This window comes from Macrotis lagotis, chromosome X (genome assembly GCF_037893015.1).
Source record: "Macrotis lagotis isolate mMagLag1 chromosome X, bilby.v1.9.chrom.fasta, whole genome shotgun sequence".
Lineage (NCBI taxonomy): Eukaryota > Metazoa > Chordata > Mammalia > Peramelemorphia > Peramelidae > Macrotis > Macrotis lagotis.
In genome coordinates, this window is record NC_133666.1 from 688738748 (window position 1) to 688860643 (window position 121896).

Here is a 121896-nt window from a genome sequence, read left to right on the forward strand (position 1 = left end):
ATCAGAAAGGGAGTTAAGGGATGCACATATCTGCCTGGGGAGATAGTGTGGGCAAAGTATTGGGTTGTAGGAAGTGTGCTAGTGAAAGGCTGTGTGTGTGTGTGTGTGTGTGTGTGTGTGTGTGTGTGTGTGTTAGGCCCATGGGTGTTAGGAAGGGTGTGTGTGTGTATGTGTGTGAAAGGTAAGGTGCTGTGTTGGTAGGAGTGTGACAAGGAGAAAGAGACTTGAGTATTGCTTTTTTTTTAAGAAAGATTTTTTTATTTTGAGTTTTACAATTCCCCCCCCCCCCCCAATTCTTGCTTTCCTCCCCTCACCCCCCACAGAAGGCAGTCTGTTGAGACTTGGTATTGCTAAAAAAAAGTGTCTGTGTGTGTGTGTGTGTGTGTGTGTGTGTGTGTGTGTATGGGGGGGTGAAGAGGGAGAGAGTCGGCCACCCTTGCCTGTTCAGCCATTGACTGACTGAGATTTCTTTGGAACGGACACAGTGCCCCCTAGTGGCCAAATGAAACCCAGCCCGGGCTTCAAAATGCCTCGGTGAACCAGTAGTGGAGACCCTGCCCCTGCCCAACTTCTCCATAGTAAGCTGAGGCAGGGCAGGGGCTTGGGGTAGGAGAGGAGGCCACCACTGTGGTCCTGCTAGTGCCTCCCTCCCCATGCCCGGGCCCTGGGCAGCCCAACAGGAATGAGAGGGGAAAGAGAGGCTCTAATGCAGCCCCTTCTGGCTCTCCTAGCTTGCAGCCACAACTACCCCCTAAGCCCAGGACATGCCTGGCCCACAGCAAGCCATCCCTAGAGGTTTTTAGGGTCCGAGAATCAAAGATTCGGAGCTGGAAGGAGCCTTAGAGAGAAGAGCCCTTTGGCTTAAAAGATAAAGAAGGAGAATCTAAGAGAGGATAATGACTTGTCCAGGGCCACCCAGCCAGTAAATGTTGGTCAGTGGCAAATAAACATTTATTAAGTACCTACTATGACCCAGGGAGCATTGTTTAAGGGGGGGATTTCAACCCATTTTTCTCTGATTCCAAGTCCAGACTTTTAAACTACTCTGTGGACTGGTTCTTTGGGTCTGCTTTCCCTTTAGGCTCTTAAGAAAGGCTTGTGGATTGACTGGTTGATTGGTTAATGACTCTCGCTTTTTATCCAGGCCTGAGGCCTCAGCAGCTCCCTGACCCCCCAAAAAACAACCAGCCTTGGGCAAATCATTCAACAAATCTTTATTGAGAGGCCCCTGTGTACCACAAGAGGCCACTAGGTGACTCTGTAGACAGAGCCTCAGACGTGGAATCAGGGAGACCCAGATTCACATGTGACCTCAGACCCTTAACTGGCTGTGTGACCCTGGGCAAGTCACTTCACTTTATTTGCCCCAGATTTCTCAACTATAAAATGAGCTGGAGAAAAAAAAAATGACAAACCACTCCAGTACCTTTGCTAAGAAAATTCCAAATGAGGTCACAAAGAATAGGACCTGGCTGAAATGATTGAATATGTGCCATACGCTGCGTTAGATATAGGCTATTAAAAAGACACCACCACCCAAAAAACCTCTCCCTGTCCTCTAGAAGCTTCGACTAACAGGATATTTAAAGATAAAGAGATAGATCTCTATGATCATGTGTATGAATCTATGTGTGTGCCAATGAGACCTCTGAGTTCATTGATGTAGGGAATTTTCTGGCAAATATGCTTCTTCCACCATAGACATCTGCTCTGTCACTGAAAGTCAGATAAATATTGCTTTGAGTAACCAAAAGTTAAATGACTTGCTCAGAGTCACACAGTCAGAGGCAGGACCTGAATCCATACATGCCTCACTGGGGGGAGCAAATCTCTATTCATTACTCAAAAGCTAAACACCTGGGCTATGGTTCGTTCTCTCCCCTCCCCTCCCCTCTCTCTTTCATAAATGGTTTGCCTCCTTTCAAAAAATAATCAAAATGAACATTCTTAGAGAATTTTTACAAATTCTGATTCTCCCAACAATCCTGTAAGGCAGGTATTTTAAACCTTCTTTTTTACAAATGAGGAAACCGAGAGAAATTCTAAAAGCTACCTGGCTATTGAGTGATACCACATTTGAACTCAGGGCTCCCTAACACTACATGTGACATGTGACACCTTATTCCCCCCTCCTTCCTTCCCCAACCAATGGAAGTCAGAGACAGCAAGCAAACATCCAGTTGGAGATCCAGATGAACTTCATTACAAGTTCCTGAGACAGATGTAGGCTCTAGAGAAGGAAAAACTGCCTCATTAGAGCTACCCCAAAGTGGACAGGGCTGAACCCCTGGACAGTGTGTCCCCTTCCTCTCTAGAGGCCCTCAGACAAAGGATGTCTGGATGTCAGAGATGCTGCTAAGAAGATTCTAGTTCTTATAAGGGTCAGACCTTATAAGGACCACTCTGTAGAGTTCTGCAATGCATTACCTACGAATTAATCAGCAAACTTTTAATAGGCTCTTACTCTGTCCCGGGAAGAGAAACTATCCCTGCCTGTAAAGATGATCTATTCTGTCATGGGAAACAACAGCACATGTGTGTGTGTGTGTGTGTGTGTGTGTGTACATAAATATATACATATATGTGGAGAGAGAGAGAGAGAGAGACTCGGAATAAATGCAAAAATCAAAGTGGAAGGAATCCACTTAAAAAGCCTCAAATGAAGGGTCACAGATACTAAATTATTTGCCCAAGGTTACATCATCAGCAAATGGGAGGTCTACTCTTCCCAACTCAATAAGGGACTTCTCCGAGTCTCAATTTTTCCATCTGGAGAAGGAGGGGCCTGCATCAAATGGTCACTAAGGTTTGTTCCATCTCGACAGCTTCTGTTAGCCAAACCCACTCCTTGAAAGAACTGGCAGAGGGTCAGAATGAGGAGCAGATTTAGGTTCTATGTAAGGGAACCCTTTCCCAGTCATCCCAGCTGTCCCAAAACAGAAAGAACTTCCTTGGGATGGGGGGAGGGGAGGGCAGGAAAATCTGGAAGGATACTTGTTGGGGTCATCGTAGAGGGAAGTCTTATTTAAGACTGACTTGGACTGGACGCCTCCCCCTCTCCTCCTAAGGTTCCCCTGGGACTCTCCTATCCTTCCTGAAACTAGGAATTCACCTAGGTATTCACTCAGCATCCTCTTCTTCTGCCTAAAGTCTATATAACCTGAAATCACTAAACTTCTCTTGGGCCCTAAGTGGAACTGTAGAACAAATGGGTTGAACTAAATAAGCTCTAAGGTTCCATCCAGCTCTGGAGTCAGAAGATATGAGTTCAAATATTGGCGCTTTCTGTATACGTGACTTTGGACAAGTGACTTAACCTCTGTGCAGGTCAGTATCATCAGTAAAATAAGAGTATTGGACTAGATCTCCTTCCAGGTCTCCTCCAGCTCTAAATCTAGAGTTCTGTGAACAATAATCTCTATTACCTCTGACCCCCACAGTGACAGGGAGCTCACTTCCCTCACCACCCTAGGCAGACCATGGATAACCATCAGCATTCAAAAACTCTTACTTTATTCTGTGCTGCGGAGTCAGGAGGAAGGGAGTTCAAATCCAGTCCCAGACACTTGGCACGTAACAGTTGTGTGACCTTGGGCACGTCACTTAACCCTGGTTGCTTTACCTCCTGGGCCATTGCCAGTTGTCCTGATTCTGGCCACTGGACCTAGATGATTCCAGAGGAGAAAGTGAGGCTGATGCCTCAGCACAGTTCCCCCCACCCCCACTCCAATCCAATCCATGTGCTCGTCATGGCATCACCCCCCAGATGTCATGGTCTTCAAGAATGAAGGGCAAACATCATCATTGTTTGAAACTCCCCTGGAGTTTCCTTAGCCCTCCTCACCCCCTTCAATTGCCCAGTACTGGTCCTGAGTCTGCTTCCTAGGACCCCAAAGGAGACTAATCTCTGTCAATGTCGAGATCCATCCCCTTCGGACGGCAGGTTAGACTGGGGTCCAATTTCATTTTCCCCTAAGAAAAACTGCCACTCAGGAGGAAATCATAATAATAATAATAATACGCTTCATCCATGAAACATCACCAGTCACACAATTAGTAAGAAAATGCAAAAGTTCAGCTTAGTTCATAATTATTCAACAAACCTATTCAGAATTTTCTCTCTCTCTCCCTGCAGCAATCAATTTGGCAAGCTCATTACCACCAAGTCTCTGCAGAACTAGCTCAGTAAACTTTTGCTAGACCAATTATTAGCAAAAGTTCTCTTTTATCACACCATCTACTATAACATCCCCCCACGGCTCCCCCACCTGCTCCAGGTTCCATCTCATGTCAAGAAGAAATCCTACCAGGACTTTTGTCAAGGCCTCTCTCTCCTCGACCGCCCTAACAGGCCTGTCACCGGGGCCTAGATCCAACTGCCTAACAACCAGGAGCCACACCTCAGGCAAGAAAAAGGGACTAGTTCCATCCATCTGGTTTCCAGTGGCAATTCCAGCTAGGGCCTTGGTGGCCCTGAGTCCCGGGGGATATTGCTTCATGAGATAAAGGTCAGAATCCCTCACTGTAGGACCTCTCCCTTTTTGGTCTCAGTTTTCTTTTCTGTAAAATGGGAGTTTGGAATCCAAGGACTTAGATCCCCCATCACTACCCCTGTGACCTTGGGGAAATTGGCCTTCCTTTCTTCATCACGTAAAATGGCAAGGAAGAACCAGACAGTGATGGCTAATTTAGGCAGCTAAGTGACTCAGGGGGGAGGAGCTGGGGGGGGGGGCCACTGAAAATGGAGGAATGCCCAGGGTTAAGGAGGGAAGCTAGCCAAGGAAGCAGGGGTCCCTAGCTGGCACTATACTGCTACTAAGGAGTACTGATCTCCAGGTCATATACCCCAAGCATCTTTAATGGATGATCTCTTTGGATCCCCACCACAACCCTGTGAATCAGATGCTATTACTATTACCATTTTACAGATCAGGAAATTGAGGTTGATAGAGATTAAGAGACTAGCCCTGGGTAACAGGTTAGAGGTTAGATTTGAACTCAGACCTTGATTCTCAGTCCAACACTCTCCCCCTGCCTAAATGAGAGGTCACTGGCTCCTTCTGCCCCTCCCGAATTAGTCCTGGCCTCCTGGACCTCCCAGCATGGCTTGCAGGGGGTTCCCGACTGCTGAATTGAACAAGATCACTTGCCATTGAACCTAGACTGTCTTCAGCCCTTCACTAGAATGTACATGGTCATGGCCAGGAGCTCTGGCCCCCATCACACCTCCTCTCTGCGAATATGTGTCTGTGTGTACATGGGTGAGCTGTGATCACTCTCCCACACCCTTCATGGTGCATCAGATTGAAATCTAGACAGAACCTTAGAGATCATTTAGACTAATCTTGTCCCCTCCCCCTACCTTTTTTTTACTTGAAAATGAAGGAACTGAGACCTGGAGAAGTAAATTGACTTAATCAAGGTCTCACAACCTGGTCACATTCTGAGCTGTGATCAAAGTCTTTCCTCTAAATGCCAATCCCGCACCTCTAACCAAGGCAATTGTAGGTACCTTTAGTTCCTCGTGTCCAAACCCAACTCGTTATCCCTTCCACCAATTTCTGTTAAGAACATCGCCATCTGGGGCGGCTAGGTGGCACAGTGAACAGAGCGCCAACCCTGGAGTCAGGAGGACCTGGGTTCAAATGTGACCTCAGACACTTAATAAGTACCTAGCTGTGTGGCCTTGGGAAAGTCGCTTAACCCTTGTTAAAAAAAAAAAAAAAAAAACTAAAACTAAAAAAAAAGAACATCACCATCCTAGCTGGAAACATCAGTAGAGTCCTCCCCAGTTTCTCACTTCCCACCGCCCCTACCACATCCAATCAGACACCCTTCTCTCCAGATTACCCCACACAGCCCCCTTTCCCAACTGTTCCAAAAGGGCCCAACAAATGTTCTTGTACTGTATCTCTTCCTTCTCCAATCCAACCTCCAAATGGTCACTAAGTTGATTTTCCTAAAGTTCAGATCTGACTGTTCCCACCCTATGACTCCCATTACCTTTAACTTAAAATAAAATCACAAAGTTTTGACCAAACTGGCCTATTTGTTGGTTATGAGTCATTTCCCATCTCTGCTTTTCCATTGGCTGCCTTCATGCCTGGTACACTGTCCAGATGCTGCCAGAATGGCATTGGCATTCAGGGACTTGAGTCATTTTGTTCCATATCTTCCTTTACAGATGAGGAAAGTGAGGTCCCAGAAAGAGGCAGGAGCAGCCCAAGTTGCATTAGACAGGGAGACAGGACTTGAACTCGGGCTTCAGGATGTCTAGGTTTGTGCTCAGTGAACTAGATGATGAGTATAGCCATGAACTACCTATACATTGCAGCAAATATGTAGAAAAAAACCAGAGAGGGGCAGAGAGAAAGATGGGGGGGAGGATAAAGAGAAGAAGATAGAGAAAGAATATCCAATGGACCCTGGGGAGCATAAAAAAGAGCCTCCTCTAGGAGATGGCCCTGGGCCTGAGCCTGGAAGGAAGGAACCTTAAGGAAGGAAGGAAGGAAATCTAAATAGATTTATTTAATTAGTTATTAACTACCAATAATTATAGTTAATATACAATATCATGAATAATTAAGCATATTAATTGCAAATGTATTTATTTTATTTACATAAAAAGAAACTATATTTATGTTCTGCTACTACACCAGATCCTCCCCCAAGAGTCACAGTTGAAGTCACAGCATCTTGGCCTCAGTGGAAGGAGGAAATCTCCAGGGTCAGCCTGCACAAAGGACCAAGTTCAAAACAGACAGTTCTGCCAGAGGGATGGCAAGAAGGTTTACATATATAAATATATATATATATATATATATATATATTAACCGCATAATGTATGATCACAGATAGGAAAGTGAGTCTCAGGTTAAGATTTGTGCAGGGTTATATAGCTAGTGAGTATCAGAGGTAAGATTTGAACCCAGATCTCTTCCCAACCCCAAGCCCAGCTCCCTCCAATATACTTTCTACTCATTATCTCATTTGATCTTCACAACAACCAACTGGAAGGATACTTAGAAAGCCAAATGTCAACGTCAGAAGAGGGCTTAGAACATAGACTATGGAAGGGACAGGTCTTAGTTGCTAAAGATTGATTATAAGCATGGAAGAGATCTTAGAAAAAGGTCAGTGCCAGCTTATACATAGACCAAAAAAATACATAAATCTAACAAGGACAAAAAGAAAGGGGGATTTTTTTTTGGTTTTAGGTTTTTGCAAGGCAATGGGGTTAAGTGACTTACCCAAGGTCACACAAGCTAGGTAATTAGTGTCTGAGACATAATTTGAACTCAGGTCCTCCTGACTTCAGGGCCAGTGTTCTATCCACTGCTCCACCTAGCTGCCTCAAGATAGGGGTTTGGGAGATATTTTTGCTCTGTTGAAAAAATGTGGAGGATCAAAGCAGGGATAGAATCTCTGCCCCCTAGAGGGAAGGCAGAATGGAACAAATTCTTTTTTCTTCTCTTTGCTCTATCTAGATGAATGACCTTTGAACTGAAAAGAGTAAGGAGCTAGTACCCAAGGTAAGCAAAGCAATCCAGACTGACTTTGATGGCACCAGGACCAAGCTTTAATGATTTTTTAAAAAAATATTACATTCATGAATTCATTAAAAATTAATTAAAACAGATCATAAAATTAGTCACTTTGATGAAACCTTCCTCTGATCCCCGGTATTATAAGGGTTCTCCCTGTCTAGTGATCAGATCAGTGTCTGACACAAAATACATTAATAAACCAGCAAATACCAGTGGACTCACTGACCAGTTGCCCATCTTCTATTTAACTAGAAATATGGAACAACCTATTTGATGCCTAGATGCCTATTCTGGATCTAGCTGTAACTCATCTCTACTATTAGAATGTAACCTCCTTGAATGCCCGGGGACCATGGAAAACAGACACTAGTTTTCTTCCCAGGAAGCAAAAAAAATCCTTGACAATCAAAATCTGCCCATTTATAAATACACACACACACATACATACACATACATATACACACATACATACACATACATATACATATACACACATACACACACACACACACACACACACACACACACACATACCACTTTCCAAACTTCCGAGTGAAGTTCAAGATGCATTTCCTCATCTGATTCACCATCAGAATAGGAAGTTAAGTTTGCTCCTGCTATCCTTTGGACGGCAAAAACAAAACAAAACTATCAAGTAAAAGGATAAATACACGGGAAAGTTAATTGTGTGACCTAGAGGTAGATTTCTCCACCAAAGAGGATGCGAAGCAAAATATTATATATGATGGTTATGTTTCTAATAAGGGAAGAAATGTTTTCCTTTGAGTTTATTTTGCTAAATCAACATATGGTTATTGTCTCAAAATAAAGAAAGAAAAGGAAGGAAGGAAGGAAGGAAGGAAGGAAGGAAGGAAGGAAGGAAGGAAGGAAGGAAGGAAGGAAGGGAGGAAGGGAGGAAGGGAGGGAGGGAGGGAGGGAGGGAGGGAGGGAGGGAGGGAGGGAGGGAAGGAGGGGGAGGAAGAAGGTTACCTTCTTGAGATCAGGGAGTATTTTATCCTTTGTCTTTGCATCTCCAGCACCAGAATACCTGCACCCTAGGTAAGGAATTAGATTTCATCTTAATCCATTTCCTTTTTCACTCCCTCCATTTTCTTGAAGTCACTGAGACCTGGCTTTCTCCTAACAGTCCAACTTACCTGGCAACCCTTTCCATGCCCACCAACCAGCCCCAATGTGGGGCTGGACTACTCCTCAGTGCCCATGATCTCTTCCAGGCTCTCTCTTGGGCACCATCCCAGAGGGGATTTGGCCAAGGTTACCCCACACGTTGATGCCAGTATGATGACAAGAATGCAGGACTCTGGGAATTTTGTTCACTATTCTCCCCATGCTCCATTAGGAGAGAATACTTTTTTGGGGGGGGGGATAGGGCAGAGAAACGAGAGACTTAACATTTCCAACCACAACCACCCAGGGGCATTTGAAGTTTTGCAGAATAGAATTCTTGCCTTGGAATACATCCAGTACACTGGGGTTAATGCTCCAACTCTCATGCCAAGGCCGTGGGATTTCTGAGAAAGTAGAAAGGGTCATGGCCTCTGTTCCAGATTCCAACCCAAAGACAACACCTCCATCGCTTTTTCAGATGCGATGTGAAAGCATTTATTCCCTGGCCATACACATGTTGGGGAACTTTCAACACTGGCAGACAGGACCGAAGCCATCTTTTCCTCCTCACTCCCACATCCCGCCATTTACCATTTAAATCAAGAATCAGAAGATAAAAATAAACACTATCTGCATCTGACAAGGAGCTCCCCAGACTCTCCATCACCAAGACAAGGGCCTTGGTGTCTCTGCACTTGCCAACATTCAGGGAGAGGGGGATGGGAAAGTGGAGGGAAGAGGAACATTATTGACTCTGATTCATAAATGTAGGCTAGAACAGAACCAGAACATGGGAGGGCTGGATTCTACTTGTCGCTGGGCCACTAATTAGGCTTCACAGCCCTGCCCAAGCCACTCAACTCCCCTAGAACCTGGTTGTCCTACCTGTAATACTAAGAGGCTTGGGAGAGATCATCCCTAAGGTTCCTGTAGAGCACTGACATTCCATATTCCATGTTCCTGAACTGCCATTCTAGGTCTATGTTCAAAGACCACTTTTAGCACAAATGGGCTATGTCCCATGAACTAAGGACCCAGATAGCCCTAATGTTTTATGGTCTATGTTCTAAGGTCCTTTCCATATCTCACATTTTTCCATCCAAATTCAAAAACTCCTCCCAGTTCTGACATTCTCTATTCTAAGGCCCCTCCCAACTCTGCCATTCCCTGTTCAAAGACCTCTCCTGGTTCTGACATTCTCTGTTTTAAGGCCATTGCCAGTTCTGACATGCCCTGTTCTGAGACACCCTCCAACTCTAACATTCTCTGTCCTAAGGTTCCCTCCCAGCCTTGACATTCCCTAATCTAAGATCTTTCCCAGCTCTGAAACTCTTTGTTCTAAGGCTCTGATATTCTCTCTTCTCTGTTCTAAGTTCTCTCTCAGCTTTGATCTTCTTTGTTCAATGTTCTAAGGTTCCTCTGTTGAGTTTTGACTTTTATATTGACATGTGAAAGTGCAGGTCTCCCAGTAAGGTTTTTGGGTTCAATTTGCCCCATGCACTCACAAAATCTGATTTTGGTTTGGCTACAGCTCCAGGGCCCAGGCCCTGCCCTCCCCTTCAAGGGTTAAAGAGCCTTCTTTCCTGATGCAATTGTTGCTTTTCCAAGTCCACAGGCCTGATCAGCCTGGTACAAAAGGCCGGATTTAATCCCAGTTGCAGACGATTCACAATGGCTCCTGGATTTGTAGCAATGTCTGGCTATCAGGTTTCTAGCTAATATCCCCAGCGTAGCCCCAGCAGAGGCCAGGAACAAAGACCTCTTTGTTATAAATATATTTTTAAAATCCCTAAAGATATTTAACAGTGCAACAGAGTTCAAACTGCTAAGTGATTCAGTTGTTATTTAATGAGCATGTTTGAAATGAGGTATAGCTCCCCAGGACTTGGAGATGACCGTTTAGAAGAAGCCTGCCCTTTCAGGCTTTATATAAATAAGACTCAGGCCTGGAGACTTAGACTTATGGTCATTTCCCTTGTTGTTTCTCCACCCCCACTCCCCCCACACACACACTCCATACGCCTTCCTTAAGCTGTTCCCCCCCACAGAAGGCCCTTCCACTTCTGTCCTCCCCCCCTCCAAATTCCAGTATACTAACCTTCAGAGCTAAAAGTAAGGTCACCTGCGCAGAGCATTGGAAAGAGAACAGAATGAGAGGAGGGCTTGGGTTCTGGTCCCAACTATGATGCTAACTCAGTGGATATAGGATCCTAGAGCCAGGGCTGGAGGGGCCATCAAGTTCAACCTTTCTCCTTTTACAGATGAGGAAACAGAGGTGCAGGGGAGTGTTTAGCAGGCAAGAGGAGATTTGAACCAGGGCATCCAAGTGCAGAAACAATGGTCTTTCTTTCCACCATGTTACCTCCTAAAGTTCCTCTCAGGTCTAATAGCCTGCGACCTAAGATCTTTTCACACACCAATATCCAGACATTCCCTCTTCGAAGGTCCTTCCCGGCTGCAGCAGTCTATGTTCTGAAGTTCCACTCAGCTCTAATATTCCATTCTAAGGACCCTCCCAAGTCAGATATCCTACAATTCTAACCTTCTTTTCCAACTTTAATCAGTATCTTATCATTTCAGAGCTGGAAGGGACTTTAGAGGTCATCTAGCTTGGCCTTTCATTTTACGAAAAAGGAAACTGATACAAAGTGGTGACATGATATGTCTACAGTCACACAGTAAAGAGTCCAATGGTAGGAATGGAGGAGGGACCAGATGGGGGAATGCAAGAAGCATTTCCTGTCCAATTTTGTCCAGGATTTCCCATCCTGTATGCTGTCAAAGACCCAATCACCTGGTGAGAGAAGGCAGAGTTTCTTGGCAAAAAGAAGCTCATACGCATAGTCTCTGAGCTGAAGAAGAAGCAAGGGACTAAGTCACAATATGCTGGAACAAAAAGACCTTCTCTTCACCACTACATGAGTTATTTGGGAAGTACATATGTCATTGGAAGGGGGTTGGTTGTCTCTCTAGTAACCTAAAGTTTATTTTTCTTCCAAAGGAAGACTTCAAAGTGGTGCTCGGAGTCTTATTTAGGGTCCTAGGAAGAAGGCAGGACTTATCAGAGAGGGAAGAGATCTGTATTGATCAATTTGGGGGCCATTTGTAGTTTTCCATAATGTCTAAATGTTGAAATAAAAGTTGTCCTGACCCTGATATTCATTGTTACCTTGAATGCTTGTATGGAAGCTAGTGAATCTTTTACTTACATCTGAGTAAACCAACACAAGCTATATTCTGAGGGTTTTTTTGCAGGGGAAACTCTGGGTGAGAGCAAAATGAATCAGACAGTTATAATTTGGGGGGGTATCTCAAAATGATCAGACTGAATCTGGTCATAGTATTCATGAACTTGGAGTCTTGGACCATACCCTAAAAAGTATATAAGCTTCATGACTGCCAGTATCAACTCAATTTAACAACATTTATTGAGATACTGGGGCTATAAAGAAGAAAAAAATGAATTGTTTGTCTCCAAGGAGCTTACCAGGAGGGCACAATATTTGGATATGGATATATATGAATTAGGAGATACAGAGAATGGGGTCCGTGGGGGAGGGAGGGAGGGAGGTAAAGAAAGTTGGTTGGAGAAGATGACAGAGTCTTGTAAGAAGCCAGAATCCCAAGAGGTGGAGGCAAAGAAGAGGGCATTTCAGCCATAGAGGACAAGTTCAACTCTGAAGCCCAGGGGCGGGAGATAGAATAAGGAGGTCAGGAAGCTGTAAATAAGATAATTTGGCAAGAAGGAGAAACGATAATACTTCTTATTTCTCTCTCAGGTTCCCCAGGAAAGAGCTGGAGTTACTAAGAGGCCCTTTACTAGCTGGCTGTGAATTCATAGAATTCAACTGTGCCCATCCCTCCAAGATGATAGCCATTATATTACTATTATTATTATCATTATTTCTACACAGTAATAGCTAGCAATTCTACAGCACTTCAAAGTTTGCAAAATGTTTTCCAAATATGTTCTCATTTGATCTTCACAACCACCTTTGGAGCTAGGGTTTATTATTGTCCCTGTTTTACAAATGAGGACACTGAGGCAGAAATTAAGTAACTTGACTGGGAGCTACCCACCTAATTTTGAGGAAGGATTTGAACTTAGGTCTTCCTAACTCAGCTTCACTCTATCACCTTCAAAAAGTCATATTTGACTTTCTCTCCCTTGAGCTAAGCCAGGCACAGTCAGAAACAGAGAGAAGTTTAAACTTTGAATAGATCCCTAAAAATAGCTCCCTCACTGAATACCAGCGACCAACTCTGGTTCATATGGAGAGGAGCCAGAGAGATCTCTGTCACATGACATTGGGTGAAGGACAAACTGGGTCTGGACAGGTGTCCATTCTGTCCCTTCCAAGGGATGTCACAGGATTTCATGTGTGCTCTTGAGTTGTTTAGGCTCAGTAGGCCTGGAAAGTTATCTGATTTGTTCTACTGGAGGATACCTCATAGCACTATGAAAGCTGGGTGGCCCAATCCCAGTCACTGAACATCCCAGAACTTTATTTTCCTCATCTACAGAATGGGTGGATAGAGAGCATCTGTGGTTCCTTCTAGCTCTGAAGCTTATGATCTCCTATGATGAAGGGCAGATGAAACAGCACATACATATGAAAACGTAAAGCAAAACGTAAAGCATCACATAAATGCTAGCTAATGTTATGATAATGATAGAGGCAAGGGACCATGGTGGAGGACATTAATTAGCTCCTTTCAGATTCCAAACACCAGACACATCAGTTATCAAGGATCAAATAATTCCAGAGCTCTCCAGATGAAGTGAAGATTAACCAGTTTGTACCAACATTAGTCACAGTTTGTTATGACTCTGTAACAATAATGGGCACTGATTGGCTCCCTAGAAAGCCCCGAGTCCTATTTTGGATCACCCAGTCTCCATTTTAAGAGGAACACTGCCATCCACTGCAGTCCTATCATGGTGGGGAGGCGTCTCAGTAGCGGAGTCCAAGTTCTGGGACATCTCAATGGGCTATGGAGGTTTTGCAAAGGGGTTTGGAAAAGGAGACATATCCTGTCGGAGGACTAGCCTGGCTTCATTATCATTATAGCTAACATTTACTTAGCTTGAGTCAGGTATATTTAAGCCATTTACAATTATAATCTTATCTGATCCTCACAACAACCCTGGAAGGTTCAATATTTGTATTATTCCCATTTTATAGATGAGGAAACTGAAGCAGAGGTTAAGTGACTTACTCAGGGTCACACAGCTAATCAGTGTCTAAGACTGGATTTGAATTCAGGTCTTCCTGATGCCAGATCCAGGAACCTAATAAATTTTTGCCGAATTGGAGGAATTAGGGATATGCAGCTGAGGGAAGAGAAGACTCATGGTCATCTAGTCCAATCTTTCATTTTAGAGATGAGATGATTATTCAGAAGGATTAGTCAGGAGAGCCCTTAGAACAGAAAGATTCTAAAACTGGGAGAGATTTTAGAACATGTGCCTGCTGGGAGGACCCTCAGAACCCAGTTTCTGAACTGGGAGGGCTCTTAAAACAGGCAATGTCAGTACTGGGAGAGGCCTTAGAACAAGGAATGCCAGAACTGGAAGGAGTCTTAGAACAAGGAATGTCAATACTGGGAGGGGTCTTAGAACAAGGAAGGCCAGAACTGGGAGGAGTCTTAGAACAAGAAATGTCAGATTTAAGAAGAAGCTGAGAACAGAGACAGTCACAGCTGGGAGGGGCTGTCACAGCTGGCAGGAACTTTAGAGCACAAAACATCAAAGTTGAGAGTCATCTAGAACACAAAATATCAGCCTTAGAGTGAGCTTTAAAACACAGAATACGGAACACCAAAGCTGCAAGGAATTTCAGAGACCACCCAGTTCAACTTCATCCTTTTATAAATGGAGAAACTGAGGTTTGGGGATGAAAAGTGATTTGCATATAGCCATACATTAGGTCAGTAGACCTTTCCTTATCTGACAGGCACATGAGAACCCAGCTGGGTCATGCCTCCTTTGAGTTGCTCTGGACCAGAATGTGACCTTTCATCACCGAGTGCTTATGTCCACATAATTCTCCTGCTCTCCTTGGCTGAGACCTTTGGAAAACATTCTCACACAGTTTCAGTTTACGATTCTTGGTCCTCACCCAAAAGTGAAATATTGTTGAGGGGGAGGGGAGGAGTTTTTTTGGGGGGGGTGTTGGCCTTTTTCCTCTTTTTTGACAGCTTGAGGAAAACTAGCTGTATTTGAATTACACAAAGGTACACCCCCCCTCTCCATACACACACACACACACACACACACACACACGCATGAACACCATTTATGCAGGACAGAATGTCCCCTGTGTGTTGAGAGTTCTGGCTATTTCTATCCCGAGAGGGCGTCACATTTAGTCTCACTGCTCATTACATAACTGTGGCTTGGGCCCCCCCAGAGGCTGGAAGCCAGATTCACTCAGATGATGCAGAGGGTAAAGAATTCCTTTTCACATAATAAGAAATTTAAATGCAACCTCCTTCCCCCCCCCAAAAAATCAAAGATTTTTTCCATTGATTAAAAAAACTCATATCTGGAAATAACACATGGCTTTGCCAAATATGACTTTGGGGAATTCAAGTTTCAGGTTCTAAATTTTTAAAATAAAAGGCTCAAATTAAATAATTTCAAAGGTCTGTGGGGGTTTTAGCATCCCCTGAATACTAAGCCCCCTACAGCTCTGACATTCCCTTCTAAGGACTCTCCCAGCTCTGACATCCCCTGTTCTTTTTTTTGTTTTGCTTTGTTTGTGTTTTTTGTATAAAAATAACTTTCATTTATATTATTTTTTAACATGTAAAAATAGTTTTAAACATTTATTTGTGTAAGATTTTGAATTCCACATTTTTCTCCCTCTCTCATCATGATAACAAGTAATCTGATAAAGGTTAAACATGTACAATTATGCTAAACATATTTCTATATTAGTTGTGCTGTGAAAGAAGAATCAGAACAAAAAGAAAAAAACATGAGAAAGAATAAACATAAAACAAATTTTAAAAAGTGAAAATGGTCTGCTTTGCTTGGCCTTCAGACCCCATAGTTTTTCCTCTGGATGTGGATGGCATTTGTCATCACAAGTCTTTTAGAATTGTCTTTGATCACTGTATTGCTGAGAAGAGCTAAGTCCATCCTGGTTGGTCATCACCCAATGTTGCCATTACTGTGTATAGTGTTCTCCCGGTTCTGCTCACTTCACTTAGAATCAGTTCATGTAAGTCTTTCCAGGTTTTTCTGAAATCTGTCTGCTCATGATTTCTAACGGTGTTCCATCCTATTCATGTACCACAATTTGTTCAGCCATTCCCCAACAGATGGGTGTCCCCTCAATTTCCAGTTCTCTGCCACCACAAAAAAGCTACTATAAATATTTTTGTACCTATGGGTTCTTTGCCCTTTGTATGACTTCTTTGGGATAAAAACCTAGTAGTGATATTGGTGGTTCAATTTTATAGCTTTTGGGGCATAGTTTCAAATTGTTCTCCAGAATGATTGGATCAGTTCACAATTCCACCAACAATGCATTAGTGTCCCAGTTTTCTCACATCCCTTCCAACATTTGTCATTTTCCTTTTCTGACATTCCATGTTCTGAGGCCCATCCCAGTTCTAAAATTCTATATTTTGCTATTTGCCTACAATGCTGACAAATCTACAAACCTATGACTTAGAAATATTATTTAGCGTATTTTAGCTCCCTAAACACAAGAGATTCAAAAGCATATCCAGACACCCCCAATTCTTTAGCCACCCTACAAAAGTCCATACTTCACAGGATGAGTTTGTAATATAAGAGAAACCAGTAAATGTCCCAAAAGTCACATGCAAGTTTTTGGTGTGTGTGTACTGTATCCATAAGGTACAATCCTGTGTACCCTATATTTCCTTCAATGGGAAAATGCTGGGGCAGTCAGGTGGCACAGTGGATAGAACACCAGCCTTGAAATCAGGAGGACGTGAGCTCAAATCTGACCTTAATAATTACCTAGCTGTGTGACCTTAGGTAGGTCACTTAACCCCATTGCCCTTGCAAAACAAACAAAAAAAAAAAGATGGGAAGTTTCAACTGTCTTGTAAAATGTAAGCTATTGGTGGCCAAGGCTGGCTCATTTCTATCTTCAGCACCCTGAGCATCTGGTTCCTTAGTAACAAATGCCTGGTCCCCAGATCCCTCTCCAACACCATGTGGAAGTCCTTGCTCCTGATCCGACTGCATATTCACCCTTTGAAACAGTAACAGTCCCAGGAGGAAAAGTCTCCATTTCAGAGAGCTGTCTTTTCTACGAGAAAACCTATAAGCCACAGGAAGGACATTTCTAGTGGATTGGTGTCTCTTCTTCGTTCATGAACAAATAGTCAGTATTCAGTGGCCCCTGCTGGCTACTGGAGTAATAGCAGCAAAGATGAACATTTGTAAAGGTTTGGAAGTAGGATTTTGATGGGAGAGGGAAGGAAGGTGAAATCTGGGCCCTGATAATTAATTCAAAATAGAAAAAAAAGCTGGATGAAATTGGGACATTTTAGTTGTCACAATTATATGATAGGCTGACTCAGATCTTACTAGTTCTGTGCCCTTAGAATGGCCTAAGGGTCTGAGTCTCAGTTTACTTCTTTGTAAAATGGTTCTAAGTAAAGTACTATGATATTCTTAGAGTCATTGATGTTGCGGTAGAATGTGGTCACCTATTTTAACCTCATTACACAGGTGAGAAAACAGACCCAGAGAGGTAGGTGACTTGGTCAAGGTTACACAGGTAAAAAGTGTAAGGACCAGCATCCAATCTGTTAGAAAGTTAGAGAAATGAGAGCTATCATCATCATGAGTATAAAACTGCATTTTATTCATTAGCTAGACTACATGAATTCTTTTTACAGCATCTCTCACAAGTGGCCATTGTGACAGGGAACTCATTACCTGCTGTTTACCAACTTTTGACTTTGTCTTGACTTTGTTCAATTCATTAATTTTTTCTGGGCCTGGATTTCCCTAGTTGGGGGTAAAGGGGAGGGGGGGGGAAACACGGATTCAAAAGAAACAAGAAGATAATGGGAATAATGTGACCCCCTGCAGCATATTTATTCTAATTAAAATAGTCTCATATCCTAAGGCGATTCTATTTGCTGAGCCACCTCTGAGGGTGTTGTGGAAAATAATCAAGTAATGTGGAGGAGTCTGGGAGAGGAAAGGCTCTATGCCAACTTGTTAATTAGGATGATAAAAAAACTTCATTATTCAGAAGAAAAATCAAAGCCCCTTTAGCCACTGTAAGTGGAATCCCACAGGAAAGGTTTGATAGGCACAGGAATGGCAAAGGACTGGCAACTGCTTTGTGAGGGAGTTGCTGAGTCAGACAGGGGGCTTCAAAGATGAAAATGAGATGGCCCCTGCTCTCAGGGAGCTTTCCTTCTATTAAGGAGATAGAACATGTACCCAGATAGATAACAACAGAAAATCTGGGAAGACAGAGGACGGTAAAAGCTGTGGTGGAGGGAGGGAGAGAACTCAGGCAGCTTTCCCTTGAAGGAAGTCTAATGAGGCCTGGGCTTGAAGGGAGAAAATCATTCTCAGAAGTGGAGATAAGAAGGACATGCATTTGGGGCCTGGGAGATGGCCTGCAAACATCTGCGGTGGGAAGTGGAATTTCTAGCTTGTCTGGGTCAGGTTGGGGAAGTTCAGTGAACTGTATATCCTCTTTGATCAATCAAGCAACACACATGTGTTAAACGTCTGTTATGGACTAGGTGCTTGGGGTTCAAATGCAATTTGAGGTAGTGGGGAGCCATGAAAGGTTTCTAAGTGGGGGCAGCTAGGTGGTGCAGTGGATAGAGCACTAGCCCTGGAATCAGGAGGACCTGAGTTCAAATCCAGCCTCAGACACTTAATAATGACCTAGCTGTGTGGCCTTGGGCAAGTCACTTAACCCCATTGCCTTGCAAAAACCTAAAAAAAATGTAATTGGGAAAGGTTTCTAAGTAAGGAGGGGACGCAGAAGATCTAGGGTTCAGAAATTGTATTTTGACAGTTTTGTCAAGGATGGATTGGCATGAGGAGAGACGGATAAGAGAGGGAGAGAGAGAGAGAGAGAGAGAGAGAGAGAGAGAGAGAGAGAGAGAGAGAAATTATTAAAATAACTCCCACAAGTGATGATGTAGACCCAAAGTAGAGTGGGGTCATGTGGAATGGAGGGAAGAGGGAAAATAAGAGAGACATCTTAAAGGTAGAATTGATAAGACATGGAAATGAATTAGATGAGGTTGGGGGAGTCTGGGATAATTTCTTTTCTCTTTCCTTTTTTTTCTTTTTTTCTTTTTTTAGGTTTTTGCAAGGCAATGTGGTTAAGTGGCTTGCCCAAGGCCACACAGCTAGGTAATTATTAAGTTTCTGAGGCTGGATTTGAACTCAGGTCCTGGGGCAGCTAGGTGGTGCAGTAGATAAAGCACCAGCCCTGGAGTTAGGAATACCTGGGTTCAAATCCGGTCTCAGACCTTTAATATTGACCTAGCTGTGTGGCCTTGGGCAAGCCACTTAACCCCATTTGCCTTGGAAAAAACCTAAAAAAGTAAAAAAAATAAAAAATAAAAAAATAATATAAAGTTGAACTCAGGTCATCCTGACTCCAGGGCCAGTGCTCTGGCCACTGTGCCACCTAGCCGCCCCCCTCTGGGATGATTTCAATGTGGGAAGCCTGAATATTTGGGAGAATGGTGGTGCTCTCAGTTGATGCTGAGAAGTTTGGGAGAAAGGAGGGCTTATGTGGGAAGATGATAAATTCTCTTTGGAATGTTGAGTTTGAGATGCTTATGGGATACCCAGATGGAGACATCCAGTGGCTAAACAGACCAAATCTGACTGCCCTTGATGAATTTATCTTCTATCTCCCTAAATAGTCCCCAGAGAGGGGAGGTCAGTTGTCATGTTCCCTCTGTATCATCCTCTGCTCTTCATGTCATATTCATCTACAAATCCAATTTATTGTCAAGTCTTATTGCTTCTACCCTCACATTTCTTGTATATGTTTCATTCTTTCCATTGCAACAGCTGCACCCTCCCCACATGTAGGCTCCCATTCCCTCACTCCTGCAGTAGCTGCATCTCAGATCTCTCCACTCACAGACCATCCTCCAGCTGCCAAAATGATCTTCCTAAAGTTCAGGTCTGACTGTGTCACTCCTCTCCTCCATAAACCCCAGTGGCTCCCCATCACCTATAGGATCAAATAGAAGATCCTGTGCTTTGTGTTTAAAGTCCTTCACAACCACGGCTCCTGTTGATATTTTCTGGTCATCTCTCACTTCACTCTGCTTCACAATGCCCCACTTGGCATTCCTTGCCTATTCGGAGTGCCCCTCTCCTCCTCACCTCTGATGCCCTGGCTACCCTCATAACTCTTGATCGAATGCCCCACCTTCCACCACTGAACCCACTCCATCTCTCCCTTGAGACTAATGGGCACATCATAATTTTCACCACCTTCCCCATTAGGACACTAGTTTTTTGAAGGTAAGAACCAGAGCTTTTGTTTGCAGTTGAGGGGTGGGTTGGGGGAGTGCTTTTTAGTAGTTTCAGTGATAGTCAATAAACCTTTATTCAGAGTTTAGTATATGATAGCATTGGAGATAGGAAAAAAAAAATGACCACTCCCCTCCCACCCACCAAATTACGGCAAACCAGCCACACCATCAAGGAGTAAGAAAGAGACAATCCAGAAGCATTTTGGATATGCATTTCAATCTATATTCAGACATTTGGGGTATTCATGTGAGTCTACATGCATGCACTTGCAACACACGTATATTGCATGGCAATGCACCAGCACACACAAGATCTACACATATGTGTAGCCTGTACATCTGTTTGTGCACACATGTGTAACACGTATGCCACACATTGCTCCATGTAACCAATCAGCAAATACACAATTGTGCAGTGCAGCACCATGCTGTGTGCTCACATAACCACAAATATACATACAGACATAACAGTAGCCATGTGCAACTCTGCAAAACACGTGTGTGCTGTGCAGCATCACCTCATCCATAGGTGCAATGTGTTGTGCACATTTGTGCCTAGTGAGTAGATGTGCATGGATTGATATGTGCACATTCATACAATCTCATGGACATGCATGTGTGTCCACGTGTGTGCACAGTGTGAACAAAGGCAATTTGAAAGAAGGCAGAGTAAGAGTGGAGCAAATGTTTATTGTCCAACTGGTCACGGAGGCAATTCAGAAGCTCAACTGAGACACTAGGGCTGGATTCGGAAATATGTATCCTCTGTATAAAGAAAATAACTGAAGGCATGGAAGGAGAAGAGAGAGAATCAAGGAAGACAGAACCTAGAAAGAAGAGAGACTGTCCAATAGGACATCAGAGAGTGGATGGGACTTGCCCAAGGGCACACAAAGCTAAATTGTATTGGGACTGGAATTAAAACCCAATGGTTGCTCAAATTGTTTGAGTGCTATTTGCAAAAAGAAAGGGAAAAAAAAAGACAGAGAGAGGAGGTTGAAGGGAGGGAAGAAAGAAGGGAGATAGGAAGGGAAGGGAGGGGAGGGGAGGGGGAGAGAAGAAGGAAGGAAGGAGGGAGGGAAGGAAGGAAGGAAGGAAGGAAGGAAGGAGGGAGGGAGGGAGGGAGGGAGGGAGGGAAGGAAGGAAGGAAGGAAGGAAGGAAGGAAGGAAGGAAGGAAGGAAGGAAGGAAGGAAGGAAGGAAGGAAGAAAGGAAGGAAGGAAGGAAGGGTGATCAGAAATGTCAGGATATGGGCAAGGTTATGGGAAGAAAGGTACATGAAAACATTATAGGTGATGTGGGCTGGTCCAACTATTCTAGAAAATAACAATGAGGGGGAAAGTACTCTACCAGGCAAAGCCTTTAACCCAGTGCATATAGTATAGGTTATATGTACTAAGGAGGTCGATCATGGACTATGTGATCTTGGACAAGTCATTTAACCTCTCTATCTCTCTAGGCAATGATCTAAAACTTAGAGCAGTAACTATAATGGAGCAACAAAGGCTTTGTTCCAGGGCATCCAAATTTAAAGGTCACTGACCACACATTCTAGGCTATTTCCCTCCCCTACATGATCACCCCCAATACCCCCCCATATCATTCTCTAACAATGACGAGCTCTGTAGCAGTGTAGACACTGGTATACATGGTCTTTCTAATGGCCACACCCTGTCCAGGCCCAGGCACAGTAATTGCTCCTTACAGCTCTGCCGATGAGTCTATGCTAGAGATGAGTTCATAGAATTCTGGAGTCACAGGTGGAGAACTGGAAAGGATCCTAGAGGTCATAAAATCCATTGGCAATGCCCCTCATTGTAAAAAAAAATGAGACCCAGGGAGATGTTTCTGATCTAAACTGAAGGAGGGAATTTCTATGAGGAAAGGCTCCATGAAATCACACGTCTGGAGCAAAAAAGGAAAATTCCAAATCAAAAATGACCCAAGAGAGCTGAAGAAGAATGTATTCTGGGAGTGGGGAAGAGCGACCACAAGCCGCTTCAATCTACCAAGGCCTTGTTCGTTCATGGTGGTGGTCAAGTCCATTGAATTGTCAGAATAGAAAAGACAGCACCTGCCAACGATTATCTGGTAAAACCCTGTAAAAAGGCCCATAAATATTGAAAGGAAACAATAGAGCTCACTCTCTCCTGACCACAATCAGACAGGAGCAACACCCAGAAGTCCTCAGAATAAATCACGCCTTCCTACCTCCTGCACTTCCCTGAATTACAAGGTTACCCGATGAAGAGAACTCAGCCAATTGATGGACCCCAGGCCCCATAAAGTAGCAGAGACTACAACTTGTGAAATTTAACTTACCGGCTTCATTCTGGCATTGGGCCATCTGTGTGCTATCACCCAGATGAAAAGCAAGCCAAGGGATGGTAAGCAACTAGTCGCACATCACATTGCTGAGAAGTGGGAGAGGCTCTGAGGAGGGGTCCCTCCTGAACAGAGCCTTCACCATCTTCATCTGGAAGAAGCAAAGGGTGTCTTAGCCGAGGTGGAAGACGGGGAGTAATGTAATGTAATGTAGCGTCAAACCTCAGAAAGTCCAGATTGGAGGCCAGACTTTGACACTGACAGCTGTGTGACTATGGACCAGATGCTTTCCCTCTCTGAGACTCACTTTTTACATGTGACAAAAGGGGAATGAATGAATGAGTGAATGAATGAAAATGTATTTGTTAAAGTTGTTATTCTGTTTGGCAATACACAGTGGAGGCATAAATATAAAAATGAGATAGTCCCTGCTCTTAAGAAATTCACATTCTAGCTAGGGAAACTACAGGAAGGCTCTGCGGTCCTGGGGGTGCACTGGTCCCTAGGGCCATGATGAGCCTCCATCATCCTCCATCTTACCAGAAGTGTGGGTGAGTCCCCTGCTCATCCAAACCATTTGAGGAACCATGAGGAGTAGGGACTGAAGGGAACTAACCCGTGAGTGCTGGGAGAGAGGAAAGGGGCAAAAAAGGTTGAGGGAAGGACCTGCCACGGTTGCCACTCCTGACTGTCCGGGTTTGCTTTGATAATTGTTCTGTTTGTTCTACCTGCCTAACAGAAATCACAGGGTCATTGGCCTGTCTTACAGATGAGGGGAAGGAGGACTAAGGGACTTGAGCAAGGTCACACAGGAAGTGACAGAGCCAGAATTCAAATTCAGGTTTTCTGAGTCCAAAGTCTGTGCTATGGCCACCATGTTGCTGTCATGCGGATATTATGTAATTTATAAAGTGACAGGCAGGCAGGCCGCATATAGGTATTAAGTATTTATCAGGATTGAACACTTGTTGTTCAGTCTACAGTTGTGTCTGACTCTTCACGACCCTGTGGACCGTACTGACCGTGAGCTTTGCTTGGCAGAGATACTGGAGGAGTTTGCCATTTCCTTCTCCTGCGCATTGGACTGTGACTTGCCAGACAACCCTTGAGTGGCAGAGGTCATATTCAAACTCAGGTCTTCCTGAGTCTGGACCTGGTGCTCTCTCTGCTGCACTCCCCACCTGTCCAAGATTTTGATTCTTGAGAGGAATATCCACGATTACATACCAGACAAATGGTTCACAACGCAGTGAAACTGATCCTCCTGAAGTAGAGATCTGCACATGTCAACTCTTTTGCTCAAGAACCATCAGTAGCTCCTTATGGTCATGGGGACAGATTGAAAACTCCTCCCTTTGGCATGTAAAACCCCAAATGACTTCACATATACTTTATGTATTTGTGCTTATTTACTCTATTTACCCCATACCTCCCTCATACACCTGTCTTTCATATTGAAATGCTTCCCTTGGTCCCTTCCCCATTACACTCCTAGATTGTAAGATCCCTAAGGGAAGGGTTTGCTTCCAGTCTTGTCTTCCTATCACCACTGTTTGATACTTGATGCCTTTTGTAGAGGAGAGGCAGAAAACATTTGCTGAACTGAACTAGAGATCATTCTGTCAAGAGTCTGAAGGATGGGGCAGCTAGGTGGTGTAGTGGGTTAGAGCACCAGTCCTGGAGTCAGCAGGACCTGAGTTCAAATCCAGCCTCAGACACTTAATAATGGTCTAGCTATGTGGCCTTGGACTGGTCACTTAAACCCATTGCCTTCAATAAATAAAATTTTTAAAACTGATTTTTAAAAAAGGAGTTTGGAGGGTAGACTGAGTAGTAGGGAGGGTGGGGAAGTAGTTGGGACACCTGTAAGGGATTATTATGATCATCATTTCCTTGGGATGCAGCAGGAGGATCTGGCCTCCAATCCTAGTCATTCAGTTCTAAAAGTATGATCCCATGATGGACCAAGAGCATCATTGCAAGAGAATGCTTCAAAATGGCAGATAGGAGAATTGAGAAAAAGAGTCAAGTGCCAGAGTTGCTTTGTCCTTGGAATTCATAGGAATTTGGTGACAGATTAGGTCTGGTCGGATGAAGAGAAGGAGGAGTTGAAAATCAACTCCAAGGTTTTAAACATGGGAGATTGGTCCTTGGTGAATGGTGGGGTTAATGGGAGGAAGAAAGAAAGAAATGAGGAGGGCTAAGTTTGGGAGACAAAAATTGCTGAACATCTGTGGGGGGTCACCAATCAGTAGATAATTTTACCCTTAAGGGATTTGGGGTCTAGTGAAAGAAAGAGTGCATACATGGAAAGTTGAGCAACAGAATGAAGCTGAGGTCCCTAAAAAGGGAATGACTTAGAATAAAGATGACATGAGCCTGGGAAGGTAGCATGGGAGCAAGCAAAGAGTATGCTGGGCATGATGATATATATCTGAAATTCTTCCTATTGGAGCAGATGGAGATCATTGGATGGGTTGAGTTTGGGGGTTTGGGATTATAGTAGAACTAAAGTCAATTGGGTGTCCACACTAAGTCTGGCATGGGTATACTGAACCCCTCAGTAGCAGAGGCTTCTGGGGGTGGAGGAAGGTAAAATGAGGGCAAGAAAAGGAAGGGAAAATAAGGCAAGGGGAAGGAAGGAAAGGAAAAGAACAAGAACAGGCAAGACAAAGAAAAGGAAGGCTATATAAGAAGGGACAAAAGAGCCCAGGGAGGAAAAATGGAGCAGGTTAAAGCCTCTCAGTATTAGGACAGGATTTGTGACTAGTCAATGTCATTCCAGCCAAGGTGAGATAGGGAGATGTAATCAGAAAGAAGAAAAGGAAGGAAGGAAGGAAGGAAGGAAGGAAGGAAGGAAGGAAGGAAGGAAGGAAGGAAGGAAGGAAGGAAGGGAGGGAGGGAGGGAGGGAGGGAGGGAGGGAGGAAGAGACAGAGGGAGAAAATAAAAGAGAGAGAGAGAGAGAGAGAGAGAGAGAGAGAGAGAGAGAGAGAGAGAGAAGAAAGAAAAGGAGGAAGGAAGAGAAAAAAGAATTATGGTTCTGCCATTCAAGTACCACCAAAGACAATCTTATTGCCTCACATTATATTTCTGAGCCAGTTTCCTCTTCTGTAAAATGGGTATGGTGGACTTGATGGTCTCTGATGTCCCAGTTCCAGATGTAGGATACCATGATCCTGTGAAAGAGCATAATGTGATAGACAGAAAGGTGAATCAAGAAAGCCGGGTTAAAACCACAATTTTGAGGAAAATTCTTAACCAAACAAAGGAGAGAACTGATGATCATAAAGATAAAAAGAGACAATTTCTATCATGTAAAATTTTAAAGTTTTGTGCAAACAAAATCAATGCAGCTGGAATAAGAAGAGAAACTGTTGGACTGAGTAGAAAATCTTTGCCTGAAATCTAACTTCAGGCACTTAATAGCTCTGTGGCCACGGGCTAGTCACTTAACCTCTCAGTCTATTTCTTCATCTGTAAAATGGGGATTTTACTGCCAGTAGTACCCATCTCATAAAACTAGTGTAAGAAAAGGACTTTGTAGATTATAAAAATGGTAAATATTATTACAGAAAATGTTCCAAGTATCCCATTGCATAAGGGAGAGAAACAAAGACTACTTATGGCAGACAGGGAGGAAAGGGGGGAGCTGTGGATCAAGTCCCTTTTTCTGTTATTCCCATCAACAAGGTCAGAAGCAACTAAAGCAGCCAGATCTTGCTTGGCCCATCAATACTATTCCCCAAGGAGTCACTGTCTCCTATCTCTGGCAACCTCTAGTATCCTGGCTGGTCAGACTCACTGGATGTAAATGCAGTTTGGATCATCTCTGCTGTGATTGATGGGGGCTGCCAAAATTCCGGAAATCACAAAAGCCTCTAATGCAATGTCTTTGGATTAGATGTGATTAACATAGCTTCAGTTCCTGGGGCATTCCCTATACATTCTATAGCTGACACACTGCACTTTAGGTTCTGATTTGTTGGTCACAGGAAAAAAGGAAAGAAGTCAGGGGAAGTTCAGATGATTTCAATTGGTTGCAGGCTTTCTGGAGTGTTGGAGATCCAAGAGGGACTCCCAAGAACCAGGTCAAACAGGAGATTTTGACAGCCATAATCACAAAAATAAAGTCCAATTACCACAAGCTCCCATTTCTACTGGTTATGTTTTCACAGAATCACAAAATTTGATAGTTGGAAGAGATATCCACTTTGGAAAGGCATCTCCATTGTAATATCTCTCACAAGTGATCCATGAGTCAGTGCTTGAAGATCTCCCCCATGGGGAGAGCCCTCCAGTTTCAGAGCAGCCCATTCCATTGGGGAACATCTCTCATTATGAGGATGTTCTTTCTCAAAACAAGCTTAAATTCACTTTCTTAAACTTCCCTACACTGCTCTGGCCCAGAGCAAGTTTGAACCTTCCTCTCCACATGTCTAAGCTGCAAGTTCAAGATGGATGGGTAAGCTAAGGCTTTATGGGTAAAAGTATTTTCTTCCTTGGAAATCATCATCTGATACTCATGTTGATTAAACATTAGTCCAACTCAGTTTTCTGAAGACTGCAAGGTATTATAAGTGTAATGTTAATGGTATCTTTTAGAGGGGCCAGGTAACTAGCCCTTTCCTTCCTATCCTCTTTGACTCTGGAAATGTAATTAGCCACAGCCTATTACAACGATGGTTGTGGCCTTCCTGCCTGAAGATAACCGAAGTGACATGACTCTATCAGGGCCAATGTATAGTATGTTTAACTGGCCGATCAGACCAATATGAGTTTATTACTCTACTACAAATCAGGCACAGATAGTTAAGATGAACATTTGGAGTGGAGACACCTTTCAATATGGGCATCTCAAGGGCAGCTAGGTGGTGCACTGGATAGAGCACTGGCCCTGGAGTCAGGAGGACATGAGTTCAAATCCGACCTCAGACACATAATAATTGCCTAGCTGTGTGACCTTGAATAAATCACTTAACCCCATTGCTTTGCCAATAAAAAAAGATTGTTTCAATATGTACATGTCAAGTTTCTTTTGAGGTCCTGTAATTCTCCCTTTGTGTCATGCTGGGTGGTTCTGTGCCAGTGTCTCTCATGTCTCACAATTCTTCAGAGAGACCAAGCCTAGACACAACACATTGGGTCCTCAAGTACATATATTTCCCTCCTTTACTGTTTTAAGGAGTTTGTAATAAATGTTAGAGAGTTTATATTTAAATTAGGAAGATACAACTGTTCAGAGCCCCCAGTTAGGAAAACTACTAACAATTATACAGAGATTTGACCCTCGGTCTTAAATTTATATTTATCTCTAACCTATGAACTCTGTGATTAAGGCAAAATTCAGGTTATCATAAATGTTCAGGTAAAGGAGTGAGCAGAATACAGACACTAGGAGAAGCTGGGAAAGATGACTTTTTCTTGGTCTTGAAGACAAGTCCTTCAGGAGAGGGAACAAAATGGCAGCTTCTACCTGAGTCTTCTGTTCTAAGATGCCTGGAAGGCTCTACTTAGTCCTTCCCTTCTCTGGCCCAGTTCAGACTTTCTTCTCCTTTATCTTTTCACCTATTATCCCTCTATAGCCACTTCTTTTAGGTTCATCTCTTAAGATCCCCATTGTTTCTTTTCAATGAGTTCTAAACAAGTAAGAGTTTTATATAAAACTCAAATTAGTTCAAAAGATCAGAGATTGAGAACTAGAAGTCATCTCCGAGACAATCTAGTCAATCCTTTCATTTCACAAATGAAGAGAATGAGGTTCTGAGAGGCCATGGAGTGACAGATTTGGCAGCAAGATGATCTCAAATCCTGCCCTGTCAGGGAAAAGGTGTTTTCCATTATCTGTTTTCAGGATTTTCAGTGTTTTTTTTTAGTTACTCAGAATTCCATTTCCTGTTGGAAGTTGGAGTCATTGTGCATATCATCTAATTGTTTTACTCTGCATTAATTCATGTAAATCTTCTGTTTCTCTGAATTACTGATATTCATCATACTGTTTCCCTTTCATCTTGAAAAACTCCCATCATTTAAGCCTTCCATCTCTGCTAATTATTGTCCTGTTTCTCTTCTACCCTTGGTAACAAAACTCCTCAAAAAGGCATCGACACCAGGGCCCTCCACTTTCTCACCTTTTACTCTCTCCTTACCTTCTATAATCCAGCTTCTGACCCATCATTCCACCAATACTGCTCTCTCCAAAGTGACCAGTGATCTCTTGGTTGCCAAATACAATGGTCTTTTCTCCATTCTCATTTTTTCCTTGAAGCCTCTGCAACCTTTAACAAAAATGATCACTCTCTCCTCCTTGGTATTTCCTTCTTTCAGGTGTTCAGGACACCTTATTTCCTGGTTCTCCTCCTACCTCTCTGATCAGTCCTCTCTTTTACTACAACCTCTTCCAGATCACAGCCTCATTTCATAGGTGTCCCTCAGGGCTCTGTCCTTAAGCCTCTTCTCATCTCCTTCTATTCTGTTTCACAAAGTGATCTCATTGGTTCCCATCTAAGCTGAAGATTCTCAAATCTGCCTTTCATACACCAATCTCTGGTGATTTCTAATCTCACTACCCTTCAGACTAACTCCCTTTCAGACATCTTGAACAGAATGTTCAGTAGACATCTTTGGGTTTTGGGAGGGTTTGGGGGGTTTTTTCTAGGTTTTTGCAAAGCAATGGGGCTAAGTGACTTGCCCAAGGCCACACAGCTAGGTCATTATTAAGTGTCTGAGACTGGATTTGAACTCACATCCTCCTGACTCCAGGGCTGGTAGGTACTCTATCCACTGCACCACTAACCACCCCTCAGTAGACATTTTAATGTCCAAAACTGAATTCAGTATCTCCCTCTCCTCTCCCTCTCCCTCTCTCTCTCTCTCTCTCTCTCTCTCTCTCTCTCTCTCTCTCACACACACACACACACACATACATACCACCCCCACCTCCCCATTACTCTCCTTCCACTTCTCTCATGGACTCAAACTTTGTTTATCTTAGAGTTATCCTGGACTCCACACTTTCATATTTGCAATATGGTGCCATGGTCTATCAATTTCACCTCTGCACCCTCCCCCCAATAGGCCATCTTTTTTTCCTGACCTTGCCTCACTCTACTCCCCCTCCACCCTTGCAAGCCCTCATCATCTTCTCATCACCTCTTACCTGGACCATTAAAATACCTTCAGGTAAATGTGCCTGCCTCAATTCTCTCTCCATTCTAATCCCTCCATTTTGCCACTAAATTGTTTCCCTAAAGTTCAGTTAAGTCACTCCCCTATTCAATAAGCTCTAAGTTCTAGTGATTCCATATTGCCTCAAAGAATAAACACACAATGCTGTGTGGCTTCACAGTCCTTCATGATTTAACCTCTTCCCATCTTTCCGATCCTCTATGGAAGGCCTAGAACAAGTCTCAGCTCTAAGCATTGATTGTTGGGACAGACAATTCTCAACTCCCTACCTGTCCACGCATATGTGTAAAGCCCATGATAAACTCCCTCCCTGCCCACTCATACCTGTAAAACCCATGACACCCCCTTCCAGAACTCACTGGGGGAGAAGAAAATCTAAAAGTACTGAGAAATAGTTAATGCATTGTCTGCTTCAAAACAATGTCAATATTGTTTGACCATGTGTCTTGGCACCCACCAGCTATACTCGAGACAGCCACATGGCCAGGGTTAAGGTCAATCTATCATAAATTGGTAAGAGTATGACTTGGGGAGAACATTAGTGAACCCATTCTTGGCACGTGAGTAAAAACGGATGAGCTCTGCCAGGCAACTTTGGATGGCAAGGAACAGCCCAGGAGAGCACCTGTCCCCCCAAAGATGAAAGCATGGTCAGGCCCAGCATATGCTGTGGTTCCCACTCAGCAGACCATCAGGACACGGCCACTCCCATAGAACAGCGAGACATCTTTGCGTTGCCAAGTTATCTATCTCCACGCTTCCGGGATGCTGTTCTCAGCTCTCCCCACCAGTGAATCAATATTACGTCTACACCCTCGGTTAAACAGAACTCTGTTGCAGTTCTATCGCTTCATGGGGATTAGCCATCTGGAAGCTGAAACAGGCCGCAGAGTAAAGAATGGGATCCAATTTTGCATTCACCAAAATGAGCCGTACCAGGCTCAATTTATGGCAGATGGTTATGAAGTCTCAGCAGGCAAAAAATCTCCCCGGAAACAATCATGTTGATGCCAATTACTGTAATAGGAGCCAGCAGGATGACTGTAGAGGGTTTACGGGTGATGGTGGAGAGGGCGGATCAGGACCTGACCTGCAGGTGGTGGGAGGATGGTGACCCTGTTCATCGATTAAGATCACTTGGGGGGGGGGGGAAGCTGAGACATGAAGCACAGAGACTTCCTTTCTTCAGGATACACTCTAGATGAAATGAACCCCCACTGGGACCAGAGAAGCAAGGAACAGTGGAGCTGGGGCAAGTCTGACCTGGAATCACAGGATGATGCCAAAGCCGAAAAACCTTTCAGCTCAATGTCAAAACTGGGAAGGACGTTGGTGGGAAGAACACAGGAATCATATCCGAGTTGGGAGGGGTCTTAGAACAGGGGATATCAGAACTGGGGGAGGGACTTTAGGATAAGGAATATCAGTAAAGGGGGTGCCTTAGAACAGGGGATGTCAGAGCTGGGAGGGACCTTGGAACAGGGGATGTCAGAGCTGGAAGGGCCCTTAGAATAAGGGATGTCAGAAGTGAAAGTCCCTCCCCACCTCTAAAATGATTTTTACAGAACATCAGAGCTAGGAAATTAGGTGGGGACATCATAGGGCACAGGACACTGTCTGGAATCTGGAAGACCCAAGTTCAAATCCAGTCTCAAACACTAGTTGTGTGACTCTAGGCAAGTCTATCTGCCTCAGTTTCCTCAACGGTAAAGAGGGGAAGAGTTGCTTCCATCAGGGACCTTGGGATCCTGGGGTACAGAACTGAGAGAGCCTAAGGTCATTCAGTCACAAGTCCATTGGGTCACAGAATTGGTGGGGATCTTGGAGGTTCATCAAGTCCACCCCCCCTTATTTATCAGGGGAGAACGATAAGGCCCAGTGACTTGCCTAGGGCCATGTTTCTAATGAAAGTCTTAGATGGGATTTGAATCAAGGTTCATATTCAGCACTGGATCCATTATGACTACACTGTCTTAGACCCCAGCCCCACCATTTTAATGGATGAAAACACTGAAGCTCAGGGAGGTTTGACAGACCTGGAGTCAGGAAGACCTGAGTTCAGATCTGGCCTCCCACACTTAGTTGTGTGACTCACTTCACCTGTTTGCCTGTTTCCTTATCTATAAAATGGGAATCATAATAACCCCCCTCTCTCAGAGTTATTGAGAATAAAATAATCCTAGAGGGCTTAGGACAGTGGCTGCCACATAGAAGGCACTAGATAAATATTAACTATTACTGACTTGACCAAGGTCACACAGGTTGTAATTGTCTACATCAGGATCTGAGACCAAAGGACCCACATTGATTCCAGGACTTACACGGTTTCAACCACACCACCTTGGTCTTTGTCAGGAATTCAATGTTGTCTCCCAACTTAGTAGATTTTCATGGAAAGGACCATGTCTCTGGAATCTGTCCTTGAATCTCAAGTCTAGTGGTTACTGCTTGTGTGACCTTGGGCAAGTCACTTAATTTCATGAAGCCTCAGACTAGATGGTCTCTGAGGTTCCTTCCTGCAGTCTATAGTCTTATGGTGATCTATAGAAATGACAGTTGAGGGCAATGGAGATGTTGATACAAGGTAGGTAGTGAAGTTGAATGTGTAAGATGGCAGCATCAGGGAAATGTATAAATGGGATGGGAAGATCCTGTAATGAGGAAGAATAACTGAGAAGCATATCTCCTATCTAAGCAAAGTCAGCGGATTCCATTAAAGCCTGCAACCTACGGAGCGAACCTTCCTTTCACAGGTTCATGGGAGGTCGTGGACAAGAGCCAAAGATGGGCAAGCAGGGAAAGGGCTCAACCTTCAGATGGTGGGGCATTCACATGGAAATGGTCACCGATCCATTGAAGTATTGCCCATCCCACCTCCCATCCATGATCCCTGGGAATACGCATAGCTAGAAGATATTTGAAAATAAATCATCATTGAACTCCTGCTAGACAGACTTCCTTTTCAGAAATTCCAAGGAATAAACAGGCAAATATGGGGGGCTGGGAGGACTTGTATTTTGTATGAGTAGTACAGAGCCTAGATGTTCCCCAAAAGCCTCTTGACTAAGCTTCCTTGATGGATTAGGGTCTCATGGAACAGGTCAACAAACAGGTAAGGGACATACATCCTTGACTTGTGAGGTCTCCACCAAGAGCCAGGACTGGAGATTCAAATGGAGAGTTTACCTGCAGAAGTAAGATCACAAACTTTAACCAGTTGAGTTGAAATTTCTAGACAGGACCATGGCCATTATTTTCTTTTTTTCCCCACCCCTAGGCTCTACCAGTTGCCTATCCACCCTCATCCCCACCTCAGTCATCTGGCAGAACCACAACAGGAGGGAGGGAGCTTGCAGGGCTCTATACAGGTAACCCAAAATATCTTCTTCAAAGACTGAAGTTGTATTCACCAAAGTATAAGGTATGTTTCAAGGTCACCTACTTTTCAGCATGGACACCTTCATTACTATGTTGTGTTTGGCAAGTCCAAATCCATTGATGTTCAAAGAAAGAGGCCACAAAGCAAGTTGGAGCACCCAGAGGAGAGAGAGAGACCTGGATTGGGAGTCAGTGACTGGAATTCTAGCATCCCTATCTGTAAAATGGCAAAGGGGGGTAGGCAGAGTCAGATCTCCAGGGTACCTCCTGGTTCTGAATCAATGCTGAACCCTACTATTCCATCCCATTTCCACAGTAACAAGGATTGACAGGAAAAGGGACCCATGACATCCAGATCCACCCCCCTCATTTAACAGATGGAGACACTGAGACCCAGAGAGGGGAAGGGATTTGCCCGGTGGTTATAGTTAGAAACCAGTTCTTGCAACCCAGAAACCTAGCATCCTTCTTCACTACCAGTTCCCATCAGGGAGAATGAAGCTAAGTGTGACTTGCTTCACAGAGATGGAAATATCCCACATCACTGAATCTTCCATCCAGGGATAGAGGAATCTCAAGGACCCTTTCATCTAGCTGCCTCATTTTGCAGGAGGTAAATGAGGACCAAAGAGGGAAGTTTGCTCAGTCACACAAGTACTAAGCATGAGAGGTGTCCTACAACTCCCAAACCAGTATTTTGGTTTTTTCCTTCTTGGGTTCTGTGTCTGCTGCTTACAACTCGGGTGACTTTGGATAAGTCCCTTAAACCCCATTACTTTATGTTGAGGCAACTGAAAGACCCATGGTGGTAAAGATTTGCTCAACGTTGTGAAGTACAAATTTGAACCCAAGTCTTCAGGACACCGTATTGCCTCTGTCAGTTGAGGGTCTGTTTTAGATGACCACTAAGGCCCAATCCTTCAAGCTCTCTTCGGTTCATAAGTGTGCAAGCCCACACGCCAATTTTGGGTGATGTGGAAGAGGGGCTTCAGGAGGCCAGCCAGACCCAGTGCTAAGAGAATGGGTAATCAGTACTCCGCAACCTTGCCAGCCAGCTTGCCACGCAATGGTGCCCAGGGGCAAACCTTTTGCTCAGTACCTACATTAATAAACACTGTAAGTAAGTCACTCTCTGGTTCCACTTCATGAAGTTCCCTCCCAGGCAGCAGGCTGGGCGATCTTGCTATCGACTGATTAACAGGCAATGTCGGAATATATTAGGGACCAATGAGCCATGGGGACATCCTCATGTTCTTACCACTGACTCGCCAACATTGCACAAATAAACAGTTATGGGACCCAGGTGAATTCTTCCTGACTCAGGGAAACCCAGGCCACCTCACCAGAAGTCTGGGCCCTCCCTGGGCCCTGAGAAGCATTATCTCAGGTGAAAAGTGAAGCCTAAAGTGAAGCATTCTACTTCCTGCCTTAAAAATTCCAATAGACAGAGGAAATCAAGGATCTTTTGTCTGAGCCAAGAATTTTCCAAGTTCAAAGCAATGGATGGTATTTTGGAGACAATCCAATAAATATCCCAAATAAGAAGAGATCTAGGCATCAGGGAAGACCACCTGATAGATTTGAGAGACTAGAGCCAAGGCTGAGCTCTGGCACCAACTAGCTAGGTGACCTTCAGAAAGTCACCTGTTGCCACTTTGGACATCACTGTTCTGCATCCATAAATCATGAGGATTGGAGAAAGGTTCAATATATGATTACAATATATAAATATAATATTGAATATATAAAAGGCAGAATAGTTTGGTGTATATAGAGAGAGAGAGAGTGGGGGGGGAAGGAATGGGGGAGGGAGAGAGGAAGGAGAGTGAGAGTGGGGATGGAGAAGGGAGGAGGAAAGAGGAAGCAGAAAGAAGGGGGAAGGAGAGAGGAGGAAAGAAAGGGGAAAGAGGGAGAAGAGAGAGGAAGGAAAAGGAGGGAAGGAAGCAGGAGCTTTGTATTTTCATTCTTAGTACCTAGTTCATAATAGAAATCAATAAACTTGTCCATTTTCCTGCTTTTATAATGTATTATCAATCAAGTATGTATTTAGACAATGTCATCCACATTCAAAGAAAAAGCTTTGGAGACAGAATGCAGACCAAATTTTTTAAAATTTGCTTTGTTTTTAACTCATAGCTCCCTCCCACCATAGTTCTGATTCTTCTTTCACAACATGACTAAAATGGAACTATGTTAAACATGATTGTTCATGTATAACCGATTCAGATTACTCCATCAGGGAGAGGGGGAAGGAGGGAGAAAAATGTGGAACTCAAAAGCTTGCAAAAAGATGCAAGCTATCTTTGCATGGAATTGGAAAAAATAATATTCAAAAAATAGGCATTTATTAAGCACCAACTGTATATCATACTTTATCCTATCTTCTCTTACCTGATCTTTATTTAAATAACCTTTGAAACCAGGTAATGCCACAATTTAGAGATGAGGAAAAAAGTTCAGAAAAAGGGAAATGACTTGGGGGGGCTGTCAGACCTAGAACTATATGATACTCGCAACCTCCCTAGGAATGTGTAATGTAGGAATTGTGTTAATTCTGGCCTCAGAGGAGGGTATTTTTTTAATTTACTAAACAGTTTTAGCCATACTGAAAAGATACCAACTACTTCAAGGTGGGGTCAGATAAACTTTAATTAAGCATTTTGACTTAACCAGATCTTTGCATCCTAACAAACTCTCCCTGCTTGATTAAAGTAACAAAAAAGAGGACTGGGTCCTTGATTAACTCACAGAGACTCATTTGTGAAGCCCCTACTATGATCTATTTGTTTGCCGTTTCCTTTTCAATTATGTCCGACTCTTGTGACATTTGGGGTTTTCCTGGTAACGATACTAGAATGCTTTGCTATTTCTTCCTCCAGCTCATTTTACAGATGAGGAAACTGAGGGCTAAGTGACTAAGCTATATAACATATTAACAATGAGGTTAGATACAAAAGTGAAATGAACCCTTGCCTTCAAGGATCTTGCATTCTATCCAGAGAAACAACAGATATCAACAGATACAAGGTAGAGGGTGCATGTGTGTGCATGATCCTTTATAGACTTGCCAGCAATACCGTTAAATGTGACCAGAGTTGGATGGTCTCTTTCTTATATAATATTAGCCATTGATTATTGTTGCTCTTCTGGTTCGAATTTCTTCTCTGCATGCTTCATACAAGTCTTCCAGTGTTGGTTGGTTGGTTGGGTTTTCTCGTCACTCTTTCCCCTTCGGGTAGTAGCCACACCATTGCATTTATCTATGAAGGTTGGTTCAGACATTCCACAATTCCTGGACACAGCTTGTTTTCACACATAATGTTGCTACATCAAATAACTTTACATTTAGGTTTACTTTCAAACAGAAGCAAACAGAGCCAGCCTCAAAGACAGAATAACTGGTTCTTGCCTCTGACTGGGTCACTCACTCCACCTCCATGCTCTAGCTTCTTCACCAAGATGTTCCAATACTATGCTTTATGGTCCAAAGAATAGGCAAAGAAATGAAAGGCGCCCTGGACTTGGGATAAATCATCCAGGTTCAAGTCTCAGTGCTGCACCATATCAAGTGATGTCCCCAGGTCCGGAATGCTCCAGTGTGGAGGTTGGACTGGATGTTGTCTTAAATTCTCTTCTTGCTCTATCATGAGGCTGTGCAGTTCACTGGAAAGAATACAAGATTTAGTCGTAGAATTACAGGATTTCAGACTTGGAGGAGACTTCAGTGCCAGTTTAACACATACTTGAACAATCGACTTTGTACTATCTAGCAAGGGGGCCTGGGTCAAACTCACCCACTCAGTTGTTGCATGTATAAAAATGAGAAAATTGAATTGGATGACCACTATGGCCCCTCCCAGCTTTGACATTCAATGTTCTAAGACCTAAGCCCAGACCCTGCTCTAAGGTCCCTCTCAGTTGACCTTCCATGTTCCAAGCATCCTTTCAATGCCGATATCCTATTTTCAGATCCCATTCAGCCCAGAAAGCCTCCAGAGAAAGCCACAGAATCCCTCACATGACGCTAAACGCTGCCTCTACTGCTGGACTTTAAAGAAGCAGCTTTGTAATCTAGATAAGAATCTTCCAGTCTCCTATTTCCGAAATAATCTTATTTTAGATTTGTTTAAATTCTACTCATGCCAATTGTAAAAATACTACTAGCAAGTCCAGTGCCTGGGGTGAGCCCCATCAAAGTTGCCTTCACATTGGCTGTCCAAAGTGAGTTCAGACAGGAAATAGGGAGAGTTTGGACTTTGGGAAATATGGTCCTATGGGGGGGGGGGGCGGGGAAGAGACTCTAGAACAGTACCGATGGCAAAAAGGCAAAGATCTGAGGTTGTATCTCATGGGTGGAGAGCCTTGGCCACTAGAAGGCCGCTGCTGTGGTAAAGACTGGGATGATGATGTGAGCGCCCAGTTTACTTGTTAGAACTCCCTAAATTTCAGCACCCTGGACACAGCTCTGGATGCCCTCCCCTAGTTGTAGCTATCAGATTTCTTCATAACCATAATAGCTAATATGTATACAGAACTTTAAGCTTTAGAATGTCACGTGTATGTATGAATATGTGTGTATAGTTATATAAAAATCTCATTTGATGCTCACAATATTGCGAGGATGGTACCTTATAATTAGTTTATTTTTAATGAGAAGTTTAATGACCACTAGTTAGTGGTTAGAGCAAGATCTGAACTCACCTTTCTCATGCCAAGAATATCACACAATCCACCCTACCCTCTACCTCTGAGTATCTCACCTGCACTCAGTCCATCTAACCATTAATGTTGACTTGGATCATTCCTTCTCTGATACAGAAAAGAGCTTGGAGTCGAAAGAAGTGACTCATCCAAGGACACAGATCCAGGATTGAAGACCAGGTCCAATTCTCAATGAGTCCTAGTAAAATCATCTGGAATCTGATCACTGGCACACCCAGCACTCTGGCCACATCATTCCCAAGTCTACTGGAACCAGAGACCAATCCTAACTACTCTTCTTTAGGCAGTGCCAAAGAAAGACTAGTCAGAACCAAAGCTAAAATGGAGGGGCAGCTAGGTGGCACAGTGGATAGAATACTGGCCCTGGAGTCAGGAGGACCTGAGCTCAAATCTGGCCTCAGACACCTAATAATTACCTAGCTGTGGGGCCAGGCAAGCCACTTAACCGTATTTGCCTTGCAAAAAATATAAATAAACAAACATAAAAAAAATAAAATGAATGGAAAGTCTTTAGCCCTTCATGGACAAGGATGAAGGAAAGGGTTTCACAGCTGAAAAGGTTGGGGAAAATGGGCTTCACAAGATCTCAGGGACAGATAACCACGATCATGGTACATTTGTGCATGAGAACAGCTTGGGGGTCATCTCATCCAATTCTTTCATTTTACAGGAGAGGAAACTAAAGTCAAGGCCAGTGAAGTGGTTGCCCAAGTCAAATGTCCAAAGTTCAATGGGAAGAACCAGAACAAAAGCCCAGATCACAGACCTCCTCACTTCTTTCTAGGTCAAACTTATGGGTCAATCTAGGGTAAATTTTCCTGAAACTTGTTTTTTCCATTATCAAGCTCATCCTTTTGAATTGAGGGAAGGGGTGCTCCACACCTATGGGGAATCCTGTACTACTCAAATCAGAAATTCTTTGAAATTTTTTTTCATCCCAATAAAACAATGGACAAGCACACAAAACTACCCAGCCTATGAAAATAGTAATAATGAATCTATTAAGGACTTTGGGCAAACTCTTAAGATCTTTGAGAAAAATGTTAAAATGTCCCAAACACGTGAACCATGAATGAACATGGGCCATTAAGTGGTGTTATTTGCCTCTACTGTCCACTCTGCCACCTCAGGAGGTTTTGAGACTCCAACAAATAGACAGGAAAGCCCTTTCTCAAGGGTGGACACATCTTCATCAGCACATTTTATCTGACACAACCACCCCAGAAGGGGAGGAGAGCTCCATCATTTCCTAACAGGAAGGCAGTGAACTCGGATCTCTTCCAGCTCTGTGATCCAAGGCTCAGACAGGTTGTCATAAGTAGGCTGGTGGTCTTCCTGAGACTTTTCAGAGTAAACCTCTCAACAGGTCCTCAAAGGTCCATTTATTCAATCCAGATCCCCACAGAAATTCACTGTCATGTCCCCTTCAAGTGGCCATCCAGATCTTACATGGAAACCCCCTGTAAAAGCAAGCACTTATCCCCTTCAGAGGCAGTTCACTCCACTTCTGAATGGCTCCAATGGTTAGCAAGTTTAATTTATTTGGAGCTGCACACCATCTGTGCCTTCCACCCTCTCCTGGTTCTGCCCTTTGGAGCTCTCTTCCAGATGACTGAACTTCAAATGAAGCTATCATGGCCCTGAATTCTTCAAATGATCATCTCCTAGTGTGGCTTCCCTTCATTCTACCCCTCCCTCCCCAAATCTCTAATTCAATCTCTCTAGACCTTAGTTTCCTCATCAGTAAAAGGGAATATAGCAGGGTTGGTAATTTGTATTTGCTGCCCAGGACTCAAAGTAGAGATTCCCCAGGTTTGTAAGTACTCCTTTCATTACAATATGCCACTTAACTCAGCATCCAGAACCTACTCTGGGCTAGGCACTTTTAAGCACTCTCCTCCAAGACTTCCTTGTAGACTGCTGGTATGGGGATGGGAGGGGAGGGGGAGTGGTTTATAATGCAGATACACACACACACACACACACACACACATTGTATGAATGAGGAGGGAGGGGAGAAGAGGAATGAGGAAAGATGTTGACAAAAAAAGAATTCTAACAGGTGGAGATGGAACATTCCAGCATGAGCTCAGTGGCAAAGGCAGAAAGAGGGGGAAGTCATGTGAAATAAGGATCATGAAGTAGGATCCAGCTTTAGAATTGAATGGATCCTTATAAAGATAAGGTAATGGGGACTCAGAGAAGCCATGCATAAGGTCACACAGCTGGTAGGTACCTGAGCTTTGAACTTTTTTTTCTGACACAAATCTAGCAGTTGGGGAAGCGCCTTAGGGAGATCATTTTAGCCACCATTTAGAGGATAAAGACTAGAAGACCAAGCAGGAAATGAAGCTAATGATCCTTGAGTGTCTGAACTAGGGTGATCGACTTATGAGAAAGGGTCAGAAAGAAGAGACGTCAGTGTGTGATGAAATAGTGTGTCTTGGGGACTGTCTGAAAAGGTTGAGGGGTAGGAAGATTTAGGAATGACTTCAAGGTTATAAGCCTATGTGACTAGAAGTCAGATTGAGGGGAAAGAATTTTACTTTATTTTAGACAATTTAAGATTGAAATACTCAAGAGACATTCAAATGTAGTTGGTAATGTAAAAGTGGAGTGCTACTGAATTAAGACTGGATATGGTTATTTGGGAATCATCTATGGTGTGACAAATTAAATCATGGGAGCTCACAAGGGAGTGCTTGTATAGAAAGAACTCAAAGCTAGTCTTGAGGCATACCCCCTTGGGAATGAGGGATAACAAATCAGCAAGGGAGGAGTGAAATGGAGCAAATAGAATAATAAAAAAAAAAAAAGAGTATCATCAAGGAGGGGAAATGCCAAAAGAGGGGGTGGTCAACAGTAACAAAATGTTACACAGAAGATTAGGTTAAGGACTGAGAAAAGGCCACCAGATTCCTAGTAGGGCAGCTTTGGTAGCACAGAAGGTCAGGTCAACTCTAAGGAAGGGGAAGAGAGGAGCAGGTGGTAAGAAAGTCAAGGATGTCAAATCAGACAACTTTCTTAGATTTCAACAGTGAATAGAAGAGATAAAGATTGACAGCTTAAAGGATGGAAGGGTCAAGTGAAGGGTTTTTTTTTTAAAGGTTGCGGAAGAAGTGAGCATTTTCATAAATTAGAGGGAAGAAATCAGAAGAAAGGAAGAGTTGATGGTGAAAGGGAGAGGAAAGGAAAGCTCCTAGTGAAAATGAAGAGATGAAGGCAGCTAGGTGATGCAGTGGATAGAGCACCAGCCCTGGAGTCAGGAGGACCTGAATTCAAATCTGACCTAAGACGCTTAATAATTGCCTATCTCTGTGACCTTGGGCAAGTCACTTAACCCCACTGCCTAAAAAAAAAAAGAAAATGAAGAGATGGAATCAAAAGCAAAAATAGAGGGTTAGGTTTCACCTCTTCAAAGACTGGAACAAAGGAAGAAGTGAAGACATACAAGGGTTTTGAGATGTGGAGGGGGGAGAGAAATGAGTTCACAATTGATGGCCTTTTCTCAGTTGGGTCATCTGTTAATAAAGGGAGTTGGGAACAATGTAGATGGCTTAAGGGAGGAAGTTTTGGCATGTTGGGGTGAGGACCCAAATGAAACTAGACAATGAGTTAGTAGTATATCTAAGATGTTAGAGAGGCTGCAGGACCCCCTCCAGTGGGGTGGAATGATTAAAGAAAGTGAATGGAGTGAGGAGTTGGGACTGGCAGGGAAGGCGAGAAGACTGGAAGCTAAAGAATTCAACAGTGAGCAATGTACAGTTGACCAAGTAACTATAGGCCAAGTATTAAAGGGGGAACAGTAAGTTCAGGTTTGGAACAACTGATTAGAATACAATGGGAGTTAAGGCACTAGAGGTCATAAATGAAGATAAATAATAGGCTTAGGAATAAGGCACAGGGAGATTGTGGGATCAAAGACAAGAGATGGAAGGGACCTAAAGGACCATCAAATCAGATCTCTTCACTTTACAGATAAGGACACAGAAGCTGGGTCACAGAGCTAGTAAGGGTAGAAGGATTTGAACTTATCTCCCATGTCCAGTGCCCTGGTCACTGAACTGCAATGATTAAGATCAGAGTTTCAGTTTTGAGAAGAGAATTGGCAGTGATGGGCAATGATGAGATCTAAGGTTATGATTATCCACAAGTGGCTGAGAGAGAATGGAGATAATCAACCTTGTGTTGATGAACTCCAAGATGGGACTGTTCAATGGGACATCAAAATGCATTATTGAAGTTCTAAATATTTAAATATGAGCTGGGTGGATAACAATGGGAGTTAACCACTGCCCTTGATAAAGAATGTCTGAAGGACCAGGCCTGAAGTTCGAAGCTATTCCAGGGTCAACTTCAAATGGGAGGGATATACTAGCCCCTCCTCATAGCCCAATGAGTCTGAGAGCAGGAGAGAAGTCACTGCCAGCACTAAGCAAAGTGCCCAGGAAGTGGCCCTTTCTAGAGAAAGTCAGCTCTTTGTGATCACCAGAGGATGGAATTGTATTGGGAGATGGAAGTCATAGGGAAAGAATCCAGTGACCAGGAACTTCAAGGTACTGAGATGGCAAACACCAGAGCTGAAAAAGGGTGCAGTGAAGACAGACTTTCTGCTCGGAAACCTCACATCTTTATCTGACACTTGGACACAAATGCCACGGTGTCTTTGGTGCCCTGAGGTTTGGTCTATCTGCAGTGGGGCCTGGAGGCAAGAGATCCAAGTGGATGTGACCACTGCCATTGCTAAAAAGAAGGATGGAGGAACCCGGATGGGGTTTCCTGGGCTTTGATGGTCAAAGGACAGCGAGCTGCCTGCTGCTCTGTTCAGTATCCCACAGGGTGCTCAAGATTAGCCCCATTATCACAAGGTAATACAAAATGAAAGTTAAATAAACAGTGTTAGAAAATGAGCATGTATTCTTTGTGGACATGAGGAACCAGAACCCCTGCAATAAGGTGGAAGTCAGGTGAGACAACCATATATCAAAGAATACAGAGAAGAGCATGACACTTTCCAAGCAGATGGCATGCTCCTGAACCAATGGTCAAGGAAAGCACCAGATGATGTCCTAAATCCAACACCACAAAGTAAAACAACAACCCAAGAGGAGACATCTGGCATTTTATGATCAAATTTATTTTCGGTTCCAATTTCAATGACTTTGCCTTACTGCAATTTACACAAGAAAGTGTCGAGTAAACGAGTTATTTTACAGTAACTGTACGATCCCTCAAATTTCCACAGCGAATCAAGAAACCATTAAAATCCATGCGTCGGGTGCTCCTGTCCATGTTGAGTGCACACGCCCCAGGATGCTGAAGATGCCCATGAGGATCAAAGTCCATGAAATAGAAAGAGCCAGACTTTTCATCCTGACAAATATGCAAAAATCCTCCTTGCAACAAACACTCCTCAGACAAAAGCATCTTGCTGTGACAAGCCTAATTTTCCAACGATGCCCAGAAAGTAAACATCGGGATTCATCCTGAGTACACAGAAGGTGTGTGAAGGTGGAGCTGGGGCAGAGCTAACAGGACAACATGATACAAAGTGCCCCTGGTCCGTGTCATGGCAATCATTTCAACAGGGGACAAAAATCACTGTGGATAGATGCAAATTAAATGACCAGTAGGATTCATCTACTGCAGGAGGGCATGGTTGAAGTGGAAAAGAGCATGATTTCCAGCATCAAGGCTTAAACCTTATCCTACACAAGCTTCTAGGACTGAGAGGAGAAAAAAGTTGGAATCTGACAAAGAAATCTGATTAAAAAAAAAAAAACAACTTACTTATGTGCTGTTCCTAAAATAACTTCTTTATTCCTATCTAACAAGCATTTTAATAGATATCTAGGAGAGGCTCCAGGTGAGTATTTGATTACAAAATCCTGAAGATTTGAGGGCCATCCACAAAAGGAGCGGAATTATACCATCGTCTTCATTGCATGTCTTCAGACAAAGCGCAGAGAGGCCCATGGATAGCCACACTCTACACTTTCATCTTACCTACAAGTGAACATCTCTCTTCTAAAATGTATTTTCAACATGAAAAGAGCTAAAAGTCATCATTATATTCCATTGTGTAAGTTGTGAGAAATCGAGGCCGTTTGCATAGTTTCCAAAATGCAATTTCAAAAAATAGTCATTTCAGACACAAGAAATTTGACTCAAGGGAAGTGCTACACTTCCAACTTCTCCAAGGAGCCTACAATATTTTTTATTGAGGCTAAATACTAGGATCATCCATCCATTTCTTTTGTGTCTAACAGGCTCTCTGAAATGTTTATAATGTTTATTATAAATCACAAGCCAGCGTCTTCCCCCCATTTTTTTTGCCAGTTTCTGATGTAGAAAAATACTTGAAATTTAAATGTACAAAAATCCAATAAAAACAGGTACATTTTTAAAGGACTGTTTTTTTCAAGGGCAAGTACAAATGAAATTATAGCCAGATTCCTTACTCATAGAAATCCTCAAAGTTGGCTGTAAGATCGTGACCATCCAGAAATAAATAGCTATAAATACATTCATAGTTTACATTCCAGAATCAGAGGGAAAACAAAAAATTCAGAATAAACTTTTGCTTTGGGAGTCTGTTTACTCATGAGACTAAAATAGAAAGCTTTAACAGACATTTAAGAGAACAACAAAAAAGTATATATTGGTCCACAACTTGACATCCATGAAACATACCAGCTAGCATTCCATTGTAGTCAATTCATCCATTAATGGCATTACTCTGATAATTATTAAAATCTGCTTCAGGTATATATAATGAAAATATTTCCTTTGCATTTTTGCTGTAGGTACAGTACTCTGGAGAAATTGTACTAATCCCCTAAGTAGATGTATGTCTGTATGTACATATATACACAAGTGCGTGCGTCACTATCTATAGCTCTACATGCGTTTTATATACAGCTACAGATATACACACACATATACATATCTACACACGTGTTTGAATTGCAGGACATGTGTATAGGTCATCATACACATGTCTGTGAAACACCAACACTGCAAGTTACTGGTCAGATCCCTCCTCAATCGTCATGGGCAGCGCTGGTTCCCCTCACTTGACCTTGATTACGTAACTGTGGGAATATGGAAAGAGAAGAGTAGGAGAAGGGAGACAAAATTAAGCTTGAAGCATGGTAAAAACGTCAATCCATTTTCTAGAAAAAATGCTTAACATGGCAAAACCTTTATCAGAAAGTCCATTTAAATTGAACAGATTGCTGCACTTTAAAAACCCTATTTAAGAATTGTCTTATTAATGGTGTAACACTGTCCCACCACTGGTGGGAGAAATTAAGCAAATGAATCATTGAAAAGGTCACTGATTTTTTGCAAGAAAAATTTAGTCAGAGTGACAGAAAGCAAGCTGTACAAAACCAACCGTGGGCTGCAGCCAAGGCTTCTTAGGGAATGCTGTGGGGTCACCCGAAGCTCCTCCTTTGGGCTCAGAGAGCTTGTTCAGTCTTAGTTCCACAGCACAAGGAGTGGCTGACCTGGACAAAAGGTCCAGTCAATGTAGACCACCAAGCACAGGAGAAAGAACCCCTTTACTTCCTTTTTTAATCCAGTAAACATCTTACTTCAGAACAATGCCACTAAACAGCAAGTTACATGCTGCCATATTTGGCTCAAATGCTTGTGGGCAGACTGCAATGGCTGCTCCCTTTTCACAAAAAGTCATCCGTCCCTTGGTAAATAAACATGTTTTGGCCTTTAAATGAACCCCCATTCCAAAGACTACAGAAAAATGCATACTGCAAATTGCAAATTCAACTGGAGGTGCCATTATAAATATTAGAAGCTCATGAGATGACTAGGAGAGCTTAAGAAATGAGGATGTGGGGTGGCAGAGAATTTAGAGAAGGGCAAATTAAGTGGGGGGGGCTGCTTTGTCACATCTGAAGAAAGAGCTGATATGACAGGTTATCTATCAAAGGCACTAGGATGTGGGGGGACAAACTGTTGAATTTAGAAACCTGTGATGTGAGTTTTAATTCCAGCTCTGCCAGCTTATTCTTTTGATGATGTTCAGCAGACCACCATCAGCCAAAGTCTCCTTATTAAGTTACAATAAAGAAGTTGGCTTCCAAGTCAATGGAACTCAAGCACATTTGGCCATCTTATAAACATGGGAACATTTCACTTTCAGATCTTAACCTGTGTCACTGATATGTCTTTATATGACAAGGATTAAAGTGAATGTCCTTTTTTAATGTCAATGTTCTTTAGTCTATGTGCAGTTTTTTCACTTTTAGAAATGAAATCATCAGAATATGGTGAACCTCTGCTCACCAAATAACTCTCCATCACCAGAAATGTGGGGATTTGGGAAGATGGAACCAAGAGGCAAGTGGTGGTGTCCTATTCACCCAACCCTTCACTTACACAGCTGGATATGGTCTCTGACCCTACAGAAGATTCATCTAGACATCAGCAGCCGTTGTGCCTCGGACGGAACCCTTCTTACGCATCTAAACGTAAAATAAAACCATGAGCTACTGAATCAAAGACTCTTAAAATGGGGTTAGTAAGCAAGAAGGTAAAGATGGTCCAAAGTGGGAGCTGCATTACTATCACATCCACATCTGGAAGAAAGTTTCTAGGACACTCCAAGAAGCTTAAATCTAAGGGAAGTCTTTAAAGAGTATTTTCTCAAACAGCACGACAGGTTTAGCTGTCCTTGAGTGCTAGAGAAAGGATCACAGGTTAATGGTGTGAATTTTATTTTAAAAAATAGCCCTAGACTCAAGAAAGCATCCACCAATGTTATTTATCTGTCATTTATTTGAATAGTCTTCAAAGGTCAGATTAGGTCCTTATAAAGTTGGTGAGGTTGAAGGGGAAGGAATGGGTACAGGGAATTTCCGGCTGCTCTGGATCTAACAAAAGCAGCTCCTTAAGCATAATTCACTCAAGAGCGATTAGCATCATACAAACACTTGTTGTGCTTAAGAAAAGGAGAAGGGACAAAAAAGAGATGTGAAAGAAAACTAAGAAAACAAGAAAAGAGCTAGAGAAACAGATGATAGGGACCAAGAAACAAGATTCTTAGCAGTGAATGAAGGAAGGTCTAAGAGCAGAAACGTGAAAACGGACCAAGACTTCCTTAGAAAAGTAACTTAATCACTATCAATAAAGGAAGAAGAGGGAAGAAGAGGACAGATAAGAAAGGGAGCAAAGATAATGTAGTCATCCCTCAACACATGGGGATTAAGGGTACATGACCTCTCTGAGTCATGATGATAATAATAATAATTCTGATGATATGAAATACACAAAACCAGTAACACAACACTCTACACCCATAACAAAAGTTGCAGAGATTAGTCTCTTGCACACTATACAGAGTCTCTGCAGTGTAGCGTCAGCAACCTTTTCCTACTAAAAGCCCAAGATACAAAGATCACTGGGGGTTGGGGGGGGGGGGGAGAGCTGGATGGTGGCATTCCCAAAGAGAGCAAGGAGCCTATATCTATTTATAATAAATTTATGTATGCATACTTGTGGTAGTAAATGATATAAGAGATTGTTTATGCATCTGATATACTAAAATATTTTTTGGGGGGAGGTTAATTTATATATGCACAATGTTAGCAATTTTTCACAGCAGGTCAAAAATTTGTCTTTCATTATTAATGGCCAACTTGTAAATAACCAAAACTACAAAAAGGAAAACCATAAAAAGGTCGAGGGATGATAAGACCATATTGGCTTATTTTTTTTTTCTTTTTTTTATATAAGGAAATACAAAGATAGGAAACAAGGTATGTTTATATAAAATACTGAGCTGCTTACTAAGCTTAAAGCCTTCTGCTCATGCTGGACCATCTCCTGACCCCAGTCCCTCTATCTGGGGCCGATCCCAATCTAAAAGAAATTTAATTCCTGAAATAGTTATGAATTAAAAAAAGATTTAAAATTGATTGAATGACCCCACACTAGGCATCAGTGGAATGAGACTGAATAAAACTCAAATTCCTTTCGGTCAAAAAAAAAGACTCTCCATGTTTAAACCTGCTTATTAAGTGGGGGGGGGGGGGGTTGCCAGGGGAACCTGTGCCCTCAGGCACTGCCTGCCTTACCTGTGGATGCTTGAAGACAGATGATGGTAGTATACAAACTAAGAGGGAGAATATCTAAAATAAAGCACTATTTAATTACTCTGAGCAGCATAACCAACTAGATTTCACATTAAGGTGATCAGCACTAAAGGCAGAAAAATGGTTCATTAGAATGGTGCAAATATAAAACAACAAAAGTGCCCTCCCCACCTACCCCCACCCACATCAAATTCCCTGTTTTATGGAAAAAGGAAACATGAAGATTTAAGCTTACATAGATCTACAAGACCTTCTCAAGATTTAGCTTCGGTTCAATTGCTTCTCTATCTCACAACATTCCTTTACTAGCTAGAGGGGCTGCTAATAAGCAGTCAGTCCCCAACTTGTAAACAATCCATCCATCCAGCAGCTGTTGCTATCAGCAGGGTCAGTGGGTTTTAAAACAAACCAAAAGACTATAAGGCATGTGTGGGTTAAGAAGTGGAAGAAAGGGAAAAGCCAGGAAACCTTGGCACTGAGCCTAAAGGAAAAAGTGACTAAGACTAAGTCCTTGGTTTGGGGGGCCTTCTTGTCCCCACTTGTTTGAATTTTCTCATTTCTCTTGGTTAAAACACCTCATGCTGCCAAAAGAAGGAACCTAAAGGATTAAACTTTTAAAAAGAAATAGTCATGCTTTTGAATTCTCACCTTTACCATATTATGAATTAGTTATATCACACCATTTTCTTCATTACCAACTACTCACATTTTTTTTTAACATGAAAATTAATCAGTACAGAGGTGGGTCACAAGTGCAGAAGGCCCGGGAGAACCTGCAAGCTGTAAAACAGAAGCTGAGCCAGTCTCCACTGCCTCAAACTCTGGACCAAACCAAGTGGAACACTGAACAGGTATACTTGAATGGAAATGATAGGTTCCACAAAGATGCTGGGATTTTAGGGGACTACAAACTCAAAATGAGTCAAGAGGATGATCCAACAAGCTGCCTTTCAAGGCATAACCTCTCAAATTAGAAAGCACCATGCATGAGACCCTCTCCGCATCACAGACATCTCTCTTCATAGCATAGATGAGGAAGCCTTTGAGGCCCAGGTGGGTTTGGCCCAGAATGCTAAGTCTAACAAGCAAGAACACCATGATCAGATGGGGTGTCAGACAAACAGATTAAGACTGTCTGAAAAGACTAACTGAAAAGTTAATATTTCTGGGCAACAAGATTTTTTGGTTTGGGGACATAAAAAAGCTACCCAACTCCTATTTGATCTCATGGGGCAGAATTTCTGTAATCAATGGAAATTACAAAATGACAATTTAGGATTGGCCTAAGGAAAACTTTCCCGCCATGACAAGCTAAGCCTAAATGGGAAGACTTTAAGTTGTCAAAAAGAGGCTACAAAGAGGATGTTATTTCTGAGGTAGGAAGGGATGGTCTCTGATGTTTTTCCAACTAAGAAATTCTTGGTGATTTGGGGTACATTCTTAGGCCTCTTTATGACTCAAGAAAAGTCCTTATGAGTTAGCTACTAATCAGAGACAGGCTGGCATGTGCAATGGAAAAGGGAGCTCCCAACACAGACAAACTCAGGACTCCTTAGAGCCTAAACCAGGGCCTTGCATACAGCAGGTATTTTATAAACGTCTGTGGAACTAAATTGTGTTGGGCAGGCAGTCATTGGCAGGGCCAGGAATGTAATGCCTTTTAGAACACTATTTCTAGAGGAAAAATCTTTTTGAATTCCAAAAAAACACTTGGAATCCAACCCACTTGTAATGTGGGTACTACCTGTGGTTTACTTTATGTGAAGGCTAAGGTTAAGATATTTTATTGCCTTATAAAGAAAACATTTCCAAGGCCTTTATAAGGATCATGTAAAACTAATTAGAAGCAGATTTTCCTTAAGTACAAAAATCCTGACAATTTGAAACATAGCATCTTTATCTTCCTTTGCAGTTGTACTAGAGAAATGATGATGATGATGATGATGATGATGATGATGATGATGATGATGATGATGTTTGTCTTTCAGTCTCGAAGAAGATCATGACATCAGGGAGGTGATGCCACGACATGCAAGTGAACAGGACTGGGTGGGGGGGGGGCGGGCAGGCGGGGCACTGTGCTAAGTCACCACCTTCATTCTGTCCTTCAAAGTCATCTGGATCCAGTGTCCAGATAGGAATCAGGACGACTGCAGATGCTTGACAGTCAGGGCTAAGTGACTTGCTCAGGGTTACAAAACTAGTGTCAAGTGCCTGAGGCTGGATTGGAACTCTGGTCTTCCTGCCTCCATGCACCACCTATCATTAGATGGTCTTTCTAAACATTCCCATGAGCTGGCATAGCTCCAGGATTACCATACGGAAACTTTCTCCATACTAGACCTTTGTCAATTCAAGGAAATAATCTCTAGTCAGGTCTGTCAAATGAGAGGTGGAAGCCCGTGCATTCTCAGACTAACACGAGTCCACAAAAGTATGAAATGCAGGATGAACTATTATCTCACAAAAAGGAAAATTTGGTTTCTTCTTAAAGTTTTGTGTATCAGCTCTCATAGCTAACAAGTTGAGGGGGAAAAAAGAAACTTCTGAAGATGGGGAAGAAAGATCAAGATTTCTTGAAATATGAGGAGAATTTGAGTTCAATGGTCTGAAAGATCAAGAAGAGAGGATTATAAATATACTGAGGTTAAAAGCTAAAGCTGTGGAAAGGCCCTAATGCACATGGAAATTCAACAGAAATTCAGCATTTCCAAATTCTGGATCTGGGAAGGTCCTCATACAGATTTCCCTTGGAAAAGAAGCTCTTCAAAAGGTACTCAGTAAGAATCCAGCTTGAGTAAAGGAATGTTAGTCTACAATCAGCTATCCCAGATACTCTAAAGGTCAGAGCTCCCTTCCCTTCTATCACAGAGCCTATTAAAGCCTTAATAACATGTATGAGGAAAAGAACTTCCAAAGAGGAGGCACTCTTACAGCTTCTAGCTCTTTCTGGGTTTCATCTTCCATTCTTCGAATGTCTTCCATAGTCAGGTCAATCCACTTGTCAATCCAACAAAAGAGCTGGCGGTGAAAGTTGGTAAATATTCTTTTTTCTTGCTTTGAAAATAAAGAGATAAAGGTGTGTTACAAAGGCTGACAGGGCAGAGACACTCAGTTAATTACATGAACATTAATAAACCACAAGCCTTGATATGGATGTGCTACACTAAGACTTCTCTATCTCAAACCATTTGCAAAGACCACCAAGCCAATCAAAGCAAAACCAAGTTGTCCTGGGCCTTCCCAGAAGGGTCCAGCTCCAGAGAGAGGAGCAGGCCCCTGGCAGACAGAATGGAACATGAATCAAACAGGACAGTCATGTGGAACAATCACGGTTCTCACTCATTCCTATGGATGACTTACTTTTTGAATAAAGTTTTCTACTTTACTCTGCAGACCCCACCACTTGAATTTGATGGTTACCAGCTTGTAGGCACACATTTGGGGAGAGTCTTGGTCATTTGCCAGATCTTTCTAGATGGGGAAAACAGGAGAAATTATCATTTAATAGTGCTTGAAAAAAACTTAACAAAGATTCTGTTCCAAACACAGACATTATAAGCTTCCAACTCTATTAAGCACCTACTATGTATATCCCCTGCTTCCCTGAGGAGGAAGAAGGAAAAGGAAAGTCAGTAAAACTACTCAACTTTACAGATTTGGATCCAATCAGCTCCAGACCAAGCTTTAAACCAAGAATGGCTCTCCTGAGCAATATGGGGCACTTCCTGGCCCTGCTCTCCCCCTCCCTGATCCCATAGGCTTTCCACTCTTGCTCTGGGATCGATAACTTAATCAATATCTGACAGGTTTACTAGAAAGTGTGGGACAATCCTTGCTATTTCCTGGCATCATGAGCCTAGACCAGCAGGACACAGAGGCTCATTTAGCACCTGAAGTCAGGACATCAGGGGTTCAAATCCCAGACATGTCCCAGTCTGGAAACTCTGGGCAAATCATTTCATCTTTATGCCTTAGTTTTCTCATCTGTAAAGCGAGGGAACAGAGCAATTGGCCTCAAAATCTCTTCTAGTAATCTATAATTCTATGATGATTCTATGAGTTCCTGGAAGGCAAGCAGGGAATACAGAAACATTTGTGTTTCCTTAGGGTTTCCTTAGCATGGTTCTAGGCCCACAGAGACTTCATTCATTCATTCATCCTCTGAAAATCAGCAGTCTCCTGACATACAAGAAATATAAGGCATTACTTACAAGGTTGAGGAGAGTGAGCCTCAAACTCAAGTATCCGGAGGTTCTAAATCATTCTGCCTAAGGGGCAGGTCTTTTCACAAGGGCTACAAAACTCTATTCAAATCACATCAAGGCTGAACCCTATACACTTAAACCCTATCCAATTAGATTCCTACCATTTTAATGGAGAATTTTGGCCAGGAAAAGTTCCTGCAGGGTCCTGTAGCCCCTTCCCCATGGGGCTTCATAGATGATCAGAGGAGACTTTGGCAGCCTCTCTCCCCCACAAGGACCCCTTCAGCTTTTCCTCTGGGAGGCAAGAGCCTAATGTTTACTAAGTCCATAAAGGCAGCCCTGCCAGCCCCTACAGGACACCTCCAAACGAGAGGAAGTTTGTATGGATACCAAGGTTAGGTGGGCTGCTCAAGGGGAAGTCCTTATTCTAAGGTCTTCAAAAGTATAACACTACACATCATTTTCTTTCAACTATGTTTCATTTCTAACTCAATTATGGGAACAGAAAAAGTTTTTTAAAGTAGAAGGGGGTGGTATTCAGAAACAAAATACTGTGGTATTCAGAAATAAAGTATACTTTTCTATTATATTATTGAGATGGAAAGTCTGCATTCAATTCATCAAAACCTCTGCCAAGGAAATCCCAGATTCACAGAGTCAGATCCAACTGGAATGTCTCAATAACAACTTGTTCTTAAGAGCTTGCCCCAAGTCATTCTCCTTGTTTCCTTATTGTTAAATGATGTTAAATGAGTAAGGTGTAGAAGAGGTTTAATTCAATGGCAAACTCTTAACATTTTGATTCAACAAATCAACAATCAATATGGAGTACAGGAGACCCTTCTTCTGGTCTTTCTGTTGATTTGTCCAAACTATAATCTGGGCCCCAAGATTGGAACAGGATCATAGTGGAGGAAAAATATGATATAAAAATATGATATAAAAAAATATGATATAAAACTAATCAAGTGGCTGCCAAGACAAAAGGCAGTACAGGGCACTTAATGTGGGATTTCAAAGTCCCTTTTTTTTCCCAACTCAAATTTTATTTTATTTTATTTTACCACGAACATACAAAAGTAGTTTTTTCAACATTCATCCATTTGCAAACTTCTGAGTTCCATAGTTTTCTACCTCCCTACCTTTCCTTCCCCCCTTCCCATGGTGATGAACAGTTGGTACATGTGCAATTGTGTTCAACTTATTTCCATATTAGTCCTGTTGTGAAAGAAGAATTAGAACTAATTCTAGCTGGAAATTGGGAAAAAATCCAATGTCTATTTTTTTGCTCTGCACTCAAGAGACCCCAATTTTTTTTTCCTCTGGATGTGGATGGCTGCATCCATCATGGTTGATCACCTCACAATGTTGTTGTTAATGTTCTCTTGGTTCTGCTCATTTCCCTTTGCATCAGTTCATACCAGGCTTTTCATGCTTCTCTAAAGTACAACCACTCCTGATTTCTAACAGAACAGTAATTCAGAATATTCATATATCTTAACTTGTTCAGTCATTCTCCAATTGATGGACATCCCCCCAATTTCTAATTCTTTGCCACTAAATATTTTGATTAACTGTTATTTCAACATAACTGATTCCCCTTGTAATCCTCTATAGATTTTATTTTATGCATTTAAAAATATTCTTAGGAAGGTTGTGGTCACAGGTTTTACCAGACTGACAAAGGATCCACAGCACACACACAAAAAAAGGTTGAGGATCCCTAGTAGAGGCTTAAGAGGCTTAAGGCTTAACCCAGGTGCAGGGATAGTCAAGTTCCTTAAACCATTTCTTTTCTACTGGGGTGACCTTAATCCCTTAGATTCCCTGGGCCTCAACTTCGTCTCCTATAAAAGGAGAACTAGGGTCAGAAGATCTTAACCATTTCTACATGTTTGTGTGTGTGAATGGAGTATGAGATAGACCCCTTTGTCAGGCTGATGAAACATCATTACTTTCAGAATAATGTTTGTAAATTGAAAGATGAGGCCATGAAGCAAATATTAAGTGTCCTCATCTGTAAAATGGCAGCATTTTCCAGATCCACTCTAGCTCTAAAAGTTCCCAGGGCAGAGGTAGAAGCTTCCAGGTCCATGACTCCAGGCCCCTGTACAACTTGTTCTGAAGACAGACCAGTCCTACTTGCCTGCCTATATTATACTGTTGCTGCTGAAACACTGGTTCTTTAAAACTGTCAAACACTTGTGTACAAACAGTGGGCTGAAGTATGACTCTAATTAAAGAACAAGCTAAAAATACACAAAAATGGTTCAAACAAACTCAGGTTCTGAGAACAGGACATATACATCTGACTTGTACAATTAATGAAGTTTATACCCCTCAAGGCATTTTTGGAAGGATGCTGGAGCTGAATCAAACTATTAAACACTGGTAATGGAAAGAGGGCAACATGAAAGATTCCAGCCAAAACCTAACTCTGAGAAACAACCCAGCAAAGATGAAAAAAGTGGGTCAAATGAAGCAAAAGCTCCAAAAAAACAAAGAGAAACCGGCAACCTCATCCCCTGGACCAGGTCTTGAAGCCTACAGGAGCTCTGGGCAGGACCTCCCTGGTACCAGAAGCCAGAACAACTCCAAGTTCTGAGCTCAAGCTGTCACAACAGGGGGACAGAGTCAGTTCCTAATTAATGCTCTTATAGTCAAGGAAGATGTCAGGGAACAAGAGACCAGGACCCAACCACAGCATCCACACCTTTGATAAAGCTGTGTCAACAGTACCCAGATTGCAGTGAGAATAAGAGTAGGGCTAAGCCACAGCACCCAAGAATTCAGAAGGGGCAGAGAGTGGTCCTAACAAAGACCAAGTCCGCTGAAGACAAAAGTAAACAGAAGAAAACAAACTCCATGGTTTTAAGAGAAGGTCAAAAAATAAATCTAGAAGATGAAAATTAAATTCCACAATAAACACAAGTACAGCTTCAGAAGAAAGATTAGAATGGCAACAAGGACTGAGTAGATAAAAGAAATAAAACAAAGAATAAAAAATGAAATATCAGAACTCATAAGGGAAAAAAATTGGAATGTGAATAAACAGCTTAGAACAGAAGGTGCAAGTAGTTGAGCATCTTGAAAACAATAACACAAAGATAACTCAATTATTGAAATATGACTAGAAACAGAAACAAAAGCCTGAAAAATCTGAAGGGCAAGAAAAATAGCCACTGCAACAAATGAGTGACCAAAAAATAGTCTGGGGAAATAAGAATCACTCTTACTCCCCAAAACCAGGATCAACCAAAGCCATAAAGATATTGTACTTCAAGAAACCACCAAAGAAAGTTGTCCAGAACAATGTTAGCAGCAAGAAAGAGAAAAGTGAAAAGATAAATTAGTCACAGATCACTTCCAACCACAAGGCCAGTCTAAAGTCACGGACTCCAGGGCCAAAGGACACAAGAAAAAGTTCATGTTCCATCTACTGTGGACAGGATCATAGAAGAAAACTATGCAACCTTCAGAAAGAAAAGAACATTTCAGAAGTACCACCAAAGGAAAAAACCACAACCAAGGATAACTCATGCTGAAAAAGACAAAGTGCCATCCTATATGGGGGGAGGGGGGGAGATGGCAGTGTGATAATTCTGTCAAGTCTTCTAAAAGGAGCAAGATGCTAGGGACTCAAAACACAGCAGACAAAAACCCTAGAAAAGTAAATTCAATTGAGTAATTTGAAGGTGGTAAAAAATGATCAGGCAAACATTTCCCACCCCCCCCATACACACACACACACACACACACACACACACAGACACACACACCCACCCTCTCTATATCCATCTAGAAATATATGCATATGATGGGGGGAGAGAGAGTCAGTCAATAGCGGTCAATCGGGAGAAGAAAGTATGAGTTTGGAGAAGAAAGAGAGGATGTGTTAAGGAGCCAGACAGCTCCAATTATAGATTACTGATGTGGAATTTGTTCCTTTTTCTTTCCCTACTTTCCTTTTCTTTATTTCAAAGAGAGAGAGCCAAAGAGAGGAAAAATAAGAAGAGGGAAAATACAAGTAACAATTGTAACCATGAGTGTGATTAATTTCTCCATGTAACAGGAATGTAACTAAATGGATGAGCAGAATCTAACAATATGTTGTTTAAAGGCAACACAATTGAAACAAAGAGTCCCTGAGTTAAATTGAGGGCCCGAGTAGAATTTATTATGATTCAGGTGAATCTAAAATTTACAGCAGGGGTAGCAATCCTGATAGGTCTATCTAGTGATTAATGAACGGGAATTGAAAGTAGCACGGCAACTCGACAAAAATGCAGTGTGTCTAGAACTAGAAAAACTCCCTCACAAAAAAAAAGCAGAATGTTGAACACAACTTTTACTGACCACAATGCAATGATTAAGGGGAATCTAAAGAAAGAATTGAAATTTAAATGGGGATTAAGGATAGGAAAAAGAAAACATCATAGAAACTAATTTTTATTAAAGAAAATGCTAAGAGTAAAACAACATAACAAACTTTGGGGGATTATTAACTCAATGTTGTTCTTTTCTCTCTAAATATTTTCATCAACCAAAAAGAGAATTGCATGTGTAATTTTTTTAAGTTAGGAAAGTAACAAATCAAAAAGGTTCCAAGAAACATACAAAAATTTTGAAAAATCAGAGATAAAACTCAAAGAGCAAAAAGTCCCAAAAGTTGAATTGATAAACTAGAAGCTGTTTTAAAAAAAAATTTTAATGAACTTTCTTTATCACTTCAGATCAACCCTCTGCAACTTAAGGTCTTAGAGAACTACCAAGAGCACCGAAACCAAGTGACTCCCAGATTGAATCCCTCAAGACAGGGCATGCATACACTTCAGGGGAAACCCAAGTCTTCTCAACTATCTATCCAAGTGTGCCATGATGCCTCTCCATACAATTATACAGCAACAAAATGGATCACTATTCACCAAAATTAAAACAATCAGCTTATCAGAACAGGATAGAGACATTTTAAATAACTCAATTTAGGAGGAAAAAAAAAACTGGGCATGTCATAAATGAACTCCCAAAGGAAAACAACCCAAGAACAGATGGATTTACAAGGGAATCCTAGCAAACATTAGAAGAAAAATGAACTCCAATAATACACAAACTGTTTGCAAAATCAATGAAAGAAAACAGTCAGTGAGCCAGACACAGTCCTGATGCCCAAGCAAGGGAGAGACCAAGCAGAAAACAAGTTAGAGAGAACACCTCTAATGAATGAGCACAAAAATACAGAATAAAATATAAGCCAACAGGCTAAAACATATATTAGAAAGGTCATACACTATTAAGGGTGAACTTATATAACACTGGCCTGAAATTTCAGAAACTGATAAATGGATCATGTAATAAAAATAATTAAAACCAATATAATTATAGCAATAGATGTAGAAAATGCTTTTAACAAAAGAATGCACAATCATGTTTAAAACACTTAAAAATAGAAATAAACAGGTTTTTTTTTCCTTGTACTGGTAAGCAACTAGTATTTTCTATAATGGAGAAACATCAGAAAATCCCTCCAGTGAGACCACAGAAAAGCTAGGATGCCCACTGCTATCACAAGATCAGATCAAAAAAGTGAGGAAATAATCACAAAGAAAAAAAAATTACTGGGTTGTGTCACAAGTATGATTTTTACTTGAAGACCCCTTGAGAGTAAATAAAAAAGAAACAGTGCTAAGAAAATGCAGCAGGAAGAGACAGATATTAATTCTTCTAAAGCATTGTTGATAAGAGTCTAAACCATTCTAGAAAGCATTTGGAACCATGCCCAAAATAAACTGCATAACTGGGGATATAACTCCTAGGCATTTGTCCCAAAGAGGGAAAAATTGTTCTCTCTTGAAAAATATTTATCACAATACTTTTTTATTGTAGCAAGAATTTCCTATAAGCTGTGTCTCATTTAATGTAGCTCAGAATTGCATTAGCTTTGTGGACACCGGTCTAGTCACACAGAATTTGCAGTCCACTAAGCTCTCCAGATCTTTTTCAGACACACTATTTTCTAATCATATCTTGATTCTTTTGTTGTCACTGGTGTGAAGTTGGTATTTAAACTCAAGTCTAAAATTTGACATTTTAAAGGGCTTCTGGAGCTGAAGGTTGCTGGAATAGAAGGATTCTGAAAGGCAAAGATTAAAGTGGTAGTAGAGTCCAGTCATGGTGTGGTAGCTTATGGTTCAAGCAGGAAGGCACAGTGGATAGCAGGTCTGGCCAGTACATCAAGTTCACGAAGAGAAACTGAAAAGAAATTCAGCAGTAGGAATGGGGAAGGGTCCAATAGAGGCCTCCAGGAGCACAGAGTAGCTGGCTCATAGCCCTCAGTCTAAGAGTGAGAAAGAGCCTGTGCATACTGAAAATGTCCCCTTTTGTTACCATTATCCAACAAACTCACAATGATGCTTGATATCCAGTGTTTCTTTCAACTCTGAATTGTGATAATATATTCTTGAAGGTAAGTTATAATAGCCAAGCACTTTACAAATATCGTCTCATTTGATTCTACCTGGTGGGTAGTTGCTGTCCTTATTTCCATTTTACAGATGAGGAAAATGAAGCAAACAGAAGTAAAGGGTCATACAGCTAGAAAGCGTCTGAGGTGAGATTCAAAACCAAGCCCACCTGACTCCAGGCCCAGTGCTCTTCCCAGTGCTACCTCCAGATTTTTAGGAATGTAGCCTAAAGAAATAGCTATTCAGTCAAAACAAACAAGAACCGTGAACACTCCTCTCACTCAAGAAAATAAAAAGCACTAGATTTGAAAGTCAGAAGACCTAAGTTCAAATCCATACTACCATTTACTCACAACCTCTGACTTTGAAGGAATCATGGAACTACTCTGAGCCACAGCTTATCCTCTGACCCAAGAAGAAGGTGGAAGAGCAGGGCACTCTGGGAAACGCTAAGGATCTGGGAGTCCAAGCCTGGCTGCAATAAAGTAGCAGCTGGGGGATCCTGAGCTAGTTCTTTGGCCTCAGCATCATCTACAAATGAAAGGGGATGGATGGACATGGATGACCTCTGGGATCCCACAGCTTTGGTTTACCAAGAACAAGTGATTCTTTAGAATATCTGTCAGTCACTCATTTCTTCAAGCCACCTGGGTCTCAATCTAAGCACAAAGCCCAGCAGCAGGCGAAATACTGGGGACTCCCACAGGGAGCCAACCAAGCTGGAAGAGGAGCTCCTGGGAAGTCTCTTTAGGTGACTCCTCTCTCGCCCATGTTCACCTCTTCATCCTCCCAACATATATATATATATATATATATATGTATGTATTTTAACTTTTTGTTTAAGGCAATGGGATTAAGTGACTTGCCCAAGGTCACATAGCTAGGCAATTATTAAGTGTCTGAGGCTGGATCTGAACTCAGGTCCTCCTGACTCTAGGGCCAGTGCTCTATCCACTATGCCACCTAGCTACGCCCCCTCTCAACTTCTAAGGTCCCTCTGCAGGCACAATACCCATCTTGTCTCCTTGCTGAACCACAGGTCTCTGTACTGCCCACAGAGCCTAAAGACAATTCTGGAAAAGAGGCACACAGTCAAGGAAGTTGCCGAATTGAATTTAATCAAAGATTGTACAGGCTGGTTTTCCAAACTTCACAACCTTCCACAAAAATATGGGAGGAAAATATATCTTGAATACCATCAAAAACACCACTGCTCCTCTAGCCACATGGCAGTTGTATTTAGACTCAGTTAAAATTAAAGCAGGCAACTAAAAAAAAATAAATAAACTGACAAATACAGAAAAGCAAAAATCAGGGCAAAAGTCACCTCATTATCAAGAGACGAGATCTTCTGAGTTTTGTTTGATAAGAGGCCAAGAGTAAAATTCCAAATCCAAATCATGAATCATCACAACATAATTCCAATTTCAACTATAATATCCCAAGGACTAAGCAATTGTGAAATCCCTCCAAAGAGTACTTAAAGTAGTTTGTATTTTTACCAAATTCCTTAAATTTCACATCTCTAACTTGAAATGAAATCCAAAAGGCCAAATCATGCTTTTAATTTAACAATGTATATTAGGTTACCCTAAAGAATGTGAGAGAGGCCTAGGGATAGTAATGTATACTCTAGCCACATAGTATAACCAAACAAAAAGCTGTATGTTTAGCTGGCATGGTGTGTAATCAGTCTGTCTAATCCACCAGCTCTCGCCTTTCAAAACTGTGACAAATAAGTATATACAAATGTGAAGGGAAATGTTTCAAAAAAACGAAGCCTAAGGAATACGAAAAACTCAACTTCCAGAACGACAACATTCTCACAGTCTTTTATCCGATGTTGATACCACACATCTATTTCTCACCCCTTAAAAAAAAAAAAATCTGTCTGGCTAAGTCTTCAATACACACACATTCCAGTGAGTTCCAGTTCATATCTGGCACCAACAGTGTATTTCCAGCATGAACACATGGCTCAACTCCCCTCAGAGAGGGCCACTTTTAGACAATTATCTCAAAGTTCCTTTTCAGTGGGATTTGTAATCCAAGTTTCAGCCCATGGTTTATTCACCAGGAGAAAAGAATCATTACAAATTAAAAATAAATGATGCCCTGTTGGGGTTGTTGCCAGCACCACCTGAATGGTTTGGAAACATGATGAAATCACTGAAAAGTAGAGGAGCGCATGGCTTGGCTCTTTCCAAGAGGACCTGCCTTGAAGCATGGCCTTTAGACAAGATTAAGCCAGAAGACGACCATTCAGCATCAGTCCACAAACACAGCCAAGCTAGATCAAGGCCATGTTCGGGGCAAGACAATTTGATTTTGGTAAAATGCATTAATGAAGATAGTCCAAAAAGCCAAAGTGTGTGCAAGAAACACTGAGCCACTCTCCCCAAGTCATATGTCAGACTGTCTTCTGTACAGATCTCATTTTAACATTGGACACACAATTTAGGGGCATCAGTCATGTTAAAAAGTACCTTCAAAAAAAAATCAACTTTTTCTTGAAGTTCAAATATGAGTGCTTTTGACCCTCAGAAGTCTAGTGAACAGATGAACAGAGAGGCTTGAATCTGAAGTCAGGAAGGTGTCGGTGTGAACACTTTCTCAAACACTGACTTTCTATGTGAATATGAGTCCGAATTTCCTTATCTATAATATGGATAACGGTCCTCTCTCCACAGAGTCCCAGTATCAGATCAGATTTATTGTATGTCCTTTTTCTTTTTCCATCATGAGCTGACATCTTCACTTGCGTATGCATTGGATTGCAGGGAGGCAGAGCTGCACTCATCAGCCTCCTTCCTCCCTCTTTCAAAGTCATCTAAGTCCAGTGGCAAGACAAATGTCAGGATAACTGGCAATGGCTCAGGTGCCGTGGATGACCCCAGAGTCTTCAGAGTCTGACCAAGTTTTATGTGCTGCACAGCAACTGTTTCGGTCACATTTGTGTGCATTGGAACAGACTACTCTGAAACATCCACTCCACTGGAGAGTCTTCACATGCTTGGGGTAGACATTATCTAGCTCACAGATAGCTACCCTGCACTGAGAGTTTAGCCCATCTGTTGAGAAGGCTTTTCCAGGATATAGTTGCTGTGTATGCCACAGCTTCTTGGAGCCACTGCTGAGAGGTTGGGTTACAGGTGGACACCAAAGGTGGATGAGTAGCCCTCCCCCAAGAGGTGCCAGTCTTCCTTTAACACTCATATCTATATATGCACATATGTACAAAGCACCTTGAATCAGCAAATGAATGCAAACTATTGTTGCTATAGTTACACCTGGAAAATAAGCAATTTTCAAAGACTATTATCTGTGTCCACCCTTAAAAATGTTTCAAAATTGTTATTTATTTTTACATTGCCTAAAATTTCTGCCTCTCATTCCAACATTACTACAGAAAGTGCAACTACAGTGGGCTGGGCATGTTGTTAGAATGTCAGATGTATGCTCACCAAACAAATTACTTTGTAGAGCATTCACATAGGACAAGTGTGCACAGGGGGGTCAGAAGGGATCCCAAGACACCCTGAAGGTCTCACTGAAGAGCTTTAGAATTGCCTGTATAGCATGGTGGGCCCTCATCAGTGAGGGTGCTAAACGCTATGAGGAAGGCAGAATGGAAGCAGCTCAAAAGAAACGTGACATTTGTAAAACAGGAGCACCCATCCCAAGGAGGGACCAATGGTGCCTGGCCTGGGGTAGAGCATTCCGAGCTCACACTGGGCTGATCAGCCACTGTCAGGCACACTGTCACTTGTCTCAAACCTAGTGATGTCATTTTGGTTTTCTTCGATAACAAAGGACAAGAACCAACCAGTCTGAATTTCTTATATTCTTCCTCACCCCTTTTCTAGAAAACCATCCATATTAAAAAAACTTCTAGTCCTTCTCATCGAGACATTACATGAACATGAAATCCACTAGTGAGAGATTAGTTCTGGGGATATCCTCCAGGCTCACAGTATCAGGAAAGAGTCTTCCCTGTTAGGCATCTAGCCTTACTCTCTCAACCCAATGCCATATACAGAGTCTGGAGCTCTCAGCTCCTCCTGACAAAGTGGAGTTCAAGCCTCAGATTGTAAACTGGTTCTGTTGACTACATAACTGTTGGCATTCAACAACGTGGGTATTTTAAACATGCCTTTAACTAAGAGAGTCAGAGGGAATCAGAGTATCATCTGAAATACTTCCTTTTGTTTCAAAATTAAGCTTTTTTAAGGTTTAAAGGTTTCCTGAGTTTCTAAGGGTAACATGATGGGATTGTTTACAAAAGGAAAATTACTAAAATAAATATGGATTACTAAATCCACAAGTCTCTGAAAGTCAAGTAATTGTATCAGTTTGAGGAAGCCCTGGTTTGAGAATTCCCTCCTTCAGTAGAGATTTCAAGTTATTACCAGTGAAAGTTTTTTCCAGCATAAGATGGAACAGATCACCAATGCGTGCATTCATCAGAAGGCTAAGTGACTATTTTCCCAAAGTTCTACTCCACCCAAGTTCCAAAGGCAGAACTGGAGTCTGGGTCCTGATTTCAAACCCAGTGTGCCATACACAACATTCTCTTGCTTCAGCAATGTGTTAACATCATATATACGCAGAAAGTGTTGCCACTTTAGCAGAGATTAGGAAAGAAAGTCTCTTCCCTAGAAAGCACAGGAATGTCAGGGATTGTTACTGCTCCATATGCAACAAACAATGTGATAAATAACAGAAACATCACAAGATTTACCAGAAATGATAGAGTCAAGAAAGCAGAGCCAAGAAAATGACAACAAAGGGGAGAACAAAGAACCTCCACAAGACCATCAATTCTGTGAATTCCCCAAGAACAAGTCCACTCCAGGAAAAGAACTGTAAGCATCCCCACCCCTACAGGGGCACACACAGTGGGGACAATGCACCTATTTTAGCTTAATGGTCAGTTTTGTTGATGCCCTCCATCTTAAATGTTTTCTTAAAAAATATTATTTTATTAAAGGGAATGGTTCTCTGAACAGAGAACAGGGAGGAACACTGGAGAAATTTGGTCTTGTAAAAAACAAAAGCTACACACACACACACACACAATATTGCATATATACAACACATACACACACAACCCTGATGAGGACGATATACCAACAATAAAGAAATAACAACAACAGACAAAGATAAACATCTGAGAACCAAAGGTAAATCCAAGGCTTGGAAGGCTTCAAAAGGACGCAGAAATGAAGCCATCACTCCTCTTGGCTCAAGGCCCCTCAGGGGCTCTCCAATCTAACCAGCTTTCTGATCCTGGCAATCCATGTCTTCCACAGTCTGGCCTCCAAAGCCTTGTCTTCTCCAAGACTGAGCTCAGACCAAGAGCCTTTCCTGACTCCCTTCCCTGGGAGTTTCTCCATCCTCATGCCATCCAAACCCCTTCATACTCTTTAAGCTATTCATGTTCATGTCTTCCTCCACTCATGCTTCATCATGGTCAGCACATAACCCTGGGATCTCAAAGACCATATAAACCCAGAGCAAGCTTAAAGAGATACCACTGAGTTGAAAGACTTTCCAGAGGGACTAGTGATTGACAATTATTATGATGTAGGGAGCATCCATACCAATGGAACCAGGCCTTTTGGAATTTAAGTATAAACCTGGCTAGTTTTGCCTCAAAGACTATCCAGCAAGGACTTGTCTCAGTACTTCCAGGGCTTGGCGGCACTTTAAACCAATGGAGGGATGAGGCATTGAATGCAATGTGAAAAATGGTTTTCTCCAAAGTCAAATGAACCGGTGCTGAATTCCAAGAGTTATTTTAAAGATTATCTGAGAACATGGGATCTAAAAATAAATGTGCTAAAAAAAAAAAAGGCAGTTCTCCAATATGGTGCTTCAAAAGGTCTAATGTTGGAACTGCTTGGACTACAATTACTGCTAATATTAAATAGCAAACATGGCTACAGAGGGCTTTACAAGGCACTTCACAGACATTACCTTACCTGCTACTCACAGCAGCCCTCTGACTTAAATTTCCTTACTCCCATTTCACAGACAAGGAAGCAGTGATCAGGAGAGAAGTTAAATGACTTGGCCAAGGTGACATCTTTTTGACACTGTCCCATCAAGTAGGCACTGCAGAGAAGCTTGCTGAATCATCTGGTACAACCCTCCTAACTGTACAGAGCAGTGAAAATGGTTTGCTCAACATAATACAGTTGGTCAACAAAGGTGGGTATAGACACATGGTCTCTGGTCTGGCTTTCTTGGCATTTTCTTTCTACTGGATGAGAGGGCTCCAGCCTCCGGGGCAAGTATCCCAGTTTAGAACTGAGGGCACTCTCCTTGACAGTCAGGAAATCCTACCATCCCTGGAGGGATTTCACATTATTCTCATTTTTTAACAGAGAAAAAAAGGGCAATTGTGAAAAATGATGTGCCCCAGTCTGCTGAGACTCAAGCAGGGGGTGTCTTTCTGTTCCCTTCTCCAGTCTGAGCATAGGGCACTCAGACCTCCTAATCACTGGGCCTCCCTCCATTCTCTTCAAGGAGTCTGGAAGCATGCCAACTGCAGCCACAGCTCCCACTGACTGCCTAGAGAAAAGGGACTCAAGCCAGGGCTTGGGTCATTGAATCCTTTCATGGCCAATCAAAGGGATAGGTGATGGAACACTCTTATTTGTTTTTCAAAAATTCAATTCAGTTACCTAATGCAGGCAAAGAAAAGGTCTGGCTTCCAGTTCTTCCTTGTCACATAATGTGCTAGGGAATGACCACCACTACAGAGTCAGACTTAGAAAATAAAAAAGTCTTATTTCTGTCCTGTGATGTCTTCCTTTGAGTGAGACTAACTGTCCACTGGAAAGAGCCCCATTTGAGGTTTCTGGGAAAAGTCACAAATACAAGACTTAAATATACAAACGTGGGGGAATTCTCATTATGTAGAAAGATGTAGAAAGGTACTTCCAGGTATAATCACTGTCATCACATTTATCTAATTACAAAACTGAGATCCCAGAGCCTTGGAAGAAACTTGATTTAAATTACTCAATACAGGAGGCAGTACTAAACCAAATAAACATTCAAAATAAGATTTTCATCTGCTTTAAAAAAAAAAGATGGTTTATTGCCTCAATCAAAAAAGAAACAAATTTGGAGAAGCGAAGGTTAGAGTCATGAAATTTTTGAGCACGTTGTACTATTTTCATTGCACATAAGAAACTGGGAAAGGTTTTTGTAGCCATGATGAAAGGAACGTGAAGAGCTGGTAGTTTTGTCTTTAAATTAAACCACTTTCCATCAGGTGCCAAAGCCTCTCCAGTCAGTCACAGACCAGGTACGAAGCACCTGCTCAAGGATGAAGTCTAAATGAGATGCCTTTTTCAAAAGTCAGTTCGTGATAGCCAAGATCACTGACCACATGCAGTATTGGAGATCTGGGCTTAAGTCTACTCAGGGTTGTGCCCAATGATATGTTGGGTGACAGGGAGCAGAGCATGGCCACTCTGATACTGTCTGCTCACCAGAACACAAGGCTGAGCTAATAATCACACCACCACCATCACTGAGCTTTCACAACAAAAATGATTTGCCAACTAGAAAACACTGTGGGAATGTGGAGCACTAATACAATCGTGAAGTAATCCTTCCATCCCCCTTGTCAGATCCTCATCACCTCCCTCATGGACTCCTCTGAAAGGTTCCTCACTGTTCAAGTGCTGATACTCCTAACATATTCATATGACCACATCATCTCCTAGACCCACGCCAACTTCTCTGCCACTGATAGAAACAGCCCATCACAACACAGCTGCAATTCCCCTTCACCTCTGCCTCACTTCTCCCAGATTCCCAGGAGAGTTTCTGCCAGCTTGTCCCATTCCCTGATATATAACTCCTTCTCAGGGACTGCCCTGCTCTCCAGAGCTGCTCCAGCCCCCTCCCAAGTGACTCTGTCTATACTCTGCATGCAGTCATGTGCATTCATTTCATCCTTTGTGGGGAAAGATGGCTTCATGTTGATCTTTGGGTCCCCAACTCCCAGCACAGTGACAGGCACAGCAGGGGTTTAATAGAAATGCTATCTGATTGCTATTTATGCTTTCAAGCACAACATTCAGTTCATGAACCTGACGATTTTCCTCCAGGAGAGCTGCTGCTGGCATGGTCTGAAGGAACAAACTCAGAGATCAGGGACGCGCTTCCACCATGTCCTTTGGCCCAGAGCCGGCTGCCCAGCTCCCCCCAGGAGCACGGGCACTCACTGGTGGCATCCCACTACCAAAACTGCAAGTTATCATTCACTACTGATGCTGCTGAAATTCTTCATTATCTAAAGATGGAACTAATCCTATTTTTTGAATAACCATGAAGGCACTACAGAAAATAAAGTAAATGTGGCTATTTAGCTCAGCTAAGGTCCCTTTGACTAGAAACTAAATATTTCATTAAGCACAGCCCATGCTGCTTAAAAAAAAAAAAAGCAGTTGGCACATGAAATTCTGTATGCTAGACCTCATTCTATGCCTGCCTCTGATTACAAAATTAGAGGAGTTCTTACACAAAAAAATTAGGACACCAAATATGACAGAAATCACACTAGATAACGTGACATGCTTTTTCAGGCATGGATTTGAAAAGCATTGAAAATTTATGATAAAATATATGAATATTTTATCAGTCTCTGGAAGTCTCACAATCCTCTGTTCTCTGTTGCTCATTTGAAGTCCTATAAATTATTTGGCTAGAGAGGCCAATATCTCTGAGCCTCAAGTCTTTAAAATATGGCTAAAGGAGAGGCAGCAAGCTTGCTGCCCGCTCCTATCGTGGCCTGTGCCTTCAAAAGGAAAAGCCCGGGCTCTGTGGTGACAGGCTTGGGGCCTGCTCCAGCACTGCTGGCAGAGAACTCAAAATGAGCAAGACAACTTCAAGAATCTGATAAAACAAATTTAGGAAAATGTCTATCTCCTTTAATTTTTATAAATAACAGAAAATCCGCCATACCAAATTGGTCATAACTTCTGAGCAAGTCTCTGGTTCTAACTTGTGCAATTCATTTCAGGACATTGGTCTATATACAGACTGGAGATGGAAGCTGATTTATTCCCACAATTGGATCACTTCTTCCCCATCTCTGCCAAGGCTAGTCTTTGAGGCAGCAGCCCCAAGGCAGGACTACAGACAGTCTGTCAAGACAGAAAAAGAAACCGTCGGGGCCCAATCTCTCCAGAGGCACAAGACTTCTTTAATAAGCCACCACACGAGTTATTTGCTGTAACATCACAGCAATCTCTATTTTCAAACACCAACTGGCACCTAGACAACACATACTATTTATAAATGGCCTGAGAGTGGCATAAAAATAGACAGATAAATTGCAAAATAAAATCTTGATGGCAGAGTATTTACATCCTTTTCTTGTCCCACAACCAGAGGGTACATAAGCATCAATCCATCCAGTCTTCAGCCTTCTTTTAAAGTTGGCCCAGGTGACTTGATGGGCACTCTCAAGTGTGTTCAATTCATAAGCAAATTCCAACAACTGTCTTACTCCTCCTCTTCCCTTAGGTGAATAAACTAAGATTTTTACCTTCTCTCTTGACCCAAATTACCTAGAAGTTACTTAGGCACCTCCACCAGGATGTCCCACAGTTATGCCCAAGGGCAGATCCTGTTTCTCCTCCTCCCCAGTCCACCTCAAACTCCCTCCCTTCAATCCTTGACAAGGTCATCACTGTCTTCCCTGCAGTCATTTCAAGTCTTTTACACTCACATGAATACACTCCCACACATGCACACCCATGGGGCATTAGTAAGTGGTCGCTGGTCATCTGCCCTCATTTCAGGACCACTTCCACTCGATCTACTGCCACAGCTTTCACTGAAGGCAGCAGGGTGGTCAAGAACCCTGCCTCTGAGGATAACAACCTTCCTGAACCTCAGTTTCCTCACACACACTGGTGAAGGGGGTAGACTTTTGGCTCAGATCCATGATCCAACAGCTCTCTAATCCAGGTGGCAGTTATCAAATTCAACTGCATCACTCCCACTGAAAGACCCTTAAGAGGAGTCCACAGCCTCCAGAACAAACCATTTGCAAGACCTCCCCCCCTGGAGGTTCCAGGCCCACCTGGCCCTTCCTCACCACACAAGCAACATGGTCTCATTAGCCTGTGGCCAGCAAGCTCTCCTAACTCAAGTCTCAAACCTCAAGCACACTGCTCTAGGACAAAGGCCAGAACCTCCTGGGGGGGGGGGGGGGGGGGCAGGGTCTAGTTCATTTTTGCCTCTGGATTTCTTATGCCCAGTCATGCTGACCGGGTCAGAACACACTGATCTGACTAAACACAAACATTGATCCTGCCAGCTCAAGTATAATACATACATGTACAGAAATGGGGTCTTTTGGATAGACAACCTCTTTAGCATTTATCAAAGACTAACCAACTCACAGATCTACATGGGAAGTGACCCATTGTCCAATATGTGAGCTGACCAGCTATATCCATGAGTTACTTCCCATCATCAAACTCCTAGAGAGCCCACTGTATTTTCCCCTTACCCATCAGTCCCTTCCCAAGATTTCCTAAGCACCCAAAACCCTCCATCAGCATCCTTCGGGAATTGTACCTTCCAGTTGGGTCCCAAAGGTCCTCTCTTGGTCTTGACTGACTGGAATAATGCAGGGTCTTCTTCTGCTTTGTAATCCTGCCAGACAGAAAGAATAGTCTGAGTAATGGAGATACAGACAAGAGACAGGCAATCACAAGGCTCAATTCCCAGGTGGGCAAACTGCCCTGGGGGGGGGGGGGTCCTCAGACCCCTCTTCTAGCTCTAAATCTGTGCACCTGTAAATGAGAAAATATTTGGTCATGCAGGACAGGTTCTCTGAAAGTAGTGAACCCCGCCCTCCAAATGCTGCAGTTACACTGAAAAGCTCCCCAATATGCCAGTACAGCAGGGTCCTTCTTTGTTTTGTGAACTTCCCCATATCTGAGGGAGGCATTTTTTCAGCATCATTCCATTCTGATCATTCCTAAGGCAGCAAACAGCTATGAATCTTATACATAGACAGAGGGGCATGTACTCATCCAGAGGCAGGCAGTACCAAAGAGAATGCTCCAAGTTTATGGGAGCAGGGGTTTCCTAGGGCCTTCCACCAGGAGGCAAAGGACAGGGCAGACTACCTCTCCAACAGTCCAGGAAGCTGAAGAGGTCAACAGGCTGGTAGCCCGGACCTCTCTAAACATAGAGCCAGAAGCTGAGGTGGACCAGGGAAGAACTGCCTCAGGGGTTTCTCAACCATCCAATATCAACAATGCCATGGCCCTTCCCAGACTCCCAGGGGAGAGGAAGAGAAACATTCATCAATTCAATGAATCTGTTTGTTTTACTCTAACTGCAAAATAGTTAATTACCAGAGTAGAAACAACATTCTAAGCAATTCCAAGATGTATCCAGGGCCCAGAGGCCTCTCTCCACCCATAAGGTGGCATGAGTTGGAGGGGAGACAAGGGGAAGAACCCACCCCAGGGGCATCCACAATGCTGGGCTTGAGATCCAGGATCATGGGAGAGGATACTTATCCTGAACACTTTCTAGGCAATTGGGTCTAACTTTAAAGACTCCTTCCCTTCCTCTAACCCCATTTCTATTCATCAAAACATTTCCTGAAGACATATTTCATACACAGCAATAACTTGTCCTTATTTCAAGTTTTTAGTATCTGACCCCATCTCTTTTGAGTCTTAGAACATCTAGAAGGCAAATATTTTACTTCACTATGTATAGTGAAAATAACAGCAATCCTGTAGGGGTTATCATTATCTCTTATTTTACAGTTAAGGAAACAGAGTCCCCCAGATAAGTCTGGATTTGAGTACAGATTTCCTGCCTCCAGACACCATGCACTGCCTCTCTCTGGGAAGGAGTTTTGCCAGTTTTGCCTCTGATCACCTGTAGGATATTGGGCAGGTCCCTTTATTTCAGGGCATCAGCAACCTCATCAGTAAAATGAGAGCCCCTGTAGGGCTCTGAGGTCTTTCCAAGCTCTACCCCCAGGATCCTAATTGATGGGCAAAACACCTAATAATGAACCAAGGAGGATTTTAAGTCACTTCTGCCAGGCTAACAGGGTGAAACTGAAAAAAAAAAAAAAAAAAAAAGAAAAAGAAACAAATGGGAAATAAGGCTTCAGAAAAAAATCTCATCAACAAGAAGCATTTCAAGAGATAATGAAGCAGCAGGGGCACCTAATGATAACTGGTACATGGTTTACAAGAACCTTGAGGCAAATCTTTAAACAGCATTTGTACTCCCATTTCACAGATGAAGACTCTGACACTGAAGAGCTAAGTGAGGACCTGCTGCAGGTCAGATCTAACCAAAGCCCTGGACTCCAAAGCCTGGGCCCCATCCTGGGGACTTCTCTAATAACAGTTCATTCAAAAAGGAGGCTCTGATGCTCCTCACAGAATAGATGTGAAAGGGGTTGTCAGTTTAGTCCAGAGCATACAAATTCTGAGTAGGATGTCTGACGAGTCACCATCCCACCAAATCAGCCGAGTCACCATCCCACCAAATCAGCCGGCAATAGGCAACTGAAGCAAACTCATTCCCCAATGCCCTTTCAATCAGGGGTCAGGTCATGTTGTTTCCCCCTTGAATACATCTCCTGAATACACTCCCTTTTATCTCCTCTGACACTACCAACAGCTGCTGGGGCTGAGGAGGTATACTAGCCTCAGCCTCTCCCTACTCTTGTCCATCCTCCATTCAGCTGGCCAAGTGTGAAGATCAGACCATATCATCCCCACTCCATCAATGCCAGTGGCTCCCTATGCCTTTAAGACCCAAGATAAAATCTCTTTGGTGGCCCTGCCTACACCTGATTCACCTCCTCCAAACACTGTGATCCGGGGACAAGAGGCCTCCTCATCAGTCCTCCTATTTCCTAAAGCTTCCCCTTGCTGCTTCCCATACTCAGGACTCTCCCCGTCTTTCTCCTCCTCCTATCACCTCAAATCCTCCTTTCCCAGGGCTTCACCCCAAGGCCTTCCCTCTGAGATTTTCTCCAGTCTAGATCTCATTTGTCCACATGCTTGCATGTCACTTCCCTGTTTTGGTCTTTCTTTGCAGACTAAGAAGTGAAATTTTAAAAATGTAAGTAAATCTTAGTTAAGACTTGCTAATCATTCTTCTCTACATTTGATACTTCTCAGGCAAGGGCACTTTCCCTCAGAACTCATGTGAATCAACAACAGACTTTTTGTCTCTATTATATAATAACTGCCAGATGTATAGAGGGCTTTAGAATGTCATGATCCCGTTACCTATATTTTCCTTGATGTTTATTACAGCCCTTTGAGGTAAATTCTTCTGGTATTATTTATTCTCTCTCTTAGATAAGAAAACTGAAGCTCAGGGAAGTTAAATGATTTGCCCATAGTTATATGGCTAAATGTGAAAAGCAGGATTAGAACCCAGATTTCTCTGAACTCCAAAATCTTTTTTTTAACAACTGATAGCATCACACTTATGGTTCTTGTGTGGTACATGCTGAGGAGGCTGCCAAGTAGACAGAGGGGGACAGAGAAGAGTAAAGAAAGGTTTCTTCAGAGTCTGAGGCAAGGTGGGGAGACAGTGAATCACTGCCTAATGGGGGCTACAGACAATAAAATTAAATCCTTAATAAGATATCAATATACGTGGCATATTTCTTTCACAATGCATAACAAACCTATTAATGCTCTAATTTTATGGGGGGGCACAATTCAATCACCTCATGACGGGGGCGGGGGGGGGAGCAAGGGATGCCCAGCAAGGATCTGAAGACTGCCCATCATGTGTCAGTGACACATCCCATGCGGGGAAAGAGAAGAGAAAAGGCTCCTAAGCTAAGGGAATGTGCTTACAAGGGACCGGGCAGTGTCAAGCAATCAGTGACGACATAGAGAAGAGATAAAGATACAAACATATAGACATACACATCCTAACACACATATATTCCTCTGCAGGAAGGGGATGAAGTAAAATAGAACAGGTCTTTCACTCTCTTTATATTTAAGCCTAACACAGGACATTTTTTTAATCAGCAAAGAAACAAACCAAGGTACCATATTTGTGCTTGGAATTCTCACTGGAGCATGAAGGATTCAGATTCTGAGAGCAGAAATGGAGTTAGAAAAATCCAGATTCAAAGCCCTGTTCTTACTTCATGCTGTGTGGTTTGGGGCAAGTCACTTCCTCTCTCTGAACCTCAATTTACTCATCTGTAAAATGGGGGTGAGGCTCAGAGTCTTCCAAGTGAGTTTACTGCTAGTTCTGAATCTATGATTAATTCTATGAACTCCTGGAGACATTGTTAAGGTATTTTTAAAAATATCTCAATATTCCTGTGCCTTGGAAATCAAACTAATCTTTCCTTTAAGATGTTTTCTCCCTACAAAAGATAACAAATTCTGCCTTCATTCTCAGAGAGAAACAAAATAAGTAAAGATGCTTTCCCAGCAAAACGCAGGCCCTCTCATCTTGATAGCATTGGTACTTTGGCCATGCTGCATCTCGCCCCAACCGGGTATCTCTACCTTATTATTGTCTCAGTCAGTCAAGACCTGTGAGACAAAAATCACCCCTCACTCTAGTTTGGATGGGAGCCACTTTATTTCTCTCTGAGCTACCTGCCTTGCTCCAATCTCACTGTGGAGAGGCCAGTTTGGTCGCACTTGATGTAGATGGATACCAGTCGATTCCTATCCAAATCACAATGAACAAATATATTCCTTCATGTATGACAGTTTCGGAATAGAGAAGGCAACCTCAGCTACCAATTATAGCTGCAAATGAGCAATAGAGTGGAATGAGACAGCCTGCTGGCTTTGTTAGTATTCGCTCTCCCTCGGGATCCCATGGGGAAAGGAGCGGATCTGATGAAGAGGAGCCCTTGGCTCATGGTTTATTGTGCTTGCCACCAGCTGTAGACTTCTCATCTCATTAGTTCTTTTAGAATACTGTGGGGGAAGACAGCTGTAGCCGACTTGCTCCTGGGTATTCTGAAGGCTGAATTTGCTATGCACTTTCTGTAATCCTTGGGAAAAAAAAAAAGCAAATTCACTTGGCCAAGGAAATGTATTTTTAAATGCATTTTCAAATTATGTTTAGAAGCAGAGATTGCTAAGGTGCATTGTGTTTAAAATTTTTTATGATCAAATGTTAATTACATGCTGCCCCAAAGGACCAGGTGGGTTGGGGGCAGAAGGGCCAGAGGAAGCTTTGTAAAGCCAGCATTATAAGATTAAGTGTCATTTCCCAAGAAATGATTCCTTCCTTCATGAGTATAATAGTGCCCCAAACATAAAAATACAAAATGACAGACACTGGCAAATTCTAATTCATGCTAATACAACTTTTTAATTGAAAAGAGCTATTTATTTGCAAGTAAAAGTCAAGATAACCTTTTGAGAGCTAATCAAATGTAATAAATAACAAATAAATATGAACCCTCTAATGAAAGACATTCATTATAATATCAGAAATGTTTTTCTAGGCTGAGAAGTAGTGGTTCTAAGACCTTTGGGGATACATTTCTTCATCTCTGAACCCCTTGGAAGACAGGCCCCACAATGAATACCAAGAAAGCAAGATCTAAGACAGCTAGCCCCCATGGAGAAGTCCAAAATCTAAGCAAAATGCCCCCCAAATGTCCCATGCAGTCATTCTCTCATGACAGCAAAAAGGTGTGGAGAGGCTGAAGCTGCAAGGAGTAAGAAACCTTAAGGGCAGGGGAAAATGTGACCTAGGAAGAGCAGATTCTCCAAAGCTGTAGTTCTGATCGCAATGGGAACAGTGTATTGAGATCACTAGGGAAAGCACCCAAAGGACATTTTGTAATTCTCAGACACCAGCTTATAAAAACCCAGCTCCCAGGGACTGGGCCAGACTAGTAGAAGCTAGTCTAGGGTCTCCTACTCTTCAAGGTAAGAAACAACTTCATTTCTCTGTCCATGCTTCAGATAACCAAAAAAAAAAAAAAAAAAAAATACAATATAAACCAAGAGCTAGGCAGTCTACACCCCACCCCGATCCAGATGCCCAGATAATCCTCTCTTCCTTCTACAGGAAGCTTTTCCTTGGCCCTGGCCCCTAAACTTCAGCCCCTAACTACCAGGTGCTACTTTTGCATTTACTCTGCATACATGTCAGCATACATATGGCATGCTGCTTGAGAGAATGGCAGTTCCTCAAGGATATGAGTGTTTCATTGCTGTCCAGATCCCCACTGTACAGGACTGGACAGGATTGAGCACATAGTAGGGGCAGAAAAATAGAGTAGAAAATTAAGTAGCGGAAGAACACTGCTGAGACATGAGTCATGGATGGAAAACATCATTACAAAGATACAATTCTTAGAAATCCAGAGTTGTCCATTAAGAAGGCCAGGATTGAACCATAGCTTTTAGAACTCCACTTTTATTCTCATATGACTTTAGCTTTCATTTTTTCTTCTTAATTATATCCACAAATGATGACCCTTTTGAGTTCCACATTAATTCAAACCAGGATACCCTGGAATTCATCTTTTCTGAAAGGGGTCAAATTGAAGTTGATCTTAACACTACTTAAAGAATGAGTCGTGAGATATTAAGTTAGAGCTAAAACAAGTTTGAGAAATTTTGCTTCTTGTCCTATGAGTAAGGACTTGTACCTTTCCACTCAATTTAAGAAAATTTTATGCCTATGATACTGAGAAATAGATTATAATCAGTTCCATTTTATAGATAAGGAAAGTCATTTCCAGAAGATCATGTTGACTTGCCCAAGGTCATACAATTCAGTAATACTTAAAGACTGCTGATTCAAATTACATATTCCACAAGCAAGAGATTTTCCAGTTCAAGAAAAGCTGCTAAAAACATGGGGGTGATGATTAACCTTGATGGACACGCTTATCTCATAAGTGCAATAATCAGGGACCATTTGGGGGCTGTCTTCGATGGAGAATACCATATGTATCCAGAGAAAGAACCGTGGAGTTTGAACAAAGTTCAAGGACTATTCCCTTTAATTTAGGGGAAAAAACCTGATATCTTATTGTCTGATCTTGCTCTCTCTTATACTTTATGTTTCTTCCTTAAGGATGTGATTTCTCTCTCATCACACTCAATTTGGATCAATGTACAACATGGAAACAATGTAAAGATTGACAAATTGCTTTCTGTGGGGGGCCGGGGGAGGGAAGTAAGATTGGGGGAAAATTGTAAAACTCAAAATAAATAAAATCTTTAACAAGAAAAAAAAATGCTGCTAAATATAAACCAATCAATTCAACCCGACAAAGCTAAAGCTTATGCACAAAAGACCAGGGCCTGGGATGAAGAGGAAAAAAATACAAAATGTAGATAAATCAGTCCTGCCCTCACAAAGCTTCCCCTTAGGCAAGATAACAGAATGCACACCAACAATAATTAGAATGGCAGCAGGCATTTGTTCAGTGTAGTTTCTAACTATACTTGAGACTTTGGGGATACCCTGAAGGCAGACATCTCCAAACTCCATCCAGAGTCAAATCAAAATGCAATTGGGAAATGTTTTAACAAAATAAAAATATAATAAAGGACAGATACTGTTAATTCGTGGTTTTTTAAGTCAATATATGGCTGCAGGGATTACAAAGCTATACGCAAGTCATCTCATTTGACTCTCCCAATAGTCTCACTTTTTTTATTGTCACTTCATTTATTTTTACTTTTATATGTCCTTCATTTTGGAAGAAAACCACGACATCAGGGAGGTGATACCATGACAAGCACATGAGTTGGATTTGAGTGAGGGGGATGCTGTGCTCTGTCACTAGCCTCACTTTCTCCTCCAGAACCATCTGGGTCCAGTGGCCAAACATGAATCAGGATGACAAGAGAAGGGCCTGGATGTGAGGCAATCAAAGTTAAGTGACTTGCCCAAGGTCACAGATCTAAGTGTCTGAGGCCAGATTCAAGCATCTATCCTCCTGAATCTAAGGCCAGTGTTGCTCTATACACTGCACCACCGAAAGATGAAGAAACTGAGCTACAACAGATTGAACAACTTACCCAGAATAAATGTTCATGACTCTAAGAATTCTACATACCACCCCACCTCTTAGCCCCTTAGATGATGTAGAATTGCCCAAGAGGAGGGTAAAACAAATGACAAACAAAAAGTTCGGATTGACCAGATAAGAGCAGGGCAGTTAACAGTTAACAGGTGGTGTGTGGTGTGTGGTGCACTGGCCCTCATCAGAGAAGAGGAATCCAATGGAAGAGGGAAAGTCATTCTGACATAGTTGGTAGTTTCTGACAATGGATCTGGAAAGGATTAAAACAGTCTTTTGTAAAAGTTCTAGCTCTAGACTTAGTCCTTTTGAGTCTTCTTGCCAGCTAAGCTCCAGTCTTGCTCTCTTCATGAGCATCCATTATCACCCTACCCCCAGGCAGCCAAGAGAGCTTGACTGCACAAAAACCTCAGAGGTCTTTGTGGAGTTTTTGTGCCTGAATTATTACAGAATACAGCAGAGTGGGATGAGGAAGTGGAGACCTGGACCCAATAAACCCCTTCCCTGCACTTTGATCCATATGGGGGTACACTGATCTATTAATATTATAAGAGAACATCCACAGGAAGGCTCAGGCCTTAGTATTATACAAACTTTGGGAGGGAAAGGCTTCTCAGGTTTAAATTAGGCAGAGTTGGGGGAAACCAGGTAGCACATCACCCCTACCACACCCTCCATATTTCTTGAGCATCAGACATTCAGAAATAAATAAATATCAAAGAGAAGTGAAACTATTTGGAAGTCCCAGGAGATAGAGTTTAGGTGTGGGCAGAGGAGTTGAGACCGAGGATGCACCAGACAATGGATCCCAAGAGGTAAAGATGAGTAGTAGGAAGGGTTCTTTCCATTCACTCTGGAAAGGATTTTACTAGCCTGTGATTTAAAAATAAAAAATTCCAAGTGGGACAGCTAACCTTTTGATGCTGCACTCCTGGCCCTGGCAGGGTTGGCCTCTGATGACAGTCACAATCTGCACATCAAAGTTGCTCAGCTTGCTAAGACCTGATCAAGCTAATGAGCTGGAACAGTCTGAAAAAAGGAGGGCCATCTTTCACATTATGTAGTACAAGCTTTGAAGGAAACCTTTTATAATTGTTTGTAGGTAAGAACACATTTTGCTTTGGAAATTATCCTATCAAACTTTAGGATACAACTCTTTAGGAAGCTGGAGTGTGACTATATTTAGAAACTAAGAATTGAGGCAAATCTGTGCACATCAAAGAAGAACAGTGTCCAGGTGAAAGGGGGGGGGGCTAGAAATGACTGGGTTCCATTTCTGGCTTTAAAAGGGGGGGCATGCTAAACTGAAAAATTCTGAACCAAAGTGGGACAAAGACACTTGGGGGTATCTGCATCAAGATGATGAATGTTGGGAGCTTAGGAAGAAGGAAAAAACAAGCCAAAAACAGCTTATCAGAGTTTCCTTGGCAATATTTCTTGGGAACCAAAGAGAGAGACATCACATGTCCAGCCAAGGTGATAATCTCCAAAAGATAATTTTTAAAAAAATTCAAGAACATGGTCTCTGCCCTTAAGAAGCTCTTGTGCTAATGGGAGAAATATAACAAGTAATAATATTCAATATAGACAAGATATATGATGATGATGATGATGTTTGTCCTTCATTCTCGAGGAAGATCATGATTATCAAGGAGGTGATGCCATGACAAACACATGAATTGGATTTGGGGGGGGGGGGGTTGTGCTAAGTCATCAGCCTCACTTTCTCCTCCAGAGTAGCCAGATATGGACCAGGATGACTGGAGCTAGCCTAAAGATATATGCAGTCAGAGAGGGAAGAGGGGACCTAGCGCAGAAGGGAGGATCTGACTGACTAAAGGCAGGGAGGTCAGGAGGAGGAGATGAGAGAACGTTCCAGTTCTGAGGGACCAGTCGCCCATACAAGGAGTGTCCTGAAGGAGGAGCACTCATTAGTCCAGGGTAGCTGAGGTTCTTCATAATCTCCATTTTATGCTTTTACAAATGTGATTCTGTATGATGAGGGTGTAGAGGGTAGTCAAATGTGAAAGTGGAAAAGGAAGGAGGCAAGTTGGGAAGGACTTTAATGCTCAACAGAAGATTTGATAGTCAATCCCAGAGCTCCAGGGTGGATGACACAGTCAAACCTACATCGTAAGAAAATTTCTTTGGTGAGTGAACAGAATATACCTGAGGATGACACCAAGGAGAATCTGAGAGACAAGTTTGGGGAGCAAGAAGACTTCTGATCTGGAGATGGTGAATTTAAGCCATCCATAGAAGAGTTTGTTCCAGATGTGAAGAAAGCATTTAGATGGTGATATGGGACTACAGTCCAACCTCCTATGAGCCAGGCCCAGTACCAATCACGAGAGAGAGAGAGAGAGAGAGAGAGATCAGAATCGGCTATGCAGACCTGGGAGTCATTTGTACAGAGATGCATCCCAAGCACAAGTCTAGTAAGGCTTTGGTGTCCCAGACAAGCCAGATGAACTGTGAGTGACTCCATTGGCACTAAGTTTCTGTACTGATGAGGTCTTTTGGGCAAGTGGCTTTTCTTCTTTCAGTCTCCCCCAATTTCATAGAGGACTGGAGGGAAGGCAGAAGACATTTCAGAGAACTGTCGGATATAGAATGCACTAGACATCTGAATGGTAAATAATAGCACTAATTCAGCTGGGTTAATTTTTCCCTCCAGATATTAGTCATTTTATATTTGGATCAGAAATTAGTTAGCCAAATGGTTCAAGATCAACCTTACACAATAACATATTGTAGGAGATAAAAGTAGAAATTATTACAAAGCATTCCTGTAAAATCCAACCTAGAATAGCCTCCCTCCATAAGTGAACAAGGATCTGATGGTGTTCCAGGTGCTAAAGTAAAAGAAACAGGCACAAAAAGGGGACCAGAGGGGTAGCTAGGTGGTTCAGTGGATAGAGCACCAGCCCTGGAGTCAGGAGGACCTGAGTTCAAATCTGACCTCAGATACTTAATACTTACTTAGCTGTATAACCTTGGGCAAGTCACTTAACCCCATTAACTTACAAAAAACTGGGGGAGGGGCAGAGCAGGTGGGTGGTTCCCCCACACCTGCCTTTCTATCAAGCAAACTGCTCCATCTCTTTTGTCCACCCCACATGGCAGGTAGCATGTTCATTCTAGGTGACTCCTAAAGAATAGAAGCAGGATCTGTGCACAAATAGCAATTTCCCTGATTTTCAGAAGAATGATGAGACACAAAATACACAAGTGAATATTCATTCTATACTATAACTGTCAGTCTTAATCAATGAACCATTTCCAGAAAACCAATGATCTACACAAGGTTCCAATGAAGCATTAGGTATCTTTATCACATTAAAATAAAGATCATTTCCTCTAGATAATTTTGTTTCACATTGGAGAACAGCATCTATCTTCCAACTAAATTAGGATTTGCCTGAAGCTCCAGTGATACCAGGAAAGATTTTATTTAACATTAAAAAATCATACATATGACTGACTATTAGCAAGCAGCTGGGCCATTCTCAGGCAACTTATTCCATTAAAGTCTTCACAACAGAAGAGGCAAAAAGACTCCTCACAATCAGCAGGAGCCAGTGACCTTTCAGTCATGAACTTCACCCTCCAGCTCCTTGTAACATTCCTTCAGAGAGGGAGCCACTTCTACATACTTACACTGAACCTATTTTATCTAGAAGAACTAGAAACATTTAATGGGAAACAGTCAATGAAAAACCAAGTATCCTCTTCTAAGCTAACAGTGGGTAAACTGAGTAAATGGTGCAGATGATCTCTTATGGGGGAAACACAGAAGTGACGAGAGGAGCTTGGCATCCTTCCCTAAGGTGTGAGCTCCTCTGGGCTTCGAGAAGCTACCCTTAAAATGAAGCTCTCCTACAGGCAGTTGTATTTCCTAAGATACAAGATACCAAAAATCTGCTATGGCATTGCAAATGTTAGGTTTTAAAATTCTACTGTGTACAACTTGGATGAAAAGATTTCTTTTTTGTTGTTGTTTTGTTTTTTTCTAAGGCAAATGGGGTTAAATGGCTTGCCCAAGGCCACACAGCTAGGTAATTATTAAGTGTCTGAGACCAGATTTAAACCCAGGTACTCCTGACTCCAGGGCCGGTGCTTTATCCACTGCGCCACCTAGCCGTCCCGAAGATTTCTTTTTATGAGGAAAGTATCATGAAGGCTGTTTTCTAACTCTAATTTGACTTTAGAAAAACAAATATAAAAAAAAAATCAGCACCAGGCCACACCTTCTTCTATAAGGGCCTATGTTTGAAAACAAGTTATTCTGAATACTCGAACACTCACTATCAGCCAACTGTTTTCTCAAGGATAAAAAAGACATCAGTTGGAAACGTTCATATTTGTAACACACATTAAGGTTTGCAAATCCCTTCAGAGAACATGCCTTCATTTAACTTTGCCAACAATTCTGTGAAATAAATAGGGCTTCCTGGAGGATGGTGCAAAGCCCGGCAGGGCAAGGAGAAGACTGGAAGAAGACTCAGAAAGAAAGAACAGGCCAGTTTGAAGGGAAGATGAGAGCTCAACAGGTGGAAATGGGGGCAGAGGCCTGGGAAGGGAACTCTAACTTCTCACATAGCTCTACCACATCTGCAAAGTTCCTCAAAGCATTGCATTAACTTCTCACAATTGTGCCAGGGGCAACTCTGCTGCTAAATATTTGAGGCCCAAATGGCTCCTTAGTTCTCACCAATAAAAGATGGCATCGTCAGATGGGCTTGCAGGCCCTGCCTCCAACAATATTGAAAAAGACAGGACTATTGGTTAAATCACCTCACTTTGATTTTCTCCTAATTCTGGTCCGGACTAAATTAAATCATGAAGTTTAGTGAAGTGCAGCGAGGCACTTACTGTGCACCAGCAATCATCTGAAGAGAAACGGAGCTTGGGTTGAACCAGACAAGGCTCTCCCACCAGAGGGCGCTGTCCAACTTCCTCAGGGCAGTTCAGACAAACACACTTCTATGGATCACTGACCTTGACTCAGTCATAAATGAATCCCCTTAATGAAATATCTCGGGAGTTTTAAAATTTCTTTTTAAAGGGAAATCAAATTGTTTACTTTCTCTCAGGAAAGTAAACCATCAACTAACACAAGAAAAGGACACTGGAATGACTCTTTATTAAGTCTGCCTGGCTAAAGAGGCGTCTGGCCCATCAAAAGATTTTTCTTAATAATAATAAATCTCCCCAAAGATTTTCTTAATCAAATAAGCTAACAGATGCAAAGCACTCTCTATAAATGCTAAAGAGCTATCATGGAGTTTAGGGGCTGGGTCACAAGTGAATTTTTCTGACCTTACCCATGAACATAAATGACACAAGGTTTCAGGCTAGAACCCTAAAAGAATGTTTATTCTAAAAAAAAAAAAAGAATAAAGTGATAACATCAGCAACATTTGGAGCAACATTTGGGGCCCCAGTGGTACCTCAGGCCCAGGCACAGATTAGAATTCCAAAAGTGGATCTCCAGAGTTCAGAGCAAAGGAGCAAAAAGTGCATCCTAAGAAATAAAAGAGATCACAGATATTAGTTATCCAACAAAAACCTTAAAATCTTCCCCCAAACACACACCAGGTGTCTGAAGAGCAGCAACCAGACAACAAAGAGCCAGAGACACCAGTTGGCATCAAGGCTGGCCCAGAAGTTCTGGCTAAGTCAGGTCAGGAAGGTCACTGTCTTCTCCTGGACCCAATTTCCTCACGTCTAAAAGATGGGACTAAAATAAGATTTTCTCTTTTTCCAGCCCTGGAATCCTATGAAAAAGAGGAGGGTAGATAACTATTATTTCCAATTTAAATGGGCAAGGGTACAGAGAGATGTGGAGGAAAGAGAATGGGGGAGGACAGGAGGGTAAAGTTATTGTTATTATTATTATCATTCATTGCATCATGTTAGGGTACATCAGTGTATAAGACTTTAATCACCTGAATTAAACACTAAAAATAAAAGCTGGCAACCTCCCAAAGTCCTGAAGGCTGATCTGCAGTAAACTGTGAGTGCTTTTTTCTATCACAGACCCACTAACAATCTGGTTTCAATCACTTTGGGTTTTCTGTTCTCATTTTCTTTCACATTCATTCCCCAAATGGCCAGTCTTCTGCAGCTCATCGGGTAGCCTTCTGACCTCTCTGCACATGCGAAGCTCCTCAGACAAAAGGGCCAGAGCTACACTGAGACTTGTAAGAAAGCAGAAGCAGATGGCCAAAGAACCCTTTGGATACTTCGTGGAAATGAGCTAGAGGTTAGGCATGTGCATTTCATCAGAACCTCTAAAGAATTCCCAATTTTCTATTTTGGTTATGTATTAATGACAACTTCTGAAATGAAAACCCTAAAAACTTCCTATTCTGACATGGTATGCTGTCAACCTTGAATCCAACCATAAACCATAAATACTCCTCAATTTGAAATAAAACTATGTGGTTATTTGTAAATGACATCAAGTTTGGGGGGGGGGGGGAACACAGTCTAAATCCATAGGAACTTGAACGTAGGCCATTGGCCCCCGCCCTCCCAAAGCCTCTCCAATACAAGGACATCAGATCGCACCCTCTGCTTCTTCCTCCTTGGGCTCCTGGAGCTCCTCACATTACAGTCCCGAGGCCAACCCAGGTCTTGACCCACAGATCAGTGCTGCCGGCTAAAGATCGAGGCTCTGCCTGACAAGCCCGCAGAGCCAAAAATGGACAACAAACACAGAAAGGAGTGACACTCCCCTTGTGTCAGTAAGCATCAAAGCTCTCTGACCTCTGAGTAATCAAGGAACACAGAGAGAAGAGAGTGGCAGCCGGCAGTCCTGCACTGCCAGCTGCAAACACCGGAAGTGTCTGAGGAGTCAATCCCACAAACCCTGGCAGGTCAGGCTCTCAGGACAACTTAAAAGAGCTCTGTCTGTCACTTCCTGGCCTTTCTAGATACAAAAAAGCCCCTTAGCCTCCAGGATCTGCTACCAGCCTTCTTTGGAGCCTCATACAACTGCTTTCCTTCAGACCGGGGCTGTCCAAAATTTGGTTCATAGGTTGCATGCGGGCCACGGTGCAATTTTATGTGGCCTGCTTGTGGGTTTTAATTTTCACATTTGCATGAAATGGGCATTAGATTTTTAATTCCATCACTAACAAATGATCTTGTTTATGCTAATGTCCTGTGGTGTTTTTAAGCAGTATTACAGATGAATATATCAAACAAAATTTTCAATTGGTCTGTGGGATGCATTCCATCTATATGATATATTCTAGTCAGTGTGCACCTATCTTTACATTGTGGCGTTGTTTTGCGTTTGCTTTTGCACTATGCTCCTTTGCCTGTCGTATTAATGAGGCAACCTTTTATATTCAAAAACCTTGGCCCTGGAGTCTGCTGAATGGAGACTGTATTTTTTATTCTGGGTACAGCCCTCGAAAAATTAATTAATTTTAATGAGACCCCCTAAGATAACCTAAGGTTGGACAGCCCTCTTCAGACAATAGTCCAATTGACCTAGACCAACCACTACGCAGAAGTGGATGGGCCCTCCTTGCTTCCCCCAACTTGTGGCCTCCACCCCAAATCTCCTCTGACCTGTGGATGCTATCCTTACCCCCACACCACACCCCCTTCTAATAAATACTCCTTCTTTTCAGAAGTTCTCACTGATCCACCTACCTCTTCACCCACATCTTCAAACATTCCCACCTCACTTGATCTGATCTGAACTTTGTCCCCTTCACTCCGTAGTTGTATCATACTTTCAGATTATCCCACATAGTGTGTGTCCCCCCAAAACATAAACAAGATGACTCCAACGAGAGATTAAGGGTTAACAGGGTGGATCACGAGCTATCAGTCCTGGGACTGGAACCTAACTTTTCTACCTCCTCCAGCAGGTCTTTCCAAGACTCCTCGACAACTTTACCACTTTACTAAGGATTTTACCAAGGACTATTCACCCGTCCTCTCTCTCACTTCTTACAATTCCATGACTGAATAGAACAAGTAGTTAATTATCAATCCTGTTTTATAGATGAGGGAGATTAGGGTTAGATGAAGTAAAAAGATATGCGTGAGACTATAAGGGGCTCCTATGACCCAGCACAGTTTAAGCATCCTGAAGCTGCAGTTACCAGAGCTCCCAAGTTTCTAAATGTGATCGTGGCTCCAAAAGTGAAAATCCCCAAAGCTCCCAGGATCACAAGGACCATCAACAGGATACTTTCTGACAGTGTCAACCTTTTTACTGTTTATAGAAATTGAAGTTTAAAAAAAAAAAACCCTCTGCAAGCATCTGATGGTGAGAGGAAGGATTAAGCTGAGCTGAGGTCTGAGGAAGGTATCCAAGACACACAGGGTGAAGTACAATCCCACCCTCATAACAAAAGACAGTTAAGGACACCCAACAGGGTTGATTTCCTTTCCTTGAACAGGAATATACCAGCAAAATAATGGCATTCTAAGGTGAAAGGAGACAACAAACACTAGAACTTGAAATAAAACCTTGGCTGTAGGTTTTTCATTAAATTCATCTGCAATTGCAGAAAATGGCCACAAGGTGGAGATAAACGAGTCAAACTCTACTTTTCAGCCCTGGTTTCTTTCAATTCTTAAAGGAACGTAAGACTGTCATTAATAGCTCAGTTTTAAAAATGTTTGAAAATTTGCAAAATGCTTTATGCACATACTATTTGACCTTCCTACTCATACAGCCTGCCAAGCATACTTAATAGCGCCAGGTTATTGTACTATAATTTTGTGAGGAGAAAATAAGATAATCCTCTCCCTCCAACCTCCCATACCTTGTACTTACTAGCCGAGCACCTAGTTCATTGGTCACAGAAAGCACAAGCTCCTCAGAGTCAAGGGCTTGGCCCTTCTGGCCTCTGTACCCCCCAAAACTAGCCTTTGGTCTTCCACACAGTCCTTAATGTTGACTTGAAGTTTCCCCACCTATAAAAGGGACAGCTAGGTGGATCAAGTGGATAGAATGCTGGGTCTGGAAGGTCTGAGTTCAAATTTGGTCTCATACTTCCTTCCTATCAGTGTGAACCTGGGCAAGTCACTTCACCCTGTTTGCCTCAGTTTCCTCATCTGTCCAATGAGCTGGAGAAGGAAATGACAAACCACTCTAGTATCTCTGCCAAGAAAACCTCAAATGGGGTCAGGGAGAGTCAGATATGCATGAACACCACCACCACCCACCACCCATAAAAAAGGCAGTGAGGATGGACTGAGCAATCTCCAACACTCCTGAGCAAACCCTCTAAAGCTATTCTTTAACTTTATCATCCAAGCACTCAAGACTAGAAGTACTTCAATGTCCACATAAATTAAGACAACAAAATAATCCAACATTAACATAATGTGGGGGCATAATGTAAGTGGGCTTGGGGGGTAATCCACTGCAATCCAACAATCTGGCCCATATGCCCAGCATGCAAGCCTGCTTCCCTCCCCTCGGTCACAAACCAACCTGGATGGTAGGCACTGGGGTGGAGGTGGTGTCAGCAGGAGCGGCAGTCTTGGGCCTGGTCTGGCTGACTACTCACTTTCAGTTCCCTCTCCTTTGCCCCATGCAATTTCTTAAGTTTCTTTTTTTTTTTTAAGGCTTTTGCAAGGCAAATGGGGTTAAGTGGCTTGCCCAAGGCCACACAGCTAGGTAATTATTAAGTGTCTTGAGACTGGATTTGAACCCAGGTACTCCTGACTCCAAGGCCAGTGCTTTATCCACTATGCCACCTAGCTGCCCCAGTTTCTTAAGTTTCTTAAACATCTGCTTTATCTACCAGACACAAATTGTGCCTGAGAGTAAAACACAAAAGTACAACTGAAAAAAGTAAAAAAATCTAACCCCAAGGTGAACATTAACCAGTCAAACCTAACATACCTAAATGGACTGGGCCAAATCCTAACCGAAAATACTGTCTCTGAGGCTTGTGTGTGTCAAGGCAGTGAGGACAGAAAAGAATAGGGAGTGAGAAAAGGGGCCCAGAGATTTCTGGTCCAAGTTCAGTTCACCAAGTTCACCCCTCTGAATTGTACCCCAGATCCACACATCTCCCCACCCCAGTCTCAAGGCATCATACTCATGGGCAGCTCCCTAGAATCCGGAGGGTAACCTAATGGGATTAAAATATAATTGGAACACCCTAACAGCAACATGGGAGTGATGTTCAACTTTGAAGGACTTGCTCATTCCATCAGCGCAACAATTAGGAACAATTTTAGGCTGTCTGCAAAGGAGAGTGCCAGCTGTATCCAGATAAGGAGCTGTGGAGTTTGAACAAAGTACAAGGACTATTCCCTTTAATTCGGAAAAAAAAAAAACCCAGATGTCTTATTGTTTGATCTGGTTACCTCTGAGAATTCTGTTCTCTTTAAGGATATGATTTCTCTCTCATCACACCCAATTTGGATCAAGGTGCAACATGGAAACAAAGTAAAGACTGACAGAGTGCTATCTGTGGGGTGGGGGTGGGGAGAGGGAAGCAAGACTGGGGGAAAATTGTAAAACTCAAAATAATATCTTTAATAAAAATTTAAAAAAAAATAACTGGAAAATGTTTAACCAAATAAATAAAAATACACTACAACCAAGACGATATTAATTTGGGGTTCTCAAAGGCAGTATGAGGCCAGGTAGGGCTCCTCCTCTATTTGAGTTGGACAGGATTGTCTCATCTCCACCACCCACCAGGATCAGCATAATCTTCCTAAAAGGCAAGTCTGCTCTGCCTTCCATCACCCAACAGGCTAAGCACCTTTCGAAGCTGGCGGTTCTGCATGAATCCCTTCAACTCCAGCTGCATTCCTACCCTGGTATCTTTATCCTCTTATTTTCTGTCTCCCACAGAAGACCCCCCCCCAACACACTGGGCTCCCGAGAGGCCTACAGCACAGCCTGGGTCACTTCTCTGAGACAGAGGTATTGCCAGCCTCAAAGTGTCACTGTGATCCCTGGTGGAAATGGAGGTGCCCACGACAGGTCCAGCAGGCCCCCAGCGTTATGGAAGGCTTGATGATGCCTAGATGGTACACTTCCCCTGTGGACAGCTTCATCACCACAGGTCAAGGACCTCCAGACAGAGACCAACAAGGAACACCCTGACAACATCATCAGACTTTGAGGCATTCTGAGCATCAATATCTTTTTCATTCAGATCAGCAGGCCTGGCCCTACCCTATGAGTGTGTGTGCCTCCTCAAACGATGTAGCACAGTGTTTTGCAAGAACTCAATAAACACTGGATGTTTTGCTGGGGTTTCCTGTCAATGTCCTCTTACCACCAGTTGGTAACATCAAAAAATGATGGATGGCAAGTCATCAGAAGTGATTGGGCCAAGTAAACTCAGTCTTGCTGACCTAGATCCTAGGGTCCTTAAACTCTAAAGCAGATTCTTTTGTAAAGCAGATAACAGAGGTCCCATCAGGAGTTGGAGGAAAGTAACCTGGGAAAACACACTGCCACACACCTCCACCCGCCCCCTTTTATCTCTGTGACTCTAGGTCCACAAGGTGTGGCAGACAAGGAGGTGACATCATGACCTCACTGCAGTAAGGTGGTCAGAGAACATAATGCTCTGATACTCACTGAAGGTTCTACTTGACTTCGGTCTGCAATATCAATATGGACAATCTCAACCGTCTTCCATGTGTTAGGGTCTAAATTATGTACCTGCAGAGGAAGAAAAGATTAAAACCTGTGATATCCACATAAAGCAAAACAATCTCCAAGTACCGAGTCATCTTGAACTCCATTCTACACTTCCTGGCCAATGTAAAACCCAAATTATCATTTCAATACTTAAATTCAAGTCCTTTTTTTAAGTATTTTATTTCTTATGCAATTTAAGCCCCAAAATGGCAGACAATGAAAATGAAATCAGTTCATCATCATTACACATTTTTCAAGTGACTCTTAGTGGTCCTTTTCAGAAGTTCCAGGATATACAAACTATAATCTTAAAACCAGTAACTTTAACTGACTTCTCAGGCAGGGAGAGAGAGATAATTATTTACATATACTTCATAGAAAATGTGCCTCCTGTCCTTCATTGGAAGAGAGGGCAAGGGACCATACAGTGGAATAATGCATACTCTAACAACAGGGCCATCCAAAACGCAGTCCACAGTGCAATTTTATGTGGCCCCTGTGGGTTTACTAAATGCTTCAGTAAATGAAGCTGAGATACCACAGAGCTCTCACTAAAATGGCCAATCAAAACATATTGTCTATTATTTCAATACAAACTTGTAAAAGTAAGGTTGGACAGTCAAGCTCTAAGATTATGAGTCAAGCTTTGTAGACTTATTTTAAAGGAAAAAACCATTCTGTAGTGGAATGTTCTCTGGGTGAGGAAGGGGACATGTCTGAAGATAAAGATTTTTAAAAAACAAAAATATCAATACAAATTTGTTAAAAAGACCACTTCAAAAATGATTCGCATTATCAAATTTAATCAGCAAAATCTCTCTTACACTGCAGAAATTTGCAAGGGCCAACAAACAGCCCAATTACAAACGTCAAACTGATTTCTCAAATACAGGCTAAAGAGAAGTGAAGAATGGAGAGAGGCTAGAGACTGGGGTCAGGATGACCCAGGTTCAAATTCCACCTCTTTCACATACAAGCTGTAGCTAATAAGAAGATACGCAAGTTGCCAAAGGCAACTCTCCCCAAACTCTACACTGAAGTAGTCAGAGAAGGTACAAAAGGGAGGGTGCTGGTTTTGGGAATCAAGAGCACTAGAAGTCAGATCATACATCAGAAATTCTCCATCTGTAAGCCCTGCTAGCCTCAGTTTCTTCATCTGTAAAATGGAAATGATAACACCTACCTCCAGGGTTTGTAGTGAGGACAAGATGAAGAATATTTATAGAAAGCCTTTCAAACCTTAAACTGCTATGTGCATGTCAGCTACTTCTTACTAATTAGGGTAATAATAATAACCACCACTGAAGAGCAGTTAGCAATTTGCACTGCTAAAAGATCCCTCACTAGGGAACTAGGGATTCCTTCTCCCAGTGAAATTAGAGATGTGAGGATGAGGGGTTATAAATAACATAGATTCCTGGATTCTCAGTTCTGAGAATGGCCAGTCATTATAAACATCCCCCACAGGCCACCAAGAAACTGCTTGTGGCTGTCAATTTATTAAAACAGGCATCTAAACGAGCCCGAATTTACCTTAAACTGCATCTCAACACCCCTCTGAAAGCATATGGAGAGGGAACAAAAGATGGACCAAAAGGAACAAAAAGAAACCAAATGTAAAGAAGCCACGTTGGGAGGAATCGGGGACAAGGGCTGAGTGCTAGTTTGGGAGGCAACCAATCAGACTGTTACCACTGTAAGACCTCTTAAGTTTTGAGGCCTGTCTCTTTCCTGAGAAAAAGGAGGGGATTGGTTAAATGAGATGGGAGGTTCCTTCCAGCTTTAAATCTATGCTTCAATAAACCAAAGACCTCATTAAAGTCAATGAATAAAGACATGTTTCAAAATGAATCCCAGACCTCTCGAGCTGGAAGGAAGGACGGACCTAAGACACCTGGTCTAATCTGAGGTTCAGAAAAGTCAGGGGATTTCTCACACTGATAACACTTCTAGGGCTGGAGCCTCCCAAGACTTCACTCTGATGCTTTTGTACATCTTAATGAGACTCTATGCAAAAGGCCCACTCCAGATGAGAGTCCCCCAGAAAATGTCTCTGGGAGGAAGCTCTGAATGCTGCAAGTCACTGGGGTGCTTTTATTAAATGCAAGGCAGAACCTTTTCACCAGGTAGGGAGGAGCCCTGCCTCTATTTCTATTTAGTAATTCCATGACATAGTCACTCATACCTACAATTCTGCATAAACAGAAAAGCAGCATCTGCTGATTATAAACAGAATTCTCTCAAAAACTCATGAATCACTAACAAAAAGTTAATTATTAAATTTCTTTTAGTCTAAATGCTTTTCTTCAGGCTTGACATGATCAGTTTGGAGGATAAGCAGAGACAATTTTCATATGACAGGAAGTGGTGCATCCTGTCAACCTTGGGTGGATGGCGAAGTGGGTGAATTCTTGGGAGAAGCATCCAGGCATGTCCTGTGGCCTCTGCCTCTCCTCCTCCCCCATCAGGCCTTTTGGCTATGTGACCAAATATTAGCGGTTCCCTTAGAGACAGAACGAAAGGCAAAATTGAGGCAAATAAACTTGTTGGTTCCAAGCATCCTTGTTTTTTAGAAAGAGAAGAAATGCAGGGCTCCACCAGAACTAGAAGACAGCCTAAATCAGGAAAGAACTGGTGGAACAAGACTGGTATCAGTCAGGTGGTCTGAAGGAACAACCTTTGGGGAAGTCGATAAGCATTAACTGTCTAGAACTAAGGGCAAATCTCCAAGGCCAGCCTAAGGCACATCATGTCAATCACCTTAGCAGGATGCTAACAACTTGAGTACTTTCAAAGCACTCTGCAAACCTTCTCTCACTCTGGCCTCATAAAGACCCTAATTCCAAGATGGGACTAGGAATATGTCCATTTTACAGATGAAAAAAACAAGGCTCAGAAAGGAAAAGCAGAGAGAACAGAGATAGCCCCAGAGCCTGGGCTCTGGATTCTAGCGGCTCTGCTGAGCTTCCCCTACCTGCCATAAGAAATACTCCCTGGGAAAGAGTTTGGACTTACATTTTCTACTGTTCCCAAGTCTGGTTTGTGCCAGGTTTCAATTTTTATGAAGAAGTCATCTTTCATATATTCATTCTGTGAAAAATATATCAAAAGGACATCAATGATCTCACCACTTTCTTCATGATTTTGTTTTACTTCATTTCAAAAACTGCAGTCAATCTGAGCCTCCCTGAGCATAACTTACCAGGAACAGATCTGGACAGATCTAAGCCTCTGACACTGAACCTGAACCCTCATCTCATTATAGTGCCCAGTCCCAAGTGAGCAAGGAGGGCTTCCTCTCAGATGGCCAGCTTGCTACCCTGAATGGGTCTTTCAAGCCCCCATCATTTCTGAGGCCCAGATGAAAGCTGCCCACCAGGGCCAAGGATAAGAGAGAGGTGGCTAAAGGCATGGATGGGAGAAGCCCAGACCCATCAGGAGGGGTGGGGAGGGGAGGAGTCATTCAGTGAGAAGAGCATGCAGCTGTGGGCAGTAGCAAGCAGAGGAGAGTAAATGGGTGGACAGCAAGGCACAGGGATCAAGTTAGAGAAATCAAAGAAACATAACACAGAAGGAACTGTTTACTCACCGTCACAACTGAGGCACATTGGATCAGCAAGCAAGGAAAGGGAAGAAATTTCAGAATGTATTAATCTGAATCAAAAACAATTCAACCTGATGATTCAATATCACAAATACTATCCTATTTACACATAAAGAACATTAGCAACTGAAGTCTGCAACTCGCTGCTTCCAATAAGTACTAAAATTCATTATAATTTTTGAAATCTGCAGATGATAAAATAAAAATTCAATTCATAAAGATAGCTGTAAAAATACAAATCTTTCTATGAACTGATGCAAAGTGAAGCGAGCAGAACTAGGACAACAGTGTTCACAGTAACAGTAATACTGGATGATAACTGTGATTGTCTTAGCTCTTCTCAGCAGTACACTGATTTAAGACAATTCCAAAGAACTCATGATAAAAAGTGTTAGCCGCCTTCAGAGAAAGATGATTTTAAACTTTTTTTTTCTTGGTCTGTGTTTTCCTTTCCAACATGGTTAATATGGAAATGTGTTTTGCAAGACTGCTCATGTATAATCTGTATCAAGTTGTTTGCCTTTCTCAAGAAAAGGGGAAGAAGGAGGGAGGAAGAGAATTTGGAATACAAAAGTTTAAAAAAACAAATGTTAAAAATGGTTTTTACATCTAATTCAGGAAAAAATAAAATATTTTCACTTAAAAAACCAAAGGTAAATACAAGTCTTATTTAATGGAGTCATTACAAAACATAAGGGTTTGAGAATCTGACATATCTCTGTCATACTACAGTACTTGACCAAAATAACAAGAAAGAACAGGATTAGAAAAAACAACATTTCTGATCTGTTTTGGAATGGGTTAGGTTTTTATTTCCCATGTCTGTTTCTGTAGCAGCAATAGGATATGAACAAAGTCTTCTACTTTGCATCTGTGATTGGTAACCTGAACCTTCAGATAATAGTTATTACTAGCAGTAACAATAAAATTACTAAGGAACAGCTTCCACCCTCTCTGGATCAGAGTTCTGTGGTTTTAAAACAGCCCTTCTCAAAGAACGATCCAGGAACTGCAGGTCCCCAAGACCTTTCTAAGAGGTCTGTGAGTTCCAAACTGTTTTCATAACAATACAGAGACATGTAAATGTCTAATATCTAACCAACATGAACAAAAGCTTTGGGGTCCCCAATCATTTCTCAAAGAAGTTAAGAACCACTGCCTCCATGAACAATCCGCAAAGGAGTTTCTGGCTGCTGGAGGGAAGCTATTCACCAGGGTCACCAAAAATGGGGAAGAAAGAAGCAGCTGACAGGGATTGGTGCTTACTTGTTCTACAGTAGGGATATGCATTCCAGGCTTTCTCATGAAATACCAAAGAGCCCTCAGGAGCAATCATCCTGACAAACCCAGGAACTTTACTGTGAAGAATAAAATAAGGAACACAATTTTAGCCACTCCCTTTTAGAATCTTTCATCAAAAACAATTACACTGAGCAAGTTGAATACTCTAGAGTTGACATAATTTTTTTTCAGTATTAAAGCAATTACGTGAAAACTAACAAAGCAATAAGAAAATAAATGGCATTATCATTAAAGGTACAATGAGTAGGAAGATGACTTCAAATAAACAGAAGTACTTCCGGTTGTAAGGCTACCCACCCAAAGCTTTGATTTTATCCTTACTCAAGGGCCAAGTGAAAGCTACTCAACTGGTAAAATAAATTGCATTAACTCCATCCCACATGCTGACATCTGAGAGGAAGCTCAGAAAAACAGCAAGTTGGAAGCAGAAGCTGTATTCTCCAAGGTTATGAAAGGAAAATTTTGAGAATGTAGACAACATTGAAAAGAGAAAGATAATGCAAATAATAATGCTAAAAAAACTAGTGGGTAGATCATTCTTAGATCCTTCTAGGGTCAAAAAGGTCATTAATTCACCATGTGAGAAGTCCAAATATTGTAAATATGATCAGAGTTGGAGACTAGGGTATAAGAGAAGCACCTAAGAATCCTAGGTGGGAAGAAGAGAGAATTCCAACTGAACTTGAGTGGGGAGAGGAACAGATATCCAGATGAATTGTCAGGTTCTCCCTCTATTCTCTTTCTTCTACCCTAAGCATTGAGGATAAGGAATTACCAGGGAAATACAGACAGAAAAGAACACTAAAAGTGAAAGGCAAAAAAAAAAAAAAGATGAGAGAGAATAGGGCTTCATGCTGGGTCAGCAGTTGTGACTGCTCTCATTTCTCTTGTCTTAGGTCCAGACATGAACAAGATTGATCAGGAAGATGATAAAACTGAGAAGCAGCTGAGGCTCAATTGAGTCCTTTCCTTTGGGTCCTTTCATTGAGCTGAAGTTCAATTGAGTCCTTTTGAGGGAGTTGAAGGGGTAAAGGCAGAAAGCTCTAGCCAAGGAGAGAGAGTGGGGAAGGGACACCAAGTCCAAACCAGCTCATCAAAGCAAGGTATGCATCCGTGTCTCCAAGCAGACCCTTCACTGAGTGCCATGTGGGTCATGGGTTCTAACTCTAGGCATCCTGGTTGATGGACATGTAAGGAGTCCAGTGATGGCAAGAAGCAGAAATCCTTGGGGGCTTCCTTCTCTTTAGTCCCTGTTCTATCAATATAACCAAAGCTAATTTAAGCGGCCTTTATTATCTGAGCCAAAGACAGCAGTGGCTCAAGTCCCATATTACACATGGCAGAATTAAAAAATGAGACCACAAAGACAAACATGTTTACAGATGTCTCCAAATCTTTACCTTAAAAGGGTAAAACTGACAAAGGCTAAATGCTGCCAGGGCTTCTATCCCATCCCTTCCAAGTTCATGGGAGGGTCAGAGAAAGGGATCTAAGATTTCAAGGAATGGAGGCCGAGGTAATTACTAATGTCAGGGAAGAGAGCACATAAAAACCACATGAAAAGAAGGTCTAATAGCTCCAAGAATCCTTATCCTAGGAAATGCAGGAAGATCCACAGATCAGCAAAGAGAGGATGGTAGGGAGCTTAGAGGTCAACAACTTTGGCCACCCCTCTCTCTCTCATTTCCCACGCCAATAAAGTACAAAGACTTGCCCAAGGCCACACAAGTCAAGGGCACACGTCTGGGACTAAAGTCCAGTGGCACTTCCCTTCACACCACACCACACAGCACCACATCACATTACACAGCACCACACAGCACACCTCACCACACTGCCTTCCAACTCCAAAAATTCTAGGCCCTTTTCTTAGGCCAAAGAACAAAAAGCACAGCTCCTCAAAATGCAGCAGTGTGCGAAGTCATTAAAGGCTAGCTTAATATCCACAGAGGACAATTTTTATCAGTACTGATAATTCCTTTTTCAACCACAAAATATGATTTAAAAGCACAACTCAATTTTTCAGAAAATGTACAAGATGTCAATTTGCATAATCATTATTAAGGTGGATTAATAAAATAATCACAAGTCATTTTCAGGTTTCTGTCCCAAAACTCCCACAGCATTTTACAAATCTATGAATGGCTGCTGTCCCAAATAGAGCAAAGCAGATGACAGTCAAGAGAACAATCAAATGTTCATCGGGACAGCGAGGTGGCTCAGTGGATATAAAACTGGCCTTGGAAACGGGGGAAGGTAAATCTGAATTCAAATCCAGATTCAGACACTTACTAGTGTATGACCCTGGGCAAATCACTTAACCTCTGGCTCAGTTTCCTCAATTGTAAAACAGGGATCCTGGAGAAGAAAGTGGCAAACCACTCCAGTATCTTTGTTACAAAAAACACACAAAAATGCAATCAGGAAGAGTCAGGCCCTAATATAATTTAACAACAATGACAGAAAGACAATTCTCAAACAATTTTGCATTTTTGCTTTAATTCATCAAGGCAGAATCTTGTGAGATAACCTACTACCTCAGGCTTCTTATTTTTCGCAAATCAAAAACTTGAGTTTTTCCAAGCAATTTCAGTGCATTGGCACAATAAGAGGAAACAATTAGGGTGAATGAAATCAACTTCATCTTTTTTCCATAAAGTGGTGGATGTTCATTTTAAGGGCTGGTTAGCTCCACTTGTCAGGGGATGGGGCTAACATGCTAATAAAGATTCATTCCCCTGCAGAGGCCACATTTGTTTCAAGGATAGATACATAATAGGTGGGGTACTGGAACTGGGTAGAACTGAATTCAAGTCTCATCTCAAACATTTATTCAAAGTTTGACCCTGAGTAAATCACTGACCCTTTTGGGCCACTGAGTTTCTTCATGTATAAATGACTGGTCTCTGTGGCTTCTACTGAATGAATCCATCAACAAGCATTCACCAAGTGCTTGCTGTGGACCAGGTCCTCTGCTGGACTTGATCGTTCCAAGGTTCCTTCCAGCTGGAGCTCCCTGATCCATAACCTTCAAAAAACGACCCCCTCATGGGCAACCATGCCATCCTTCTATCTCTGAGGCCATTTTAATGACCTTCATTTCTGCATGGCAAACTCAGGGGGAAGAGTGAGGATGTTTTTATACTCTGGGGCCACTAAGAAAGTGACAACGAAAGACCTAAGGCTTCAGATAAAGTGCAGGGAAATCTCCTCCTGTCTTCCTCAAGTCCATCCTCCCAAAGCCCACCAGCACACAACTAAATCCAAAGGGTAGGTTCTCCTCACAGGCATATCTGTGCTCATTTCCAAACGAATGCCTCCACAATTGCTCTGTGTGAAGGCCTGGGGGCAGCTCTCAAACACTTTGTCTGCTCTGGAGGGGGGGGGTTCCCCCTCAAACCTCTCTCAGCCTCTAAGAACTGGCCAGACTCTCCACCTAGAGGTTCCGTCCAAATGTAGACATGCTGCCCAAGGCGATTAAGGCTCTTGGTTAGCAAGTACCCATCATTTCATACTAGTTACAGAACAGTGGAATCAATCATCTGCATCTTAAATTACAAAGAAACTCAACTTGAATCTAAAGATTAAAGCTGTGGGAGAGCACAAGGCCTGGTGGTTCAATAGTGAATACTTGGATCCAGAGGCCCAAAGTGAGGCAATAATCACCATCTCCCATTTCAATACTTAACAAATGAGAGTAGTTGTAATCACACTTGGGCAGAGGTGATGGGATTGATCATCAAAAATGCAAGTAAATGCCCATATTTACTTTGAACGATCTTTAGGCATCTAGGTAACCTTCATTTCAACCAATAATTGCCTAAGGCACCTGCTCTGAGCCTTTTAATCTGACCCATTAACTAAAAGAAAAATCAAGTGCTAGGAGCATCAATATCTTTTCCTGTTTCCATCCTGTTATAGCTGGGCCTGTGAGGAGCCCAGGGACGAATCAGGACGAAGGAGAAAAACTAGGGAAAAGGCAGAGGTACTCTTATCTTGTCTCATCCATTGTAGGCCTTTCATTATCTAAATCATATCTAAATCAGAAGAGTGTCGTCACTGGCACTTTGAAGGAGAAAAACTAAAAGTGTTCAAAAAAAGTCACAAAGAAGATGAATAAGGGCCTGGATTACAAGAAGTTCCATGTTAACTATATACTATGTGGTGTATTAAGGGAAATGTGAAAAACAAAGTATGAAAAAAATGAGCATAAAGAAATAATTAAGCAAAAAAAAGTTAAACTGCATTTTACAAAAACATTATTGACCAACAAACCTTTGTTTGAGTTAAGCCCTCTATGAGATTATTTGAAAATGAACCAAATGAAATACAGGGTAAAAATGGGGGGGGGGGGCATTCTGTGTGATCAAGAAGAGAATCAGATACAATCCAGAGGACACCAGGAAGCAGGCGAGATGATGAGCTAGTCCTAGAGTACTCCTTGATTCAACATTCTTAATATCAAAGAAAATTACTAAAATCAAGATTTTTTTTGCCTTCTAGAATCCTTTAGCTGCTAGTCATATTCAAAATGTATTTTTTTGCAATCTGTGAACCAAAGAACAGGATAGAAATGAAACATCTTATATCACTATTTCCAGTAATATAATGGATAGAATTCATCAGTTCATGAAAACTTCCATGAATCTGCTCAGTAAATGATTCAAAAATATTAATAACATAAAGATAAAATTGTGTACTTTTCAGGTCTAACACAAACATCCACAAATCCAAATTAACCATTATTTATCTGTAGAATGTGTATAACCAGAATATATTTTAATGTATCAATTAATTAATATCATAATTTGTATATTTACTAATTTTCTTATAACTTTCTGATTATATTCTTTGGAGAAAAAAGCCCTTTTCCCCATTCAAGTAGAAGTATCCATTTTATGAGAAAATGAGAGAAATTTCCTTCAAGGTTCATTCTATATTAAATTTTATAAACAGTCCCAATTCTTTTTTTAGCACCACACAGGGTAATATCTATTATTTTTAAGGTATGTCCACTATGTAAAGAGACAAGCTATTTATACAGCAGAAAAAACATAGGCCTGAGAGTCAGGAAATGTCGTCCTGGGCCTGTCTCAGTCATGCCCACCCATGACCTCTCTCACTAACAAACCAGGGAGGCTGCAAGTTCCACCCAGCAGGCAACATCAAAGATGACAAACCTGCTACCCTTTCCTAGAGTATTAATGAGTGATTCTTCTTGGGCCTATTGGATAGGCCTGGAGCCCTAAAGTTTGGGGAAATGTCCAGTCTCAAGGTCTCTTCAAAGTTTCACATATACCAGCTAATACCCACAGCCCAAGGTCTTGCTACATTCCCAGAAACCCCTGAGCACCTGGGCCCTTAATTTTGCTCTGAGTCTGGCTACCTCCTGTTCTGATCATGCACTTACTTACCAGTTGGAATTGTCCTTTACATAATACAAGACAAGTCAGCAGAAACAGAGGGAGGGGCTCCCGCACTGCTGAAATAGGAGGAAATCTCCAAGTGGAAGGAAGAGAAACACAAGCCTGAACATGCCTAGGAAGTCAGCTAAGAAGGCTCCGTATTTCAGAGTTTTACTGAGAATCTTTGCTTACCTTTTTAAGTGGTAAATCTTGTGAGTATACTGGCCCTTCTCTCCATCCTCCTTCTCATAAGGTTCATTCGTTAAGACTTCAATGCCTTCTCCACCTCCTGTTTCATTTTTGCTGGCTTCAGCCACAGAGTAAAGTTGTCCAACCTGGTACTGAAATTAAAAAAAAAATATATCCACCTGAAAAATGTTTAACCAATTTCTCTGTGAGCAAAACCTTTCTCTTACTTATATACATATGTGTATGTATACACACACACACACACACACACACACACACACAAGTATGTGTGGCTATATGTGTGTGTGTATGCAAATAAAAAAAGATAGAGACTAAAGATGTGATTTCAGTGTAGTTATAGGCAATGGAGTCAAACTCAAAGAGAAATGGGGGCTCACTGATCCATAAAGAAAGATCCTGAACATATATTTATATATTTTAAAAAATAAAATAAAATGGAAGTGGGGGGGGGGGAGAAGCATCCTAAGGGCCACATAGGGACAGAATTTTAAAAGGGTTTGGTTTTTTTAAATTTTTATAACATATCACCCAGGTAACCCGTAGTCTGATCTGGATGTCTGAAAACTGGGAGAGGAAATTCTCAGATAAGGAAACTTTAGGGTGGTCTCATCCCTTCTTTGCAACCCTTCTGAAATGTGATGGCCCTTCCTTCCAGGGCCCAGAGTACCAAGGTCAGTATCTGCCCTCATAGGAGCTTAAACACAAGTCTTCTAAATCAGAGACCAGCTTTTTATCCATCAAGTCATGTTTTCTCTTTAGGAAATTATTTGTTGAATAATAATTTATAGTTTATAAATATAAAATTTTATATTAATTATAATAATTTATAAATTAAAAAAGAAAAGGAGGCCTAAAAGGAAGCCAAACTAAAGTATACTGAGATGAGGAACCCCCCCCATCCCATGACTTTACCAATTTTCCTGGGGGGGGGGAGGCAAGAGAGAGATGAAAACAGTGAAAAATGACTGAGAAAAAAAAAAGTAATGACTCGTGGAAAAGTAACAATTACTGACCAGAGTTTATGAATAACTTAAAATGTGTGACATCAGAATTAATGATAGGGGCACGGGTAGGAAGTGTCTGGACACTACTTCACAGAGCTGGTCTAACTAAGGCAACTTAGACCTCAGAAAACCCAGCTACTTTTGGAAGAATGCTAGCCTACCAAATACACTATTGCAGTCTTATAGGATTTTGCCCAACACCATAGGAACTAGTTTAATTTGATAAAGACTTATTAAATACCTATATTACACAGCAGATCTTCAGTCAAACATGATCCCTCGCTCACAAAGCCTACAACTATCTAGGGAAGCATCATATCCACATGGGAAAGATTCAACCTTTCTCAAAGAGCATCAAAAAGATTTCTGAAAGAAACAAGATTTCAAAGGAGCTAGATTGTTTCTTCCAATTAAAAAGCTACTCCTTTCAAATGTAGTCAAAATGACAAATGCCAAAATTGTCGTCTTTCTTACTACATGTTCCACAAATTGCAGACATAGAAGGCAGCCAGGTGGCATGGTAGATAGAGCACCAGCCTGGAGTCAGAAGGACCTGAGTTCAAATCTGATCTCAGAAACTTAATTGCTTAGCTGTGTGACCTTGGCCAGGTCACTTAACCCCACTGTCTGCCTTACATAAATAAAAAAAATTGTAGACATAGGATTAAGAAGCCAAAATTTAATTATGGGTAAAATAAACCTCAGTCAGGGACCCAGCAGAATGAATGACTGAGACAAGCATCTCAAGAGAGAACGAGTGAAGCACTGCAAAGAGACAGCCTCAATCGGGGTCCAAAGTCAGACCTCTGACTCATCTGGATCAGGCAGAGGACTTAGCCTCTCCAGGGTCTAGCCACATCACCAGAATGTGGAGCTTCCTCCCTCACAGGCTACTGTGTGAAGTAGTGAAGTGAAGTCACAGACTTGACAAAAGTCAAGAGATGAACAAAATAACCCAATCGAAGTACTGAGGCCTCTCTTCTGTGGATGAGAGTCTTTCCTGTTCACATTTTTATCCACACCGGACACTACTATGGGATGAAGGAGATTTGGTTGAGCAGCAGAGAACATGGAAAGGGCAGAGATTCAATGAACCACAATGTTTATTACATAACGTAAAGAGTAAACAGGGTTGCAAAAAATGCTATGGTGCTCTTCGGCCATATTATTGGCCTGAGAAATGGGCTGTTCCAGAAGGGGCTATCTCATCAAGTGCTGGGTTGAAACCTTAAAACATCATAGAAAGGTATGATTACTGCCCTTTCCCTAGGCAAGCCCTTACTCTCTGTGTGCCAGGGCTAAGCTGGACCCTAGGGTCAGAAAGTCCTTATTCTCCAGAAACTTTGATTTAGGAAGCAAGACAACAAGGATGGAGCCTAGAAAAGAAGCCTGGAGCCAGAAAGGAAAGGTCCTGGAAGGGCTTGTCTCAGGTCCAAGATCTCAGGACCCCCTATTTGGCAGCTGGGGACAAAAGGAAGACTGAAGAGAGTAAACACTGGAGGTAAGAAAACCAAATAGGAAGCTACTCCCATAGTCCCAATCAAGAAGAAAATGTGTGTGTGTGGGGGGGGGGGGGGGAAAGAGTATGGGAGAAAGGAGGGATTCCAAGAGCTGGAACAAGTAAAGGCTGAAGGATAAACTATTAAAAATTCATTTTAACCATGTTAGATGGATAGTTTGCTAAAATAAAATCCATTTCCAAACCTTATAAAATTACATAGAATAAAAATGTAACCCATAAAGAGATCAATTACAAAATAACATTTTCAGGGGCAATATGTTCGAGATAGTTGTTCTTACACTACACAATCTGAGGCTACTATGATTATCCTGTACCTTTTCTATTTTCTGATGATTTTTTTGCTATTATGTCTCCTGCTACCATCTGCTGCTTCTTGCTACCATCAATGTTTGTTACTAATAATACCTCCCATCTCTCTTCTACTCTGAAGTTTCTCCATCCTGGTTGAGAAACCAAAAAGCAGACACAGAAATCCCTGCCACATTGAGACTTTCCCCCATCACAGTTTCAATATATCACAGGTCAGCACAAGAAATGAAATTAGGTCAGCAGATGACAGAGTTCATGACCAAACACTCAGTTGAAATCTTACAACAAGGTATTATACACACTCCATAAAAGAAACCAAAAAATTTCAAACTTGGTGGGAAAGGAGTGTAAAATTTTTATAAGGATCTTTCAGAACATGGGATTGCCATATCCCTAATCCCCACAATATGGAAGGGATAACTATCTTGTCAAAATTGTGCTTAAAAAGTAGCTAGGTCAGGGCGGCTAGGGATAAAGCCTAAAGGGCAGTGGATAAAGCACCGGCCTTGGAGTCAGGAGTACCTGGGTTCAAATCCGGTCTCAGACACTTGATAATTACCTAGCTGTGTGGCCTTGGGCAAGCCACTTAACCCCACTTGAAGTAGCTAGGTCAATATCATACAAGAAAGTCTAGCTCTAGCAATAAGAAATGATAAAGAAATGGAAGGAATCAAAACTCACGCTGTGAAAATGTATAGAGAATCAACAAAAATTTAGCTAAAACAATTAACTTCATATCAAAGGAGAATACAAAATAAACTCATAAAAATCATCAGCATTTTTATATACTACCAACAAAATCCAGCAACAAGAGACAGAAAGAGACATTCCATCTAAATAACTATAGATAGCATAAAATACTTGAGAAGCTACCTGCCAAGACAAACCCAGGAACAGAATGACAAAACACTTTTCACACAATTAGTCAGATCTTCAAGTGAAGAAATAGTAATTGCTCGTGGGATATTCAGTGCTAATCAACTGAACTATCAAAAAATTATTTTCACAGAATTAAAAAAAAACAAAATTCATTTGGAAGAACAAAAAGTCAAGCATTTCAAGAATATTAATGAAAATGTATGAAAGAAGGGTGGTTCTAGCTATATCAGAATTCAAACAGTATTTACAAAGTGATAATCAGTGGGGCAGCTAGGTGGCACAGTGGATAGAGGACTGGCCCTGGAGTCAGGAGTACCTGAGTTCGAATGTGACCTCAGACATTTAATAATTACCTAGCTGTGTGGCCTTGGGCAAGCCACTTAACCCCACTGCCTTGCAAAAACCTAAAAAAACAAAGTGGCAATCATCAAAACAATCTGGTACTAGCTAAGAAACAGTGGTGGATCAGAGGAATAAATTAGGTACACAAAGCATAGTAAATGACCATAATGTTATCTAATGTTTGATATACCCAAGATCCAAGTTTTGGGGACAAAAGCTCACTATTTGACATAACAGCTGGAAAAACTGGAATGAACTTTGACAGAACTGGTTATCACAAGACATACCAAGATAAAGTCAAAATAAATACATGATTTCAACATGAAGGGTGATTCCATAAGCAAATTGGGAAAACGCATGGAACAGCTTACCTGTTAGGTCTATGGAAAAGGGAAGAATTTGTGACCCAACAAGAAATAGAGAGCACTATACAGTATGCAAAATGGATATTTTGATTACATCACATTACATCACATTTCTACAAATAAAATCAATTAAGATTAGAAGGAAAGCAAAAAATAAGGAGAAAAATTTTTTTACAGCAAATTTCTCTGATCTAGGTCTGATGATACAGAGAATTGAGTCAAATTTATAAGAATACAAGTTATTTATTCTCCAAATGATAAATGGTCAAATGCTATGACCTGGCAATTTTCAGAAAAAAATCAAAGCTATGTAATCATAGAAAAAAAATGTTGTAAATGATTGATTAGAAAAATCCAAATTAATACCTCACACCTATCAAATTGGCTAATGAAAAGGAAAATGACAAAAATTCAAAGGGATGTGGAAAAATTGCAACATTAATGTAATGCTGGTAGAGTTGTGAACTGATCCAACTATTCTGAAGAACAATTTTTTGGATTATGCCCAAAAAGTTATAAATGCTTGACCTAGCAACTATTGTCTGTATTTCAAAGAAATCAAATAAAAAAAGAAAATGAGCTATATGTAAAAAAAAAATATTTATAGCAGCTCTTTTTGTGGTGGCAAGGAATTAGAAACTGAGAGGATGCCCATCAACTGGGGAATGGCTGAACCAGTTATTATAGTATATGATTGTGCTGATACCATTATGCTAAAAAGAAATGATGAGCAGGATGGCATCAGAAAAACCTAGAAGATTTATATAAAATGATGCAAAGTGAAGTAAAGTAAAACACAGGAGAATATACACAATAGCAATATTGTACAGTGATCAACTGTACTTGGCTATTCTCAACAATACAATGATCCCAGACAATTAAGGAAGACTTAAGATGAAAAATGCTACCCACCTCCAGAGAAAGTATGATGGAGTCTGAATCCAGATTGAAGCAGACTTTTTTTTAACTTTATTTTTTCTTGTCTTTTTAATTTTTTTGGTTTGTGTTATCCTTTACAACATGATTAATACGGAAATACTTTGCAAGACTGCATGTATAATTTCTATAGAAATGTTAGCCTTTTCATTGAGTGGGAAGAGGGGGGGTTTTTGGAATTCATTTTAAAAATGAAATTTCTAAAAATTGTACGTGTTATTGAAAAATAAAATATAAAAAGTATTTACAAAAAAAGGAGAAAGGACCTACAAATAAGTGAGGAGACTAAACTGAAGACATCTGAGTTCTGAGCAAAGAGGAAGCACAGTGGGTAGTGCTGGGGCCTGGAGTAGGGAGAATGTTATCTCCCTAAGTTCAAATTCAACCTCAGATACTTACTAGTTATGTGATCCTGGGCAAGTCACTTTATCCTGTTTGCCTCAGTTTCTTTATTTGTCATACAAGATGGAGAAGGAAACAGCAAATCACACCAGTATCTTGCCACAAAAACCCCAAATGGGGTCAGAAGAGACAGACACAAGTGAACTGAACAAAAACAACAAATGTCCACTCAAGTACCACCTGGAACTGTTCTACAGCACTTGAGTTCTCATCAGGTTAACATCATTTTAAATGCATATGCAGCTTTTTCTTGTTTTATTTTTCTGATTTTGTGATAATTTATAATTTGACTTTAAAAAGTAATCTGATTAAAGCCTGTATCCAGGATTCCCAGATCTGAGGTGTGTCTATACAATTCTGGTAGGCTGGTGCAGATGTAGGAGAAACCCCTGGTTATTCAGCTTCCGTGGGAGTTTTTATTTATTTTGAATTTAGGATTCTATAATGATGAATAAAGCACTGGATACAGTTAAAAAAATAAATTTGAAAAAAATCAAATCCCAAATCCTGTCCAATCAAAATCCTAGTAACTGTTGTCTACAGATAGCCCTCCTTCCTCAGTATGGTATCTGGCTCACAGTTTCTCACTCCTCCCAATTTTGCCCTCATTCCTCGAGACTCCTACAAACTGGTTCTCCCTCAAAGCTAACCACTATGTTCACAACCACTGCACTCCTCTCCATTTCAAGAATTCCAAAATCCTCTTATCCAACCATAACTTTTTTTTTCACCTCTCCCTCTGGCTCCCCTTACCAAATCTAACTATTCATCCCCATTCACAACTGCCAATCCCTCAAAGCCTCAATTCTCCCTCCAGCCATGACCCCTTGAACTAACCGTTCTCTTTTTCCCATCTTGACTCACTGGTGAAAGAGTTTAACCCTACACCATCCTCTTCTCTTGCATCCCTAGTCCCCTTTTCATACTAACAATTACACCCAGTCAAGCTTCAGCCTTGAATCACTTCCATTACCTACCACCATGCATTTTGACTGAATCCACTCCAAATTTATGTTGCACAACTTCAACTGGACCCTCACCGCCATTAGGCAGTCCTACTCTACCATCCTTACTGACTCACTATCCCATTTGCCAGAGTAGATTGTCCAAACTTTCTCATCCCTCCTCAAACCTCTTCTGGGTTCCCCTACTGCTATAATTCTGCCAGTTGAGAATTTTGAAAACCTCCTTATTTCAAAAGGGCCAAAAGGCCCTCTTCCTCACCTCCTATCACCCTCAGAGCCTTCTGTCACTATTCTCCTACCCTTGGTCTCACATGATGATGGGAGTTAAGACTTTACTCCTTTATTAAGGATCCCATTTCATCCTGTGTCTTCCTACAGATTGCCTCTTCTGTCATCCCCACTCTATGACTTAATTTCAATCTCTCTTGCTCTACTACAAAAATACCCATGTCTTCCCCAAACTCAAAGAAGCCTCAATTGATGCTTCCAGTCCTGCTGTCACCCTCTATCTCTTCTTCCCTTTGTAGTCAAATTCCTCAGAAAGGCTACCTTCAATATGTGCCTCCACTTCTTTCACTTCTTATCCCCTTACAATCTGACTTCTAATCTTATTCTGATGAAATCCTTTTCTCCAAAGTTATTAATGATCTTAGCTGCCATAAACCATGGCCTTTTCTCAATCCTTATTCTCACCCTCTCTGAAACTTCCAACACTTACTGATCACCCACCCTCTCCTCTTACACATCTGCTCACTCTTTGCTCCTTCACTTTCTTTTTTTTAGGATCCTCATCCAGAACCATACCCTCAAGTTTCTGTTCTGGGTCCTTTTCTCCCTCTATAATTATCCTCTCTTTGTAGATGACTCTCAAATATCTCCTCATTTCCCAATCACTTTGCTTCTCCAACTTCACCATTGCTTCATTAAACTCATTACTGGGAAATTTCACCATCTTGCAAAATCTAATCACTCTTATTATATATCTCATCAATAGCTTCTGTTGTATTTGAAGGAAAAAGACATAAACTCCTCCATTTAAGGAGGGGGAAACAGGACTGGAATCTCCTCAGATCTCATTTCCCACACAGCAACAGTCATTTTGAACTTCTCTACCATGCCTCCTCCCCTCTACTTTCCCCTCTACTTACTGTCTTCCCCCCCATAGAACATTAGAACTGGGCCACCTCCAGTTGTCTTGATCTATATGTGGTCAAAGGACCCAGATGGCCCAAGAGGAGAAAGTGAAGCTGATGACTTTGCAGAGATTCTCCTCATTCAAATCCAGTTCCCATGCTTGTCAAAGCCTCATCTCCCTTCAGTTCTATCTACTTGGAGAATAAAGGACAAACAACATCACCATCGATGGCACAGACTATCATTCCACACAGGTGGTGTTCAATAAACACTTCCTGATGAAATGAATGATTTCTGCTCCTCCTGCCCCAGCCTCTATGCTGACCTCCAATCTCTCCTCTCCCCCTGGCTTTCAAACACTCAAAGCAGACATCCCACAGACATCTTAGACTCAATGCTTCCAAATGGAACTCATCATTCCCCCCCCCCCATCTCCCTACCTCTCTCTAATAAGGGCACCCCCCAAATTCTCATTAGGAATCATACCCAAGCAAATTCCACCTTTGGAGCACCCCATCTCTGCTCTGTCACTCCTCCAGCAGAACAGTCATCAGATCATGCCACAGCCTGCTGATGGATCTGCCTGTGTCAAACCTCTACCCCTTTAGTCTACCCTCCATTCCAATGACTGCTCAAGCACAGGTTTTAAAATGTTGCCCTCCCTTACTCAATAAACTCCAATGGCTCCCTGGATCAAATACAAAGACCCTTCATTACTTAGCCCCTGATGTTTTTCCAATCTCTTACTCCTTACATCACCACACATCCTCTTGGATTCAGTGACATTGGCCTCCTGACCATTCCATGAACAAAATGCTCCATTTTGTGGCTTCAGGGATTTTCCTGGGAAGTCCCCCCATGCCTAGAATGCTCTCCCTCTTGCATCACCACTTCCTGGATTCCCTGGATTCCTTTTAAATCCCAACTAAAATCCCACCTATTTGGGGGAGGCTTTCCCACCTAAACTCTGGAGCCTTTCCTCCATTTATTATTTCCTATTTATCCTGTTTAGAGCATGTTTGTACAGATTTGCTGTTGTCACTCTCTCATTAGATTGTGAACTCCTTGAGAGTAAAGACTGTCTTTGGCTTCTTTTTTGATCTCCAGCGTTTAATCACTGATGGGCAAAAGGACTTCAGTAACATTCAGTAATGTGATTTCACTTAATTCAAGAATAGCTCCTACAACAGTAATCACTTTTCTTTTAAAATAAAATCAATTTCACCTTTTAAAAATGACAGTTATTTGGTGCAATGAAGAGAGCTCTGCCAATAGTCCAACCTTTGCTGGATGAGTCTTTGGGGCTTGGGTTCCACATGAGTAAAATGAAGGCTTTTGGTTAGATGATTTCTAAGGCCTTGTCCATTATCTTATTGCATACTTTCTCATTCTTTCCTTAAAGAAAATATTCAAGATGATAGGAGACTTCTGTTCGATGTACAAGGATTTTTGCTCTCATTTCTTGCTGCTAAAACACCATACCCATACATTTTGTCATGTCTTGTCCCCCTCCTCCCACCCCCCCATTGCACTGAAGTCATTGGTGACTGTGCTTGCACTGAATTTTCCCAAGAGGCTACTCAAGTCCTTCCTCTTGATGGAAAATCCTTGGTCAGAAGAATCTCAGCTGGATCTGACTCTCCTAGTCCATCCACTTCTTGACAATTGGATAAGGATCTCACATTCAGAATATTAATAACTAAGTTATGATTTATGGACCAGCAATATGCTTCTGGGGGGGGGGGTGATTTGCCCAAGGTCACACAGCTAGGGAATTATTAAGTGTCTGAGGCAGGATTTGAACTCAAGTCCTCCTAAATCTAGGGTCAGAGCTCTATCCACTGTGCCATCTAGCTGCCCCAGTGCTTCTTCAAACCGCCTACCTCCAATATTTCAGATAAGGAAGAAGCTGTCCTTGTGATCCCTTTTAAATTTTTTTTTTCCTGAGTTGATATTGCTAAAAATTTCATTCTTTAGTGACAAATCTCAATGTACTTGATCAGAAGGGTCACTGGAAAGCCCTGCCTGCTATAGGATCATCCAAGAAGTCTTTTCTGCATGGCAGAACCTGCTGCAGCTTACAGTCCACTGGCCTGATCTTTAAGGACCTGCACCACCCCTCCATTGCTCAATGAGGCAACAGGAGGTCAGAGAATTCTGATGCTTTAAAGAAGCAAAATGGGGGGAGTGGAAGATAATAACAAGAGTATGTAATAAAATCACTGAGAAGCTTTAACTGCAATTTTTTGAAAATGATGAGATAATTAACTGCCATAGCCAACAAACTCCTGGAACTCTACATTAAGTGGAAAGAAATAGCTTAAAGAAAACAACTCTGAACATGTATAAATGAACTTGTAAAACTTCACAAAGAAGAATAGTAACAACTATGGTCACTTTAACCTTGGAAAAGTAAGAAGTAGTGGAAGGAACAACAAATTTCAATAAAATTCACTGGAAGATTCAACCAAAGTCACCACAAAGCACTTAAGGAGGAACCTGGAAGAAGGAAAAGAAATTACAAAACAGGCAAGATCCACATAAAGGTAACTATTTTTTTAATAAATGTTTCCTCGTTGAAGACAAGAGAGGAAAGTCAACACATCTGGACCCTTCACTAGACAATCCCAGATATGCTGTCAGAGGAAGTGAAAATGGCCATGAAAAAAACAAAGCTGAGAAAGCAACTGGACTGGACCAAGACCATAAGAGGCAGGCCAGGCTACAGGTGGCACCATTCTGAAGGCACTGAGGGGCTGAGTACAGAGGGGGAAGGTACCAAGACCAAGGAAATAATAATCTTAAACTACATTATAAAGTACAAGATAAGAGTGGGTATCAGTAGCTGAGGATCCAGAGGACTATCTTCCTACCTCTAAAAAACTTTCACAAGAATAATCTATTCAGGGGGCAGCTAGATGGCACAGTGGATAGAGTACCAGCCCTGGAGTCAGGAGGACCTGAGTTCAAATCTGGCCTCAGATACTTAATAATTACCTAGCTGTGTGACTTTGGGCAAGTCACTTAACCCCATTGCCTTGCAAAAGACCTAAAAATAAAAAATAAAAATAAAAAGAATAATCCATTCATGAATCCAGAGAATCCTCAAAGAGAAGAGGGAATCTTTCACAGAGCACTGGCTGGTGCCATAGTAGACAGAGTGGCGAGCCTGAAGTCAAAAAGACTCATCTTTCCAAGTGTACATCTGGTCTCCAACACTTACTAGCTTTATGATTTTTCACCCTATCTGCCTCAGTTTCTTCATCTGTAAAATGAACTGAAGGGAACAGCAAACCACTCCAGTGTCTTTGCCAAGAAAGTCCCAGATGGGGTCATGAAATATCAAACATGACTAAAAACAACTGACCTCAAAAAGGCTTTCACCAACAAACTTTCAAAATTCCAATATACAGCTGACTAAAAGAGAATGTGATTAAAGATTAAACTTTCTCCCATGCTTCTTAGTCAACTATAAAAAGCTTATGGTTCAGCAAAGTAAAATAGCACCTTAAAAGGTTTTTCTCAGATCAGTTTTGTCTGTGGCATCCACATGCCAAATCATAGATAACCCTTCTCACCAATCCTCTCATCAGTCATACCAAATGAAGTATACAGTAAGGAGAGGCACACACTGTCAGGGTGCAGGTTGAGTAGATGATCTAAGTCAAAGTATGCCCTAGAGATAGTGAGCTCAGTCAGACACTCCTGTTTGTGAGTGGCAATTGTACTGTGTAAATGACTCACACCTTGGGGATCCCGGGTAAGGCCTCCCAAGAAGGTAGTGGGTAAGTAGTACCTGAGATAAGCTTTGAGGTAAACTACACAGAAGTTTCATGCCAATATGCAGAGAATACTTTGAGAAAAAAACGGGGGGCGGGGTGGAATCAAGAGTAGCAGACTTCAAAAACTTTAAAATAATGCCTCAAAATGAATTCTAGAACAACAGAATCAACAAAAGGACAGAATGAAACAATTTCCCAGCCCTAGAAAACTTAGATGGAAGGAAAAGTCCATCACGTTGGGTGAGAGTGGAGTGTTCTTTCTGATACACGCATCATGATATAGAGAACTGAGTCAAATTTATTAAGAATACGAGTCATTCCCCAACTGATTAAACAATCAAAGGATATGAAAAGGTAGTTGTCAGAAAAAGAAATCAAAGCTATTAATAATCATATTAAAAGAGGAGGAGGAGGAGGAAGAGAAGGAAAAAGAGAAGCAGCAGCAGCTCATTACTTGAAGAATGGGTAAACACTGGTATATGTCTGTAATGGAATACTGTTGTGCTATAAGAAATGATGAGCACAATGTTTTCAGAAAAACCTGGGGAAATATAAATGAACTGATAGAAAGTGAAATGAGCAGAACCAGGAGAACATTTTATGTAGTAACAGCAATACTGTATGATGAATGACTAATATTCCCAGAAATACAATGATCCAAGACAATTATGATTAAAAATGCTATCCACTTCCAGAGAAAGAATGGAGTGTGAATGTTAACAGAAGCACATTGTTTTAAAACTTTATTTTTCCCCATTTGGATTTTCATTGCTCTTTATTTTCTTTTACAGCATGACTAATATAGAAACATATTTTGCATAGTTACATATGTATAAACTCAAAATTTTAAAAAACAAATGCCAAAATTTTTTGCACGAAATTGGAAAAAAAATATTAATTTTTTTTAAATACCAAAAAAAGAAGAAAAAATTAGATGCAAGACAGGGTAAATGTCAAAAAACCACCCAAAAAGGTGAAACAAGGTATCTTATTTTCAGTCAGGAAAGAGTTATCACTGCTGAGGAAGTTAGTCCTAAAAAAAAAAAAACTGGTCAGATGGCTCACCTACCAGTTAGAACCAAGTTCAAAATGAGGACCTTAGTCACTCAAAGAGTTGTCTCTATGCACTATGCACACAAGAAGAACCAAAAGGCTTCTGCCACATCCTTCTGATTGGTCTCCATGGCTTAAGTTTCTTTCCACTCACTATGCTGTTAAATGATCATGAAAAAAGCAAAGGTCTAACCATGTCACCCCCTCCCCCTTCTCAATAAACTCCTCCAGGATCAAATACAAACTCTTCTATTTGCTTGGCATCCTAAGCTTTTCCCTACCTTTCCTAGCTTCTTATACCCCAACATATATTCTCTGATCCTGTGACACCTGCCTTCTGGCTATTACACCAACAAGACCCTCCACTTTCTTGACTCCAGGCACTTTCTGGAGCTGCCTGCCATGTCCAGAATGCTCTCCCCTCCACTCCAACTACTGATCTCCCTCACTTCCTTTAAGTTCCAACTAAAATCCTACCTTCTAGGAGAAGTCTTTCCCAACTCCCCTTAATTCCAATGCCTTCCCCTTGTTAATCATTTCCTTTTTATCTTGCTTACAGCTTGCTTTTCATAGATGTCTGTCTGTTGTTCCCCCCATTGACTGAAGCTCTTTGAGGAGAAGGGACTGTCTTTTGCCTCTTTTTTGTATCCCCAGGGTTTAGCACACTCCCTAGAATAATAAACATTTAAGGTTTACTGACTGATTGAGATAAAGAAATACAGCCTAATCTAAAGAACAGAACTCTAGCATTGGGAAGGCAACCAGCCAGTTAAGTGGCCCCTGGACTATTGAAAGAAGAGGGATTCTGACAGACTATGCTAAAGGAATACAAGTCATGAACAAAGAGTAGATGAGAATGCAGGAAGGTGATTAGCTAATAGTACTCTGATATGAATGGAAGGCAGACTAAGTGAAGGCTAGAGATTGAGGAGGCCCTCAAGAAGGGCCTTCAGAGGAAGTCTGCTAAGATTTCAAAGAGCTCCTGACAATCACCCTGAGAAGTAAATACTACAAGCATTATACCTATCTGACAGATAAGGAAATTGAAACACAAGGTACAAAGTCAAGTGATATGTCCCATAGTCACACAGCTGTGAAGCAGCAACAGGATAGGTGCATTTATTAAGCGTGCTTAGGCTCTTCCCAATAGGCAACAATGCTTTATCTTAAAAGTCAAACCATTTTTCTCCTGGAGGCAATAGGGAGCCATTCAAAGTTTTTGAGAGCAGAATAACTCAATCAAATGTTCATTAGAAAAGTTATTTTTGAAAGTAAGGGGAAACAATTCAACAAATTAGGAGCTACTATATAATCCAGTCACAAGGTAAAGAGAGTCTGAACTACAACATTGTAATCCCCTATATATTACTCTAGAATATTTCCTGCCTTAGATTCTAATAGCTGAATAGATCAATAATTACAAGGTAAAGAATGAATTTAGACAAAAGAATTACAATATATCGCTATAATATATTTGCTTAAACACAGTATCGTTAGAAGCAAAAAGGACTTACCTCTTGAACTGTACAAGGTAAAACCACACGGCTAAAAAAAAAAGAAAATATACATTACAAACCACATCAATACAAAAATTAATTTTATAACATAGATTCCTAGATATAAAGGCTTTTTCCTTTATACCCAATGATACCATGGGTAAGAAATGCAAGTTATAAAAATTCTCTGAGGTTCTCCATAGTCTTCAAGCCCAACTAATCTTTTGAAGGGCTTAATTTGAAGGGATTGTGGAGATCCTCTAATCCAATTCCCTCATTTTAAAGACATCAAATAAGCAAAAGAGCCAGAATTTGAACCCAAGTCATTATTTCCCTTAGTTCCCTTAGTTAAACAGGAAGTTCCCAGGACATTGACTCAAAGGATTTCCCCAACTCTCTTGGGAGAATAGAGAGCTGAGAAGAAGGCATTACAAATGTGTAATTCTGTTGTCATCATCATCATGACTTAAGACTGTGATAAAGTTTCCCATCTCCCACCACACAACTGATTTCCATGGTACTTTTCACAAAATAGACCTTTAGTCTCACAGCTGTTCCAGGAAATTGTACTTCCTCACTCATTATCCATTTATTCTTCCATTTTAAATTGAAAGGAATTTTTGAGTCTGATAAGAAAACATTTCCTCCCTGAAGTTTTCCAGAGCCTTGCACAAATGGCAATCAGCTCTAAAGCAGAACTCAGGAAGGTTGTTCTGAGTTTAACCTGGTCCAAAACGCACTGCTTAATGACTATGCCATCAAGGAGGGGGTTCCAACAAGCTGTTAGTAAGCCCTCTCTAGAGTCCCTGGGAGCCCTAATACTGCCCAGAGGGAAAGAGCAAAGAAAGCGCTGGCGGGAGCCCCCAGACATTCATCCACAGCTGCCTCTCAAACTCCTGTTCCCCTGGCACGACTTTGGGCTCCAGCTAACAAGGCAGCTCTATTCTCAAAGAGCTTCCTAGGCTCTGTCCTGCCACTCTAATCTCATGCCTCCTCACTTTCTCCTGCCTAACCACCAAGACAGCAAGTATCTTCAAGGGTTCTGGACTTCAAATGCTTTGAATTCTATTTTTCACCTGATGTGTTATCTATGTGCCTTCCAAGTTAGATTTCAGAGTTGCAAAGGACCTCAGAGATCTGAAGACCCCCAAGGAGAGGAAACCCAACCCTCAGAACTGCCTCTAATAGGTCTAACATAGAGGCTGGCTTTTCAGGGAAGGGGAGGGGGGTAGGAGAATAGGTTGGCATTTTATAAATTTTTAAGTTTAACTCATACTAACATTTTCTCCATCACTTTCTTTAGGCCAGACAATCAGCAATAACAAATCAAACCCTGATGTTTGCCAGTTTCTGAGATGCAAATAAATGCTCAGCACACTTCTGCTTTTTTCCCTAAACTAAGTCCAGATTGGCCTCCCTGCAGTTTCTACCCATTATCACTAGTTCTCCATTCTGGGGCAAAGGAAACACATCTTCCATAAGACAGTCCTCTGATTTTTGCCCCATCTCTTCCAAGAATCTCTCTTCATGAAGAACTTGCCCCTCAAGAGATGAGGCCCAGACTTATTGAAGTTTGGAGTTGGAAGGGAGCTCAGTGGACAAACAGATACAGTCCATGATGGAAAAAGAACCTGAGGCAGGAGGGCCCCCAGCCCTGTGGAAGGTATCCAAAGAGGGGGAACCAGCACTTCTGGAGTAAGTCCCACACTTCATTGTTAAGCACACACTAGGTGCTTCATACTGTGCTTGGTGATGGGGACAAAGGTCAAAGCATCACTTCTCCAGGTCACCTTCCACATGGGCAAACATCAAAAACTCGGAGAATCCCCAGGTGTATCAGGAAGAATACAAAAGAAATCCAAAGGCACAGACATCAGCTGGGGGAATCAAGGAAGGCCTCTGGTAGAAAGAAGGCAGTATCTGAGCTGAACAGAACTCTATTTTTTCCCCTCATATACTTGTTTTTCATATTTAGATGTTCTCCTTGATCTCTTTGCTTTCAAGTCTCCCCCTCCCCCACTCCAATACTCCAAGTCACTCAGGTTTCCAAGTCTGCAGACTAGTCTCCTCCTCTGGTTCTTTCCACCTTCACCTCTTCTCTTCCAGTCCCTTCCCCTCCTTCCACTCACACACAGTCACCATCCCAGGACAACCTGGGAACCTCGAGCTTGCACTACTCCAATGGCCTACTTGCTTTCCTTCCCTCCTTTTCAATTCATCCTCCACAGACACCCAAGTGATTTTCCTCAAGCACAGGTCTGATCATGTTCCTGAACCCTGCCTCAGACTCCTGGGCCTTCTTATTATATCCAGAAGCAAAGAGAAGCATCTGGAGTGAGAGAACTGCCTTGTGAGCTGCCTCTTTCTACTAGGAGGGAGACTGGGTGGGGCTGGCTCCAAAACCCAGGGAAGAGCTGACTCCAAGGTGTGTGTCCCGCCCCCAACCCAGCCAGGGGAGACCTAGACATCCTCTGCTGGGTCCCCTCCAAGCACCCCCTACTCACTCCACATATGCTCCTAGAAAGCCACAGCTGCTCCACCTTCCAAAGGTGACCAACAAAAACCAGGTCTGGAAGGACTAAAGAACCTGGTTTCTATCTTCACCCTAACCAGTCATCCCACCCAATGTAAACAAATCATCAGTCCCAGACCAGGAGGGGAGAGGGTGTGCTAATAAGGGCCTAATTATTCTTTCTTCAGAGTCTACATCAGACCTAAACTTCCATACAAGTGTGGTTTGTGATTGTCCTGCTTACAGTTGCAGTAAAGAAGCCCTAAATATATGCTTATCATTCATCTATAGTTGTAGCTTTTAAAACTCCCTAACAATTTGCCCCCATACACCCACACACCCCCCCCACACACACACACAGAGCCCCCCCTCCTCTCTCTGTCTGTCTCCCCACCCCCACCCCAGTCCCCTCTGGCTTAGCCAGCAGAGTATCTTATTCCTAGCTGATGTTGCTCCCATCTCTGGGCTTTTGCACTTCCCATGTCCTCCCTCCTCAATGCTGTCTCCTGCCATCAAGACTCAGCTCAAGTACCACCTTGTCCAGGAGGCCACCCCTGCATACCCCAGCTCCTGGAACCTACCTCCCCCCCACAGGGGTCTTCCATGGGCTTTGTACACATGTCTACGTATCTATGGGTGCGCTGTTTCCCTCAAGTCACTTCCTATCATGGGGTCTTTTTAACATTTTGACAAAAGCTTGCTGACCGAATGAAAGGGGTTTGCAGAGGCCAGAGTCAGGAGATGAGACAGACCCAGAGCTGTCTATGAAGGAGAGCCCTGGCTGGGAATCTGCTACCCACTCCGCACCTCTCTGCTCTTCTCCTCAGACCAGGCCTAAACTTGCCAGATCCAATACTGGAAGGACTTCCCCCCAACCTAAGCTCTGAGCTGCCTCGTGGGCCCCTCTCAGTCACACCAGTCAGTCGGGACACTAGGCTTAAGCCACTGGGCACACAAAGGCCCTAAACTGTGCCTGCCCACCAGAAGGGTACCTTCTCAAGCAGAGGACATCCCCACCATCCAGCTGGCTTCCAAACCTTTCTAACACTAGTTTTCAGTGACAGGAATTCTGAGACCCAGCTTGAGGCTTCCTGTCTTCACCATTTTCATCACATCACTGCTGCCTCTTGGAATCATGGCAGTGAGCACCTTATTCAGCTTCTCTCACCAATCCAGAATACCTTACCAGACTGTCCTAGGCAGAGCTGTTTATGCTGCTGTGGATTCACTCAATTCATCACAGAACACTTGGCCTAAATCTTGCTTCGATACACACTAGGCTATCTTACTATCAACATTTTAAAATGAAAAACAGAATTTCAATTCTCAGAGAAAACCTAGAGGAAGAGCATAAACCTACACAGTGGCTTAAACTCAATCTGATCAGAAAATTTCGATGTTTGTCAAACAGTTTCTAACTGAATTCGATAAAAACACATTAAATCCTCAACAGAGGCAACTTTTATTTTTTTGTTTGTCCAACCCAGAGCAGCTGACAGGGGAGTAGACAACAAGCAGGCTAGCAGAGCCACCCCCCCCAACACATTAAGTGGTGTCGTAAAATTCTCAAATCCAGATGATCATTTCGAATGCTACCCAACAATTTTTCAGGTAATGAAGTCAAATGAGAGGCAGCTCAGTTCCAAAGACTTGGGAATTCCCTGTTATAACTTAATAAATCTTTATTGCCAAGATATGCTAAAACTTCAATCAACTACAAATTCCCTAGATTTCTATCAATTCTATAGCCAATCAAATCTGATTTCACAAGAAATTCCCTAGGTATGACAAACACAAGATATCAAGGAGACTGCCAAGAAATTCACTGGAAGAAAGATACTGTGAAATCCTTTTTATATAACATAGTTTTCACAGCAACACTGGTTTTGTAAAGCTAGTGACAAATAGAGAAATGAGTCATTAACGTACTTTGGAAAGTTTTTTTTAAAAGTAAATTTCAATTCATTAGTGAAAGAGGACAAGTTTCATTTCCCATTATATTTTTTAAAAACCCTTTTTTCAATCTCTTATAAACCTGCTCCCTTTTATTTCTTCAGAAAAATTGTATACCTAGCATCTTTCCATTGAGACCTCAAAAACTTAAGCCCCCTAACCAGTTCAGCTGATCTTTTATTCTCCCCAAAATAATCTACCAACACTATAGTCCACTAGAGGTTGGTCCTCTAAGCTTTAGAAGGTAGCTTTCCCCCACCTCGGCCAAACAAAGCTCCCAAATCAGAAATCAGCCTTCTGGGATTGAGGCTCTCCAAACTAGTGGAGGCTGGTAATGAGATGAGCCACAAAGTCCACAGCCAGGCCTATGCTCCAAGTCTTTCCAGTTCCACATTTTCTTCTTTCATTCAAACATTTGAGCCCTTATTCTCTGCCCCAATGGAGTCCTAGGCTAAGTGCCTAGGAACACCACAAAGCCTAAGAGAGGCACAAAGTTCAGAGAGACTTCAGAGGAGAAAGGGCTTCCTTCCACCTGAGATCAGGAAAGGCTTCCTGGGGATAGTGACATTTGACTTGGGCCCCTCTGGATAAAGGGACTTTGAACAGAAGAATGGGCTTGAGCAAGAGCATAAAAGGTAGAAAGCAAGGACCACTTTCAAGGCCAGGTGGGCAGGCCACATGGTGTGCTCCACTCTTCCCTAGTTCATCCCTCAGAGCCAAGTTGCTGCCAAGACCTGTCACTTTCATCTTCCTAATATCTTCCACACACCGCTTTCTCTCATCAATCGATATAACCACCCTGGAGGAGACCCCCAGCACCTCCTGCCTCTGCTGGTTCTCCTGGCCTCAAGTCTCTGCCTGGCCCATGGTTGAAGCAGTCTTCCCACATTCAAGATCTGATGTGTCACTAATTTTCTCAAAACGTGCTAGCGGTTCCCCTCAACTCCAGGAATCAAACGGAAATCCTGTTTAGCCTTCAGAACCTGACCCCCTTCCCTTTTCCAATCTTTTTACAACTCACTCTCCGCTAAATGAGGCCAGCTTCCAGTTATTCCTCAAAGAGACAAAATGCTCACTATTTGCACCATTTCCATAGCTTAAATAGCTCTCCTTCCTCATCTCCCTTTCTGACTTCATGTCCCCATAAAATTGTCACCTTCTGTAAGAAGCTTTTCTCAATACCTCTTTATTCTGGCATTTTCCCCAATTTATTCTGCATAGAGCCTGTTGGTCCATAATTACTTCCAAGCTGCCTCTCGCACCCCACCCCACCCCACCCCTATTAGACGGAGCTCCTTTGAGAGAAGGGCTACCCCCAGCATGGGGACAGTACGGGCTTCATAAGTGCCTTTTCTCTACCTCTAATTTTCCACCACGCAGTCATCTACTCATTTACTTCGCAGAGATGATGGAGCAGAAGTTGAAAAACATTCCATCATGAGGTATGGCTGCTGCTTCTTGCCAAAAAAAGTCACCTAAAATGAACAACTGTAAAAAGCTCACCAAGTTTCAACATTTTCAATCTATCATGCAACATTTTCTGCAGTTATAGGGAATTCTGGAAATCCTTGTCACTCCCCAAATTCTTTTTTCAAAATCTCTCTCTCTCTCTCTCTCTCTCTCTCTCTCTCTCTATATATATATATATGTATATAAATGTTTCGAAAAATGAACCTTAGGTGGCGCAGTGGATAGAGTCAGGAGGACCTGGGTTCGAATCTGCCCTCAGACCCTTCATAACTCCCTGGCTGGGCGGCCTGGGCCGAGCCCCTTCAGCCCACTGCCTAGTGAAACTAAAAGTCAGCAACACACGCGCGCTGGCGCTGGGGCACAGGAGAGGCGCCCCCCGGGGCAGGGGCGCCCCCCGGGGCCTCCTCCAGCCGCGGCCGTGCCCCCACGAGCAGCGTCTCCGGGCAAATCAAACGGCCACGGGGACGCGAGGGAGGCGGCGGGCAGGGCTCCAGCTGCCGTCCGATGGGCTCCGTGCAGCGGGGGCCGGGCCGGGCCGGGCCGCCGGGGCGCTGTGGGCCAGCCCGGCTCCGACGGCCCCGGCGCGGCCACCCTGGGGGCCCCCGAAGCGCCGCGCACCCCCGGGACGGGACACAAAGCCGGGTCTCCGCGGGCCCCCGGGCCGCTGCAGCCTCACCCCTCCGCGCAGGGGCCCCGGGAGCGGCCGGGAAGGCGGCCCGAGCCCCGCCGCGGGCCGGGCTCAACGGCACAGCCGGGCCGGGGGCCGCGCGGGCCTGGGGGCCGGGCCGCGGCGCGCGGGGCGGGGGCGGGGGCGGGCGCGCGCGTGCGCAGGCCGGCCGCGGCGGGGGAGGGGCGGGAGCCGGCGCCGGGCGCGGAGCCGGGAGCGGCCGGCCTGGGTCTCTCCGCGCCCGGGGAGGAGGGGGGCGCCGGGCGGAGCGGCCGGGCCGCCAAGGCTCCGTTAGCCCGCGGCGGCGGGGGGGGGGGGGTCGCGGCGGCCTCGGCGCCCGCCGAGGAGGGGCCCCGCCGCCCCGGCCCGGGAGCCCCGCTGCCCTCGGCCCCGACTCACAATTCTTTAATCAGCACCATGGTTCCCTCGCCGCTGCCGCCGTCGCCCCAGCCGCCGCCGCCGCCACCGACCCCCACGGCGCTTGCGCAGCCCCGCCTCCGGTGCCCGGCGCCTGCGCCATCCCGCCCTTCCGCAGGAGGGCCGCGTCCGCGCAGCGGCGCAGGCCCCGCCCCTCCCTCGGCGGCCGCCACGGCGCCGGCGCGGCCCCGCCCACCGCCACGCCCCCGGCCGCTCGGAGCTCGGGCTCCAACGCCGACCCTCGCGAGACCCCGGCCCCCCCCCCCCCCGCGACCCTCGCGAGACCCCGGCCCCCCGCGACCCTCGCGAGACCCCGCCCCCCCGCGACCCTCGCGAGACCCCGGCCCGGCCCGGGAGGCGCCGCAGACGAGGCGCCGAGCCCCGGCCCGGAGGCCCCGAGAACGTCGGGCCGAGGCATGGGGGGTGGAGCCCGGGCGGGGGGCCTGCGGAGGAGCTGGGGGTCCGCCCCGAAGACCGGGGGGTGGGGGGACGTGAAGGCGCCCCCCGGGGCGAGGCCGAGCCAGGCAGCGCCAGGGCCGAGGTGAGGGTCTGCGCCCGCCAGCCGCCCCGGTGGGCACGCCCTGCCCGCCAGGAGCTCGGCCTGACAGATGACACACGCCGGGCACGCGCAGGGCATCCCCAGAGGAGGTGGCGAGGAGGTGGCTCTGGGAGCCAGGGAGAGGGCAAGAGCCTCCGGCAGAAGGTGGAATGGGAGCGCAGTCTGGAAGGGCGGCAGACGGGAGGGCTGGCACCCTGCGGGCAGAGGAGCAGGGTGCCCCTGGCAGGGAGCAGGGACCGGTCTAAGAAGTCCAGACTGCCAAGAAAGGCGCGGGCCGGGAGTCTGGGAGGCAAACTGGCAGCCAGCAGAGGTGACCGAGACACATTTCTGTTTCAGAAAAGACACCTGGGCAGCCTCTTAGAGGATGGTGGGTGGCAACGAATACTACTTCCCAGGTAATGAAAGGGTCCGGGCAAGAGCCAATGAGGGTGTGCGAGGAGACATGGGGCAGATGTGCTGAAGCTAGAAAGGACCAGGCTTGGTCGCTTGGTCAATAGGCATCAGTTAAGTCCCTCCTTTGAGGGACTCCGGGCTCAGAGTCAGGAAGACCCGAAAAATGACTAAACGACAACGTGTGGCAAACCCTGTGCCAAGCAGCTGGCTACAAAGAGAAGGTCATGGACAGTCCTTGCCTTTGAGGAGCTCAAAGTATAGTGGGGAAGACAGTCCGCAACCAAGTATGGACAAGCAAGCCGCAGGCGGCTTTGTTAGGAAATGATTAACAGAGGGAAGGCTTCAGAATCAGTAGTTAAAATTTTTTAAAAAGCCAGGGACAGAGATGAGGGATGGCCATGGGACCGTGTCCCTGGACTGAAGAGCATGCTGAGTTGGACATGTCTTTGGGACAGCCTGTTTTAGATGTCCAGGAGGCAGCTGGCGAGGATTAGAGGTTTTTAGTCATTTTTCAGGTGTGTCCAACCCCTCATGACACTGTTTGAGGTTTTCTTGTCAGAGATGCTGGAGTAGTTTGTCATTTCCTTCCCTAGATGAGGACACAGGCAAACAGGGTGAAGTGACTTGCCCAGGGTCACACAACTAAGAAGAGTCTGCCACTCTGTCAACTGCATCGCCTTGCTGTCCCAAGGCCTGTTCCCTCCCTCTCTCCCCTGTCTTGGAAAGAGGTTAGGACTGGATTAGTAGATCCAAGAATCATCTCTCTAGCAATGTGAGTTGATACAATCACCAAGTGAAATATTATAGATGGAGAAGAGACAGGACAGGGCGTTGGGACCTCCATGGTTAACTGGTGCAATATGGTGGTGCCCTGGGATGCCTCATGGGAGATTC

At 42.6% G+C, this 121896-nt stretch overlaps 1 protein-coding gene across 1 annotated transcript; it reads right to left on the minus strand.

The window, feature by feature from the left end:
• Positions 1 to 42927: 42927 nt before the first annotated feature.
• PITPNB (phosphatidylinositol transfer protein beta) lies at positions 42928 to 120216 on the minus strand. Its single transcript, XM_074206203.1, has 11 exons — positions 120033 to 120216; positions 113050 to 113080; positions 98825 to 98973; positions 93192 to 93283; positions 91911 to 91918; positions 91337 to 91411; positions 88259 to 88342; positions 69210 to 69287; positions 51293 to 51403; positions 50864 to 50986; positions 42928 to 44905 (listed from the first exon to the last, which is right to left on the minus strand). Exons 1-11 carry the CDS (start codon positions 120050 to 120052, stop codon positions 44855 to 44857), a joined length of 822 nt encoding a protein of 273 aa, XP_074062304.1. The 5' UTR covers positions 120053 to 120216; the 3' UTR covers positions 42928 to 44854.
• Between the last annotated feature and the right edge of the window lie 1680 nt (positions 120217 to 121896).

Bases quoted from the DNA above. Each gene is read 5' to 3' on its own strand.
- PITPNB (XM_074206203.1), bottom strand. From the start codon at position 120,052: ATGGTGCTGATTAAAGAATT. The intron at 93,284-98,824 runs GTAAGCAAAGAT...TATTCTTCACAG, and splicing joins AAGATTTACCACTTAAAAAG to TAAAGTTCCTGGGTTTGTCA. The intron at 50,987-51,292 runs GTAAGTCATCCA...TTATTTTCAAAG, and splicing joins TAGAAAACTTTATTCAAAAA to CAAGAAAAAAGAATATTTAC.